This window comes from Aegilops tauschii, chromosome 3 (genome assembly GCF_002575655.3).
Source record: "Aegilops tauschii subsp. strangulata cultivar AL8/78 chromosome 3, Aet v6.0, whole genome shotgun sequence".
Lineage (NCBI taxonomy): Eukaryota > Viridiplantae > Streptophyta > Magnoliopsida > Poales > Poaceae > Aegilops > Aegilops tauschii.
Window position 1 is genome coordinate 398,798,201 of NC_053037.3, and position 144,179 is coordinate 398,942,379.

The following is a 144,179-nucleotide window of genomic DNA, read 5'->3' on the forward strand; positions in this document are numbered from 1 at the left end:
CTAAACTATCACGTAGTCATCAAAACGTGTATGTCAGATGTTCGCAACATCCACAGACGACGCTCGAGCTTCAGCACACCGAGCAGTGCATGAAGGACATAAGCCTTCTGCGCAGCATTGAGGACAATCCTCAGTTTACGGACCCAGTCCGCATAATTGCTACTATCAACTTTCAACTAAATTTTCTCTAGGAACATATCTTAAACAGTAGAACCAAAGTGTAAGCTATGACATAATTTGCAAAGACCTTTTGACTATGTTCATGATAATTAAGTTCATCTGATTATTTAATGAACTCCCACTTAGATAGACATCCCTCTAGTCATCTAAGTGATACATGATCCGAGTCAACTAGGCCGTGTCCGATCATCACGTGAGACGGACTAGTTATCATTGGTGAACATCTTCATGTTGATCGTATCTACTATACGACTCATGTTCGACCTTTCGGTCTCTTGTGTTCCGAGGCCATGTCTGTACATGCTAGGCTCGTCAAGTCAACCTAAGTGTTTCGCATGTGTAAATCTGGCTTACACCCGTTGTATGCGAACGTTAGAATCTATCACACCGGATCATCACGTGGTGCTTCGAAACAACGAACCTTCGCAACGGTGCACAGTTAGGGGGAACACATCTCTTGAAATTTTAGTGAGGGATCATCTTATTTAAGCTACTGCCGTTCTAAGCAAATAAGATGTAAACATGACAAACATCACATGCAAATCATAAAGTGACATGATATGGCCAATATCATCTTGCGCCTTTTGATCTCCATCTTCGAGGCGCGGCATGATAACCTTCTTCACCGGCATGACACCATGATCTCCATCACCGTGTCTTCATGAAGTTGTCTCGCCAACTATTACTTCTACTACTATGGCTAACGGTTAGCAATAAAGTAAAGTAATTACATGGCGTTTTTCATTGACACGCAGGTCATACAATAAATTAAGACAACTCCTATGGCTCCTGCCGGTTTCCATACTCATCGACATGCAAGTCGTGATTCCTATTACAAGAACATGATCAATCTCATACATCACATATATATAATTCATCACATCCTTTTGGCCATATCACATCACATAGCATACCCTGCAAAAACAAGTTAAACGTCCTCTAATTGTTGTTGCATGTTTTACGTGGCTGCTATGGGTTTCTAGCAAGAACGTTTCTTACCTACGCAAAAGCCACAACGGTGATATGCCAATTGCTATTTACCCTTCATAAGGACCCTCTTCATCGAATCCGATCCGACTAAAGTGGGAGAGACAGACACCCGCTAGCCACCTTATGCATCAAGTGCATGTCAGTCGGTGGAACCTGTCTCACGTAAGAGTACGTGTAAGGTCGGTCCGGGCCGCTTCATCCCACAATGCCGCCAAATCAAGACAACACTAGTAACGGCGAGCAAATTGAACAAATCATCGCCCACAACTACTTTGTGTTCTACTCGTGCATAGAATCTACGCATAGACCTAGCTCTGATACCACTGTTGGGTAATGTAGCAATAATTCAAAATTTTCCTACGTGTCACCAAGATCAATCTAGGAGATGCTAGCAACGAGAGAGAGGGAGTGCATCTTCATACCCTTGAAGATCGCTAAGCGGAAGCATTACAAGAACGCGGTTGATGGAGTCATACTCGCGGCGATTCAAATCGCGGAAGATCCGATCTAGCGCCAAACAGACAGCACCTCCACGTTCAACACACGTACAGCCCGGGGACGTCTCCTCCTTCTTGATCCAGCAAGGGGGGAGGAGAAGTTGAGGGAGAACTCCAGCAGCACGATGGCGTGGTGGCGATGGAGCTCGTGGTTCTCCGGCAGGGCTTCGCCAAGCACTACGGAGGAGGATGAGATGTATGAGGAGGAAGGGGCTGCGCCAAGGGAAGGGTATGGCTGCCCTCCCACCCCCTCACTATATATAGGGGGAAGGGGAGAGGGGGCCGGCCCCTCTAGATGGATCTAGAGGAGGAGGCGGCGGCCAGGGGAAACCCTAGATGGGTTTGGGCGCCCCCACCCCCTAGGAAACTTGCCCCCCAAGCCGGGAGGGGCGGCTGCCCTAGGGGTGGCGCCCCCACCTCTCCTGGTTACGTGAGAGGGGTTGGGGGCGCACAGCCCCTTAGTGGGCTGGTTTGCCCCTTCCCCTTGGCCCATAAGGCCCCCCAACGCTTGCCGGGGCCTCCGAAACCCCTTTCGGACATGCTGGCCATAGCCTGGTACCCCCGGAACAATTCCGGACTCCAATACCCTTCGTCCAATATACCGATCTTCACCTCCGGACCATTCCGGAGCTCCTCGTCATGTCCGGGATCTCATCCGGGACTCCGAACAACCTTCGGTAACCACATACTATTTCCCATAACAACTCTAGCGTCACCGAACCTTAAGTGTGTAGACCCTACGGGTTCGGGAACCATGCGGACATGACCGAGACACCTCTCCGGCCAATAACCAATAGCGGGATCTGGATACCCATATCGACTCCCACATGTTCCACGATGATCTCATCGGATGAACCACGATGTCGGGGATTCAATCAATCCCGTATACAATTCCCTTTGTCTATCGGTATGTTACTTGCCCGAGATTCGATCGTCGGTATCCCAATACCTTGTTCAATCTCGTTACCGGCAAGTCTCTTTACTCGTTCCGTAACGCATGATCCCGTGGCTAACTCATTAGTCACATTGAGCTCATTATGATGATGCATTACCGAGTGGGCCCAGAGATACCTCTCCGTCATACGGGGTGACAAATCCCAGTCTCGATTCGTGCCAACCCAACAGACACTTTCGGAGATACCTGTAGTGCACCTTTATAGCCACCCAGTTATGTTGTGACGTTTGGTACACCCAAAGAATTCCTACAGTATCCGGGAGTTGCACAATCTCATGGTCTAAGGAAACGATACTTGACATTAGAAAAGCTCTTAGCAAACGAACTACACGATCTTGTGCTATGCTTAGGATTGGGTCTTGTCCATCACATCATTCTCCTAATGATGTGATCCCGTTATCAATGACATCCAATGTCTATGGTCAGGAAACCATAACCATCTATTGATCAACGAGCTAGTCAACTAGAGGCTTACTAGGGACATGTTGTGGTCTATGTATTCACACATGTATTACGGTTTCCAGTTAATACAATTATAGCATGAACAATAGAAAATTATCATGAACAAGGAAATACAATAATAACCATTTTATTATTGCCTCTAGGGCATATTTCCAACACCACCGCTGGGTCGGGCGCACTCCCGATGCTCTGCACACCCACCATCTGCAACGTGGCAGTGACCAAGACCCTCATCGACGGCGGGGCCGGCCTCAACGTGCTCTCCGTGGAAGCTTTCGGCTTGCTTCACGTACCGTACGGCCGGTGCCATCCCACAAAGTCCTTCTCCGGAGTCGGCAGCGGTTCCACTAGCCCCCTAGGGAAAATCCGCCTCCCGGTCACCTTCGGTACAACGCCATCCTCGGGTACCCTGCCCTGGCTCAGTTCATGGCGGCAACCCATCCGGCCTACAACCTCATGAAGATGCCGGGGAGCAGCGGCGTCCTCACCGTGGCCGAAGACACCAAAGAAGCCCTGACGGCCCTTAAGCTCACCTTCAGGGCCACAGCGACAGCACGCCCGGCCGATGGAGCCACCCCCAGGGCTAAAGGGGTCGCGCCAGCGAAAAGAAACAGTTGTTCACTCAAGATCGGGCCAAGACGAAGCAAGTACCGGTCGAGGATGATGGGGCCTCGGGAGCCACCTTCACCATAGGCGTCAACCTCGACCCAGACCAAGAAGAGGCACTGGTGAAATTCCTGTGCGCGTACGAGGAGATATTTGCCTGGGAGCCCAAGCAGCTGGTGGGGGTCCCTAGGGGAGTAATCGAGCATCACTTGAGGGTGTGCCCCAATGTGCGACCGGTGAATCAGAAGGCGTGACGACAGTCCACGGAGAAGCAGTCCTTCATCGTCCAGGAAACCCACAAGCTACAGGCGGCGGGTGTCATCCGCGAAGTCCGGTACCCGGAGTGGCTGGCGAACCCCGTCGTCGTGCCCAAGAAGGGCGGGAAGGAGCGCATGTGTGTAGACTCCACCAACCTCAACAAGGCCTGCCCTCAGGACCCGTTCCCGCTTTCGCGCATCGATCAGATCGTCGACTCCACCGCCGAGTGCGACCTGTTATGTTTCCTAGATGCTTTCTCGGGTTACCACTAGATAAAGATGGCGGTGGAGGACGTGGAGAAGACGGCCTTCTAGACCCCATGTGGGTGTACTGCTACACCTGCATGCTGTTCGGGCTGCGCAGCGCTGGGGCGACCTTCCAGCGACTGATGCACATCGCTCTTGGCCAGAAGCTCGGGAGGAATGCTGAGGCCTACGTCGACGACATTGTGGTAAAATCTTGGGAGGCAAGGACCCTTATTCAGGACTTGGAGGAGACTTTCGCCTGCCTGCGCAAGGTAGACCTGCGGCTCAACCCAGAGAAGTGTGTGTTCGGCGTCCCCTCCGACAAGCTGCTGGGTTTCCTCGTGTCGCACAGGGGGATCGAGGCGAACCTGGAGAAATTCAAGGCAATAGAAGACACCCGCCACAAACTCTCAAGGAAATGCAGAAGCTCGCGGGCTGCGTGACCTCGTTGGGGTGCTTTATCTCCAAGCTGGGGGAGCGCGCCCTACCATTCTTCAAGCTAATGAAGAAGAAGGGCCCGTTCGAGTGGACCCGAAGGCCGACCTGGCATTTCAGGACCTCAAGAGATACCTGACCAGCCAACCGGTGATGGTAGCGCCTCGTCCCCTCGAGCCCCTGGTGCTTGACCTAGCCGCCACGCCTCATTCCGCCAGCGCAGCGCTGGTGGCCGTCCGGGAGGAGCGCCAGGCCAAGGGCCTGCCGCACCGTGCCGCACCTTCGGCTGGGATGGTGCGGCACCAAGACGGCGCCCCTGAAGCCACAGCGGCACCAGCAGATGACCAGGCTCCACAAGACGGCGCTCCTGAGACTGCGGTGGCCCCCGATGGGCAACCAAGCTCCTGAGGCGCCCCAACCTCCGGAGGCCTCGGACTCCATCGACGCTCCCGTCCTCGTCGAGCACCTGGTGTACTTCATCAGCACGGTGTTACGGGATGCGAGGGCACACTACCCCATGCCACAGAAGCTTCTACTCGCGCTCCTCGTCGCCTCGCGCAAGCTGCATCACTACTTCCAGGGTCACCCCATCAAGGTCGTCTCAGCCTACCCACTGGAGAGGGTACTCCGGAGCCCCAATGCAGCGGGGAGGGTCGCCGAGTGGAACATTGAGCTGCATGCATTCCAGCTGGAGTTCAGCACCACCAGGGTCATCAAGGGAGCTACGCTCACCGATTTCATGGCGGAGTGGACTGACGCCCCAGCGCCCAAAGCAGGCGAGGACCGGTCTCTCTCGCCGGGGAGCGAAGCGCCACACGGTTGGGTCATGTACTTCGACGACGCCTTTGCGCGTCAGGGCGCGGGGGCTGGAGCCGTGCTCATCTCGCCCACTCAGGACAAGCTCAACTACGCCGTGCAGCTCTGCTTCCAGCGGGGCGAGAAGGTCTCCAACAACATCACGGAGTACGAAGGACTGATCACCGGCCTCAAGGCAGCTGCAGCCTTGGGGGTAAGTGAAGGAAATATGCCCTAGAGGCAATAATAAAGTATTATACATTTCCTTATATCATGATAAATGTTTATTATTCATGCTAGAATTGTATTAACCGGAAACATAATACATGTGTGAATACATAGACAAACAGAGTGTCACTAGTATGCCTCTACTTGACTAGCTCGTTAATCAAAGGTGGTTATGTTTCCTAGCCATAGACATGAGTTGTCATTTGATTAACGGGATCACCTCATTAGGAGAATGACGTGATTGACATGACCCATTACGTTAGCTTAGCACCCGATCGTTTAGTATGTTGCTATTGCTTTCTTCATGACTTATACATGTTCCTATGACTATGAGATTATGCAACTCCCGTTTACCGGAGGAACACTTTGTGTGCTACCAAACGTCACAACGTAACTGGGTGATTATAAAGGTGCTCTACAGGTGTCTCCAAAGGTACTTGTTGGGTTGTCGTATTTCGAGATTAGGATTTGTCACTCCGATTGTCGGAGAGGTATCTCTGGGCCCACTCGGTAATGCACATCACTATAAGCCTTGCAAGCATTGTGACTAATGAGTTAGTTGCGGGATGATGTATTACGGAACGAGTAAAGAGACTTGCCGGTAACGAGATTGAACTAGGTATCGAGATACCGACGATCGAATCTCGGGCAAGTAACATACCGATGACAAAGGGAACAACGTATGTTGTTATGCGGTCTGACCGATAAAGATCTTCATAGAATATGTGGGAGCCAATATGGGCATCCAGGTCCCGCTATTGGTTATTGACCGGAGAGGTGTCTCGGTCATGTCTACATAGTTCTCGAACCCGAAGGGTCCGCACGCTTAACGTTACGATGACAGTTTTATTGAGTTTTGATGTACCGAAGGAGTTCAGAGTCCCGGATGAGATCAGGGACATGACGAGGAGTCTCGAAATGGTCGAGACGTAAAGATCGATATATTGGACGACTATATTCGGACTTCGGAAAGGTTCCGAGTGATTCGGGTATTTTTCGGAGTACCGGAGAGTTACGGGAATTCGTATTGGGCCTTAATGGGCCATACGGGAAAGGAGAGAAAGGCCTCAAAAGGTGGCCGCGCCCCTCCCCATGATCTGGTCCGAATTGGACTAGGGAAGGGGGGCGCCCCCTTCCTTCTTTCTCCTTCTCCCTTCCCTTCTCCTATTCCAACAAGGAAAGGAGGAGTCCTACTCCCGGTGGGAGTAGGACTCCCCCTTCTGGCGCGCCTCTCCTCCCTAGGCCGGCGGCCTCCCCCTTGCTCCTTTATATATGGGGGCAGGGGGGCACCCCAAGGACACAACTTGATATACGATATTTTAGCCGTGTGCGGTGCCCCCCTCCACCATATTACACCTCGATAATACCGTTGCGGAGCTTAGGTGAAGCCCTGCGTCGGTGGAACATCATTATCGTCACCATGCCGTCGTGCTGACGAAACTCTCCCTCAACACTCGGCTGGATCGGAGTTCGAGGGACGTCATCGAGCTGAACGTGTGTAGAACTCGGAGGTGCCGTGCGTTCGGTACTTGATCGGTCGGATCGTGAAGACGTACGACTACATCAACCGCGTTGTGATAATGCTTCCGCTGTCGGTCTACGAGGGTACGTGGACCACACTCTCCCCTCTCGTTGCTATGCATCACCATGATCTTGCGTGTGTGTAGGAAATTTTTTGAAATTACTACGTTCCCCAACAGTAAGGCGCCTCACCATCAAGGGCGACTCTTAGCTCCTCGTCAACTTTTCCAACAAGGTGTACGAGCCGAAGGACGAGCACATGGAGGCATACCTTACGAAGGTACGAAGAATGGAGAAGCAATTCTTGGGCCTGGAACTGCAGCATGTGCCCCGCGGCACAAACAAGGAGGCTGACGACATCGCCAAGAGGGCGTCAAGGCATCAGCCCCAGGAGCCCAGTGTCTTCGAGGAGCGACTCTTCAAGCCTTCAGTAGCTCCTCCGGCTGCGGAACCTACGCTGCCTCAGGAGGAGCTTCCCCCGCCACCAACCTCAGGAGCTCCCGCCTATGGCCCGACCTAAGGAGGGCGCCTACTTCTCATGATCAAACCCCAGGAGGGGTGCTGGACCAAAGAGTTCAAGGCGTACCTGCTGCAAGGGACCCTGCCGGAGAAGGAGGAGGACGCAGAACGCGTGGCTCGTCAAGCTACAGCCTACTGCATCCGGGACGGTGAGCTATACCGAAGGCGACCGAATGATGTTTCCTTGCAATGCATCTCCAGGGAGCAAGGGTGCGAGCTGCTAGCTGACATACACGGCGGAGACTGCGGGCATCATTTGTCGTCGCGCACCTTGGTGGGCAAGGCGTTCCGCAGCGGGTTCTACTGGCCCACGGCACTCAACGACGCAACCGAGCTGGTGAGATCCTGCGAGGCCTGCTAGTACCATGCCAAGCAAATCCACCAGCCTGCTCAGGGCCTCCAGACTATCCCACTCTCGTGGCCGTTTGCGGTCCGGGGGTTGTACATCCTGGGCCCATTCCCTCGGGCGCCCGGGGGCTACCGCTACCTCTACGTCGTCGTCGATAAGTTCACCAAGTGGGCAGAGGTGGAAGCTGTCCGCACCATCCCAGCCGACTCCGCAGTCAAGTTCGCCAAGGGTCATGTGAGCCGGTTCGGAGTCCCTAATCGCATCATCACCGACAATGGCTCGCAGTTCACTAGAAATCTCTTCAAAACATATTGTGCTAACCTTGGAACGCAGATATGCTATGCCTCAGTGGCACACCCCAGAAGCAACGGCCAAGCTGAGTGCGCTAACGCGGAGGTCCTGAGAGGCCTCAAGACAAGGACCTTCAAGAAGAAGCTCGAGGCCTGCGGCAGGGGCTGGCACGACGAGCTCCAGTCCGTGTTGTGGTCCATACGCAGCACCGCCACCAAGCCAACGGGTGAGACTCCATTCTTCCTCGTCTACGGAGCCGAAGCGGTTCTCCCTCACGAGGTCAAGCATCGCTCCGCGTAGGTCTTGGCATTTGACGAGGAACGTCAGGACGCCATGCGGGGGATGGATCTCGTGCTGGGGGAGGAACGCCGCCGCCAAGCCTCACTCCGAGCGGGAAAGTACCAGCAGGCGCTGCAGCGGTACCACTGTCGCAGCGTCCGCTCCAGGACGCTCGAGGTGGGTGATCTCGTCCTGAGGCGGGTGCTCTCCAGGGAAGGGCTGCATAAGCTCTCACCCATGTGGGAGGGCCCGTTTAGGATTGCCCGCGTCTCCAGGCCTGGCGGCATGCGCCTGGAGACGCAGGACGGGATCCCCATCCAGAACGCCTGGAACATCCAACACCTCCAGAAGTTCTACCCATGAAGCAAGGCCCAGTGCCTGTGAAGGTCTCCGCTCGTGACACTCTCACGTAATAATGAGTGGGGCTGTACACGCCCTGGAGTCTTCGGAGTGCCGCCCTCGGGCCTCGGGGGCTCCCTCCCACGTCCTAGTGGCAACACTTAGCTCCGCGCTGGTGAGAAGACTAGACTAGGTGCCGGACATGGCTGTTCATTTGCTTTCTGTAGCTGATTTGTAACCTTTTTAATGGAATTTGGAGTTCTGGCGTTTCTTGATTGCTTGGTTGAGTCCCTTTGTTTTTCTCTACTTCTTTTCTCGCTCTTTGTTTTGCGCCAGGGAGGATGGCAGTTGTCCGACGCTCTCCCTCGTGCACCTCGCGCGGGGGCTGGGCAGGTGTGTGTGTGCGCTGGGCTAGCCTAAACCACGGACACACCTCGCCAAAGCCCTGTCGCTCCAGGGCTTCGGCTCCCCTGATCTTCACAAGGCGCCCTCGATTGAGCTCGTGATTGGTGCATCCATCTAAGTCCATGCCCCACGGGTACCGCACGTGATGCACTAGGCCATGATTAGCCCATGCTTGAGGGCTCGCGCAAGAAGGAACAAGGCACCCGTCGGATGTCCTAACAAATTCTGCAGCTTCGCGACGACTCCCGAGGTCAACGGCTCCCAAGCCGGCAACAAGGAGGCCTCACCAGACGCCAGAAGGCGCGCCCTCATGAGACAGGAAACTGCCCCGAGCATATCAAGCTAAGTTACCCCCCCCCTCCTCTTTTACATCTACGAGGAGCATGAACAACATCGGAGCAATAAGTATAACATAGCAACATAAGGACCATAGTTCATTACATGCCCCAGCAGGGCCATCTACTTTTTTCAAAATGCAGGAAGGAAGGAAAGGCCAAACAAAAGCGGCCCGCACGACCGCAGCAGCTCATGAGGCCCAGCTCCAAGGGTCCCTCGGACTCAGCTCAGTCTGAGCCCCTCTCACGCTTCACCGCTGCGTGGCGACGGGACGACCCGCCGCCATCCTCGAAGCGAGCCCGGCAGCGAGGCGGCTGATCATAGCCGCCGCTGCTGGAGCTCTCGCTGGTGGAGAAGCTGCCGCCGCTGGGCGAACCGCGGCCGTCGCCAAGGGCAAGTTCGCCCCCAGCCTCGTCACGGTCGTCGCCCGGGCCGAGCTCATCGTCGCCACCGCTATCTTCGGGGCAGCACCCTGTGCAGCGACCATCTTCCCCAAACACCCTCACGAAGAGGGTCACGGCGCCATCGTACTTGAAGTGGAAGGTACACAACCTACTCAGGCCGCGCGCACGGGCGAACGTCTGCCAGCCGCGGGCCAGGGCCACGTTGCCCGCGATGGAGGCCTCCACCGCGACCCACGAGGCCTTGCTGCTGCAGCCGTCGGCCTGCAGCCAGAGGCCGTCAAGACCCCCGGCCGGCAGTTCGCCGGCGAAGGAGCGAGGAAGCTGGAGCCAGGTGCCAGCCGGACTCTCCGACCACACGACGAATTCCGAAAGCACCTCCGCCCAATGGAAGCGCGGCCGGGGAGGCCGGGCAACCACGCCACGCCTCCCCTCGACGCAAGGGCTGCTCCGCCTAGAGCGGCCCCCGCCGTGGGAGGAGGCACCGCTGCGGCCGCCAAGGACGGCGCCGGTCCCCAAAGGAGTACGACCACGCCCCCGAGGAGCCACAGCAGGGGTCGCGGCGTGCTTGCGGGGGCGGCCGCGCCCCCTCTTAGGTGCCGGCGAGCCGGGACCCTCCTGGCGAGCCTTCCCTTTCTCCGCAGCCGAGAACCCTTTCGTCGGTGCCATGGGTGTCGCGGCAAGACGACGAAGCAATAAAGAAGAAGAAGGGGCGGGCAACGAGAAGAAGGAGATGAGCAACGAGGCCTCCGCTCCCCTCTTCATTTATAGCCAGAAGGAGGCCAACCGTCGACCCCCACGATCGCGCGCAATGATGGTTTTCTTTGACATGCAGTAGGGTCTCGTCGAGTCGAGGACGGTTGCCGAGGCAGCATGGGGAAGCAGAGGCGCCCACGTCCCGTCAATCGCCATGCGTCGACCAAGGCCGCAGGCGGTTGGGGCCCGCGGTGCTCCGCACTTGCCCTTCGGCTTCGCCTCGAAGCCAAGTCCGAGCGCGCCTTGGGCCCGGGGACTACTGTCGGTATCCTGGGAACGGGGGTACCCAGACTTGCCTGCCTGCGGCCCGCGAGCGTGGCTCCACTAACGGCCCGGTACGGCCCAGCTACGGCGACAACGACTCAAGACCCTCGCGAGGGGCCAAGCCTCACGAGGCGGATGACGCCAAGACCTCCCCGGAGGCGCCCTCGCTAGGCTGGCTCCCGAGGAGCGGAGATATCTATGTAGGGGGCGCCTCGCGAGGCTCACATGACGTGAGTCGTGATGACCAAGGCCAGGCGGGCGCCAGCGGGCGCAGTGTACCAGTTTCCTCTTTGGTGCTAAGGAGGCAAGCGCAGGCAAGGAGTCCCGAGGCAGCAGGCAAAGGTTTCCCTATCGGTGCAACAAGACCAAGACCAGCAGGACGACAGGACGGAGGTCATCGCGGAGCCCACAACAGCGTCACACCCAGAGCCTTTGGTAGGCGAAGACTACTTTTGTCAGGATAGCTTTTACTAGTTGTCTCCCTTCAAAATTGGCCGTTGTGGGATCCCTTCCCGCCTACATTTGGGAAGAGGACCAGGGCCACTATAAATAGGACTAGTCACCACTATAGGAGGCAACTGAGCTTGGATTGGATCCATTCCACCAAGGCCTTCTCACCATCTCATCGAGCTCAAGAACACCTCTCCTCCTGAGGCTGTTCACCCACTGTACTAGTTCATCCTTAGCCCTCGGGGCAATCCACCACCATCACACTGGAGTAGGGTATTACACCATAACGGTGGCCCGAACAAGTATAAACCTCTGTGTCTTGTGTTCTTTGGGGTTCATCGAGCTAGGCCGTGGAACCGTTGGGTAGGCAGGCTGGGGAGAGAGAGTCCTTCGTGCGTACCCCAGAGTTCGAACCTCTCAAGGGTCTGCGGAACCCATAATCCGACAGTAATTAATTTCTCTTTTGATGGGGCAAGATCGGTTGTACTTAATTTTATTTATTTTTACACTAATTAGGCAGTTTCATGTTTCGGAGAAGATTATCTATGAAGATATTATTGAAGAATTCATTTAGAAGAATGCTAGACGGTTGCTGCATTTTCATAGAACATGAGGTTAGTTTATTGCTTTAGTACCCCTTCACTATATTTTAGCATTAGTGTCTAATATATGTGTAAACATCATACGGAATAAAGCATATGTGAAATTGTATGATAAAGTTAGAGTATTCTTTCGTTATATTAGTTCTTATGTTATATGAATTTTTCAAAATTGTGGGCCCTATTTTGATTTTGGCCCTGAATTTCTGGAGACAACCATGTACATTACCTTGTTATATTCTTTTTTGAAACGCGGTCCCTTAGGGCCCGATTCATTAAAAAGATAGAATAGAGTTGCCCGGTTAATTAAAGGAAACCCGGGCAAAAACCGTTACAACGAGCCCACATGAAAGGGCACAACGGCCGATCTGGCACCCACAAGACCACACACACCATCGAGGAGGACACCATCAAGGATGCCTACGGTGTTATCGTCATCACCTCTCCCTGAGCAGGCGACTCTGACTTCGCCGTGGACGACCCGTAAAGACCCCTCAGAACGAACGACACCTGAGGACCTCATCGGCCATAGCCAAACAATCGGCCGCAGACGTCGAGGACAGGCAGCTTTGATTGTGTTCATGCGCCTCGCAGGAGAAAGTTGCAAGCCTCGCATCGACCTTGTCCAACGCAACCTTCGGAGAGCACCGCCCGCTGGAAACCATCCTCATGGAGTCATCGTTGCTGCAAGGGCCCCGCCACACGCAGCTTCGACTTCTCTGTCACGGTGAGAAACAATCATAAACGCACCCATTGACGAACTGAACCGTCGACATCAGAAGGACAAGCCACGACCCACCATCGTCATCGCCGCACGAGTCGCAATGCCAACACTCGCATCACCTGTTGGGCACTCACATTACCTTGTTATATTTGCAATAAGTGATTATACCTGACTAGTCTACTGTAAAAACGTGGGATTGCACAGAAAAAGAATGAACCGGTTCATTACTTTTTTGGGACAATTGCATTTTTACCCCTAGTTCGTTCCTACCCACGGGTTTTGCCCTTACTTTTCGAGCTTGCTCAGTTTTGCCCTTACTTTTTCCGTCATGGTCCCTCGAATGCCCTTTGGCCGTTTGACCAAAACTTTGAAAATTCATAACTAATTCATATGAACTCAGAAAAATGCAAATAAGATATCAAAGTGTTCAGATAAACATTACCTTTATGTGCATATCATTTGCACTCAGGACAAAAGCAGCCTTTAAACTACCTGAGGTAATTAATGATATTAACATTATTAAAAATAAAAAGGTATAAACAATATTTTTTTCATGAATAAAAATTACATGCAAATGTAGGTGATGTTTTCTGAACATCCAGATATCTTATTTGCATTTTTCTCAGTTCGTATCATCTTGTTAAGAATGTTCTAACGACTTTGACCATTATTTGGAAACTTCATAACAAGTTGATACGAACTCAGAAAAATGCAAATAAGATATCAGGATGTTCCAAAAACATCACCTACATTTGCATATAATTTTTATTCCTGAAAAAATATTGTTTATACCTTTTTATTTTTAATAATGTTAATAACGTTAATTACCTCAGGTAGTTTAAAGGGTGTTTTTGTCCTGAATGCAAATGATGTGCACATAAAGGTAATGTTTATCTGAACATTTTGATATCTTATTTGCATTTTTATGAGTTCATATGAATTAGTTATGAATTTTCAAAATTTTGGTCAAACGGTCAAAGGGCATTCGAGGGACCTCGACGGAAAAAGTAAGGACAAAACTGAGCAAGCTGGAAAAGTAAGGGCAAAACCCGTGGGTAGGAACCAACTAGGGGTAAAAATGCAATTGTCCCTACTTTTTTATGTGCGAAAACTGAATCAATAGTCACCAGCACAATAATTAAGACGCTGTTAATTGAGACTTTTTTGCGAGGAGCTATTAATTGAGACTTGACCGCAACTTGTCGCGCCTAAGATGTGATTCTATCCCAATCACGTGATGAACTCATGATTGGGACACAACCGCATTTCGAGCGCATAGCAAGGTGGATATCATAATTCCTCGCAAAAAAAGGTGGATATCATTACAACATACCATGTACTGAATAGATGAGAATACAAGATAAAGACTTACACTCGTCACAAGCTACAACATGAATACAACGGTACATCAATACATAGCAATCATGATACAGAAGAGCAGGATCCGACTACGGATGATATCAAACGAAAAAAGAAAAACGACATCCACCCTACTAATCCCAGGCTCCCGACCGGGAACCTATCCCTTGACCGAAGAAGAAGAAGAAGAAGCAGAAGAAGAACTCCAAATAGATCAAGCATCGCTCTCACGTCAGATCATCGCATTACCTGTACCTGCATCTGTTGTTGTAGTAATCTGTGAGCCACGAGGACTCAGCAATCCCATTACCATGGGTATCAAGACTAGCAAAGCTTAATGGGTATGGGATAGATAAGTGGTGAGGTTGTAGCAAGCACTAAGCATTGTATGGTGGCTAACTTACGAGTACAAGAATGAGAAGAGTAACTACGCATAACGGTCGCAAACTAGTAATGACCAATAAGTGATCCTGAACTACTTATTGCCTCCCGTCGGCGCCGCCGCCGATCCGCCTCGTCTCTAGTGGCCTTAGGGCCATGGCGGCACGGTGGATCCTGGCCCTTGCCGGTGAGAGGGCTCCGTTTTTAGATGTTTCTTCAAGTTTTGTTAGGGTTTGTGTCCTGCTCAGGAAGACAAGACGGCGGCGGCTCCCTGAAGATGAAATAAGGTCTTCCCCGCCTAGCCCCCGTTCTGGTGATGTGTCTAGCATCGTCGGTGGGCGTGTGGAGGTGTGTCTCGGGCGGTTCTATCCTTGGTGGATTTGTTCGGATTTGGTCGTAGTTCGTCTACATTTGTGTTTCTTCAGGTTGGATCCTTTCAATCTACGCTACTCTTCATCGGCGGCGGTTGATGTTCTGCTGCGCTGGTCCTATGGGGCCTTAGCACGATGATTTCCCGATTGTCTACTACAACAAGTTTTGTCCGACTCTAGCGAGGGAGGAGCGATGACAGCGGCGCGCCTTCGGCTCGCTTCAGTGCTTGTAGTTGTCGCTAGGTGGTCTACGGACCTGGATGTAATTTCATAGCATTATACGTTTACATGTAACATAAAAAAAGATAAATACACATTTTAAACGGGCCTTTGTTTTTTGTTATTGGGCTAGATTTTTTTTTGTATAGCCTACAAATCACAACATTTTTCGACGAAATTTAACATGTTCTTGTGGAATACATATATGTTTCCATGGATTTTTTTAGATATTTTTGAAACTCTTAAATATGCTTTTAGATATTTTCAAAATATCAAGCTCACGGGAGCTCGGCCTCCAAAATCCGCACTCGTCACGGGCACCCGAACTATGGGCGACCTGATTACTATGACATGTGGGTGACAGCCATGCATAGGTGGTTGCCTAATTCATACAGTGTATCTAATCATTTCATATGCACATACAAGGCGCATAGTAACATAGCACACTTGGATTAAAAAAATAGCACGTCACACAGAATGGAAGAAAGAAAGAAGATTGCCGATCGATGTATATCCAGACGTGTATTCGCCCAAAAAATGTATATCCATACGTGGGCCACATACACGTGCAAGTAGAAGTCCATGATTAATGCATATTTTTATCAATTTATTAGTTTTTACAAAATAGCTTATTGCATTAGTCATGATTAGGACATCACTATATATCCAGGTGCATCTTCATTGGTCGGTCTCATGCATTGACCGTTGTTTGGAATTGCTAACACATCTTCACCCAACCGGTTTTCGATCTCACAGGTGTGGACTCTTTGTAGGCTTTGCAGCTACAATGTTTGTGTTAGAAGGGAGAGAGATTGGTGGAATATTCATTGTATTGCTTGAGCCTCGTGGGCATATATATATATAGGAGTACATGATCTATTTGGAGTACAAGACAAGCCAGAATACTTTTTAGTTTATCCTATGTTTCCTAATACAAGCACGTTACTCAACATCCCCCCGCAGTCACAACGGCAGCGACGCAGACGATGAGACTGGAGAAGAATCCGAAGGCAAGCCGACAGACCCCCCACGGTCGTAACGGTCGACGCATCGCGGAGTCGTGGCTGGAGTGGCAACCGACGAGGTTGCTCAAGTAAGGCGGTAGCCCTTTGTGCCGTTTGTCGTGGTAGTCGAGAGCGTAGGTGGTGGAGCCCTGGTCGAGTAGCCGTGCGGAAAAAAAATGCCGTGGTCGATGTCGAGTCGGGGTAGCCGGTGTCGATGAAGTCGCCGTGGAGCCGAGGGCGCAAGGAGGCGCCGAGTTAGTCATGGGCGCTGTGGTGTCGAAGTAGTGGTGCGCCGGGAAGAAGACGTTGTTGACGACGCGTCGCGCCGGGGTTGCCAACCCCCGGGACACATCGTAGACGAAGGCACGCGTCGGTGTTGCCAGCACCGGGCATGCGTAGACGGACGAAGACGAAGTTGACGAAGCGCCGCACCAGGCTTGCCAGGCCCGGGGACACGTCGTGGACGAAGGCACACGGCGGTGTTGCCAGCACCGGGCATGCGTAGACTGGGACCTGCACGAGCTGTACGCCATGTTGAAGAAGTCAGAGAGGCCAGAAGAGAAGGACTCGACGACGTTGCGGGCCAATCGGCGCGGGGCCAATGTCGCCCGCGGTTGTCGGAGTAGATGAAGCGGTCGGGGTAGATGACGGCGACGCTGGCGACAGGCTGGTGCTGGACGAAGATGAAGGGGGTGGACGGGCGGCTGCGGCGGCTACGGGGGTAGCGGCGGCGACGGCCGAAGAAGAGCGGCGGTGGCGGCCTGATGGCGGCGGCGGCTAGGTTAGGAGCACGGCGGCGATGCTTGAAGTAGGCGAAGAACCCTGACAGCGTGACGAAGACCGGTGCGGACGGTGGCGTTTCCGCGCCAAGGGAGACGGCGCGACACATACCACGGGAAGTCGACGCGCGGGGACGGCAAAGTAAGCCGCGGGCCGCGGCGCTAGGGCCCGAAGGGGAGACGCAGCGGCGGCAGGCGGGTCGGGGCGACGACGGGAAGACCTCGGGGCGGCGGCGGGGACCGCGGGCCGCGACGTTGCGGCCCGAAGGGGCGACGCAACGGCGGTTCGTGAGTCGGTGAAACCGCGGGGACGGCCTTAGGACAGCGGCGTGGACCGCGTGCCATGCTCGCTACGGGCCGGATGGGGCGACGCAGCGGCGGCGCGAGGGTCGATGCAGCCACGGGACAGCCTCAGGGCGGCGGGGGACCGCGGGCCGCGACACTACAGCCCGAAGGAGCGACGCAGCGGTGACGGGACGGCGGCGCTGCGGCCCGACGGGGCGACGCAGCGGCAGCCCGTTGCTCGATCAGTGGAGGGGCGCGCTGAACTCGGGACGATCTTCACGGGGCCTGCGAAGGCGCGCGAAACCAACGGGCTAGGTCGGTCGCACGACGTAGATGATGCGGTTCGGGGCGGCGGGCGGGTGATCAATCCGATCGCGCGCGAGGTCGGGGACGCCGCCCGGTGAAGGCGGAGTGGCGGCGGAGTCCGAGATAAAACCGGCGTGATGGACGGCGTGAGACAACGTGCGGACGAGCGCGTCAGCACCGGCACCCGGGCCACCAAAGCAGCGCCGGCGCTTGGGCAACGAGGCCCGAGCGACCAACGGAGCAGCGGCGCCCGAGCTCGAGGCAGCCGACGGGCCTGACGCAGCCGTCCCGACGCAACAGGGATGAGGCCGGCGAGGCAACCCGCAGGGCCGCCGTGTAGACGCGGCGGAGGCGGGTGGCGTGGATCGATTGGCGGGCCGGCGCGCGAGCGGCGGCTATGATTGGCCGCCGCATGGCGCGAGGCCGCCGGGTGGAGGCGATGCAGGTGTCCTGGTCGGAGAGGGCGAAGACGACGGCGTAGATCGACGGGCGGGACGGCGCGCGGACGACGGCCGTGAGAGGCTGCCGGGTCGGTGAAGGAGCGGTCGGTCGCGACGGTGTCGGAGTAGAGGCGCATGGGGGTCGACGGCGGCGGCGGGCGACGCGAACCGATCAAGCATAGATCAGAAAATCAAAAAGAAAAACGCTGATCAAAACGACCGGCAAGAGAGGTAAAAAAACCCAGAGCAAGGGCTCGGGAAAAGACTATCTAGGGCAGCCGGTCAACACGACCAGTGGACGTACCCTAGGTAGGTACGGACGGCGCAGCCCCCGGCGGCGGTCATGGAGGCCGATCGCCCCGGGGAGACGCGCGGGTGCGAAAGCAGCGGCGGCTAGGGTTTAGGATCGATTAGACTGATACCATGTTAGAAGGGAGAGAGATTAGTGAAATATTCATTGTCTTGCTTGAGCTTCGTGAGTATATATATAGGAGTATATTATCTATTTGAGTACAAGATAAGCCAAGATACTTTCTAGTTTATTCTATGTTTATACGATCATGTTGCTCAACAGTTTGGATGAATTATTCGAGCGACAGGACACATTTTAGAACTCTCCTTCTGAAAACGTAACTGTACACATCTAGTGGTAAGCTCATGATCTATAACTACAACATGTTCCTGAGCTCAGGACTATGAATGCCCCTTTCCAACAGGTTAAGAAGAGGAATTGCAGCATGGCTTCGTCTAGATTGTGAATAGATCAAAGTGACGACGTCAAAAAATCCTTCAATGATTAGCTTAGCGTCAAGTTGTTGGATGGTTAGAAGGACAGTGGTATTCCCAATTCACTAGAGTTTAAGTTCTAGACTTAATACTAGTGCTCGTATTTTTCTGGATTTATTTTAGGTCTTTCAGCGATTTGCGTTCAGCCGAAGGAAGCGTTCGTGTCGACTACGGAAGCATATGTGATGACTTCGTTAATCTCAAGATGATGTGCCGACTCAGTCTCTTGAAGATACTCATAGGAATAGAGTGTGCCTGCGTACGTTTCTAGGCATGAGTGTATGTGCGTATATACGAGCATCCGTGTCTGTATTGTGTTAAAAAAACTAGAGTCGTGGAGCCCCTATGGACTTCACGACCCCGGGATATGATACATGTAGTAGGACACATAGGTAGCCTGCATGGTCTCACATGGGGACCTCCTATATGCCGCTCGCGAAAAACGAGCGAATTTGTCCGGCACATGTGTAGTATATGTACAACCTTTAGACTTTAGTTTTGGGACCTATAAAAGGGTTCCCAATAGTTTTTTTCTTTGGTTTTGGAAACATTCTAGAAGGTTCAAGAACAGGTTTTGTAATTTTCCCATTTCTCTTTATTTTTCTGTTTCTTTTTATCCTTTTCTGTTTTTTTATATTTTCCCATTTTATTTTTCCTTTTTATTTTTTTTAAAAATCATTTTATAAAAAAGGTGTTTTTAAAACATGTTCACGTTTAAAAAAATCCAAAAAGTGTTGCTTTTTTATTCGAATTTTTTTCGTGTTTTCAAAAACATTGTTCGGGTCTCCAAATTTCGTACGGGAGTTTTAGAAAATGTTCTAGTGTTAATTTTTTTTTTTGGTATTTTCAAATTTGTTTGGTTGTTTCAAAATTTGTTCCTGTTTTCAATTAAAGTTCACATATTCCAAAAAATTTAGCCTTTTTTGAAAACTGTTTGTGTTTTCCAAACATGTTCGCCTTTTTTTGAAAATTCTTTGTGCTTTTAAAAAATGTTGGTGTTTCTAAATTTTGTTTGCATTTTCAAATTTCAGAAAACATACTCGTATTCCATTTTTTTGCATGGATCCAAAAAATATTCGTGCTTTTGAATTTTGTTCACAGTTTGAAAAATGTTCTTATTTTAAAAAATTATTTAAATTTAGAAAATATGTTCTAAGCTTAAAATCTGTTTGATTTTTTAAATGATTCAAAATTTTAAAATGTTCATGTTCAAAATATCACTTTTATCAGAAAAATGTGTTTTGATGTTTTAGAAAATGTCTCAACTCCACACTGCTTGTACTTCTTAGAGCTCCACGCTGCTTAGTAACCAACAACCCTTATCAGCTCGTGGCTAGCCACGTTCTCTCGCAAGCTACAGGTTCCACTTGCATGCTGTTTGGTTTTTTTGGAAAAAAAAAATTGCTGCGTGAACTGCTAATGGGCCGGCCCAGTCGAAGGGGTGCCAAGTGCGAAGAACCCTATTTGACGCATTTTCTGTCAAACTGTCGAACAAACGCATGTATGAGCGACCCGCACGAGCAATTTGGGCCGGCCCATCTTTAGTATATGTACAAGTTTCATGCTCCAGTTTTGGGAACCTACTAGACGATTCCTATCCAGGTGTTTTTTCCCTTGTTTTGGGAACCTTATAGAAGGTTCTTGAAGTGGGGTTTTTTATTTTTTTCTTAGTTGGACGTCTTCCCTCACGTGAATTGAACCCAGCCCAAGGGATGACCAACCACAAACAATATGAACTCACTAGTTAAGGGTTACCCCCTTACAAAGGTCACTTCCCACATTCTCAGGTGCTGACAAGTGGCACGTTGCATGTGCGCCACTTATCGTAACTTAGGAGCCTTTTACTCATGCATCCAAATAACGAACCATTTACACTGTTGGATTTCTCGCATTGAGATCTTCAAAACTAAAATCTCAAGTAAATAGGTTTGGACGAACTTTTTTCATGAAAAACTGAAGAAGAAAATTGAAACCGGAAACAAAATGCACAAACAAAAAACAAAATGCAAAAAACCTACAACCAAAAAATTGTATACTGGAAAAACGGAAGAAAAAGAATCGAAGCCCAGAAGCACGGTTGCGATTTTCCCTTTTTGAGGGAAGCCCAGGTTGTGATTTTCTCTTTTTTCGGGGACACAAATTGTGCTTGCTTCTTGTAGAAGCACATACTATGTTTTTCTCTTTTCAAGTAGAAACACAGCTCGCGGAAGGAGATCTGTGCTTCTCGTGGAAGCACAGATTATGCTTCTAGCGGAAGCACATGTTGTGCTTCTCGTGAAGAAAAATATGTGCTTCCACGAGAAACACAACCGTGCTTCTCGCGGAAGCACATTTTTTTAGAAGAACATATGTGATTTGCAAAAAGAACTCCAAAACCTAAGAAAAATCAGGCTAAAATAAACAAAGCCAAAAAAACATATAAAACCCGAAAACACGTACAAAAAAAATTGAAGGGGGACTCCTAGCATGCGACACGTGGCTGCGTCCGGACACACCACTTGACACGCTCCCAGACCACAAAGTGACCCCTGCGGGAGCCCCCAAGGGGTAACGGTTGGTTAGTTGGTCCCTAACAAACAGACCCTTGAAAATATCTTTAGGCCTCATTCGGTCTGGAGGATTTTCGTAGGAAAAATATAGGAACAAGGATTCCGGAGGAAAATTTCCTATATATGCATTCGGTTTGTAGGGAATGCGTACAGAAATTTCGTAGGAATACTACTCATTTCATGTATTTTTGAAGGAAATTACACATCCACTCGAAGCTCATTTTACGCATAAGAACAAGGTAAGTCAATTCCTTAGGATGGCAAGTGTCATCCTATCAAATTCCTATACTACTCCTAATTACTACGTTTTGATTTCCTCCAAACCGAATGAGCCCTTAGAGATAGAAGTTGACCTCTACGCTCCAGCGTGACAGGTGCGGCTATGTGCCGCCTTAAGGCAGTAGCTCACGTCACCTGAAGAGAGCATGTAGTGGGCCAGCCCAGTAGCAACATGGGTCAGCATGCTAACCGCACTCGGTTTCTTTTCTTCTCTTTTCATTTTTATTTTTATTTTAAATGCATATATTTAGAAAACTTAAAATTATTTAAGAAATTAAAAACCACAAATTTTAAAAAGCTAACATAGTATTAAAAGTTGCTAACGCAACTTTAAAAAATGTGATGACTTTCAAAAATAATGTTCGTGACATTGAAATATATATGCAAAATATATATATATATATATATATATATATATATATATATATATATATATATATATATATATATAATGTTTTGTACCATTAAAAAGTGTACATTATATTTTATGGAAATATTCTGGTGTTTCAAAAACTTGTTCGGGATATTTTCAAAAAATGTTATATAAAATGTAAAAAATAAAGTTTGCATAGGTTCAAAACAATGGTTATTTCCTTTACAAAAAGTACGTGGCATTTTTAGAGAAATATTCATTTTTCCCTGAAAATGTCCGTGAAATTTCTAAAAATATTTATACAATGTAAAAAATGTTTACATAGTTTATAAAAAATGTTATTTCCATTAAAACATTTTACAACGATTTTTTGGAAAATGTTACCATGTATTCAAAAAAATCAAGCATGTATAATAAAAAAATTACATCATTTTTTAAAAAAGTGTACAAAGTGTATTTAAAAAATATTTCACATGTGCTAAAAAAATGTACATTGTGTACTGAGAAAAGGTAGACATGTGTTGAAAAGAATAAAACTGATAAAACCAACAAAGAGTTGAAAAGAAAAGCCAATAAAACCGAAGAAATAATAAAACGACAAAGTATAGCATAGAAATAAAGAAAAAATAATACAAAAAATTGAAACAAACGTAAAATGAAGGGAAAAAAATTACAAATCAAAGGAAACCGGTGGAAAAAATAAAAAAAAAAGAAAACGAAGAAAACCGGTCGAGCAAACCTACAACAACCGCTAGGAGCGGCAGCGACCAACCACCCAAAATGGGCCAGCCCGCTAGTGGTCACCTGTAGTTTTTTTTTTTGAAAGTAAGTGGTCACCTGTAGTTGATTCCTCCTAATAGGAATCAGTACCGGCGACACATAGCTGTCGGGCAGCGCGACTCGCTATACCTACGCTAGAAGAGCACTCAAGCAAGGACGCAAGCACAGTGCATGGGCATGACGCCGCCTAGTGCGCCACACTGTAAACCTGCTGCTTATAGCTCGCATCATGCCCATGAATCTTTGGATTGATGCTTGCCTCAGTTGAGAATAAAGGGAGGAGGGATTCGATTCGAGTCGTCGACCACTATGGCTACCTGGTGGAGGCAGTACTTGTGAAGCAACCAACCACTAGATACATACCGGATGCAAAGCATGCAAAGCCTTATTTTGAGACATAGATTCCACAACGCATTACCAATCTAGATACCGTGTCCAACACTGGCACGACCGCTGAGTGTGGCCCATGAAGGCGGACGTACGTGGGAGGTTAACCTTCCATGCCACCCGAGGGCCGGGCATCCGGGCATGCACTAGCCTAGCTAGCTAGTGGTGTGGTGATAGCACTTTACTTGCTAGTGGTACTTAGGCGCGGCTCCAGAGAGGTGATTGGGCAAAAGGCTAGATCGATTATACTACGTGGCTCAGAAGACAACCTGCTGCTTAACTAGTTAACGATGTCTTGTCAGTCGTCACCGCTTTGATCATTTATGGTAACGCTCGTCTTCCATGCGGGAAAAGACGCGGGCGACGGGTGGCCGGAACCGCCGGCCGCTAGTGCGCGTGCGGCGTGCGGCGTGCGCTGCGTCCGACATGACTGGATGCGAGAGCGAGGAGGAATCTCCTCTGCATATACCCTAAGCAGACGGCAAATAGTGCAGCTAGTGTTCCAGTGCACTGGGAGGGAATCACGACACTCAGGGGCGGGGGCGGGGGCGGGGCGCTGCCTTTCAGGAAATTCCCTGGAGCGCGCACTCGAGCCCTCCAAGTGGCCAGGCATGCATGCAAGCGGCCGGTGCACTGCAATCATGCCGCCGAATGTTTCACCGAGGCAGCAGCTGCATGCGGTGCGCGCGCGCATGCTTGCCCGGGGAGGCCAGGACCGGCGGTTCCGGCGCGGGAAAGCGAGGTCCCGAAGAGGCGCGCCTTTGCCTTCCAAGGACCTGGGAACGAGCTAGCCGTCAGGGAGATGAGCTTGGGGAGGGAAGAAGACAGGCAGCGCATGCACGATAAGATCCATCGGTGAGGGGAGGGCCATGGCCGCACTCGCACTCGCGTTGCGCCCATGTCGATCGATCATTTCCCAATCCCAGCTGCGTGCGTGCGTGCGTGCATGCATGCGCGCATGTGGCCGCGCCTGCGCCTGCGCCTGCCTTGGGTTCCGCTCGCCTCAGTTGGGCGTGTACTCCCTGCGCTTTTCTCGCCCGCATGTGCTGCCCCGTCCCTCCCTCCCTCCCGTGTCCACTCCTTTTGGGTGGCGCGACCCTTTTTCTTCCCTCCGCCTTGTTTAATCCAACTCCAACCCAGATCGATCCATCCAGTCCAGTAGAGCGCCACCACCGCGGAGAAGGCGAGGACGGATCTGCGGCGGTGGCGTCGAGTTCGGCACTTGGGCCACTGTAGAGCAACAGGCCGGCCGGGCCGGCGCGCGTCGCCGTCAGCCTAATCATCCGCTGGCTCGACCGATCGATCAAGACCCGGCTGCTGACAAGGGCTGTGCATGTTCGATCTTCCAGGGGAAATTTAATCACGCACAGCGACGCGCACACGTACGCACATTCATTCATTTCCGATCTCATTCGCTAGGCTAGCTTAGAGCTTAGCTTTCCTATGACGGCGGGGCCGGGCCACGGAGCCCTCGCTCATGATTGCAAACAACGTCCATCATGCATTCAGATCGACGCTACAATGGCCCCACTCTCTCGCTCGTTGGTTTCTCCTTGGCTGGCCGGAGTCACAGAGTTTCGTACGTACGTAAGCGCCCTAAACCCATGCATAGCGCCGGTCAATATGCATGCATGGTCTTAGCTTCAGTCGGTCAGAGATAGGCCAGGAAGGAAAGACATCGGCCCAATCAAGCCGCTGCTGCAACCTGATTGCAACGTGCACCAACAATTAATGGCTGCACTGTCACTGCCCGGCTCTCCTCGTTCATTCATCCATCGCTTGCTTTGCTACGTACTTGAGATGATCGACCCTACATTCAATGGCTGGGCTATCCTCCTCGTTCTCTTCCGTTTGGCCGGGAGCAGGGACGAACATATGCTTCCTCTCCTTGTTGCAGAGAGCTAGTCTACTCATTAATCGTCCCTCCCATCCCATGACGTACGTACTGATATGGTTCGATCCAGCTACAGCTTTGGTTAGTCTCGCGCAAACAGTGGAATAGAGAGCGGCCATGTCTTTCCAACACGACTGATCGACATGTACGCATCACAAGCTGCTGTATCCACTCATATCATGTGCCATGGCACGAAAAGTGTAGTCAACGTGCTTTGGAGCGAAGTAATCTAATCCATGTACTGTCATCAGATGCATGTGATTGCCCTGTCCTTGTCATCAAATCGTTTTCTTTGGTCCATCCATCCATCGATCTCTACTGCTTATCTTCTCATTCCTGTTTAGATGCCATCTACTTTTTTTTTAGAAAAGGAGGAATACCCCCGGCCTCTGCATCTGATCGATGCATACGGCCAATTTTATTAATTATTAGCATAAAACCTTACAAAGTCGTACAACAGTAAGACCAAAGCCACCATCTTCGCAACCTCTGTCGCTACTCCTATCTAACTGATGAAGGGGCGCTGATGGTCTGGGCCTAATACCAAACAGACCTCGCAGCCAAACCTAACATCTAAGACCTGAGGTCCCAACCTGGACGCCTGCCGGGTATGGGCACCCACCAGTCCGGTGTGCTCCTCAACCAGGCCGCCTACCGCGTATGAGGCCGCCACAACCACCTACCACTAATCCATCTTCAGAGCTGTACTGTTGCAACGGCCTTGCCCGGTCTCACTGCCGCCGACGCCACCACGACGCCAGACAGCATCGACCTCCTGCGCGTGTCCGTCACCACACATCTGACGCCAAGCCTCTGCTGCTCCATGCCGCCAAGAGCCGCCGCCAAGAATATGCATAAAGAAACACCGCTCCACCGAAAGGGAGGCAGCACACCCCACCCCTCACCTACAGACCCTTCCATCCGATCCCAATGTCCTTGGCGTCGCCTCCAGGAAGGTAACGGTGCACAGGGCGCCGCCGATGCCCGATCCGCAACGGATCTTGGGCTTTCACCCGGACATGGTTCGGAGAGGAGAGATGGTGCCCTCAGCAACGCCCCCAAGGAGGAAAACGGCGCCAAAAATCGGCGTCGCCGCTGCCGGCCAGCCAAGGCGGCCAAGGTTTCCCCTGGACACCGATCTGCTCCACCAGAACACACCGGAGGTGGATCCGGAAGATCCAAACCGAACCGGGGACTGGGAATGGATGCATGGAAGGGAGGGGGGCAATACCTCCAGAGCTGGCATGCCTGCGGCTCGCCGTCCTCACGGCCGAACACTCAGACACGCCGCACGCCCCGCCGTCGCTAGGCCCCGCCCCAACCTGCCCTGCGGCGAGAGGAGCTGCCCCGCGAGCAGGCCGAGGCTCCCCACGAGGGGCGCGCCCGACCAGCGCGAGCGCCAGATCCCGCCGCCGCCGGCCGCCAGCGGGGTTTGCCCGCCGACGATTGCCCACGACGAGCGCCAGATCCCGCCGACGAGCGCCGCCAGCACGCAGCCCTCCACGCCAGCCACCGTGGCAGCCCAGCGTCGCCGCGTCCCGCACAACGCCACGTTCCGGCCAGGGTAGATCGCCCCACGGCGAGCCCGCCTCGCGAGAAGGAGAGAACGCCCCGCCGCCGCCCATGCCGGGCGGGCTTCGCCCGCCGGCACGCCCTGGCGGCGGCGAGGGAAGGGATGGGAGAGGGACGCGGTTCGGCGGCGGCTAGGGTTTCCTCCCCTGCCGCCCGTGGGAGCGCCAGAGGAGGTGCCTGGTATGTTTCCTCCTAGACAATAAACAATAATTTATTTACTCATAAACCACACACCAGAACCACGTACGTCTTGCTCTCAAATGCTCCTCGGTTGACGCGTGGCTAGGGAGGGTTAGAAGCTCATCAACTCGGCAAAGCATCCAGTTAATCAAGGTATGCATGCACACATGATCTGTTTCATTTTTCAGGCATAGTGAATGATACTATGTGTAGTAGAGCAGTGAGTGAATTGAATTGATCCAGTCCCTTCCATGCAGATCTAACGCACCTGAAGATCCATGGACGAGAGCACCCGAATTTTTCCCCTTGTTGAAGACGAACAGGAACAACAGGTGAAAAAAATCACAGAGAACAGCAGATATACTAGCGTCGCAGGCTGTCTTGTCCACAGTGAAAGGAAATCCCTGGAATATTCCACTTGTCTTGGCAGTAGTAAGATTTACCTCGTCGGCCTCAACTCCAACTCCGAGTTACTTTTGTAGGACGTCCTCATGTTGTGTGCCGTCACCGCTGCTGTCATCTCGCCAATGATACGCACAACGGCTGCCCGGCCAGCAACCAGAACTTTTGCTGCACGGCTTGCCTACCAAAAGGAAAACGGATTCCCAGTAGGTAGCCGGATTTCCTTTCCTTTATTCAGTCCTACCTAGCTAGGGCCGTAGCCCTAGGACATGGCTAGCTAGGAAGAGGGGCCTCTTCTTGAGCCTCAAAAGCTCGTAGCCGAAAGTGAACTCGATGATGGAGCAAAGCAAGAGTAATTCTACAAATATAGTGCAAGTGACATAACATAACATAAGCAAGCACCAAAGCAGAATCTTGTTCTGAATACCTACTTGTGAAGCTTCCGGCTGCTTTGCTGGTCGGTTTGATGCACGAGGAAATATATATACTCCTGTTGGTTTCTTTTGTCTAAAGTCAAACTTTGCGAGTTTGTAGGAACAAATATTAACATTCAAAATACCAAATTAATATCATTAGATGCATCATGAAATTAATTTTCACAATGTGTGTCTTTAGTACTCCCTCTGTTCACTTTTATAAGACCTTGAAGACATTTCAAACAAGGTGTAAAGTAGCTCATTTTCACTTGTCTGAAACGACTTATAAAAGTGAACGGAGGGAGTATTGTAGATGTTGGCATTTTTAAATATAAATTGCTCAAACTTTATGAAGTTTGACTTAACCAAATCTAATATGCAGGGTGAAAAGAAACGGATAGAGACCTGATATAGGGAAAACCAATCTAGATTCATTGATCAGTCGAGGCCAAACAGAGCCCGATTGTCAAAACATGGTATTACCCCGCCGAGGATGATACACAGCAGCCTATATATAGGATGGTTAGTCATCAAAACCAAAATAACACAAAAAAATCGACAAATACAATAGCCTATACAAGCACTACCAAGGCAAGCAACACAGCATAGCCGCTTAAACCACATGGCTGGAGTCGGCAAACATGGTATTATTCTCGCCAAACCTACACATATATTCACAAACTCAAGATCAGTCCATGGCACGCCTTCCACTGTCACCATGGCAAACAAACCGCGACCGGAGCTACAGCTTCCCTTCAGCACTCAACTGCGTCACCATGGCAAACAAACCGCGACCGGAGCTAGAGCTTCCCTTCAGCACTCAACTGCTGCTCGATGTCATGAGCGATCCTCCTCGCGTCGATCGAGGTTCCCATCAGGCCACGCCGGGTGAGTCCGACCGAGTAGAGCCCCCTCTCACCCTTCCATCCGTTTGGAAATGCTTTTCTTGGCAATCCATCTTTGTCCGAAAACAACTCCCGGTCCTGCCCATTTCAGAACAAAAAACACGATTCAGAGAAGAGCACGCAAATGCCCATTTCGGAATAAAACTGACATATGACAGACAGCTATGGTCAACACACACAGGTTGCATTGTTTTTCATCCAACTGTCATTTTAATTCGTTTTGCCACTGTGAAAATGTAATGCACCTTCAACCATAAGGGGACGTTGCTCTTGTAGCCAGTGGCAAGCACAATTGCATCAAAGTCCTCCGACCGTGTATCCAAAAACTCTACCTGTCGTCCTGATATTTTCTTGATGCCCGGATACACCTGCATAGTTCAACCAATGGAGAAATTGCAGCTCAGTACTTAAATTAAGGCAGAGACTGGTGGATAGGCTCTATCAACAATCACTTTAGTGTTGCTTTGTACTTCAGTGATATGGAACAGACCTTGATATCACCAGACCTAATCTTTGCAAATGTGCCAACATCAAGAACTGGGGTCTTCCCTGAGAGTGACTTGAGCTCGAGGGGGCCGACGGTAGGCCGCTTTAGCCCAAGCCGAGCAGTATCCCCAAGCATGGTCCGTGCTACGAGCAGTAGAATCCGGTCCACCACGTGGACTGGGAACCACTTGAGCAGCCACATTGACAGCCCAAAGGTAGACTGACCCAGCATCTCCCTGGGCAAGATGTGTACCTGCCAATGATGAACAAAATCTTAGCTAGCCCTCACAAAAAGGCAATGCAACATTTGGACTTAATGATTGGATCAGAAAATTAATCGGCACAAATTTCTCTTTTCTGGAGTCTGCTTTCTGCATGCTACAAGAAGCAACACGACCAATTTGGTCCCTGGACCAAACTTATTCCCTTATCTCCAACATAGTATAGTAAGAAAACCCTGGCTTGCATTGTTTTGGAAGGGATGCTTGCTTTTCTTAATCTCACTAAGCTCTTTCAAAGCTGAAAGAGCTGTGAGAAAGGAATGCACCTAGTCATAAAAGGTAGGTTCTCAAGTCATTTTGTTAATGTTTCTTTCTAAGTGACAGACTTATGCTATGCTCTCGTGGTGGTGATGGGGACCCATGGCTAACATGTGCAAATCATAGTTTTCCTGTGAAGCATAAACGAGAAAGCTCTTTGCACTATAATTGGGGCAAGAAAACTATTAGCAGGCAACTAATCAAGGAAAAGAACATGGAGATGAAAGACGCAGCTGTGGCCAAACAATATGCAAGTACACATGCGTGGAAATGAATCACGAGAAATAAATAATTCAAAGACTAATAGGCAGCAATGGAGAAGCCTTTTCCAAGAATCTCCACCTTTCCTCAAGTGGCAGCTTGTTCTTAACCCTGAACTTTGCACAACAAAGCCAACTTTGCTGCAGGTGTGAGAACCAATTTGGCCTTGAAAAAAAAACTGTTTTTGATGTGCACTGCACTAGTGATTTCAGATATTATGCCTCCCTTAAGTTGATAAGCACGCTTGAGTCGTTGGTACAGACGACTCAGCAAGTATAACCCAAATATATTAACCAGGGGACACCTCCTGCCACTAGTCTAGGTTTGCCATCTCATAGGATTAGTATTGGGAAACATATGCTCCCTCCATTCACAAATATAAGATGTTTTGGATATTTCAATATGGACTCCATACAGACAGAACTGAGTGAAGAAACACACTAAAACGTGTCTATATACCTCCGATTCAGAAAAAAGTCTTATATTTATGAATGGAGGGAGTATTATATAAGTAATAAAAAGAGTTCACGGTACAATGACTGAATAACATTGTCAAAACAATAATGATAGAGGGGAAGAAGAAAGTCACTTACAGTGTCTCTTACTACAATATGGGGCTGTGCATTGTGATCGCAGAGATCTAGGCAGACCTCCATGCCAGAGTTGCCACACCCAACAACAAGAACACGCTTCCCTGCAAATGCACAGCCAGTTTTGTATGCACTGGTGTGCACAACTGTTCCCTTGAACTCTTTTAGTCCGTCGATCTCTGGCTGCACAACCTCAGCGTTCTCACCAGTCGCCACAACCAACCACCGAGATATATATTCCACCTCCTCTTCTATTCTGCCTGTAAGTTGCGATCTCACCCGCCATAACAGAAGCTTCTCGTCATACTCTGCACGAACCACCACATGGTTGTACTTGGGGCAGATGCCGAACTGTGCAGCATACTTCTCCAAGTACGCTACAAACTTCTCCTTTGAGGGATAAATAGGGTAATCAGCAGGGAAAGGCATGAGAGGAAGCTCACAGAACTGCCGTGGAAGATGAAGGCTCAGACGATCATATGTTTTGAGCTGCCACAGAGAAGCTATGCAGTTGGAGCGTTCAAGGATGAGGCTGTCGACACCCTTCTCCTTGAGACATGCAGCAACGGCAAGCCCTGATGGTCCTGCACCCACGATAATAGGACCGGGAACCCAGGTACATCGCTCCGAGCGAGTAACAGCAGCATCTGTGCTCCTCTCCCTGCAGAATTCTTCAACAGGCCGGCGACAGTTTTGGCTGATGCGGGGTTGGAAGATAGGATCATGGACTCTCTTCCCCTCACTTTCACTCCAGTGATCCATGCACGTAGTAGGCTTCTAATGGTGTTTCCTTGATCTAGCTAGTAGTATGCGGCTGTGTTTGCTTCGATCTCAACTCTGTCAAACATGAATGCATGCACCACAGAGAAAAGATGAAGAGTAGGTATGTTGTATCTCACGAAGAGTTGGTGCAGATGGGAATGGAAGGCAAGAATCCTTGTTATTTGAGAGAATTGGACTCCTCTTTGCTAGACAAGTTGAAGAGGAGGAAAAAGGATGAAACGAAGTAGAGGGGAAGTTCTGAGGGTGGCTGTCTACTATATATATAGTTCTGTGCCAGCTTTAGATGCATGCCCTAGCTTAGTTCTCTTGCCCCGTATACCCCCCCACCCCCCTCCCTCCCCATGTAAGCACTCATGATTTTGAATGAGATCAACTACGGCCACTGAAAGGTAATATAGAAAGTAACCTGAACACTCAGCGGACGTGTGGCAAGATCAGAATAAAAGAGAGCATGCATGAGACATCGGAACCTATTAGTAGTGGCATAGTTTAATCACTGAACTGTGCATGACGCGTAATCCGCATGGAGCACGTCGATCATGATGAGCTGACACTTTTTTTCATGACATGAGGAATTAAGTACATTGTTGCTACTTAAATTGCAAAAGCTAAGTTGGCTAAAGTAAGATTTCTAAAAAGAAGTGAAGTCTATATATTAGCTAAAGCAACTGCAACAGGTAATCTCGCGTGCCATGATTTATTCTCCCCTATCGAGTGCCCCAGCAATGAGCGAATGCAGTTCAAAAGAAACAATTCAGGTGCCTACAAGCTCAAATGTAACTTTGGGTTACTACTGTGCTATGAACTGTGTGTGCCATTTTTAAAGATCGCCTATGATAATAAGACTATTCACCTGCAAAAGATCGACTTCATCAACGTCCAGCAGACTAGCACCATGGAAACATCTACCAAAGAATGATTTACGGCGATTCTTTGAATTGTGGTGTTAACTGGTAGGGCCACGGCAAATCGGAAATTTTGGAGTTGAACTTTTCCAATGATTGTCCATTTGGGAGGATTATTAGACCTCAACAGTTGCCAGCCATCAGCACTTCTGTTGAAAACATCAACACGGCACTGCATCTGACAAATGAGTTCCATAGAAGCTGATCAACTGGTGTACCCGATTTCCTTTTCGCATTCAGAAGATCCCCACACAAGAATAGTGCCGTCCACAACATCTCTCCATGGTAGGGCCTAACAATTAGAAAGGTCAAACAAATAAAGATGCACAGAATTGGCATTGAGCTTAAATTGATCCCAAGTTCTTCTGATATGAACTGAATTTGCAAGAAGGAAAGAAACTAATTCAATGATCCGAGCATGAATATTTCAAGCAAGTCCAGAAGTCCATTAAGAAACAGGGTGTCTCAACTTCTTGCCGCCTTAGCCTTTTGCTAACTCACTTCACATCTTACTCTTGCATACCTTTATGTAGCGCACCCAACTCAGTAATTGGAGCTGAGGGCGGAAGGTAACACCACATCCAAAGTTAGCAGGGGCAGCCAAGGCATTTTCTTTAGTTGGCCATAAAAGTTGATCACAGCTAAAAAGGTAAGAGAACCTACAAACAGGGCCATATGTGCAGCTGTTCTTATGGGGGCAGCAAAGGTGTGATGAGATCTGTGCAGCAATGTAGCAAGTAGCAATAAGAACAGGTTCACTATTCACCTCTTGCTGATAAGCAGACCATGCACACTTTTTATGTATGCTAGGCATAAACCATGTAGTTCTCACAAGGCGACCATTAATTGGATTAGTTCTTCATGAGTTGTTGCTGATCCTTGTCGAGGCCATTTTTTACTTTTCATTGATGCTTGCTGAACTTTCATTGTAAGACATTGAAACTCTTTCTAACAATATGGCTGTGTGCATCACCATGATGAAGAGGACAGGGGTTTTATCCTCCTTTTTGAAGAAAATAATGCAAGCAGTTCTCACAAAACTTGGATTTCCACCTGGCAAACCAAACACCTGATGTTATCATAAAATTGCAAGTCCAACAACTAGCCTCCTCAGTGGGTACAGGCTGGTCTTCTGTGTCCTAGACAAGAGCAGCAACCTACTTGGTGGTGCCAATCAGACCCGAAGTACTGCTGCTGCACACTGAGGAAATATTACAAGGATCCATCTTCCAATGATTGAGGATCCTGAGACGTAGCTCATGCATGATATTCTTCCAGTATACTTCCTACTGGATTCCTCTTTAGCCACCCCACTGCTTTACATGATTCTTGCAGCCATAGCACTGCCAGAATGATATATTGCCTTTATTTTGGTGAATGAATAGTTCCAACGTACCTTTACGGTAAGAGTATACAGTCCTTTCGCATGACACAGATCCAAGCCGCAGAACCAGTATTCTTACTGTTATTTCCCCTACAGGACGTGACTTTGAGAAGTACTTATATCCCACCAACGAAAGGTCAAAGGAGAGCTGTGGTGTAAGTACTGGCAACGACCAGTCTACATTACATTTCTTTTCTAAGAGCCCCAGAGAGTTTTGGAATCCACTAGTGCGATGGCCTTGTCGATCTGACACAACCATACTTCTCTCCAAAGCAACGAGGCACAAAACAGTGATTGGTGTGCACCAATGCATTTGGTTGTCTGAAGATTCAATGCCGACCCATGGATGGACCAAACTGCAACGCATCAATTCAGGCTGGAGTGGAGTGTGGTGTACGATCGTTAATGTCATGCTACTTTGCCATCTACTCCCTCCGTCCCATAATGTAAGACGTTTTTTGACACTACACTGGTGTCAAAAAACGTCCTATATTATGAGACGGAGGGAGTAATAAAGAAGAATTATACGTCGCTGCTTTCGGTGGACTGATTGTGGTATCCTCAACAGTCTAGGGTTAAGTCCTTGAAATCCTTTATATATGCCTTTTGGGCTATTGCAATTCACATTCACCATTTGTACAAACTCATCTAAACTACTAACAGTTAACACATTTTATACACATTACATGCAGACATGATTATCTTGGCGCATCGCTTTCTTTTTGTGCGCAAGAAAATCATTAATATCGGACAAGTTGGAACATGTGCACTTGCGTATTTTCTTTTTTACAAAATGATCATATGTGCATTGTACCAAAAAAAAACAGTTAAGGACTGTGATATTTGGCACACGTATGGCATATAAGAAAAACTGTCACACCTCTACTTCTTTTATTTTAAAGTACCATACGATCCCTCGTCCTTTGACCTCGCCTCCTCCCAAACGACCCCGCAGGCTCGCCCGAGAAACCTGCTTCTCCCGCACATCTCGGGCGCCCACCCCCGAGAAAACTGCCACTTCTTCACGTCTACCACATGATTCCTCCTCAGGACAAAGTTACCATGGTATTCATATGCAAGTTATCAGGCCTGTGTTGCATAACTTACCGTGCTATTTACATAGAACATATCAGGTATCTATGCTTCAACAACTACATCCCTTCAAAGTTATCACTGTGTTTTGTACACAAATTATAAGGTCTTCGATGTGTAAAATACCGTGGTACTTACACATAATTTATCAGGGTATATGTACATCAACCTCCCGCCGCTCAAAGTTACCATGAGGGATTGTACATGAGTTACCGGGTCTACAGTTCGTATATTATCATGGTACTTGCACCTAAAAATCTGGGTGTGTTCCGGTAGCTTTTTCCATAGGTCAAAATTACCACGATGTTTTTGCGTAACTTATCACGCCTATAGCACGTGTGCCCCTTATGACACTAAACATTATGTGACTTTCCGGTGGCACGCCATGTGTTATGTTCATCCAAGAGGCCCACGCGCGAGGCGAGTGTATGTTTTTAACAACTTAGTTTCCTTTGGTAAAAACGTTACCATCATGTTTATATTGCAAGTTATCGGTTATGCAGTGCTTATATTATCATGTTATTTACACAAAAAATATTGAGGATGTTTTGAACAACTTTTTCCTGGGACAAAAAGTTATCATGGTGATTCTAGGTAACCTATCAAGCCCGTAGTGCTTAAAATATCATGCTATGTACACAAAATTTATCAGGGGTATGTTTCAGCAACCCCCCCCCCCCCCCCCCCCCCCCCCCTCCCACGGGTCAAGAACTTATCATGGTGTTTAGTTATCGCAGTACATATGTTTTCATGCTATTTACACATGAAAATGCCAGGGGAGGGAAGTAAACTACCGTGCTATTTAAACAGAAGATACCGGAGTATCTTTTCAAAAAAAAAATCCCTACGGTCAAAGTTACCATGGTGTTTCTACCTCAGTTATCAGATGTGCGCTGCGTATATTACCATCTATTTACACATAAATTATCGGGTATCTTTTCACATTTGTCTTCCCCAATGGTTAAAGTTACCATGATGTTTGTATCTAAATTATCAGGTCTATGGCGTGAATGTTATCGTGCTATTTACAGAAATTACCGGGGGGCGGGTTCAACAAATTTATTCCCAATGATCAAAGTTACCACAAACATGTCAAAAACAGTATTTCCCTTAGCTTGCTCAACAATGAGTGTCATAGGTGAGGTGGTTAGCTCCCTTTGTTGATTACCTGCAGACCAGGGTGTGCCCGGGGGAGGGCGTGCGAGAAAGGAAAGAAATCGGAGGAGGTAGGTGGGAGAGGACGTGCGGGAAAGGAAGGAGATCGGGAGGTGTGCGGGAAAGGAAAGAAATCGGGCGGACGTGCGGGGAAGGAAGGAGATCGGGAGGGAACTGACGGCGCTGGATGCGTGTGGCAGTTTCGCAATCTGCCACACGGTTGCCATATACATATTTCGGCTAAATATATATGCATAATGTTATTTTTTATTTTGTATAGTGCATATATGTCCCACAACCATGAGTTTCTTTAGATTATTTGAAGTGCACAAATGCATGTTGGATAAAATAGATGCATATTTACACTTCCCTTAGCCGGTACATGCGCAGAGATTTCATGAATTACTTGTTCAAATTTTAGTGATTAAAATGGGATGAATAAATTATATTTGTATTACCACTGATGCGAGCAATTAATTGTACCAAATGTATGTTTTGAGTGGTACTTCTGCATACTTCCATAAAAAAAGAGAAACAGATGCTAAATAAACTATGGTTGATAATGGCAAGATTATCTCTTCTGTCATTGGAGACTTCAATATTTGGAGTGCAGATGGATCCAAGGGCCTCCACCGTCTCCAATATTAGATCATCGGTCCATTTGGAGTGGCTGGAACCAAGGGTCTTCAATAGTTGTTTATTTTTCCAAACGGAAGAACCCCTTTTTTCATTAATTTCCATCAATTGCTTTGTTAGTTTTCTTGTACTTTGTGTTCTAGCCGGCTCTCTATGAACCCAACCCCACTTTTTTATGTAATACATTTACATGCAGATGAGCACATCTCGAAAGAACTGTTGTATTTCCGCTGGCTACAAATGCACATCTCAAAAAAAAAAACTATGGTTACTAACGGATGAAATGAACTTGTAAAATGTGTTTTCTATTTTGAAGTATAGATTTTTTTTTCATGTCTAATACAGTGCATTTGTAGCCATACGGCTAGGTGCACATCCTGATCAGCCTTGTGTCTGAAAATTCGTACTGCAAGAGGTTCGGTTTTGGTACTGACCATACTGCACAAGACCCAAACAGTGCTCGGAACATTGGTACAAAATGTGAAGCAATCATTACCAACAGGCAATAGTACCACCTAGCATTGTTAAGAATCATACCTCACAGGTTCAGAGCTATCTGGTTCTTTGGGAATGAATTGAGCATTTTGTTGTTTGGTACTCTTTCCTCTCAATTCTTGAAGAGTGTCCAGTCTGATATACAGGAAAGAAACACTAACACGGGCAGAGACTGCAAATCATCACAATATCACAATGAATAATGCAAGACCCAAGAACCTGACAAGGATTTTTTTTTCCAATGGCAGTGTTTTGACAAGTACATATGCATTAAATGAAATCACAGTATTCCATAGTTGAACAGAAAATGTATGGATATCTTGAACTGCTGCAAAAAAAGATGCGCATTATTTGATTAATCAAATGAGAACTGATATGCTTACTAAGGTTTACAAATAAAAATACATTCAGTGATATTACTAAGTTGACACATCATTATTTTTAGCCTGAATGCTACTACTGAGAAGTTTAATGGAATAGCAGTAGATATAATGAACATTTTGAATTTTTTGTTCATTAGACCAGTAAGTTTACAAACTGCAACTATAAATGAGTTCATACAAGAAAGATCATCTCATAATAAATAGCAATAATATAATACGATGGTGATAACAAGATTTGTAGCCTATAGACTGGCTCGCTTTACGCATTTCCATTATAGTGTACTGTACCCTATATATGTACTAAAAGACAGAGAACTTGTTGGTTGTTTAGAGGGTAAAGAGATGGTCGACTAGAGAAGTCTTCACGGATCAGAAGTCCAGATCAGAAAAGCTCGTGGCAAACTATAAGACCTCCTGTAGTGGGTAGTATCATAAGTTAGTACTCCTTCCGCAAAGAAAATATAAGAGCGTTTAGATCACTAAAGTAGCGATCTAAATGCTCTTATATTTCTTTACGGAGGGAGTATCATGCATATAACACTAGTGTATGATACTACCTTCATAGTGCATGGTATCATAGGTTAGTATCTTAGATGTCATCATTTGTTATTTTACAAGACCCATATTAGCACCTCATTTAATATGATGCGGTATCAATGCTATGATACTAATATCCTCTCTTTCCTCATTAAATACTATGACAGCAATATGCCTAGTTGGCATTGCATGAAGTTGCATGATACTTGCTATGGTACCTCCACTACGGGAGGTCTAAGGCATATGTCTCTGAGAAAAACGGGTAGATGCAGCAGCAAAGTACTCGTTGTTGTAACTTGTGTTAATCAAACAAAGAGTACACAATCATATTATATGATCCATCATAATGATGTGGAGCAAAACCACTAGAAAAAGTGAAAGCTTTGGGTATCCGAACTGTAATTTAAGGTGTCAGAGCCACCAAGAATGCAGAAAGAATTTTCTTTTCACTCTGCTTTTACCTGTGATAGACGGTTATAATAAGGGCAAAGTTGCACGCCTGTGTTGCTTGCAATATACAAGTACAACTTTTTAAAGCTCGAGAATCTATCCTGTGACTGTGAAGCAGTCTAGCTAAACTAATAATCTGGAATAAAAACAATGAGACACTTTCCAGTGTTTTCTCATCACTATTGACGTTTTCGGCCGAAAGTTAGTTGTTAATGTAGAGTGTCACAGATTGAAGAGGTAAAGTCTACCAGATAAGATCACACTAACCTTGCGATTCACTACAAATACATGCTAAAAGCTACAGGATAGCTCATAATGGCAAGATTAAGTAAGCAAGCACACTGAACTATTGCAGTGCATAAACAGTCATATAATGCATGAAACAGCCTGTAAGGCTCCAGAGCTCAAACTTCCATCTAGTATGTATTATCCCTCTAGCCCTTTGCTCTCATAAAAATAAATACACTTGCACATGCTCAAACTCAAATTTATGCAGCTTAAATTTTCTTGTTACAAATAGATCTATTCAGAACATGTCATATTCTTCCAAATTTCCAATAGCAAACATTATTATATGCAATCCAAACATTTCATATTCTTCCAAATTGCCAATTTCATATGCTTAGACCATTAAGCTATGGCCTCATGAGCCAACCCTAGACTACAGGAGCCACATGGGCCATGTCATCCAATAAATATATACTAAACATAGCTTTCCAAAAGGAGTTAAATAGTTCCCATTAGAAACATAACCCCATGCATTAAACAAGAAATATGTCCATGTGGAATGCCGTCTTCACGTCCATGTGGTGAACTTGCCACCAGAACTGAGCGGCGACAGTGAGCAGGAGTTGAACGGAGTCCAAACGGGCCGTCAAAGTCGATACCCGGCCGCTTGACGTACCCCTTTGCGACTAGACATACCTTGTGCTTCACCAAATTGCTGCCGGCGTCACGTTTGAGCTTGAACACCCATTTGAGACCGATCGGTTTTTGACATGCAGGCAAATCAGTGAGAGACCATGTGTCGTTCCCCTCGATCGATGCGAGCTTGTCGCTCATCGCCTCTTGCCAGAGCTCATCAAGTGTACATCGTCGAGAGTCGTGGATGTTGGAGACCACACTGCCATGGCAGCGTGGCAGGGTTTTTTCTGCTGTAGAGGCTGTGCGTGGTGAATCCGCTGCCATGGCAGCGTTTTCTGCTGTCATAGCAGGGCTTTTGGGTGCGGGCGAATTTGCTGCCATGGCAGCGCTTTTCACTGCCGTGACAAGCATTTCGAGCCCGAATGTCTAGCCTTCCCCAATGAGGGGGATGTCACCGCCGTCGTGGTCCCCCCAATTCCAGCATGTGCCCTCGTCGAATACGACATCGTGGGACATGTGTACTTGTCGGCCGGCCAATCGTAGGGCCAGTAAGCCTTGCTGTCAGGCTCGTACCACAGCATCACCATGAGCTTGCTCCGGCCATCCAGTTTGTTCAACCCCGGCAATGTTTCTTTCGCAAATGCTCTGCAGCCAAACACACAAGAAATTCACGCTTGGGTTCCTGTCGTGCCATGCCTCGTATGGTGTGCGCCCTTCCAGACTTCTGGTTTAGGATCCGTGGAGGACGAAAACGGCCGTGGTCACCACCTTCCCCAAAATTTCGTCGGGACGCCCATTGCCTTGACCATGCACCTTGCCGTGCCGACAACCGTCCAGTTGCGCCTTTCAACCACCCCATTTGATGTGGTGAGTAGGGGGCGGTGAGATGGCGCCCGATGCCATGGTCAGCGCACCAGTCCGCGAATTCCGACACGCTGAACTCGCCGCGCCGCGGTCAGTACGGAACACCTGTAGAGGATGGCGAGACTACAACTCCACCGTGACCTGTAAACGGCGAATGGCCGTCAACGCCTCGCCCTTCATCTTCATCAGGGCGATCCAGATGTACCTGTTCTAATCGTCGGGCGTAGCCCGCGTGATGGGACCACATAGATCAGTTCGAACGGCTCGACCACTCTATACTTTGCCGCCGCTGAAAATGACACACAACGGTGCTTCTCGACAAGGCACGCCACGCACATCTGCTCAACATGCACGAGTGCAGGCAGCCCGCGGACCATGCCTTTCCTAGCCAGCTTCGCGAGCCCCTTAGAGCTCTGGTGGCTGAACCGAGCATGCCAATGGCAAGCATCCTCACCAGCGTGCGCAGCGAGGCACATCGGTCTGACAATCTGCAAGTTAACGATGTATAGCGATTCTTTGTACGAGGTACCTTGGTGATCAACTTATTTTCACGATCCCGGATTGACATCATGCCATGCTCAATGTGCGTTGGGCACCCCATCTCGTTGAGTGGTCTGATGTTGATGATGTTGGACTTTAGGAGCGGAATCCAATACACGTTTGTCAAGGCACGGTGGCGCTCGTCGTCGATCGCAAAGAGAATCATTCCTCGGCCACGTATGTTGACGATTGAGCCATCGCCGAAGTGCACCTTGCCAGAGACGTTCTTGTCTAGCTCGGCGAAGATAGCCTCCTCGCCGATGATGTGGTTCGACGCACCGGAGTCGAGGTGCCAGGCGGCATCGGCGTCGAGGACGGAGAGCCGAAGCTCCACACATGTGCGCTCCTTGTTGAGGAAGAAATGCTCCCCCATGAGAACGGCTGCCATGGCAGCGGTTCTGACAGCTACAACCAAGGCCCCTGGAACAGCTGCCATGACTGGCTTTTTCGCTAACCCGAGCTCAATAAAAGTGGCCACCAGGAGGCCTAGATCCATATCGTCCACCTGCGTCAGGTGAACAGCGATGCCCTTGTCGCGCTGCTTCTTCCGGCAGTCCCAGACCCAGTGGCCCTTTTTCTAGTAGTAGCAGCACGTTTCACGATCGTCGTCCTTGCCCGCAGTGTTGTGTGCCGCCCTAGTTTGCTCTAGGGTGGGGTCGACTTTCGGCAGCGGCCTTCGCCGCTGCCTGAGGCGCTTTTGCCCTGACTCTTGCTCGCCTCGCACTCCTCTTCTGTGAGAAGAAGGCGGCCACCGCCAGTGTTTCCCCAGCCGTCCTCGTGGTGATCCTTGACCACCCGCAAACACCTAGTGACTCCTCGATCGAGAGCGTGCTCAGATCGATCAAGGTCTCGATGGAGATTGCAACCTGTGTGAAACGAGGGATGACGCTCAAGAGTTTTCGGATTACCTTGCCGTCACCGACGATGTCCCCGAGAGAGCGAAGCGAGGTCGCAAGTCCGGTGGTGCGTACCGTGAAGTCGTCGATCCACTCGCCGTCCTTGAAGGTGATCGTTTCGAACACAGCGCAGAGGCGTTGGGCGTTCGCCTCCCGCACATGATCGCTGTCGAGGCGCTGCGTCCTGGTCACGGCCACGCCTCCTTGGAAGACACCTTCCCCGTGAGCATGTTGTGCATCTCCAGCAGGGTGGATCGGATCAACGTCTCCACGGCCTGTCGATCGTCTTTTGGGACACAGTGTTGTACTCGATGGCGTCCCACGGGCTCGTGGCCTGCATGCTGACCTCCATTAGAAGCGCCCAGTCAAAGTAGTTCAAGCAGGTGAGCATCGGGAATGAGAGGTTGGTGCCGCCACCGGGCTTGCGCATCACCTGTTGCACCACGATCTCGCCTCCACCGCCACGCGGCATCCTGCTGCGTCCGTGCCTCGGTGAGCGCTACTGCTCCTGCGGCGATGGGGTTTTGGAGCATGACGAGGCAGTCCTCTATTGTCCTACGCCCCCCCCCCCCCCCCCCCCGCCCCCTCCCCCACCCTCACCCCCACAAACAAGGCTCTGATGCCAATTGTTAGCCGAAAATCAGCTCTGAAGTTCCTCCCGAGCACACACACGAGACAAGTGTTTTTTGTGCCCTGCACCACTTGTGACTTTTCTGTTTTCTTTCCTCCTTTTATTCTTGATTACAAGCAAACATGCAGAGGCACGATTCACGTTGCTCATGCCATCTAACGAACGAATTGTGCCACGCACAAGGCTCAGGCTAAAGCAGTGCCACGAGCTGAAAAAACGCTAACTAAAAAGCTGAAGACTAGGCGTTGTCGTGGCAGTCTAAAAGCGCTGCCATGGCAAGCAAAACAAGCTGCGGCTGGTTTTAAAAAGCATCACTGTGTCACTTTGTCGAGTGTACAGCAACCTTCGCTATAAGGCCATCGTACACACCCCAACCTACTCATTACTGACCACGTTGCTAAGGCTAGCCCTGGTCCAAAGTTGTTCCATAACAACAACACTTCTTTAATTAGATGATACGCATGCTATGCGTATTCTAGAGAAGAAAACTAAAGATGTAAATATTAAATACATAAACCTTTCAAAGTTGAGAAAAGATAGGTAGAAAAACAAATCCACAACGCTAGAATGGAATAATTGGTACACATGGTCTCACAAGGATAATTAGCAAACTATCAATGATGAAAATCAAAAGGAAAAATTGCACCATCTAAACAGATTATTACGAGGTTGAACTTAAACTTTGTTAATACCTTTCACCTGGATGCTGGAAAATTCGTACTAATGACTGCTCATGTAGGTGAAACATGTCAGGTAATGAAACATGAATGCCAACAAACAACAGAATCCACTCTAAAGATCCCGCAATGGAAGAAAAATCACTTGAGGAATAAACTGCCAAAAAGCAGAGGTGAGATTGCAAAACTAATACTCCCTGCGTACACATGGTCTTATATTTTGATACAGAGGTAGTATATAACAAGATCAGGCAATGGAATGAAATAGTAATATCCCACTGGAAGCAACATTTCATGGCATAAAGATTGCAAATACTGTAGCTGTCTATGGAAACAATCTTCATGGTGTTTCTGTCTGGACTAAATTTATCAAGCATGACAATATAACCCATCATACCCTCCACTTCTGAAACTTTTGCAGCAGAATCCAAGGTGACACCACATAGCAACTTGCACATCAAAATAGCAATTTGGTAGACCGTCAAAGCAACTATTCTTGGTAGAAATAACCATATATACTACCCAACGAACAATATTAATGGCTTTGATAAAACATGGAGATTACTAAAATGGAGAAAGGTCGTTATTGTTTTATGTATTAAGGAACCTGATTGGTGTTTTAATGACATGTGAGTGCGCATGGGCTGTGTGGCTTTGTGGCTAAGCATGGCAGTTATATGCTTAGACAAGAAATAGTTTGGTGGGCTACTACCGCGCTTGGTGAGTGCGTGCATGTGATTGTGTGAGATGGGGTAATGGGCAATAATATGGTTACCTCAAGATTGCAGAAAATTGTCGTGTACTGCATCATGGTTCTAATTCACAAAACCTTAACTTATTTATCCAGATACAAGTTGGCTACTTTACACTCTCAATCGGCCTTTTTCCTGTGCAAAAAATAGCAGTCTAAATTTAGAGCTCTTTTTTGCGAATGAGTCAAAATTTAGAGTAGTTGAACAAAGGAGCCACAAAAGAAACTAGGAACAGGATTCCTACCAGTCTAAATTTAGAGTAGTTGAACAAAGAAGCCACAAAAGAAACTAGGAACAGGATTCCTGCCATTTAGAATGAAAACCTCAAGTTATCGACAAGCATGAGGTCAGACCATTTTGACAAAAGGGATAAAGACAAGTCCTCATTTACAAGGAGAAAATTTTCATGTCCAAAAGAAGTAGAGATGTTCATACAGACTGGGCAAGCTTTTCCGTGATTTTGTGATCTTAAATCTTTTACTAATACTCACCCAGAATATCTAAGTCGTCATACATTAAATAACAGGGCAAGTACATATTGAGGCACCATGCCGCCTGCAGACCATGATTTGAAATAAAATGAATTCAGACCATATTTGCACATATTTTTGCACATTACTCCACAGAATACATACCCAGAATATAATTCAGTTAACTACATACCTCTCAAAAACCTTCAATAACATAAAGATATTAGTGTATATTCAAGTTACATACCCAGAATTCAGGGTGAGTATGATCAGATAACAAGAATTCAGGGTATGTGATCCAAATATACCCTAAAGTAATTGAATTTGAATGTTTTTCAAAGTTATGTATTCCATTAGAGTATACACATTGGTTTATATATACCCAAAAATGAAAGTGATATTCAAGCTGAAACTGGATCTCTGATAGCGTAATATTGGGCAATCATAGTTAGAATACAAACATAAATCATATACATAACAAACATATATAGGGTGCAAAATTTACTTAAATACATAATATAACATAAAGCACAGAAAATCTCCAAACTAGTATGCTCAGTTAGTAAAGGTATAAACATGCTACTGACGCTGCACACAATCACCAAAGCTCTAAAGATTAATTGGTTTTTGAAAAGTTAAGTCGTGTTGAGGAGACAACATAAACTAACTGAATCTGCAAAAGACAGATATTTTAGGAAAAACTGGTTAGCTTATCTCTTAAACAAATATGGAAGCTACTAAAGTTCCTTGTTTCTTAATCAAATTGTATCTTTTGCGGGGATAACAAAAATTAATTGGCAGTGGTTTACATAAACCATAAAAGCATAAGCTCATGTGTCGGCATCATAATTCTAGCATCTCTGGTTTTGGCCGTTGTTGAAATAATATGGTAAGGGAAGTGAAGAACCATATTCCATATCATGTACTGTTCTTTCCTCACACAAAAGGGTATATGGGATAAGGTTTGCATTTTCCTATTTTAACAGGGTATACTCGTTCATTTAAATCCGAAATAAGACCCTGAAACCTATAATGTCAACGAAAATTACTCAAAATCTAATGTTTTTATTCCAAGCCATGTTTAAATTTGAAGATTTTTGCACCCTTTATCATTAACTCTGCACCTAGATAAGATCTGGAAGTAGTTCATATAGAACATGTGGATAGATAGACTACTGCTTATATGATACAAATGCTACTCCCTCCGATCCAAAAAAAGTGTCGTGGCTTTAGTTCAGCTTTATTTCAAACTTGAGCTAAAGCCACAACACTTAGTTTGGATCGGAGGGAGTACATTTTTTGGAAAGAAATTTTGTCTTAACTTCAGTTTCTTCAGACATCTTTGTTGGTCATATTCGTTTCAGTTTTTTTCACTCTGCTTTACTATCATTGTTTATCAATAAAAGTCAGCTTGTTGCTCTGAAGAAAGAAATACATAAGTTACCCCCATATGCTTACAGTCAGCTACTGCATAACAAATGGATGTGAGACATTGTTTCGTTCTCAATTGAAGTGACATGTAAATCAAGCACGTAAAAAAATGCATGTAGCCCCAGACTACCATTCGAGTTTTGAGTACTACAAAAAGGAGTGAAAATGGTAGTGCTTGTGCAGTCATATATCTCAACCTAACAGAAGTAATAACTGGTCTTCCAGGTTTTCTCCCACAAGCCGCAAATTAGTAGGTTCAGCATGATAAAAGCATAGCATCAGCATGTACAGCTGTTTGCCAACCAGTAAAGGAACAGGCAATGGCTAGGAATGTCAACAGGCCTGCATGTTGCATGGATTCCCTTAGTTCTGCAGACAAAAAAATTGGTAGTTCCACACAACATGTTGTATTAGACTAGCCACAATGGATAGTAACATAGACTAGTAACATGGGCATGTTACTAGTCTATGTTACTACCTCTATAGTGGAGAGTAACATATATGTGGTAACATGCAACACTTCATTTATTAGGCTATAGACACATCTTGCCTTGATATGTGTGATGTTACAGTAACTAGCTATGTTACCACATGTCTCTCTTTCTTCATTAATTACATGCCACATCATCTATTTTGCCTAAATAGGTGTGATGTTACCACCTATGTTACTCCCATTGTGGGTAGTCTTAAGTATGACACGAATTTCAGGAATCACAGCACCATAACTTCCTCAAAACGATATGAGGGGTGGGCATATACCAAAATCCACCTTCTGGAAGCATTCGCGGCGCGACTGGATTACTGGGACAGGAAAGTTTCCGCGCCAATCCTGCACGATACAGCCGCTACGAACTACTCCTACTTCGCGAGCCGATTTTTCTCCCGATCGTGACGAAGCGCGTCGGTGTACTCAAACTGGCAACCTAATTTGACACCGAATCGCCGATTACGGTGCCTAGCAAGAGAAAAATCCGTGCCCCGGGGACTCGCCTTCCTCGCTAGGATCGGAGCATTTTGGGAACCCTAGCCCCGCGAACCGGATCGCGATCCCGGCGACTCCACGCCGCAAAGCTTCCAATTCCATTAAGCCTCGATTGGATTCGGGCGCCATTACGACTGGATTCTGCGCTTCGGCTGACATCAGCTCTGCTCATTTTTGGGGGCGATGTCTTTGGGTGGGATGGGGAGGCTTCGGCTCCCGCCGAAAGTAGTGGGCAGGGCGGGGCGGGGCGGAGCGGGGAAAATTGGGCCGGAAGCTATTTTCATAGGCCTTTGCTACCAAGAAGGAAGGAATCCGAGAAACCGCTAAGTAAATGGATGATGAAAATTGAGCCGTAATTGGGCTAAAAGCTCACAACTCTCTCATGTTCGCCTGAGGTGAATTTATTTTTCCTTTTATTTTAATTTTATTTATATTTTAAACTAAATGCATATATTTCAAAAACATTTACTTCAGAAAGTTATGAACACGATTTTTTTAAATGTTCACGTTGTATAAAACAATTGTTAGCAGTTTTAGAAAATGTTGATAACTTTCAAAAAATGTCCATGACAATGAAAAAAGTTCCCACGTTTCAAAAAAAAATTGATTTTAAAATGTGTATAAATTTTAAAAAATGTTTGTGTACTCTAAAACAAGGTTTCCTGCCATTCAAAAATATGTACACGTCACATTTTATGGCAATATTCCTGTGTTTCAAAAAAATGGTCATGAAATTTTAAAAAGGTTATATACAAATGTAAATAAATGTTTGTGTAGGTTAATAAAATGTATATTTCCATTAAAAAATATTGTGACATTTTAAGAAATATTCACGTGTTTCTAAAAATATATACATGAAATTTCTAAAAGGTTTTTACAATGTAAAAAATGTTCACATAGTTTAAAAAATGTTTGTGGTCATCTAGAAAATGTACAGCATGTATTTGGAAAAGTGTTACCATGTATTCAAAAAAAAGTGTTCAAACACATATATCTTTAAAAAATCTACATCTTGTATATTTGAAAAATGTCCGACGTGTATCGAAAAATGTTTCATGTGTGCTCTAGAAATGAAAATTTTGTACTGAGAAAATGTGTTCAAGAGAAAGAAACTGGTAAAAGCCGTCAAAGAAACAAAAAGAAACCAAAAAAATAAACTAAGAAACCCAAAAGTAAAAAGGTGAAGAAAGAATACAAAAAATTAAGTAGAAAAACCGATGAAAAACCAAAGACAAAAGAAAGAAAACGGGAAAAAAGACAGAGAACCCGGTCGAGCGAACCTAGCGACCGAGCCAGCGACAGCGTGCGAGCGAACAAACACGCAAAAGTGTGAAAATGGGCCGGCCAGATGAAAACTGTAGCGCCTGTAGGCGAGTCTTATTATATATCAGTACGGGCAACACATAGACGAAGCGGGCAAAGACCCTCTAACCGAAAGAAAACGAAAAAAAACAAGCACCCCATGGATACGTGACAATCCATCCGAGACAAGAGAAGAGCACGGAATGGGCTACAGGCTGCAGTCCTTGCTGACATTCTTCGGTACTCACCTGGTGAAAGTTACTCCCTCCGTTCACAAATGTAAGAACTGTTAAAATGGCTTATCTTTATGAATAGAGGTAGTACGAGGTCCTAAATCGTGCGGAAAACAAATTTCTTATATTTATGAATAGAGGTAGTACGACTGTACGAGGTCCTAAATCGGTGCGGAAAACAGAGTGATCAGTGATGGATTTCGGCTGAAGCTGTGGTAACACGGTCAGAACCTCCAGCGATCGCGCGACCAATCAGGTCTTGTCGATCCCGCCGTGCCCGAGAAGGAAACTGCTTCGAGGAGTCCTGCAGCCTCACGCCGGGAGGGATTAGGGTTTCCTAAACCCTGCCGCAAGGAAAATCTGACCCCTTTCCCCTTAAAGCTTACGGCGGGGACGCTACAACGTCAGAAACCTCGAGAGCCGCCAGATCGATCTAACCGCCAAGCCACCCCGTCGTCATGGCGAAGCAGTCCGCGCGCGGAGAGGGCATAGAGATGCCGGTGACCGAGGGGAACCCAGGGGTCGGTGGGGGCGATTACGGGGCTCCCCTTGCGGATGCTTCCCGCCCGAAGCCTTCCACTGGGGACTCTGGTGTTGCTCTGGCGACGCACCCACGCGTGAAGGACCTCGCCATATGGGATCAGATGAGGAGGATGGCGCCAGAGGCAGGACATTCTGAGAAGCAGGGCAGTGGGGACCAGCACGTTGAGGGCCCAGAAGAGTTCAGGGAAGGCGAGGACACGGAGGAAGAGACTGAACTTGTGGAGGTTGATCTTGAGGAAGAGGGGGTGCTCGAGCAATCGGCTCATCCATGGACGGTGATCATGTTGGTCTACTCTTTGGATCGACCAACACCCAGAGCTCTTTTTGACAATATTGTTGATGGCTGGAGGTTGAAGGAGAACTTTGACTACTCATATCAGGGAGATAACAGGTACCTTGTTCACTTTGGATGTGAAGCTGATATGGCAAGGATTCTGCATGGAGGACCGTGGCAATTAAACATGATCCACTCATCATTGAAGCCTATGATGGGATGAGGAAAGTCTCTGATTACGTCCTTGACCATATTAGAATCTAGGTGCGGATCCTGGACGTGCCAACCAACTGGAGAACCGAGAAAATTGTGAAAGCTCTGTGTGCGAATTTAGGCACGTTTTTACAAGCTGAACTTGATGAGAACAGGGGCAATTATGTGCGCGTTAGGGTGGCAATGCCAGTGTATCGGCCGCTAGAGACGTCGGTGGCGATGAACGGTCGACTTAAAGAGCAGCGTACCAAGGTCGAATTTGAAATTCAGTATGAGAAACTACCCGACTTCTGCTATACCTGTGGTTACCTTGGCCATGTGGAGAAGTCATGCGGCAGGAAGGTAAAAGGTGGTGTACCAACGGGGAAGTTCAGCGGCAAACTGAGATGCCCTCCGCCCCGTCCCTTCACAAGGCAGTCTGGCACAGTACGGGCGAAGTCCAATCCAACAGCTTTCCGCGGTCTTGATTTCTCGGCGGGAAGCAGCACCTCTTCTGGCCGGGGACGAGGGGGCCGTGGGGCTCGCCGTGAGGCAGACCAGGCGCGCACATACAAGACACATGAAGAGCACAAGAGCGGCAACCCGACCATCGATCAGATGCTGGCAGAACAATTGCAGAATATGTCGGGAAGTGACAAGTTTGAACCGGGTGTGCAGAAGTCTACATATGAGATTAGTGGGGGCGTCCACACCCACAATCAGAACACGCTTTCTCAGCCCAATAGCTCTGACATCATACCAGCACTACGTGACCTGTCAAACGAGGCACTTATGGCCAATGCAGAGCTCTCCGATGCTACGACACTAGGGAAAAGGAATGCGGGAGAGGAGGTGTCATCCGCGGCTGGAGTGGAACAAGGAGACAAAGCTATGGTGCTCTACACTAATTCGACTGCTGTGGCAGATCATGTTTTTTCAGGAACGCCGAAGAAGCGGAGAACTTCAGAGACGCTGGAGGGGCAGCAGTCTCAAGTGCATGGTGGAGTACATGACCAGGACATGATGGAGGTGTCCAACCCATTGGAGGCAGTCGGCCCAGGGGCCGCCGACGAACTGACGGGACCGGAGGAGCCTCGTCAGGAGCAATGAATATCCTAAGTTGGAACTGCCGGGGGGGTGGGAACCCTCGAACAGTTCGTGATCTTGTGAGTCTTGTACAGGCTCATTCCCCTAGCATTGTTTTTCTTTGTGAAACTAGACAGTCGAAAAATAAAATGAAGAGGTACCGCTCTCGGTTAGGCTTAAGTGGTTTTGATGCGTCAGATAGTGATGGTCTTAGTGGTGGTTTGGCTTTGTATTGGCATGAGTCTATGAGTCTTGATGTAAAAACAATAAATAAAAGATATATTGATGCGTACGTGATGATTGTGCCGGGGGAGCCACCTTGGCAGCTTACCTGCGTCTACGGCGAACCGCGAACGGAGGACCGGCATCGCATGTGGTCCATCCTCCGTGATCTTCACCGCCAATCCGACTTGTCGTGGGTGGTGGTTGGAGATTTCAATGAGGCTATGTGGAGCTTCGAACACTTTTTTAAATCACCGCGGTCGGCAGGTCAGATGATTGATTTTCGTGATGCTCTGGAAGTTTGTGGATTGGGTGATCTTGGTTTTGCAGGGCTGCCCTACACATATGATAATAAACGTGCTGGACGTGCAAACGTCAAGGTCCGCCTTGATCGGGCGGTTGCAACCAATGCTTGGCGGGATTTGTTTGAATATGCTAAGGTGGACCACCTGGTGGCACCTAGCTCGGATCATCTTCCTATCCTGATCCGGTGCTCGCGAGAGGAACCAATGCAAGCTGCTGGCAGGAGGTTTCGGCAATATGAAGTCATGTGGGAAAGGGAGCCTTCGCTCCCGGAGGTAATTATGAAAACTTGGACAGACCTGGGTTCTATGCTTAATCTTGGTGACATTTCCTCTGGTTTGGGTAATTTGATGAAGAAGCTGCAGGATTGGAGCCGGAGAAAATTCGGTAATGTCATTAAGGAGATTAACAAGTCTCGATCACGGCTCGAGGAGCTTCTGTCCATGAATGCAGATAGGAAGGAAATACGGGAGGCGACAGATAGCCTCAACGAGCTCCTGTACCGCGAAGAGATGATGTGGATGCAACGATCGCGGGTGGCGTGGTTGAAGGAAGGGGACCGTAATACCAAATTCTTCCACAGGAAGGCCAAATGGCGTGCTAGAAAGAACCGCATAAAGAAGCTACTTGATGCTACAGGAATCGCCCATAGTGATCATGGAACTATGGCGGCGATGGTCTCAGATTATTTCTCTGCGCTGTTTATTGCGGACGAGACCATTTGTCCGGACCCGGTTATTGATTTAATCAACACTCGTGTTACTGACCGCATGAATGTTGGGTTGTGCGCAGATTTTTCCGACAAGGAGATCGCTGATGCCTTGTTCCAGATTGGCCCCTTGAAGGCACCGGGACCGGATGGATTTCCCGCTCGTTTCTTTCAAAGGAACTGGGAGGTGATGAGGGATCAAGTCATTGCTGGCGTGAAGGAGTTCTTTCGAACGGGCATTATGCCGGAGGGGGTGAATGACACGGCCATAGTACTCATTCCCAAGGTGGACAGCCCGGAAAGAGTGTCTGAGTTCAGGCCCATCAGCTTGTGTAATGTCATCTACAAGGTGGTGGCTAAATGTCTGGTAAATCGCCTCCGCCCTATTCTTGATGAGATTATTTCGCCAGAGCAGAGTGCCTTTGTACCTGGACGCCTCATAACAGACAACGCTTTAATTGCCTTTGAGTGCTTTCACTACATACAGCAAGAGAAGGACTCTGAAAAAAGTTTTTGCGCTTATAAACTGGATTTGTCTAAAGCATATGACAGGGTGGACTGGATCTTCTTGGAGCGAATGATGCAAAAGATGGGTTTCGCTCACCGATGGGTGAACTGGATTATGTCATGCGTCACCTCGATGAGATACACTGTAAAATTCAATGGTACCCTCTTGGATTCGTTTGCACCGTCCCGTGGGCTACGGCAAGGTGATCCTCTATCCCCGTTCCTATTTTTATTGGTGGCTGATGGTCTATCTGCTTTGTTGAAAAAGGGGAAGAAAATGGAGACTTTACCCCACTAAAGGTGTGCCGCAGAGCTCCTGGCGTGTCCCATCTACTTTTTGCAGATGACACTCTACTCTTTTTCAAAGCTGAAGAGGAGCAAGCAAGGAATGTGAAGCAGGTCCTGCATGCTTATGAGAGGGCCACGGGCCAGAGTATTAATCCGGCAAAATGCAGCGCCTTATTTGGTGATGCGTGTCCAAGTGAAGAGCAACAGAAAGTACGTGCAGTTCTTAATATTGTGACAGATCTGTTTGAGGACAAATACTTGGGGTTACCTACACCGGAGGGCCGCATGTCTCGTGGGAAGTTTCAAAACTTGCAGTCCAGATTGTTGAAGAGAATCATAGCATGGGGAGATACGCTATCCTTGGCTGGAAAGGAGACGATGATCAAAGCCATTGCGCAGGCTATACCAACGTATGTAATGGGGGTGTTTAAGCTACTAATGTCTGTATGTGATGACCTCAACCGTATGGTCCGGAACTTCTGGTGGGGTGCATCGGAAGGGAAGAGGAAGACACATTGGCTGGCATGGCCAAAGATCTTGGCGCACAAAACTCAGGGCGGGCTGGGTTTCCGCGATTTTCGCGCCTTCAACCAGGCCCTCCTCGCCCGGCAGGCGTGGCGCTTACTAATTAATCCTCATAGCTTATGTGCGCAGGTGCTCAAGGCGAGGTACTACCCCGAGGGCCGCCTCGAGGATACAGTCTTCTCCGGCAACGCCTCCCCTACGTGGCAGGCCATTCAATATGGCCTCGAGCTTCTCAAGAAGGGCCTCGTCTGGCGTGTAGGGGATGGCCGAAACATTCGGATTTGGCGAGATCGTTGGATCCCCCGCGAGCCTTCACGCCAACTTATTACCCAACAGGGTACCTGCCGCCTACGACGAGTGGCCGAGCTCCTGCACGAGGACGGGGCATGGCGTGTTGACCTGCTCCATCGCTACTTCCACCCGACAGACATGGAGGTGATCTCCAGCATACGTACTTCGACCCGCGTTACCGACGACATCATTGCATGGGCTCCGGAGAAGAACGGTATCTTCACCGTTCGATCCGCTTACCGGTTCGCCATGGACGAGCGCGAGCGTCCACTGGCCACCGCCACGAGCAGGGCACCGGATGGTCATCGCGCCATCTGGAAGATCATATGGGGGTGCCCTGCTCCCCCTAAGGTACGCGTGTTTGCTTGGAGGATCGTTACGAACTCGCTTGCTACTTGGGCAAATAAGCTCTCTCGCCATCTTGAGGTTTCTGATCTATGCCCCTTGTGTGGACTGAAACGGGAGGATATGTTCCACGCTTTTTGCAGGTGTCCCTTGGCGAAGGAGCTGTGGCACGCCATGGCCATGGATTGGTGTATCCCCAAGGTGGAGGACATCATGAACACTGGTCCGGAATGGCTCTTCACCCTGCTGGACCCCCTTGACGAGGCAACGAGGATGATCGTGCTTATGATCATGTGGAGAACCTGGCATGTCCGGAATGAGATCACGCATGACAAGAAGCCGCCCCCCGCTGAAGCCTCATGACGGTTCTTGCATGGGTATATTACTTCGCTGCTCTGTATCCAACAATTCCCAAATGCTGATATGGTCAAGGGGAAGATGACGGTCTCTTTGCCACCGTTTGTCACTCGTCCTCCTAAGGTGGCTAAGGAGGAGAGATCATGGACCGCGCCAGCGTCGGGCTGCGCTAAGCTGAATACCGACGGAAGTTTTGTTGCAGCGACGGGAGCGGCAGGAGGAGGGATGATTTTGCGCGATGATCGAGGAGAAATCATCTATACTGCATGTAGAGAGTTGCGCACATGCGATAATGCCCTGGGAGCGGAGCTTGCGGCATGCAAGGAGGGCCTTGAGTTGGCTCTGCATAGGACCGGTTTGCCTATCACGATCGAGCTTGATTGCGCGGAGGCTGTGGCGATGATCACAACAAATGTGGAGGATCATTCGGTGTACCGCACCCTCATTCAGGAGATTAGAGATATAGCGGCTGCCGCTGGAAAGGAGATCTCATTTACTCTTTGTTGTCGTTCAGAAAATAAATGTAGTCATGAACTTGCCTCTTACGGGCGAAGGACCCCCCGGACCGCTGTGTGGTTCCACTCGGGGATTGAGTCCGTTGTACGTCTGGCCTCTGCTGAGAAGCCACCTTGAGTAATGAGAAATCCCTTTTCACCCGAAAAAGAAAAACTCCATATAAACCACTATGAACCTTACGTTTTCTTTTGCGAGGGAAACATTGAACTTATTGTCTGATGGGCAGATGTAATGTACTAGTACTGTACAAAGCACGGAGAAAGTAATGCAGCATGCTCCAACCGATACGGATTCCGAAATCATTTCGATGGATTGGATCAAATGCGCCGTGCAGAGTACAAACAGATCCACTGTGCTATTGTATTGTATTTGTATACGATGGGAAGAGACGGGGCGGTACGCGTACAGGCTCCGGGACGAATTATTTCCGATGGAGTGATGGCGTATGGTACAGCAGTACAGGCGTATGTATGTAGGCGTATACGGTCGACCGAATGTGAAGCGGCAACCGTGCAATCATGCGTCGAAATTTCCTGATGGTACACAGCACAACTGCAGCCCGCAGGGCCCGTTCATTCATCGTTCTTCCTTTACGCCCGGGGGCTACGTGTGAGAGGGAGCCGGATCCTCTACCGTGCATTTGAGCACGCACGGCTGCCGTGCGCACGCTCGCGGGTGCATTGGAATGAGCCAGAAACTAGCCAAAACTAATCAGCCCAGCCCAGCCGTTAGTTGTACACACGCCTGAATTATTAACTGTTTAGTTTTGAAAGTCGAAACAATAATTTCGAAGCTCACAATGCCCCGCTAGGCATTCACTCTCTTAGCTACTACAGTTAAACACCACATGATGTAGGAATCCCTTGCTCGATGAGGGTGTTGGTGAAGACGATGGAGGCCGAAAAGGGATTTAGAACGTCGGTCCTTGACGACGGAGGGATCCAGGGTGGCGATCCTCGCTGAGGGCCCAGTGCATGCCTAGATCATTTTCATTTTATAGTGTTGGTCATGTATTAATTATACTCCCTCCGTTCCTAAATACTATAAGGCTTTTAAAATATTTCAATATAGACTATATATGAAGCAAAATGAGTGAATCTACACTCTAAAATGTGTTTATATACATTTGTGTGTAGTCTGTATTGAAATCTCTGTCTTATATTTACAACAGATTATAGTTAACTGTTTTTAAGTTAATTATTTAATTAGTTCCGCTAAAATGGCACATTTTCTTTAGCATATTTTTTTAGTAAATTTTGAGCATAGTTTTTTTGGCAAAACGAAAATTTTGAGCATAGTTTTTTTTCAAGACAAGAGCATAGTTAATTAGTTCAGGCGTGTGTACATCTAGCAGTTGGCTGGGCTGATTAGTTTTTAGTAAATTTCTGGCCCATATCAATGCATCCGCGAGCGTCGAAGAAGGCACGGCAGAGGAGCCGCCTCCGTGTGAGAGGCGACGCCCCGCCCTATCCCTATGGCAGTAGCATTAGGCAGATGCCAGTGTCTGTCTGCTAGATAAATCAATGTGGTGTCGCCCGGAATCGGGGCTGCTGCGATGTAGGAGTAGTAGCGCAGGACAGCCTAGCGAAGTACTGTTTGCTGCGCGTCCTTTCAGTTTTTCCACTTCCACCCAATGCTGAGATCACTGCTGCTTCACTTCGAGATTACTAGATCAGAAAACCTATCACGTTCCGTATCGTCATATACTTACATTGGTATCGTCCATTTGGAGTCTTGTTTGATCGGTACGGCCAAGCCAAATTAGTCGCACACATGAGATTGCGCTAGATCCTGCTGCTGCTGTTTTCGTGTCAACGTCCATCATAGGCTTCAAGCGTCAGGGTAGAGTGCCGCCTCTGCCTGCACCACACCACACGCAAAGTGGAAAGGCCTGGCTGTGCTCTTGTCAATCGTCTTAGTCCAATCACAACCCAAGTAGGCCAATCCTTCTATACGGATCTCCTTGGACGCGTGTGAAAACTAGTAAACCGTGCCAAGGCCATGCTTTTGCTGTAGTACGTACTTGGTTTTTTCAAAAAAGCGAGGATAACCCTGGCCTTAACCAAAATAAATACGTGAATCGACCCAAAGTCACCTCTCTCGCGAAAGTTGTTGCCCTATCTACAAGGTTGATGATGTATTCTGACCTCTTGCAAACACACACCATGAAAATCGGTGGCCTCACCAGACCGCCCGCGGGCTAACCGGGAGCACCAACCGGAGTAGCAGACCCTCAGCGTGCACCGCATGCGCACGCTCTAAAATCCATCACCGTCCCATCTTCAGGTGTGATCCATGCATTGATGTTACCAGACCCTTCTACCGTCGACGCCACCACGGCGCCAGACAACATCACCCTCCTACGCGTGCCCATAAAACGGTGTCCAGCGCTGAGACCGCGCCGCACCATGCCACCCATACTAGCCGTCATCGGTATCGTAGATGCCACACCGCTCCACCTTGGTCACCACACAAGAAGCATGCGGAGACCTGCGCCGAGCCACCAAACCCAAACACTTGTCCCTCCAGCCGATGTATGGCTCCAAAGGTGATGCCCCCATGGGGGTGACGACGCAGGAACATCACCATCATCTGATCTGGAAAGCCCGGATCTAGGGTTTCGCCCGGAGCACACAGAGACCGAGAAATTGCCCCCACAACGCCTCCGGTGAGGTAATGACGCCCACGGGCATCGTCGTCGACGGTTTCGGCCAGGCCAAAACAAGCTTTCGCTGGCATACTCCCATCCAACACCGGCTGGACCACCTGATCCATCTCCACTGTCTTCCGCCACACCCCACGGGAACGTCTCCGCCACCGAGAAACAGTCGCACATGGTCATAACCATAGCAGTGCCACCACCGCCAGGAGCCGCCGCACCGCCAGGATGAGTCGCCGACCGCAAAAGAATCCACGTCATTGTGCGGCCGACGCCGGACTGCGCAAACGTCGGACTGGGACACCCGTGCAGAGATCCACCGTACTCACGCCCTAGAACCACGGTAGAGGATGCCTAGGAGCACCGAGCGCATCCACCAGCCGATCCCACCTCAATGCCCAGTCTGCACCAACTGGATCTAGGAAGGAACAACAGATCCACCCCCGTCCCGCAACACCATCGCCAGGAAGCCGAACCGGCCGGGTGATACGTCTCCAACGTATCTATGATTTATGAAGTATTCATGTTATATTTACATCAGTTATATATGATTTTGTTGCACTTTTATATTATTTTTTATGGACTAACATGTTAATCTAGTGCCCAGTGCCAGCTGTTTTCTGCTTGTTTTTGGTTCTACAGAAAATCGATACCTACAAAGGTCCAAACATGACAAAACTCTTTTACGATTTTTTGGAACATAAGAGACCCTCGAAGCTTTGGGGGAGGACTAGAAGACTCACGAGGTGGCCACAAGTGGGCGCGCCCAGGGGGTAAGGAGGGCCACCCTGGCTTGTGGGCCCCTTGGATCTCCGTTTGGCGTGAATCCAACGCTGAAAATTTCTATAAATAGAGAAACCCAGGGAAACAAACCTAGATAATTCCTCCGCCACCGCAAGCTTCTCTTCCGAAGTAATCTCATCTTGAGTCCTTTTCCAACGCCCTGTCGGGGTGGGAAACCATTGGGGAGGTCATCTTCATCAACCTTGTCGCCTCCATGGTGATGTGTGAGTAGTTCATCCTCGTGGCTGAGGGTTTGTACTAGTAGCTATGTGTTTCATCTCTCTCTCTCTCTCTCTCTCTCTCTCTCTCTTTCTCTCTCTCTCTCTCTTTCTCTCTCTCTCTCTCGTGTTATTGATTTGACATGATATTGATGTATCATGAGCTTTATGATTATAGTTGGATCTTATGATGTTCACTTCCCTCTCTTATTTTCGTGGTGAATTGAGTCTTTCTCTTTGAGGATTCTTTATGTTGGATTGAATAATTTGGAGCTGAGATCTATTGCATGTCTTAACTTGTGGATACCTGTGGTGACATTGTGTAGCGAACCAACCTCAAACGGTCAAATCTCTGTGCATAAGTGTCATCCCTGGATCAATAATGCTGACACACACAGTACTTGAAGGATTTATAATAGAGTGCAATCACACACTTATTACATCGAATGTCTCAAAAGAGAACTTATTACAATAATATGGCTTAAGGCCATCTAAATAAAAATAACTGCGGAAGCATCGAAGGTAAATGAGTCTATCAACTCCAACGGCATAGCTGAGTGCACGACAACGACCTAGCGCACCGTACTCTTTGTCTGAAAAGTCTGCAACATAATACGTTGCAGCCCAAAACGGGCCAGCACATGGAATATGCTGGCAAAATAACACTGTAGAGCAATGAACAAGGTAAATGCTAACACTACATGCATATATGGCTGGTGGAGGCTCTATGGTTATCATTTTTGCGTAAAGCCAATTTTTCCCTACTGCAAAGGAATATATTTTATTTAACTACAAAGTTGGTTGATAAACATTGAGAATGGAATCCTCATCTCAATCCCAATTAAATAGTAATTAACAACCCAACAAAATTAAGAGTGTTGAGATCACATCAATAATTCAAGAACCAGATACTCAAGACGTCCATAACCGGGGACACGGCTAACCATGATTAGTTTGTACACTCTGCAGAGGTTTGCGCACTTTTCCCCACAAGACTCGATCTCCTCCGTTGTATTTCTCGCACTGCATGATGTTTGAGAAATGGATGACCGAGACATAGTCTTTCCGAAGAGGTCCCCTTAACCGATAGATAGGCCGGTACACCTACAACCCCCTACATCTGCTAGCCCATCATGGAAAGGATTCCCACAACTTACTCAACTATGCCAGAGCCCATAATGGCTTGTGGCTGCACACGGAAGTTTCTAGCATGAATAATCTTATGATCCATTTGAGCCTGGGTGGCGAACCATAGGATGATCACACGGGTTCCCCGGGGTCTCCTTGGACAACACTGGATTCTCCAGGTTCCCACCAACAATCCACCCAGATGTGTGTTGAAGTAGCCACCTTAAATAAACCCTTAGTTCACAATAATTTTCTCACATCTGTCATGAATCACTCAAACCAATCCATGTCTACGAGCATAGCATAGCAGTATAAGCATAACGTAGAAGCAACTCCCAGGGTTTGAATTAAAAGACAATAGGTACTACCTCAATCTACTTCCTAATACCCACATGTTAATCAAATCCTACTCATGCAAATGTTTGAGGGTTGAAACTAATGCATAAAAACTGGGTAATAAAGGGATATGATCAAAGTGTTACTTGCCTTGCTGACGATCTGGAAACCCTAGAGACTCGTAGTAGCACGCTTCGCACTCCGAAAATTCTATCGCAAACAAACAATAGCATACATAAGCACTCAAGCAAAGATGCAAGGGTAAAACTCAAATGAGAAAGTCCAAATTGACAGTTCAACTGAAGTGCTCCGATTTGCAAAAAGAATCAATCAAATCGGAGCTAAGAAACTCAAACTACGCTCAAAAGAATTTTGAATTCAAATCTGCTCGAAACCAAATTTTAAATTGTCAAAACCATGTTCAAGTTGATTAGCTGGAAAAGGGGTTTGAGACAAAGATTTTGGCATTGGTTTCACTGGATTTGGATGAACGGCTGAAAAGTTGCGAGCGATTGAAGATCAGGGGCTAATCTGCGATAAAAATAATCGCGGATTGGTCCCTGGTGAAAAAAACAAAAAAAGAAAAATCTATCGGACGGACGTCCACTAACAGAGACAAACGAACGAACTCGCTCGTTATAAGAACTAAACGAACGAACATTCGCCGAATAGATCTAACCGAAGAAAAACCGAGAAAACCGATCTTTAAAAAAAACTAATTAGATCTACGGTTTACCGAAATTAAACCGACGAAAACCGGACAAAAACCAGTCGGCGGCGGCGGATCCGAATGGCGGCGGGGTCAACGGCGAGGCGGCGCGGCTCCGACGGCGTGCGGCGGCGCAACAGCAACGGCGGGCGGCGGCGCGGGCTGCAGCGGCGGTGGCGGTGGGCGGCTGCGGCGGCTCGGGACGAGGTGGAGAGGGGCGGCGGTGCGGCTACTTATAGGAGGGGGCGGCCTCGGCTTGCGGGAGGGGGCGCGGGCGGTGGTGTTCGGGCTGGACACGGCGGCGTGCGGCGGCGCGGCTCGAGACTCTGTCCCGAGTCGGAGAGGGAGGCGGCGGCGCGCTGGGCCGGCCTGCTCGGCTGGGCCATTGGCCGAGTCGAGCGAAACTTTTTTTTAAATAGATTCCGCCAAAGAAAAATCCTAAATAAATATAAAAAATTCTAAAAAAATGCCAAAAACAATTTTCACCATCTAAATAAAATATTTAGAACAAAGTGAACATTTTTCTGGCCTAAAAATGCAATTTTGAAAAATGCATATTTTCTAATTCGAATAAAATCCAAATAAAATATTTATTTGATTTTAACATTTTTCCTCCAATGTTCTCCTCTTATTTTGGAGAAGTCATTTTATCTCCTCTCATTCATTTCAATATCGGAAATATTTCGGAGAGAAAAATTATTCAAACCAAAATGATCCTCTTTTCAAATTTGAGAAAAAATCAAATATGAAAATAAATGAAATCCCCAACTCTCCCCATGGGTCCTTGAGTTGGTTAGGATTTCTAGGATCGCAAACGAAATGCAAATAAAATATGGTATGCATATGATGACCTATGTATAACATCCAAATTGAAAATTTAGATGTTACAAACCTACCCCCCTTAAGATGAATCTCGCCCTCGAGATTCGGGTTGGCTAGAAAATAGGTGTGGGTGGTCTTTCCATAGGTCTTCCTCTCGTTCCCAGGTGGCTTCATCCTCGGTATGGTGGCTCCACTGAACTTTGCAAAACTTGATACCTTGCTGCGCGTAACTCGGCTGGCAAACTCGAGAATCTTGACAGGTTTCTCCTCGTAGGTCAGATCACTATCCAACTGAATTGATTCCAGGGGCACTGTATCTCTCAGAAAAATATCGGCCATCTCTGCATGGCACTTCTTCAACTGAGAAACGTGAAACACATCATGAAGTCCTGGCAATCCTTCAGGTAACTCCAACTTGTAGGCTACTTCTCCCATACGTTCCAAAACTCGGTATGGTCCTACAAATCTCGGGGCTAACTTTCCCTTAACTCCAAATCGTTTAAATCCTCGCAATGGTGACACACGCAGATATGTTGTGTCTCCGATTTCATAAACTACCTCCTTGCATTTTGTATCGGCATAACTCTTCTGCCGGGACTGAGCTACCTTTAGTCTGTCGTGAATCAACTTAACCTTCTCTTCAGACTCTTTGATCAAATCCGGTCCAAACAACTGACGGTCTCCAACTTCATCCCACATTAGCGGTGTCCTGCACCTTCTCCCATACAAAGCTTCGAAAGGTGCCATATTCAAACTGGCTTGATAACTGTTGTTGTATGAGAACTCCACGTAAGGAAAATTGTCATCCCAACTAGATCCATAATCTAGCGCACAAGCTCTCAACATGTCCTCCAGAATCTGATTGACTCTCTCGGTCTGTCCATCTGTCTGCGGATGAAAAGCTGTACTGAACTCTAGCCTAGTACCCAAAGTCTGGTGCAGCTGATTCCAAAACTTTGAGGTAAATTGTGTTCCTCTATCTGATACAATGGTCCTCGGAACTCCATGCAGACATACGATCCTGGTCATATATATCTTGGCCAACTTTGCACTCGAATAGGTGGTTTTCACTGTGATAAAGTGGGCCACTTTAGTCAAACGATCCACTACTACCCAGATAGAATCATATCCCGATCGGGTCCTGGGTAATCCGGTGATAAAATCCATGCCAAGCTTGTCCCACTTCCATTTGGGTATCGGCATAGGCTGCAGTAATCCTGCTGGCTTCTGATGTTCCGCCTTCACTTTCTGACATACATCACATACTGCTACATACTCTGCAATATCCTTCTTCATACGAGTCCACCAGAAACGCTCCTTCAAATCCGAATGCATCTTGGTGTTTCCGGGGTGTATCGAGTAAGGCGAGTCATGAGCTTCCTGAAGTATTAACTTCCTGATCTCTGCATTATTGGGTACATATACACAGTCCTCAAACCATAAGGTTTCGTACTCATCCTCATGAAAACCTTTGGATTTTCCTTTGCTCATCTTCTCCTTTATCTCAGCAATCTCCTTATCATCCTTCTGAGCTTCTCGAATCTTTCCCAATAATGGTTACTGAACCTCCATTGCTCCAACAAAACCTCTTGGAACTATCTCCAAATGAAGTTCCTTGAGATCGTCAACTAACTCCTGCAGTAATCCTCCGCTTACGAGGGTATTGACGTAACTCTTCCGGCTCAAAGCGTCTACTACGACATTGGCCTTTCCTGGATGATAGTGTAGCTTCATATCATAATCCTTTATAAGCTCCAACCATCTCCTTTGCCTGAGATTCAGCTCCTTCTGTGTGAAAATGTACTTCAAACTCTTGTGATCCGTGTACACATCACAACGGTTTCCAATAAGAAAATGTCTCCAGGTCTTGAGTGCATGGACTACAGCTGCTAACTCCAAATCATGCGTGGCACAATTTAACTCATGCGGTCGAAGCTGTCGTGAGGCATATGAAACAACTCTTCCATCTTGCATAAGTACACCTCCAAGTCCTAGACGAGAAGCATCGCAATACACTTGGAAGTCCTTGCGTATATCCGGCAGAATTAGCACTGGGGCTGTAACCAAACGCTTCTTCAGCTCCTAAAAACTTGCCTCACATTCATCTGTCCATTTAAACTTAGTGTCCTTCTTCAATAACTCCGTCATGGGCTTCGCAATCTTGGAAAAAAATTCAATGAATCTCTGGTAATATCCCGCGAGTCCAAGAAAACTACGGATCTCTCCAACTGAGGTGGGTGCCAACCACTCAGTGACTGACTGAACCTTGGTGGGATCTACTGCTATACCTTCTCCTGATATAACATGTCCAAGAAATCCAACTTCCTTCAACCAAAACTCACATTTGCTGAACTTGGCATATAACTGATGTCCCCTGAGCTTCTCGAGAACTAAACGCAAATGCTCCTTGTGCTCCTCTTCATTCTTCGAGTACACCAAAATATCATCAATGAACACCACAATAAACTTATCCAAGAACTCCATGAACACCTTATTCATCATACTCATGAAATAGGCAGGGGCATTTGTCAATCCGAATGACATAACCATGTACTCATATAGCCCGTACCTTGTGGTGAAAGCTGTCTTGGGTATATCCTGTTCTCGGATCTCCAACTAGTGGTATCCTGATCGCAGATCGATTTTGGAAAATACTTTAGCTCCTTGCAGCTGGTCAAACAGATCATTGATCATCGGTAGTGGGTACTTGTTCTTGATCGACACTTCATTCAATGCACGATAATCAACAACCATTCTCAAAGATCCATCCTTCTTCTCAACCAAGAGCACTGGGGCTCCCCACGGGGATGAACTTCGCCGAATGTAACCTTTCTCCAATAACTCCTTAATCTGCTTCTTAATTTCCTCCAGATCGTTTGCGGGCATCCGGTATGGTCTCTTTGATATTGGTCCGGTGCCTGGCAACAGCTCTATCAAAAACTCAATGTCTCGATCCGGCGGCATGCCTGGTAGTTCCTCTAGAAATACATCTGGGTAATCCTTCACTACATGCACTTCCTCCTGAACAACTCCTGAGAGAGAATTTACTTGGGTCCTCCTTGGCGCATGCCTGGATACATACTTAATCCTTTTTCCCTCTGGGGTGGTGAGCAGAATCGACTTACTGGCGCAATCGATGTTTCCCCCATACATCGATAGTCAATCCACGCCTAGTATCACATCCATTCCTTGTGACTCCAGAATTATTAGGTCTGAGGGGAAAACGTGCCTACCTATGGTTAATGGCATCTGAAAACATCCTTGGCTTGCCATATACTCTGCTCCTGGCAAGCTTACTAACATAGGTGTCTTAAGAACTTTGGTGGGCAACTTATACTTATCCACAAACCCCTTCAAAATGTATGAATGCAATGCACCAGTATCAAAAAGAACGATTGCAGTAAATGACTTAACCAAAAACTTACCTATAACTGCATCTGGCTGCTCTTCAACCTCCTCCACGCTAACGTGGTTCACCTGTCCCCTGTTGAAAGGGTTGGGCTTCTTCCCAGAGCTTCCATTTCCGTTGCCATTCTTCGACTCAGAACAATCACTGGCGTAGTGCCCAGTCTTCCCGCACTTATAACAGGTGACATGACTCAGATCCTTTTTAGCGGGTGTTGCTGGGTTGGAACAATTCTGGTTGCTTCTTGCTCCATTCCCATTTCCATTCTTGGGTCCATTGTGGTTATGCGAACTTCCTCCATTGTGGGTGTGGCCTCCATGGTTATGGGTATATCCTCCCGAGTTCGGGGTAAAACGACGCTTCTGCGATGCTCCAGAATTATACTTCCCTTGTCCATATTTCCTTTTGCGGCTCTCTATCTGCTGCTGCTTCCCTTCAATCATAAGAGCCCTATCTACCAGCTCCTGGTAGTTAGCAAATGTTGCCACCATCAACTGCATACTCAGCTCATCATTCAGCCCTTCCATAAACTTCTCCTGCTTCGCGGCATCTATGGCCACGTCATCCGGGGCATAGCAAGCTAACTTACTAAACTCATCCACGTACTGCCCCACAGTACGATTTCCCTGGCGTAAGTTGCAAAACTCACGCTTCTTCATGCTCATAGCTCCAGCTGAGACATGTGCGGTGCGAAAAGCTTGCTGAAACTGATCCCAAGTGACATTGGCTATGGGAAAGGTGGTTGTGTAATTTTCCCACCATGAGGTTGCGGGTCCATCCAATTGATGTGCGGCAAAACGCACCTTCTCAGCATCTGTGCAACCTGCGGTGGTCAACTCCCTTCCAATCCTGCGTAGCCAGTCACCAGCAACAATCGGCTCGGTGCTACTGGAAAACATCGGCGGATTCAACCTCAGAAAACGGGCTAAGTTGTCAACTGGAGGTGGTGGCGGTGGGTTGTTGTTGTTGTTGCCTTGGTTCTGGACTAGTAGCTGCATCAAGGCATTCTGCTGTTGGATCAACTGAGTGAGCTCCGGTGGGAAGACAAATCCGGGGTCACGTCTCGGAGGCATCTGATGGGTTTAGAGGGAAGAGATTAGAATAGAATGAGGTCCAAAGAGAAAAACACTACCCATATGCACATGAGAAAAACACATTCATATCACACCACTCAATTCAAACAAGGGCATACAATCGGTCTAGCTACCGTTACAAAATACTCGGACTACTACTATATACATGGGGGAATACTAGTGATAAAATGGTGGTCATCTAGAAGTTTTGATCGGTGGAAGACTCCATGATATCTGCTCCAGCTTCGTCTTCGTAATCATCATCACTACTGTCGGGGTCGGAGTCGGTGTCGTCGATGATGATGTAGTCCTCGGGATGGTCGTCATCTCCTCCTGGCGCGGGGTCTCCCATGAATACTCCTAGCTTCCTTGTCAGATCGTCATTCTTTTCCACTAGCACTGTGATTTCCTCCTCGTATTCGTCGTGTGTAGACTTGAGTTCCTCTTCAAGCTCCATGTTCCTAGTCATTACCTTCTTCAAATCCATCATACTTGCGCACATTTGGTTCTCCTGGCGACGAATGTGCTGGTTTAACTCCTGTATGAAAGCTGCAATGAACCTGTCCCTCCTGGTGCTGATCATCTCCCATTGCTCATCTCGGCGCCCACATATCTGGTATATGGTGTCCTTAAGATCCTTGTGATAAACTTCGCCGATGCATCCCATGGCGATGTGGGCTGCCATGCTCTTTCCTAGACTCCAAGTTGGAGCATCAAAGCAAAACTCTATGGGCTCAGTAACTGGCATGAATGCCCTTCCTGGAACTTGAACTCGAATCATCCAATGCTCCTCTTCTGGTAAAGTGGCGGTGTAGGTCCCGGTGAAGCTTGGTATTCTGATGTTCAGGTATCTAGTGACTTCCTTCAAGTGTCGTCCAAATGGTGTGTCTTCATCCGGTTGAGCAAACTTGTTCCTGGGTCCGCCATCTAGAGTGTGGAAAATGGAGAGGAGTCAAAAATGAGTAGAGAAGAGTGACCTATGGCTTATCTTAGTGGTCACGTCCTACAATCAGCGTGTGCTCTGATACCATCTTGTAGCGATCCGACCTCAAACGGTCAAATCTCTGTGCATAAGTGTCATCCCTGGATCGGTAATATAATACTGACACACACAGTACTTGAAGGATTTATAACAGAGTGCAATCACACACTTATTACATCGAATGTCTCAAAAGAGAACTTATTACAATAAAATGGCTTAAGGCCATCTAAATAAAAATAACTACGGAAGCATCGAAGGTAAATGAGTCCATCAACTCCAACGGCATAGCTGAGTGCACGACAACGACCTAGCGCACCTTACTCTTCGTCTGAAAAGTCTGCAACATAATACGTTGCAGCCCGAAACGGGTCAGCACATGGAATATGCTGGCAAAATAACACTGTAGAGCAATGAACAAGGTAAATGCTAACACTACATGCATATATGGCTGGTGGAGACTCTATGGTTATCATTTTTGCGTAAAGCCAATTTTTCCCTACTGCAAAGGAATATATTTTATTTAACTACAAAGTTGGTTGATAAACATTGAGAATGGAATCCCCATCTCAATCCCAATTAAATAGTAATTAACAACCCAACAAAATTAAGTTAGAGTGTTGAGATTTCAAGAACCAGATACTCAAGATGTCCATAACCGGGGACACGGCTAACCATGATTAGTTTGTACACTCTGTAGAGGTGTGCGCACTTTTCCCCACAAGACTCGATCTCCTCCATTGTATATCTCGCACTGCATGATGTTTGAAAAACGAATGACCGAGACATATTCTTTCCGAAGAGGTCCCCTTAACCGATATATAGGCCGGTACACCTACAATCCCCTACATCTGCTAGCCCATCATGGAAAGGATTCCCACAACTTACTCAACTATGCCAGAGCCCATAATGGCTTGTGGCTGCACACGGAAGTTTCTACCATGAATAATGGTATGATCCCTTTGAGCCTGGGTGGTGAACCATAGGATGATCACACGGATTCCCCGGGGTCTCCTTGGACAACACTGGATTCTCCAGGTTCCCACCAACAATCCACCCAGATGTGTGTTGAAGTAGCCACCTTAAATAAACCCTTAGTTCACAATAATTTTCTCACATCTGTCATGAACACTCAAACCAATCCATGTCTACGAGCATAGCATAGCAGTATAAGCATAAAGTAGAAGCAACTCCCAGGGTTTGAATTAAAAGACAATAGGTACTACCTCAATCTACTTCCTAATACCCACATGTTAATCAAATCCTACTCATGCAATGTTTGAGGGTTGAAACTAATGCATAAAAACTTGATAATAAAGGGATATGATCAAAGTGTTACTTGCCTTGCTGATGATCTGGAAACCCTAGAGACTCGTAGTAGCACGCTTCGCACTCCGAAAATTCTATCGCAAACAAACAATAGCATACATAAGCACTCAAGCAAAGATGCAAGGGTAAAACTCAAATGAGAAAGTCCAAATTGACAGTTCAACTGAAGTGCTCCGATTTGCAAAAAGAATCAATCAAATCGGAGCTACGAAACTCAAACTACGCTCAAAAGAATTTTGAATTCAAATCTGCTCGAAACCAAATTTTAAATTGTCAAAACCATGTTCAAGTTGATTAGCTGGAAAAGGGGTTTGAGACAAAGATTTTGGCATTGGTTTCACTGGATTTGGATGAACGGCTGAAAAGTTGCGAGCGATTGAAGATCAGGGGCTAATCTGCGATAAAAATAATCGTGGATAGGTCCCTGGCGAAAAAACAAAAAAAGAAAAATCTATCGGACAGACGTCCACTAATAGAGACAAACAAACGAATTCATTCGTTATAAGAACTAAACAAACGAACGTTCACAAAATAGATCTAACCGAAGAAAAACTGAGAAAACCCGATCTAAAAAAACTAATTAGATGTAGGGTTTACCGAAATTAAACCGACGAAAACCGAGCAAAAACCGGTCGGCGGCGGCGGATCCGAACGGCGGCACGGCGACGGGCAACGGCGAGGCGGCGGGGCTAGGCGGGGTTCCGGCGGCGGTGGTGCGGTATCGGGTGGCGGTGGCGCAGCAGCAGCAGCAGCGGGCGGCGGCGGTGGTGGGCGGCTGCGGCGGCTCGAGACGGGGTGGAGAGGGGCGGCGGCGCGGATACTTATAGGAGGGGGGTGGCCTCGGCTTGCGGGAGGGGGCGCGGGCGGCGGTGTCCGGGCGGGACACGGCGGCGTGCGGCGGCGCGGCTCGGGACTCTGTCCCGAGTCGGAGAGGGAGGCGGCGGCGCGCTGGGCCATTGGCCCAGTCGAGCGAAACTTTTTTTAAATTGATTCTGCCGAAGAAAAATCCGAAATAAATATAAAAAAATCTAAAAAAATGCCAAAACAATTTTCACCGTCTAAATAAAATATTTAGAACAAAGTGAAAATTTTCTGGCTTAAAAATGCAATTTTGAAAAATGCATATTTTTCTAATTCGAATAAAATCTCGAATAAAATCCAAATAAAAATATTTATTTGATTTTAACATTTTTCCTCCAATATTCCCCTCTTATTTTGGAGAAGTTATTTTATCTCCACTCATTCATTTTTATATCGGAAATATTTCGGAGAGAAAAATTATTAAAACCAAAATGATCCTCTTTTCAAATTTGGGAAAAAAAATCAAATATGAAAATAAATGAAATCCCCAACTCTCTCTGTGGGTCCTTGAGTTGCTTAGGATTTCTAGGATCGCAAACGAAATGCAAATAAAATATGATATGCATATGATGACCTATGTATAACATCCAAATTGAAAATTGGGATGTTACACATTGGGGTGTTTTAGCTGACATAAAGGTTAATAAATGATACGTATATATGGTGTTGTCATAGTACAATCTCTAGAACTATTAGTGACACTTTGGGGGTGGTTCAATAGATTGATTGGAAACACAACTTTGAGGTGTTTACTACCTATGCAATTTCATCCTCCTTTCTCCGATAGGAACAGGGACTGGAGTGATTCTTTGCCGCACTTTGAGGTATTATCATGTGATTCAATTCTGTTAATGACGTTGACAGATTGCACTAGCGAAAGTATGAACCCCGGGGCTTATATCTAAACATTGAGATACCGTTTTGCTCGCTTTTTGTTAGTTGGTACCTTGTTGTTTTTATTTTTTTAGATTATATAAACTATTTCTATCATCCATATTACACATCTAGCATCACCTCTTCGCTGAACTAGTGCACCTATACAACTCACAATTGTATTGGGTGTGTTGGGGACACAAGAGACTCTTTGTATTTGATTGCATGATTGTTTCAGAAAGAACCATATTCGTCCAACACCTCCCACGGATTGATAAACCTTAGGTCATCCACCTGTGGGAAATTTATTGATGTCCTACAAAACTTTGCACTTGGAGGCCCAACCAAGTCTACAAGAACAAAGTTGCATACTAGACATCAAGCTATTTCTGACGTCGTTGCCGGGGAGGTCAGTGCTTGAAGGTATCTCTCGCTCTCTCTCTCTCTCTCTCTCTCTCTCTCTCTCTCGTGTTCTTGATTTGACACAATATTGATGTATCATGAGCTTTATCAATATAGTTGGATCTTAAGATGTTCACCTCCCTCTCTTTTTTTCGTGGTGAATTGAGTCTTTCTCTTTGAGGTTTCTTTATGTTGGATTGAACAATTTGGAGTTCAGATCTGTTGCATGTCTTAACTTGTGGATACCTGTGGTGACATTGGGGTGTTTTAGCTGACATAAAGGTTAATAAATGATACGTATATATGGTGTTGTCATAGTACAATCTCTAGAACTATTAGTGACACTTTGGGGGTGGTTCAATAGATTGATTGGAAACACAACTTTGAGGTGGTTTACTACCTATGAAATTTCATCCTCCTTTCTCCGATAGGAACAGGGACTTTGGAGTGATTCTTCACCACACTTTGAGGTATTATCATGTGATTCAATTATGTTAATAATGTTGAGAGATTGCACTAGCGAAAGTATGAACCCCGGGGCTTATTTCTAAGCATTGAGATACCGTTTTGCTCGCTTTTTGTTAGTTGGTACCTTGCTGTTTTTATTTTTTTAGATTATATAAACTATTTCTATCATCCATATTACACATCTATCATCACCTCTTCGCTGAACTAGTGCACCTATACAACTGACAATTGTATTGGGTGTGTTGGGGACACAAGAGACTCTTTGTATTTGATTGCATGATTGTTTTAGAAAGAACCATATTCGTCCAACACCTCCCACAGATTGATAAACCTTAGGTCATCAACCTATGAGAAATTTGTTGATGTCCTACAAAACTCTGCGCTTGGAGGCCCAACCAAGTCTACAAGAATAAAGTTGCGTACTATACATCAAGCTATTTCTAACATCGTTGCCGGGGAGGTCAGTGCTTGAAGGTACCTTCTTTAGATCTTGAAATTGAATCTTTTAGTTTCTTGTTTATACACTAGTTTGGTTTATAAAAAGAAAACTACAAAAAATGGAAGTGAGGTTGCATCAAATTATTTATCTTTATGAAGTCTTTCTTGAAAATATGGATTCCAATAATTGCTATGAAGTGGTAAAAGAAGAATTTAACACAATGTTTGGTGTGAGTTCCTTGAATTTTAAGCATGATCGCAATGATATTAGTATGAATTCTTTGAATATCCATGATGCTAATGATATGCAAAGCCATAAGCTTGAGGATGCTATGTTTGATGAACTTGATCTTTTTAGTGCCCCTACTTTTGATGAGCAAATTTATTATGATGGTAGCATGCCTCCTATTTATGATGATTACAATGATAAAAGTGGATTTGGAGAGGTCATGACTTTATTTAGTGTTGAATCCACTACTTTGGAAGAAGTGTCAATTAATTATTATGAGAACAAAGTTGCTATCTATGATGATTATTGTGATGACACTTATGATATAAAGAATAATGATAACCATGAAACTTCCCATCATGATTTTAATGCTCAAATTGATTATGTCAATCAAGTTTCATATGATAGTTATTTCGTTAAATTTTCCCCCACTACTATTGATGAGGAAAAAATTCTTATGTGGAGAGTAATAAAATTTCTATGCATGTGGATCGTGAAAAGAATGCTTTATGTGATAGTTATATTGTTGAATTTGTTCATGATGCTACTAAAAATTATTATGAGATAGGAATATATATGCTTATATATTTCAACAAGTTTCCCCTCTTTATGTTAAAAGTTTCGAAGTGGCACTTGTTTTGCCTTCCTATGCTAATTAGTTCTTGCTCCAATAAATTGTTTGCTTATAAAATTCCTATGCATAGGAAGTGTGTTAGGCTTAAATTTGTTTTCTGTCTGATTCGTGATGCTCCCTTTATGTTTCGACTCTTACTCTCATGTGAGCATCATTAAAATCATAATGCCTAGCTAAAAGGCTTTAAAGAAAAGCGTTTGGGAGGCAACCCAATATTTATCCCTACTCTTCTTATGTGTTTACATGGTTACTACTAATGTAGTAATCATGCTTGGTATCTTTTCTTTCAATAAAGTGCCAAGTTAAACGTTTAGGGTGATATGGATGCTTGTTTATTTGGTTTTGTGCAAAAAACAGAAACTTTTGCGTCTAGTATATGAATTACGCGAAAAAATGATTCATCCCACTGACAAGCGTGACCCACCAGCTACATCTTCGTGCGCAAGCAAGTGCCTCCTTATTACATGGAAAAAAAGTTTCCTCCCCCTGAGAGCTGAGACCCACCAGCTACTTCTTCGCATGCAAGAAGGTGCCCCCTTATTACGCGCAAGAAAAATGTTTCCTCCCGCTTCTAGCTGGGATCCACCTGATTTGGAGGTTGACTTATGGTCCTACTAAGTTGATGTGTATGCATCACTTTTTCAACTTAGTTAACAAACGATTCTAGTAGCAGTGACCGTTGAATGTTAATCCAACCGTCGTGATGCTTCTTCAACCTCTGATATGCTTGCTCCAACCGCCCAAATCAGCTCCGGCCGTAACGCCTGCTCCCGCCTCCCATGTCCAGTTGTGCTTCCGCACAGGAATCACCGCCCCACCCTACTCCCACCACCTGCCAGGCCTTCCCTTTACTGACCCACACACCTTGTTATTTTTCGGCGATGGCAGCCTCACACCGCAGCCGAACCAGTCAACCCTCGTACCCTCTTCTGATGATCCACAAGTATAGGGGATCTATCATAGTCCTTTCGATAAGTAAGAGTGTCTAACCCAACGAGGAGCAGAAGGAAATGACAAGCGGGTTTCAGTAAGGTATTCTCTGCAAGCACTGAAATTATCGGTAACAGATAGTTGTGTGATAAGATAATTCGTAACGGGTAACAAGTAACAAAAGTAAACACAGTGCAGCAAGGTGGTCCAATCCTTTTTGTAGCAAAGGACAAGCCTGGACGAACTCTTATATAATGCAAAGTGCTCCCGAGGACACATGGGAATTGTCATCAAGTTAGTTTTCATCATGCTCATATGATTCGCGTTCGTTACTTTGATAATTCGATATGTGGGTGGACCACTGCTTGGGTGCTGCCCTTCCTTGTACAAGCCTCCCACTTATGAGTAACCCCTCTCGCAAGCATCCGCAACTACGAAAGAAGAATTAAGGTAAACCTAACCATAGCATGAAACATATGGATCCAAATCAGCCCCTTACGAAGGAACGCATAAACTAGGGTTTAAGCTTCTGTTACTCTAGCAACCCATCATCTACTTATTACTTCCCAATGCCTTCCCCTACGCCCAAATAATGGTGAAGTGTCATGTAGTCGATGTTCACATAATACCACTAGAGGAAAGGCAACATACATCTCATCAAAATATCGAACGAATACCAAATTCACATGACTACTTATAACAAGACTTCTCCCATGTCCTCGGGAACAAACTTAACTACTCACAAAGCATATTAATAATCAAGATCAGAGGAGTATTAATTATCATTAAGGATCTGAAAATATGATCTTCCACCGGATAAACCAACTAGCATCAACTACAAGGAGTAATCAACACTACTAGCAACCCATAGGTACCAATCTGAGGTTTTGGGACCAAGATCGAATACAAGACATGAACTAGGGTTTTGAGAGGAGATGGTGCTGGTGAAGATGTTGATGGAGATTGACCCCCTCTCAATGAGAGGATCGTTGGTGATGACGATGGCTTCGATTTCCCCCTCCCGGAGGGATGTTTCCCTAGCAGAACAGCTCCACCGGAGCCCTAGATTGGTTCTGCCCAGGTTCCAGCTCGAGACGGCAGCGCTTCGTCCTGAAAGCTTCCTTCTTTTTTTTCAGGTCAAAACACACCATATAGCAGAAGATGGGCGTCAGAGGTCTGCCATGGGGCCCACAAGGACGGGGGGCGCGCCCAGGGGGTAGGGTGCGCCCTCCACCCTTGTGGCTGGCTGGTGGCCCCACTTTGGTATTTTCTTCGCCCAATATATTTTTATATATTCCAAAAACATGCTCCATGAAGTTTCAGGACTTTTGGAGTTGTGCAGAATAGGTCTCTAATATTTGCTCCTTTTCCAGTCCAGAATTCCAGCTGCCGGCATTCTCCTTCTTCATGTAAACCTTATAAAATAAGAGAGAAAATGCATAAGTATTGTGATATAATGTGTAATAACAGCCCATAAATGCAATGAATATCAATATAAAAGCATGATGCAAAATGGATGTATCAACTCCCCCAAGCTTAGACCTCGCTTGTCCTCAAGCGAAAGCCGATATCAAAAAATATGTCCACATGTTTAGAGATAGAGGTGTCGATAAAATAAAATACGGACATGAGGGCATCATGATCATCTTTAGAACAGCAACATATAATGCCATATGATTTCTTATGCTCAAGTAACAATTCGTTCACAAGGTGAAGTATGAATCAGAAACTTCATTGAAAACTAACAAACTATGATCTCAGTCATTGAAGCAATTGCAATTTATCATAACATCGGAAAGAGTCAATTCAAGAGCTTTTCAGCAAGTTCACATACTCAACTATCATTTAATCTTTCACAATTGCTAACACTCACGCGATACTTATGGGTACAAAGTTTCAATCGGACACAGAGAAAGATAGGGGCTTATAGTTTTGCCTCCCAATGTACAAGGGTAGGAGATAAAAATAAAAGATAGGCCCTTCGCAGAGGGGAGCAGAGGTTGTCATGCGCATTTATGATTGGATGCATAAAATCTTAATGCAAAAGAACATCACTTTATATTGCCGCTTGTGATAAAGACCTTTATTATGCAGTCCATCGCTTTTATTTCTTCCATATCACAAGTCCGTATAAAACTTATTTTCTTCACACTAATAGATCATACATATTTAGAGACCAATTTTTATTGCTTGCACCGATGGCAACTTACTTGAAGGATCTTACTCAATCCATAGGTAGGTATGGTGGACTCTCATGGCAAAACTGGGTTAAGGGATGTTTGGAAGCACAAGTAGTATATCTTCTTGGTGCAAAGAATTTGGCGAGCATGAGAGGGAAAGGCAAGCTCAACATGTTGTATGATCCATGACAATATAACTTCTGTTTGGATATAAGAAAACATAGCCCATTATGTTGTCTTCCTTGTCCAACATCAACCTTTTAACATGTCATATTTTAATGAGTGCTCACAATTACAAAAGGTTTCCAAGATAGTGTATTTATATGTGAAGCCTCCCTTTCTTTATTACTTCCTATTAGTTGCAACAATGACCAAAACTATGTTTGTCAACCCTCAATAACTTTTATTCATCATACTCTTTATATGTGAAGTCGTTACTTTCCATAAGATCAATATATGATCTTTTTATTATTTTATTCCCTCAATATCATAGCAAAATAGAAAATCCCTCAACTCAAAACTACTCTTTATTATATAACTCACGAACTCGATTACATAGAGGGAGATCGAAAAAAACTCAAAGCATAGATCATACTAAAACTTTATTCTACTAGATCTAGATATAACCAAAAGGATCGAACTAAGAAAAAGATAAAGATAAAGATGTGGTAATGATACGATACCGGGGCACCTCCCCCAAGCTTGGCAGTTGCCAAGGGGAGTGCCCATACCCATGTATTTATGTCTCTTTCTTCGGAGGTGGTGATGATGGAGTTGTTGATGAAGCAGGCTTGCCGTCCATCTTCAAAGGCATAGGCTCACCATCATAGAAAGATGAACAAGTCTCCGGGATCCTCAAATCTGCAGCCAAACTCATCCTCTTAAACATGTATTCATACTCACAGTTTTGGTTTTGCAAGTCATAGATCTGGGCTTGGAGATGCTTGATTTTCTCATGAAGCTTGAAGATGGCCTCCTCAATATTTTTGGCATCTAGCTTGTGATTGTTGGTGAACTCCACGATCATCATGTGATTGGCGTTGAGTCCACGTTCCACCATCCCTTGGCACTTGAAAACTTGCTGCTCCATTGCTTCGAGTCTTGTCTCCATGCTTCTGGTCTTCTTCGGCCCCTCAACATCGCGGATGTGCAGCACCCCCTCACGCATCGCAGTGGCTTGAGGGTGTCGCAACACCTCCGCAAGGTAGGGGTTGATGACCTTCTCAAAAAACTTGTCCTTGGGGCGCTTGGAGACGTCATGGTGATCTAGATCTGTCAGAAAAACAGCTCGAAACAAGAACATGAAATATTGTCGTGGTACGAGGGTCAAAACCTTCGGGAGATTACATAATGATTTTTTACCGACCAAAAGAAGTATCGTGAAAGAAAACAGAGTTCGGAGGGCACACGAGGTGCCCACAAGGACGGGGGGCTCGCCCAGGGGGGCAGGGCGCGCCCTCCACCCTTGTGGTGGCCTCGTGTCTCTTTCGGACTACTTTTAATTTTCCTAATTTTTTAAATATTCCAAAATGGAGAAAAAATGCTACTGGAAACGTTTTGGAGTCGGTTTACTTATCGTACCACATACATGTTCCTTTTCGGAGTCTGAAACGTTCTGGAAAGTTTCTCTTATGTACTCCTCCGGTGTTACGGTATTAATTATATTGGTCTCAACATTTATGGGAGTACCTGAGATATAATGTTTGATTCTTTGACCGTTTACCACCTTCGGATTTGTGCCTTCGGCGTTGTTGATTTTTATGGCACCGGAACGATAGACCTCCTCGATAATGTAAGGACCTTCCCATTTAGAGAGAAGCTTTCCTGCAAAAAAATCTTAAACGAGAGTTGTATAGCAAAACATGATCACCTACATTAAACTCACGCTTTTGTAACCTTTTATCATGCCATCTTTTAACTTTTTCTTTAAACAACTTGGCATTCTCATAGGCTTGGGTTCTCCATTCATGAAGTGAGCTAATGTCAAATAACCTCTTCTCACCATCAAGTTTGAAATCATAGTTGAGCTCCTTAATAGCCCAATATGCCTTATGTTCTAGTTCGAGAGGTAAGTGACATGCATTTCCATAAAACATTTTATATGGGGACATACCCATAGGGTTTTTATAAGCAATTCTATAAGCCCATAGTGCATCATCAAGTTTCTTAGACCAATTCTTTCTAGATCCATTAACAGTCCTTTGCAAAATTAATTTAATCTCTCTATTGCTCAATTCTACTTGACCACTAGACTAAGGATGATATGGAGATGCAATTCTATGGTTGACATCATATTTAGCAAGCATTTTACGGAAATCACCATGAATAAAATGTGAACCACCATCAGTCATTAAATATCTAGGGACTCCAAACCTCGAAAAAGTAACTTCTTTAAGCATCTTAATAGAAGTGTTATGATCAGCACTACTAGTTGGAATAGCTTCTACCCACTTAGTAACATAATCAACAACAAGTAAAATATGTGTATACCCATTAGAGGAAGGAAAAGGTCCCATATAATCAAAGCCCCAAACATCAAATGGTTCAATAACAAGTGAATAATTGATAGGCATTTCCCGACGTCTACTAATATTACCAATCCTTTGGCATTCATCACAAGACAAGACAAACTTGCGAGCATCCTTGAAGAGAGTGGGCCAATAGAAACCGGATTGCAATACCTTGTATGCAGTTCTCTATCTCCAGCATGGTGTCCTCGGTAAGCTTTGGAGTGGCACTTGTGTAGGATTTGTTCCTGTTCGTGATCAGGTACACAACGTCTAATAACACCATCTACTCCTTATTTATAAAGGTGTGGATCATCCCGAAAGTAATGTCTTAAATCATAGAAAAACGTTTTCTTTTGCTGGTATGTGAAACTAGGTGGTATAAATTTAGCAACAATATAATTAGCATAATCAGCATACCATGGAGTATTACGAGAAGCACTTATGACAGCTAATTGTTCACCTGGAAAGCTATCATCAATAGGTAGTGGGTCATCAAGAACATTTTCTAACCTAGACAAGTTATCTGCAACAGGGTTCTCAGCTCCCTTTCTATCAATAATATGCAAATCAAATTCTTGTAGCAAGAGAACCCATCTAATAAGTCTAGGTTTAGCATCTTTCTTTTCCATAAGATATTTAATAGCAGCATGATCAGTGTGAACAGTTACTTTGGAATCAACAATATAAGATCTGAACTTATCACAAGCAAATAGAACTGCTAAAAATTCTTTTTCAGTAGTAGCATAGATTCTCTGGGCACTCGCTAGAGTTTTACTAGCATAATGAATAACATTTAATTTCTTATCAACTCTTTGCCCTAGAACAACACCAACAACATAATCACTAGCATCACACATAAGTTCAAAGGGTAAGTTCCAATCAGGTGGTTGAACAATAGGTGCAGTAATCAAGGCTTTCTTAAGTATTTCAAATGATTCTACACAATCATCATTAAAAACAAAAGGAACATCTTTTTGTAAGAGATTAGTGAGAGGCCTTGATACGTCTCCAACATATCTGTAATTTATGAAGTATTCATGCCATGTTTACAACAATTTTATATGGTTTTGGTATGATTTGCATGGAACTAACCCGGACAAACGTTGTTTTCAGCAGAACTACTACGGTGTTGTTTTTTTTCTGCAGAAATGGAAGTTCTCCAAATGAGCTGAAACTTTTTGACGACTTTTTTTGGAACAAAAGATACCCCCGAAGCTTCATGGGAGGGCGAGAAGAGCGACGAGGAGTGCACAACCCACCAAGGTGCGGCTGGTGGGCCAGGCCCGCCCCGGTGGGTTATGCTCACCTCGAGGCCCATCTTCGCATGAAACCGACACCAAAAAAATCCTATAAATAGAGAAACCATCAGGGGTTACCCTAGATCAGAAGTTCTGCCGCCGCAAGGCTCTGTAGCCACGAGAAACCAATCTAGACTCTGTTCTGGCACCCTGCCGGAGGGGGGTATCATCACTGGTGGCCATCTTCATCATCCCGGCGGTCACCATGATGAGGAGGGAGTAGTCCACGCTCGGGGCTGAGGGTTTGTACCAGTAGCTATGTGTTTAATCTCTCTCTCTCTCTCTCTCTCGTGTTCTTAAGATGTCACGATCTTGATGTATCGCGGGCTTTCTTAATATAGTCGGATCATATGGCGTTTTCCCCTCTCTATCTTGTTGTGATGAATTGAGTTTTCCTTTTGAGATTTTGTTTTATCGGATTGAATACTTTTATGGATTTGAGAGTACTTGATATATGTCTTGCATATGAATACTCGTGGTGACAATGGGTTATCGTATTGATTCACTTGATATATGTTTTGGCACTCAATTCGCGGATTCTCAAGGTGACATTGGGGTCATCTATGGATAGGGGTTGATGCACGTTCTCGTCTTTTGTTTCTCTGGTAGAAATCTTGGGGCACTCTTTGAGGATCATTGTGTTGGATTGAGTATTATGAGTCTGAGATTATTTGGTGTTATTTTAGTATGAACTATTGGATAGATCGATCGGAAAGAATAACTTCGAGGTGGTTTCGTACCCTAAAATAATTTCTTCTTATGTGTCGGCGTTCTGGGAATGGGGGTCCCCAGACTTGCCTGCCTGCGGCCCACGGCGTGGCTCTGCTAGCAGGCCCGTACGGCCCATCTTCATCAACAAAGCATTCAAGACCTTCGAGAGGGGCTAAGCCTCGCAAGGCGGACGACGCAAGACCTCCTCAGGAGCGGCCTCACCAGACAGGCTCGCGAGGGGCGGAGAGATCAAGGCAAGGCAAACCTCGCGAGGTTCTCGTGACGTGAGCCATGACGATCGAGACCAGACGGGCACCAGGCGGGCGCCAGCGCACGCAGCATCCTTGTTTCCTCTTTGGTGCAAAGGAGGCAAGTGCAGGCGCGGAGTACCGAGGCATCAAGAAAAGGTTTCCATATCAGTGCAACGAGACCAAGACCAGCAGGACGGCAAGACGGAGGTCACCATGGAGCCCAAGGCGGCGTCACCACCAGAGCCTTTTGCAGGCGAAGACTACTTTTGTCAGGATAAGTTGTACTAGCTGTCCCCTTTCAAATTGGCCGTTGTTGGCTCCCTTCCCGCTCAATATTTGGGGAGAGGACCAGGGCCTCTATAAATAGGACTAGCCACTACGGTAGGAGGGGGATCAGCTGTTCCTTAGCCACCACAGTAGGAGGCATCGAATCCTCACCCACACAAGTTCGCCAAACACAAGAACACCTCAACCTCAGGAGGCTGTTCTTCCCCTTTGTACTGTTCATCCTCAACCCAAGAGGCAATCCACCACCACCACACTGGAGTAGGGTATTACACCACAACGGTGGCCCGAACCAGTATAAATCTTGTGTCCCTTGTGTTGTGAGTTCGTCGAGTTAGTCCGTGAGATCTTAGCAAAACTAGGATGTGGATCGGTAGGGGGAAATATTCGTGTGCACCCCAGTGTTCGAACCTTGAGGGTTTTGCCGGAACGCATGATCCGACATTTGGCGCGCCAGGTAGGGGTGCGCCGTAGCCCTCCTTCCGTCGATCTATGCTCCGCCACCACCGCGCTCTGCCCTCACGGCAGGCGCCTCGCTCCCGGCTTCGATGGCTAGCGCCGACGACGGGGCAGGTGGCTCCGAGCCCTGGCCCCCGCCTTGCGGTAGGTGCAGTGGCCGCCCAAGTTCTAGCCGGAGATGCCGCCGCGCTACGACGGCGCGGCGGACTCGTCAGCTTTCCTGCTGGCGTACGAGGAGGCCGTCCACGAGGCCGGGGGCGACGACAAGGTCATGGCCAATTGGTTTCCCATGGCCCTCGCTGGCGTGCCGTGCGCCTGGCTGCTCAACCTCCCCAGATCCAAAGTGGCATCTTGGGAGGAGCTGCACAACCTCTTCACTGCGCGCTACGCGGCACCGGCACACCATGCGGTCGCGGCCCTACTAGGCGGCTCTCAAGCGCGCCGCGCGCCTGGCTGCTCAACCTCCCCGGATCCACAGTGGCATCTTGGGAGGAGTTGCGCGACCTCTTCACTACGCGCTACGCGGCACCGACGCACCACGCGGTCGCGGCCCTACTAGGCGGCTCTCAAGCAGCGCCTTCAGATCGCCATGTCAAGCCATTCCTTCGCCAGATGGCGCCGCTTCCAAGCGCTCGGGGGCTCCGCCGGGCTGGGCCGCACCCGACGCCGACCTCACCTTCGACTCAGAAGACCACCCCGTCACCACCGCTGGCTCGGGTATGCTCCCGATGCTTTGCACGCCCACCATTTGCAACGTGGCCGTCACCAAGACCCTCATCGACGGCGGCGCCGGCCTCAACGTGCTCTTCGTGGAGGCCTTCAGCCTTCTTCACGTACCGCTCGAGCGGCTCAGCCTCAACAAGCCTTTCTCAGGAGTTGGCGGCGGCACCGCCCACTCCCTGGGGCAGATCCGCCTCCTCGTCACCTTTGGCACACGCGACAACTACCGCACCAAGCTGGTCGACTTTGACATCGCCCGCATCGGCCTCCCGTACAACGCCATCCTCGGGTACCCGGCTCTGGCCCAGTTCATGGCAGCAACCCACCCGACATACAACCTCATGAAGATGCCTAGAAGCAAGGGTGTCCTAACTATCAAGGGGGACGCCAAGGAGGCCGTGGCGGCGCTCAAGCTTGCCTTCAAGACCGCCGCGGCGGCACAGCCCGTCGGCGCGGGCGCCTCCGAGGCCAAGGGGCCCGCACCAACCAAGAAGAAGCAGTTGTTCACCTAAGACAAGGCAGAAACCAAGCAGGTGCCGGTCGATGAAGACGGATCCTCGAGAGCCACCTTTACCATAGGTGCCGACCTCGACCCGAGCCAAGAGGAAGCGTTGGTGAAGTTCTTGCGTGCAAACAAGGAGATATTCGCATGGGAGCCCAAGCAGCTGTTGGGCGTCCCGAGAGAAGTGATTCAACATCACTTAAGGGTGTGCCCCAATGTACGCCCAGTGAAGCAGCGGGCGAGACGGCAGTCCACAGAGAAGCAGGCCTTCATCATCCAAGAGACCCGCAAGTTAGAGGCGGCGGGTGCCATTCGCGAGGTTCGGTACCCCGAAGGGCTGGCGGACCACGTCGTTGAGCCGAAGAAAGGCGGGAAGGAGCGAATGTGCGTCGACTTCACCAACCTCAACAAGGCCTGCCCCCAAGATCCGTTCCCGCTCCCACGCATCGACCAGATCGTTGACTCCACCGCCGAGTGCGACCTGCTGTGCTTCCTTGATGCGTTCTCAGGGTATCACCAGATCAAGATGGCAGTAGAAGATGTAGAGAAGACAGCCTTCCTGACCCCGTGCGGGGTGTACTGCTACACTTGCATGCCTTTCGGACTGCATAATGCGGGCGCAACCTTTCAGCGGCTGATGCACATCGCCTTAGGGCGACAGCTCGGGAGAAACGCGGAGGCCTACGTCGACGACATTGTGGTGAAGTCTCGGGAGGCCAGAACCTTGATCCATGATCCGGAGGAGACTTTCGCGAGCCCGCGCCAGGTGAACTTGCGACTTAACCCAGAGAAGTGCATGTTTGGTGTCCCTTCTGGCAAGCTGCTGGGTTTCCTCGTATCCCACAGAGGGATCGAGGCGAACCCAGAAAAGATCAAGGCCATTGAAGACATGAGCCCACCGCAGACCCTCAAGGAAATGCAGAAGCTGGCTGGTTGGGTGACTGCGTTGGGGTGCTTCATCTCCAAGCTGGGAGAGCGCGCCCTACCCTTCTTCAAGCTGATGAAGAAGAAGGGCCTGTTCGAGTGGACCCCGGAGGCCGACCGAGCTTTTCAAGACCTCAAGAAATACCTGACCAGCCCTCCAGTGATGGTGGTGCCGCGACCTCTCGAGCCCCTAGTGCTTTATCTTGCCGCCACTCCATACTCCGCCAGCGCAGCACTGGTGGCGGTTCGGGAAGAGCACCAAGCCAAAGGCGTGTTACGACGAGCCACGCCACCAGCCGGACTGACGCAAGATCAGGAAGACACCGCAAGAGCCGTAGCAGCCATCGGCAGAGGACCAAGCTCGGCAGGACGCCGCCGCCAAGGTCCCGACAGGCGATCAAGCTTTGGAGGTTCCACCACCTCAGGAGACACCCCAACTTTCGCAAGACACGAGCCTCACCAACAAGCCAGTTCTCGTCGAGCACCCGGTGTATTTCGTCAGCACGGTGTTGCGGGAGCAAGGGCACGATACCCCATGCCCCAGAAGCTCTTGCTCGCGCTCTTGGTGGCCTCACGGAAGTTGCGGCACTACTTCCAGGGCCACCCCATCAAGGTCGTCTCGGCCTACCCATTGGAGAGAGTGCTCAGGAGCCCCAACTCTGCTGGAAGGGTCACTGAGTGGAACATCGAGCTACAGGCATTCCAGTTGGAGTTCAGCACTACTAAGGTCATCAAGGGAGCCGCACTCGCTGATTTTGTGGCAGAATGGACGGATGCCCCGACGCTGGAAGTAGGCGAGGACCAGTCCACCTCACCGGGAAGTGAGGTGCCTGATGGCTGGGTCATGTATTTTGATGGTGCCTTCGCGCACCAGGGCGCGGGGGCTGGAGCAGTACTCGTCTCGCCCACTCAGGACAAGCTCTACTATGCTGTACAGCTCTGCTTTCAGCAGGGCGAGAAGGTCTCCAACAACATTGCAGAATATGAAGGCCTCATAGCTGGCCTGAAAGCTGCGGCAGCCCTGGGGGTGAAGCGCCTCACCGTCAGGGGCGACTCACAGCTTCTCGTCAATTTCTCCAACAAGGTATACGAGCCGAAGGACGAGCACATGGAGGCATACCTCGCGGAAGTGCGCAAGATGGAGAAGCAGTTCCTGGGCCTGGAGTTGCAGGACGTGCCCCGTGGCACCAACAAGGAAGCTGAGGACATCGCCAAGAGGGCATCCAAGCGGCAGCCCCAAGAGCCTGGTGTCTTCGAGGAGCGGCTCTTCAAACCGTCAGCAACGCCACCACTTTCAAGGATAGCTTAGCCTCGGGAGGAGCTCCCGCAGCCGCTTGCCACAGGAGCCCCAGCCTGTGGCCCGACTTCGGGAGCGCGTCTACTCTTGGCGCTCGAGCCCCAGGAGGGATGCTGGACCAAGGAATTCAAGGAATAACTGATGCAAGGGACGCTGCTGGAGAAGGAGGAGGACGCGGAGCGCGTGGCCCGGCAAGCTCATTGTGTTGCATCTCTAGAGACCAGGGGAAGGAGTTGCTATCCTACATACACGGTGGGGACTGCGGGCACCACTCATCGTCGCGAACCCTCATCGGTAAGGCATTCCGCAGCGGATTATATTGGCCCACGGCGCTCAACGATGCAGCCGAGCTAGTGAAGTCCTGTGAAGCCTGCCAGTACCACGCCAAGCAGATCCATTAGCCGGCTCAGGGCCTCCAGACCATCCGACTCACATGGCTGTTCGCGGTCTGGGGGCTGGATATCTTGGGCCCATTCCCTCGAGCGCCAGGGGGCTACCGCTACCTCTACGTCACCATCGACAAGTTCACCAAGTGGGTGGAGGTGGAAGACGTCCGCACCATCCCAGCTGGCTCCGCGGTCAAGTTCATCAGGGGTCTCGTGAGCCGTTTCGGGGTCCCCAACCGTATCATCACTGATAACGGCTTGCATTTCACTAGTAATCTCTTCAAAACATACCGTGCTAACCTTGGAACGCAGATCTGCTACGCTTTGGTGGCGCACCCCAGGAGCAATGGTCAGGCCGAATGCGCCAACGCAGAGGTCCTGAGGGGCCTCAAGACCAGGACTTCCAAGAAGAAGCTCGAGGCCTGTGGCAGCGGCTGGTACGACGAGCTCCAGTCTGTGCTGTGGTCCATCCGCACCACCGCCACTAAGCCAACGGGCAAGACCCCATTCTTCCTCATCTACGGAGCAGAAGCGGTCCTCCCTCACGAGGTCAAGCATCGCTCCGCATGGGTCCTGGCGTTTGATGAAGCACAACAGGACGCCACGCGGGGGATGGACCTTGTGCTGGGGGAGGAACGCCGCCGCGAAGCCGCACTACGGGCGTCAAGGTACCAGCAGGCGCTGCGGCGATACCACTGCTGCAACATCCGCTCCAGGACGCTCAAGGCGGGTGACCTTGTCCTGAGGCGGGTCCACTCCAGGGAAGGGCTGCATAATTTCTCACTCATGTGGGAGGTGTTGGGGAACGTAGTAATTTAAAAAAAAAATCCTACGCACACGCAAGATCATGGTGATGCATAGCAATGAGACGGGAGAGTGTTGTGCACGTACCCTCATCGACCGAAAGCGGAAGCGTTAGCACAACGCAGTTGATGTAGTCGTACATCTTCATGATCCGACTGATCCAATACCGAACGTACGGCACCTCCGAGTTCAGCACACGTTCAACTCGATGACGTCCCGCGAACTCCGATCCAGCAGAGCTTCATGGGAGAGTTTCGTCAGCACGACGGCGTGATGACGGTGATGATGTTGCTACCGACGCAGGGCTTCGCCTAAGCACCGCTACGATATGACCGAGGTGGAATATGGTGGAGGGGGGCACCGCACACGGCTGGAATAGATCAACAGATCAACTTGTGTGTTCTAGGGTGCCCCCTGCCCCCGTATATAAAGGAGCAAGGGGGGATGCGGCTGGCCAGGAGGAGGGCGCGCCAAGGGGGGAGTCCTACTCCCACCGGGAGTAGGACTCCTCCTTTTCCTTGTTGGAGTAGGAGAGAAGGAAAAAAGGGGGGCGCCGCCCCCTCCTTGTCCAATTCGGACTAGAGGGGGAGGGGGCGCGCGGCTGCCCTGGCCGTTCCTCCTCTTCTCCGACTAAGGCCCATAAGGCCCAATTAACTCCCCGGGGGGTTCCGGTAACCCCCTGGTACTCCGGTTTTCTCTGAAACCACTCGGAACACTTCCGGTGTCCTAATATAGTCATCCAATATATCGATCTTTACGTCTCGACCATTTCGAGACTCCTCATCATGTCCGTGATCATATCCGGGACTCCGAACTACCTTCGGTACATCAAAACACAAAAACTCATAATACCGATCATCACCAAACTTTAAGCGTGCGGACCCTACAGGTTCGAGAACTATGTAGACATGACCGAGACACGTCTCCGGTCAATAACCAATAGCGGAACCTGGATGCTCATATTGGCTCCTACATATTCTATGACGATCTTTATCGGTCAAACCGCATAACAACATACGTTGTTCCCTTTGTCATCGGTATGTTACTTGCCCGAGATTCAATCGTTGGTATCTCAATACCTAGTTCAATCTCGTTACTGGCAAGTCTCTTTACTCGTTCCGTAATGCATCATCCCGCAACTAACTCATTAGTCACATTGCTTGCAAGGCTTATAGTGATGTGCATTACCGAGAGGGCCCAGAGATACCTCTCCGACAATCGGAGTGACAAATCCTAATCTCGAAATACACCAACTCAACAAGTACCTTCGGAGACACCTGTAGAGCACCTTTATAATCACCCAGTTACGTTGTGACGTTTGGTAGCACACAAAGTGTTCCTCCAGTAAACGGGAGTTGCATAATCTCATAGTCATAGGAACATGTATAAGTCATGAAGAAAGCAATAGCAACATACTAAACGATCAAGTGCTAAGCTAACGGAATGGGTCAAGTCAATCACATCATTCTCCTAATGATGTGATCTCGTTAATCAAATGACAACTCATGTCCATGGCTAGGAAACTTAACAATCTTTGCTTAACGAGCTAGTCAAGTAGAGGCATACTAGTGACACTATGTTTGTCTATGTATTCACACATGTATTATCTTTCCGGTTAATACAATTCTAGCATGAATAATAAACATTTATCATGATATGAGGAAATAAATAATAACTTTATTATTGCCTCTAGGGCATATTTCCTTCAGTCTCCCACTTGCACTAGAGTCAATAATCTAGATTACACAGTAATGATTCTAACACCCATGGAGTTTTGGTGCTGATCATGTTTTGCTCGTGGAAGAGGCTTAGTCAACGGTTCTGCAACATTCAGATCCGTATGTATCTTGCGAATCTCTATGTCTCCCACCTGGACTTGGTCCCGGATGGAATTGAAGCGTCTCTTGATGTGCTTGGTCCTCTTATGAAATCTGGATTCCTTTGCCAAGGCAATTGCACTAGTATTGTCACAAACTATTTTCTTGGACCCGATGCACTAGGTATGACACCTAGATCGGATATGAACTCCTTCATCCAGACTCCTTCATTTGCTGCTTCCGAAGCAGCTATGTACTCTGCTTCACACGTAGATCCCGCCACGACGCTTTGTTTAGAACTACACCAAGTGACAGCTCCACCGTTCAATGTAAACACGTATCCGGTTTGCGATTTAGAATCGTCCGGATTAGTGTCAAAGCTTGCATCAACGTAACCATTTACGAATAGCTCTTTGTCACCTCCATAAACAAGAAACATATCCTTAGTCCTTTTCAGGTATTTCAGGATGTTCTTGACCGCTGTCCAGTGATCCACTCCTGGATTACTTTGGTACCTCCCTGCTAGGCTAATAGCAAGACACACATCAGGTCTGGTACACAACATTGCATACATGATAGAGCCTATGGCTGAAGCATGGGGAACATATTTCATTTTCTCTCTATCTTCTGCAGTGGTCGGGCATTGAGTCTGACTCAACTTCACACCTTGTAACAAAGGCAAGAACCCTTTCTTTGCTTGATCCATTTTGAACTTCTTCAAAACTTTGTCAAGGTATGTGCTTTATGAAAGTTCTATCAAGCGTCTTGATCTATCTCTATAGATCTTGATCCCTAATATGTAAGCAGCTTCATCGAGGTCTTTCATTGAAAAACTCTTATTCAAGTATCCTTTTATGCTATCTAGAAATTCTATATCATTTCCAATCAACAATATGTCATCCACATATAATATCAGAAATGTTACAGAGCTCCCACTCACTTTCTTGTAAATACAGGCTTCTCCAAAAGTCTGTATAAAACCATATGCTTTGATCACACTATCAAAATGTTTATTCCAACTCCGAGAGGCCTGCACCAGTCCATAAATGGATCGATGGAGCTTACACACTTTGTTAGCTCCCTTTGGATCGACAAAACCTTCTGGTTGCATCATATACAACTCTTCTTCCAGAAATCCATTCAGGAATGCAGTTTTGACATCCATTCGCCAAATTTCATAATCATAACATGCGGCAATTGCTAACATGATTCGGACAAACTTAAGCATCGCTACAGGTGAGAAAGTCTCATCGTAGTCAATCCCTTGAACATGTCGAAAACCTTTTGCAACAAGTCGAGCTTTATAGACAGTAACATTACCATCAGCGTCAGTCTTCTTCTTGAAGATCCATTTATTCTCAATGGCTTGCCGATCATCGGGCAAGTCAACCAAAGTTCACACTTTGTTCTCATACATGGATCCCATCTTAGATTTCATGGCCTCAAGCCATTTTGCGGAATCTGGGCTCACCATCGCTTCTTCATAGTTCGTAGGTTCGCCTTGGTCAAGTAACATGACCTCCAGAATAGGATTACCGTACCACTCTGGTGCGGATCTTACTTTGGTTGACCTACGAGGTTCAGTAGTAACTTGATTTGAAGTTTCATGATCAATATCATTAGCTTCCTCACTAATTGGTGTAGGTGTCACAGGAACCGGTTTCTGTGATGAACTACTTTCCAATAAGGGAGCAGGTACAGTTACCTCATCAAGTTCTACTTTCCTCCCACTCACTTCTTTCGAGAGAAACTCCTTCTCTAGAAAGGATCCATTCTTAGCAACGAATGTCTTGCCTTCGGATCTGTGATAGAAGGTGTACCCAACAGTTTCCTTTGGGTATCCTATGAAGACACATTTCTCCGATTTGGGTTCGAGTTTATCAGGTTGAAGCTTTTTCACATAAGCATCGTGGCCCCAAACTTTAAGAAACGACAACTTTGGTTTCTTGCCAAACCATAGTTCATAAGGCGTCGTCTCAATGGATCTTGATGCTGCCCTATTTAACGTGAATGCAGCCGTCTCTAAAGCATAACCCCAAAACGATAGCGGTAAATCAGTAAGAGACATCATAGATCGCACCATTTCTAGTAAAGTACGATTACAACGTTCGGACACACCATTACGCTGTGGTGTTCCGGGTGGCGTGAGTTGCGAAACTATTCTGCATTGTTTCAAATGTAGACCAAACTCGTAACTCAAATATTCTCCTCCACAATCAGATCGTAGAAACTTTATTTTCTTGTTACAATGATTTTCCACTTCACTCTGAAATTCTTTGAACTTTTCAAATGTTTCAGACTTATGTTTCATTAAGTAGATATACCCATATTTGCTCAAATCATCTGTGAAGGTGAGAAAATAACGATACCCGCCGCGAGCTTCAACATTCATCGGACCACATACATCAGTATGTATGATCTCCAACAAACCTGTTGCTCGCTCCATTGTTCCGGAGAACGACGTTTTAGTCATCTTGCCCATAAGGCATGGTTCGCAAGTACCAAGTGATTCATAATCAAGTGTTTCCAAAAGTCCATCAGTATGGAGTTTCTTCATGCGCTTTACACCAATATGACCCAAACGGTAGTGCCACAAATAAGTTGCACTATCATTATCAACTCTGCATCTTTTGGCTTCAACATTATGAATATGTGTATCACTACTATCGAGATTCAACAAAAATAGACCACTCTTCAAGGGTGCATGACCATAAAAGATATTACTCATATAAATAGAACAACCATTATTCTCATATTTAAATGAATAACCGTCTCGCATCAAACAAGATCCAAATATAATGTTCATGCTCAACGCTGGCACCAAATAACAATTATTTAGGTCTAAAACTAATCCCGAAGGTAGATGTAGAGGTAGCGTGCCGACGGTGATCACATCGACTTTGGAACCATTTCCCATGCGCATCGTCACCTCGTCCTTAGCCAGACTTCGCTTAATCCATAGTCCTTGTTTCGAGTTGCAAATATTAGCAACAGAACCAGTATCAAATACCAAGGTGCTACTGCGAGCTCTAGTAAGGTACACATCAATAACATGTATATCACATATACCTTTGTTCACCTTGCCATCCTTCTTATCCGCCAAATACTTGGGGCAGTTCCGCTTCCAGTGTCCAGTCTGCTTGCAGTAGAAGCACTCAGTCTCAGGATTAGGTCCAGACTTGGGTTTCTTCTCTTGAGATGCAACTTGTTTGCTGTTCTTCTTGAAGTTCCCCTTCTTCTTCCCTTTGCCCTTTTTCTTGAAACTGGTGGTCTTGTTGACCATCAACACTTGATGCTCCTTCTTGATTTCTACCTCCGCAGCCTTTAGCATTGCGAAGAGCTCGGGAATTGTCTTATCCATCCCTTGCATATTGTAGTTCATCACGAAGCTCTTGTAGCTTGGTGGCAGTGATTGAAGAATTCTGTCAATGACACTATCATCCGGAAGATTAACTCCCAGTTGAATCAAGTGATTGTTATACCCAGAAATTTTGAGCATATGTTCGCTGACAGAACTATTTTCCTCCATCTTGCAGCTATAGAACTTATTGGAGACTTCATATCTCTCAATCCGGGCATTTGCCTGAAATATGAACTTCAACTCCTGGAACATCTCATATGCTCCATGACGTTCAAAACGTCTTTTAAGCCCCGGTTCTAAGCCGTAAAGCATGGCGCGCTGAACTATCGAGTAGTCATCAGCTTTGCTCTGCGAGACGTTCTTAACATCATTAGTTGCATCTGCAGCAGGCCTGGCACCCAGCGGTGCTTCCAGGACGTAATTCTTCTGTGCAGCAATGAGGATAATCCTCAAGTTACGGACCCAATCCGTGTAATTTCTACCATCATCTTTCAACTTTGCTTTCTCAAGGAGCGCATTAAAATTCAACGGAACAACAACATGGGCGATCTATCTACAATCAACATAGACAAGCAAAATACTATCAGGTACTAAGTTCATGATAAATTTTAGTTCAATTAATCATATTACTTAAGAACTCCCACTTAGATAGACATCCCTCTAATCATCTAAGTGATCACGTGATCCAAATCAACTACACCATGTCCGATCATCATGTGAGATGGAGTAGTTTTCAATGGTGAACATCACTATGTTGATCATATCTACTATATGATTCACGCTCGACCTTTCGGTCTCAGTGTTCCGAGGCCATATCTGCATATGCTAGGCTCGTCAAGTTTAACCCGAGTATTGTGCATGTGCAACTGGCTTGCACCCGTTGTAGATGAACGTAGAGCTTATCACACCCGATCATCACGTGGTGTCTCGGCACGACGAACTTTGGCAACAGTGCATACTCAGGGAGAACACTTTTATCTTGAAATTTAGTGAGAGATCATCTTATAATGCTACCGTAAATCAAAGCAAAATAAGATGCATAAAGGATAAACATCACATGCAATCAATATAAGTGATATGATATGGCCATCATCATCTTGTGCTTGTGATCTCCATCTCCGAAGCACCGTCATGATCACCATCGTCACCGGCGCGACACCTTGATCTCCATCGTAGCATCGTTGTCGTCTCGCCAACTATTGCTTCTACGACTATCGCTACCACTTAATGATAAAGTAAAGCAATTACAGGGCGATTGCATTGCATACAATAAAGCGACAACCATATGGCTCCTGCCAGTTGCCGATAACTCGGTTACAAAACATGATCATCTTATACAATAAAATATAGCATCATGCCTTGACCATATCACATCACAACATGCCCTGCAAAAACAAGTTAGACGTCCTCTACTTTGTTGTTGCAAGTTTTACGTGGCTGCTACGGGCTGAGCAAGAACCGTTCTTACCTACGCATCAAAACCACAACGATAGTTCGTCAAGTTAGTGCTGTTTTAACCTTCTCAAGGACCGGGCGTAGCCACACTCGGTTCAACTAAAGTTGGAGAAACTGACACCCGCCAGCCATCTGTGTGCAAAGCACGTCGGTAGAACCAGTCTCGCGTAAGCGTACGCGTAATGTCAGTCTGGGCCGCTTCATCCAACAATACCGCCGAACCAAAGTATGACATGCTGGTAAGCAGTATGACTTGTATCACCCACAACTCACTTGTTTTCTACTCGTGCATATAACATCTACGCATAAAACCTGGCTCGGATGCCACTGTTGGGGAACGTAGTAATTTCAAAAAAATTCCTACGCACACGCAAGATCATGGTGATGCATAGCAACGAGAGGGGAGAGTGTTGTCCACGTACCCTCGTAGACCGAAAGCGGAAGCGTTAGCACAACGCGGTTGATGTAGTCGTACGTCTTCACGATCCGACCGACCCAAGTACCGAACGCACGGCACCTCCGAGTTTAGCACACGTTCAGCTCGATGACGTCCCGCGAACTCCGATCCAGCAGAGCTTCACGGGAGAGTTTCGTCAGGACGATGGCATGATGACGGTGATGATGTTGCTACCGACGCAGGGCTTCGCCTAAGCACCGCTACGATATGACCGAGGTGGAATATGGTGGAGGGGGCACCGCACACGGCTGGAATAGATCAACAGATTAATTTGTGTGTTCTAGGGTGCCCCCTGCCCCCGTATATAAAGGAGCAAGGGGGGAGGCGGCCGGCCAGGAGGAGGGTGCGCCAAGGGGGGAGTCCTACTCCCACCGGGAGTAGGACTCCTCCTTTTCCTTGTTGGAGTAGGAGAGGGAAGGAAGGGAGAGAGGAGGAGAAGGAAAAATGGGGGGCGCCGCCCCCCCTCCTTGTCCAATTCGGACTAGAGGGGGAGGGGGCGCGCGGCTGCCCTGGCCGCCCCTCCTATTCTCCCACTAAGGCCCATAAGGCCCAATTAACTCCCCGGGGGGTTCCGGTAACCCCCCGGTACTCCGGTTTTCTCCGAAACCACTCGGAACACTTCCGGTGTCCGAATATTGTCGTCCAATATATCGATCTTTACGTCTCGACCATTTCGAGACTCCTCGTCATGTCCGTGATCATATCCGGGACTCCGAACTACATTCGGTACATCAAAACACAAAAACTCATAATACCGATCATCACCAAACTTTAAGCGTGCGGACCCTACGGGTTTGAGAACTATGTAGACATGACCGAGACACGTCTCCGGTCAATAACCAATAGCGGAACCTGGATGCTCATATTGGCTCCTACATATTCTACGACGATCTTTATCGGTCAAACCGCATAACAACATACGTTGTTCCCTTTGTCATCGGTATGTTACTTGCCCGAGATTCGATCGTCGATATCTCAATACCTAGTTCAATCTCGTTACCGGCAAGTCTCTTTACTCGTTCCGTAATGCATCATCCCGCAACTAACTCATTAGTCACATTGCTTGCAAGGCTTATAGTGATGTGCATTACCGAGAGGGCCCAGAGATACCTCTCCGACAATCGGAGTGACGAATCCTAATCTCGAAATACGCCAACTCAACAAGTACCTTCGGAGACACCTGTAGAGCACCTTTATAATCACCCAGTTACGTTGTGACGTTTGGTAGCACACAAAGTGTTCCTCCGGTAAACGGGAGTTGCATAATCTCATAGTCATAGGAACATGTATAAGTCATGAAGAAAGCAATAGCAACATACTAAACGATGAAGTGCTAAGCTAACGGAATGGGTCAAGTCAATCACATCATTCTCCTAATGACGTGATCTCGTTAATCAAATGACAACTCATGTCCATGGCTAGGAAACTTAACCATCTTCGATTAACGAGCTAGTCAAGTAGAGGCATACTAGTGACACTATGTTTGTCTATGTATTCACACATGTATTCTGTTTCCGGTTAATACAATTCTAGCATGAATAATAAACATTTATCATGATATGAGGAAATAAATAATAACTTTATTATTGTCTCTAGGGCATATTTCCTTCAGGAGGGCCCGTTCAAGGTCGTCCATGTCTCCAGGCCTGGCGCCGCGCGGCTGGAGACACAGGATGGGGTACCCATCCAGAACGCCTGGAACATCCAGCACCTCCGGAAGTTCTACCCATGAAGAAAGGCCCAGTGCCTGTGAAGATCGCCGCCCGTGACACTCTCACGTAATAACGAGTGGGGCTGTACACGCCCCGGAGTCTTAGGAGTGCAGCCCTCGGACCTCGGGGGCTCCCTCCCACGTCCATGTGGCTACACTTATCTCCGCGCTGGTGAGAAGACTTGAAGACTAGACTAGGTGCCGGACGCGGCTTTTCATTTGCTTTCCGTAGTTGGCTCGCCTCCTTTTAATTGAAAGTTTGCTTCTGGAGTTCCTTGCTGGTTTGGTTCCGTCGCATTTTGCTGCTGTTTCCAGTTCTAGTTTAACCTGTTTTCTCTCTCTCGCATGCCTCGCGAGGGGGCTAGGCAGGCGCCCTCGCGAGCTTTTTTCCTTTCCTATGCCCTTCGTCTGTTTTTTCGTGAGGCATCCTTGTTCGAGCCAACAAGCTGGCGCACCTCTCCTGATCCGTGCCCCTCGGGTATCGCGATACGAAGCGCTGGGTCTAGGCTCGGGTGAACAATAAGCCTCCTGGCGACGCTCCTAACAAGTTTTTGCAGTTCCCTAGCACCCGCCAAGTCAAGGAAGGCCTCCGCAGGCACCAGGAAGCGAGTCCCTTGCGAGGAGGAGGCTACCCCAAGCGTGCCAGGCTAAGTTACCTCTACACAAAATAACGACAAAACACGGAAACAACAAACATAGCATAATGATTGGGAAATCATAGTTCGATACACGCCCCTCCGGGGCCCATACTGGTTTCTTCTTGATGCAGAAAGGAAAGGAAGAACAAAATAAAGCAGCGCTTGCCCCTATAGCGGTCCACGGAGGCAGGCTCCTGGCGCCGTCCTGAGCTCAGCCAGACCCCTCCTCGCGCTTCACGGAGGCGCGGCAACGAGACGATCCGCTATCGCCTTCGAAGCGGGCGCGGCGGTGTGGCGGCTGGTCGTAGCCACCGCTGCTGGAGCTGTTGCCGGGGGAAGAGCTGCCATAGCTGGACGAGACGCGGTCGGCACCAAGGGCGGGTTCGCCCTCGTCCTCATCTCGACCATCGCCAAGGCTGAGCACCTCCTCGCCGTCCTTCACCTCGGGGCAGCACCCGGCGCGGCGACCAGCTTCCCCAAACACCCTCACGTATAGGGTCGCATCACCGTCGTACCTGAAATGGAGGGTGCACCGCCTGCCCAGGCCGCGCGCGCGGGCAAACGTCTGCCAACCGCGGGCCAGAGCTATGTTGCCCGCGGCAGAGACCTCGACCACAACCCAAGAAGCTCTGCTGTAGCAACCGTCCGCCTGCAGCCAGAGCCCGCCTGAACCGGAGGCCGGCAGCTCATCGGCGAAGAAGCGCGAGAGCTTAAGCTTGTTGCCGGCCGGGTTCTCCGACCAAACGACAAACTCCGGCAACACCTCCGCTGAATGGAAGCGCGACCGGGGAGGCCATGCAACCATGGAGCGTCTCCCTTCGTCAACAGGGCTGCCACGACAGGAACGACCCCTGCCACGCGCAGCGGCGCCACCGCAGGAATGGGGGGCCGCGGCGGGGGTCGCGGTGTGCTTGCGGGGCCGGCCGCGTCCACGCTTGGGCGCCGGGGAGCCGGGCCCCTCGCGAGGGGCCTTTCCCTTCTCCGCGGCAGAGAACCTCTTCGACGGCGCCATCGGTGTCGGCGGTGGAGCATAGGAGGAAGAAGCAAGCGGAATGGGAAGAAATGGCGACGGGGGCTGTGAGGGAGTCCTGGATTAGGGGGTCCTCAGACAGCCGGACTATATACTTTGGCCGGTCTGTTGGACTATGAAGATACAAGATTGAAGACTTCGTCCCGTGTCCGGGTGGGACTCTCCTTTGCGTGGAAGGCAAGCTTGGCAATTCGGATATGTAGATCTCCTCCCTTGTAACCGACTCTGTGTAACCCTAGCCCCCTCTGGTGTCTATATAAACCGGAGGGTTTAGTCCGTAGGACAACAACAGTCATAATCATAGGCTAGCTTCTAGGGTTTAGCCTCTACTATCTCGTGGTAGATCAACTCTTGTAATACTCATATCATCAAGATCAATCAAGCAGGAAGTAGGGTATTACCTCCATCGAGAGGGCCCGAACCTGGGTAAATATTGTGTCCCCCGCCTCCTGTTACCATCCGCCTTAGACGCACAGTTCGGGACCCCCTACGCGAGATCCACCGGTTTTGACACCGACATTGGTGCTTTCATTGAGAGTTCCACTCTGCCTTCATGATAAAGGCTTGATGGCTCCTTCGATCATCGGCAACGATGCGGTCCAGGGTGAGGTTTTTCTCCCCGGACAGATCTTCGTATTCGGCGGCTTTGTACTGCGGGCCAACTCGCTTGGCCATCTGGAGCAGATCGAGAGCTACGCCCCTGGCCATCAGGTCAGGTTTGGAAGCTTGAACTATACTGCCGACATCCGCGGAGACTTGATCTTCGACGGATTCGAGCTCATGTCAGGTGCGCCGCACAGTCACGACGAGCACGACTTAACTCCGCTGTCGGACGGTGTTCGGGAGATCACACCTGTGGCTACTCCGGCCCTCAATCCGGAACAGACCGTGCCGTCCGAGGACAGGTGGATAGGCCCCGCCACGGAGGCCGCACACTCAGCGACGATAGGGCCGAATACTGACTTCACCTCCTATGAGACCTGTCTTACCGGACCCCTGCATTCGTCCCTGGCCACAGGTTCCGAACCGCTTGCGTCCGTGCCTGTCCAATCTGATTGGGCACCGATCATGGAGTTTACCTCCGCGGATATTTTTCAGCACTCGCCCTTGGGCGACGTGCTAGATTCATTGAGGTCTCTCTCCTTGTCAGGAGACCCTCGGCCAAACTATGTCCGGCTCGGGTGGGAAGCGGACGACGAAGAAATTCGTTCCCCACCCACCCACCACCCACTTAATAGCCACTGTCGACGACTTAACCGACATGCTTGATTTCGACTCCGAAGACATCGACGGTATGGACGACGATGCAGGAGAGGAACAGGAAGCACCGCCCACAGGGCGCTGGACAGCCACTTCATCATATGATATATACATGGTGGATACACCCAAAGAAAACAATGACGAGGAACAGAAGGATGCAGCAAAGGATAATCCCCTCGAGAAACAATCAAAGCGATGACGCAGGCGCCGCTCCAAATCCCGCCTTAGCAAAAACAGCGATAACAACGCAAAAAAGAATAATACCCCGGTCGACTCCAAAGGAAACGACGACCACACGGACCCAGTGATGGAGCAGGGTGAGCTAGCGGATGGCGAACATAGTACGGAGCCGCTGTCCGATCACGGCGATGCCGAGGGTAAAGCTCATCAACCTGTCTCCGGAGAGGAGAACAGTCCGGACGATGATGCACACATCATCCTGGAAAGGCACTTGGAACAAGAGAACCTCCATAGAAGGCTTATTGCCACCGCAAGGAGCCTGAAGAAGCAGAAGCAAAGGCTTAAGGCCGCACAGAATACGCTCAACAGCAGATGGAATAAAGAGCTTGACACTAAAGAAAAGTATGGCGGCAGTCGCCACACAAAGAGCTATACAAAGTGCAAGCTGCTGCCTGAATTCGACGACGAGGCTTTAGAGCCCATTCAGCCAAAAAATAAAATGGCCGATCAGCCGGATCGACCACCCAGTGGCCGCGACAGGGCGGCTAACGACGTCGCACCCAAGTCAGTGCACGATTTACGTGAGGACCTGCACAAAAAAGTCGGTATGGCCAGGTCCATCTACGGATCTAGGAAGCGCGCTCCGGCACAAAATCATGGCCGCCCAAACGAGTATACTGATCAAATAACAGCTCGGAATCAAAACCGAACACTACAACCGTCAGAATGCCATGACACATCCAAATACAGGGGTGCCGCGCACCCCCTATGCTTCACCGATGAGGTGCTGGATCACGAATTTCCAGAGGGATTCAAACCTGTGAACATAGAGGCATACGACGGAACGACAGACCCTGGGGTCTGGATTGAGGACTTTATCCTTCACATCCACATGGCTCACGGAGATGATCTCCACACCATCAAATACCTGCCCCTCAAGTTGAAAGGACCAGCTCAGCACTGGCTGAAAAGCCTCCCCGAAAACTCAATTGGAAGTTGGGAAGAGCTTGAGGATGCTTTTAGGGCTAATTTTCAAGGGACCTATGTCCGACCTCCGGATGCAGACGATTTAAGTCACATAATTCAACAGCCCGGAGAGTCAGCCCGAAAGCTTTGGAATAGATTTCTCATGAAGAAGAATCAAATCGTCAACTGCCCTAATGCTGAAGCCTTAGTGGCTTTCAAACACAGTGTCCGGGACTAATGGCTCGCCAGACACCTCGGCCAGGAAAAACCGAGGACAATGGCAGCCCTAACAAGCCTTATGACCCGCTTTTGCACGGGCGAAGACAGTTGGCTGGCCCGTAGCGGCACCAGCAACCCAGGCACATTCGAAGTCAGGGATGGCAATGGGAAACCGCGACGCAATAAAAGCAAGCGTCGAAACAATGAGGACAGCCCAGACAACACGGCGGTAAACGCCGGATTCAGGGGCTCTCGACCCGGTCAACGGAAAAAGCCATTTAAAGGCAGCAGAGATGGACCGTCCAGCCTAAACAAGATTCTAGACATATTATGTCAGATTCATGGCACCTCCGACAAACCTGCAAAGCACACCAACAGAGAATGCTGGGTCTTCAAGAACGCCGGCAAGCTAAACGCCGAACACAAGGGGAGGGAGACACCAAGTGAAGACGAGGATGAGCCTCGCCAGCCGAACACTAGGGGACAGAAAAAATTCCCACCAGAGGTCAAAACAGTGAACATGATTTACGCAACTCACATACCGAAGAGGAGGCACAAACGCGCACTCCGAGACATATACGCCGTGGAGCCCGTCACCCCCAAGTTCAACCCATGGTCGGCCTGCCCAATCACTTTTGATCGCAGGGATCACCCGACTAGTATCCGGCGCGGAGGATCGACTGCCTTGGTGCTAGACCCAATAATTAACGGATACCATCTCACCCGAGTCCTTATGGACGGCGGCAGTAGTCTTAATCTGATATATCAGGACACCGTCCGCAAAATGGGGATAGACCCGACAAGAATCAGCCAAAGCAATACTACCTTTAAAGGAGTAATACCAGGCCCAGAGGCCCGCTGCATGGGCTCTCTAGTACTAGAGGTTGTATTCAGTTCTCTCGACAACTTCCGAAGCGAAGAATTAACCTTTGACATAGCTCCATTCCAAAGCGGCTATCACGCACTACTCGGAAGAACAGCCTTCGCTCGTTTTAATGCAGTACTGCATTACGCTTATCTTAAGCTTAAGATGCCCGGTCCACGTGGCATCATCATAGTTAGCGGAAACACAGAGCGCTCCTTACGTGCGGAGGAATGTGTGGAGGCTCTAGCAGCCAAACACTGAACGACCTCTCCAACTAGAATAAATGATCGGTCGTCAAGACCGCGGACACGGTTAGACGAGTCCGGCGCACCACTAGCTATAACAGCTCAGATAAACCTGAGATTGGGTCGATGGATATACCCCCATAGGTGGTGCTAGGGGCTTCCCGCATGTAAAAGTGCTACAGTTTGGCTTGACCCTATTTAGATTGCATTTTAATGGTTCATTAAGAATAACCAATTTTTCGCATGAAGACTTTCACCTGGGTTTCTCTCTTTTACAGATGATCAACATGCTACACCCTTCTAGGATACGGCACAACGAAGACACAGGCGCAGACGTGCAGCAGGGCCCGCTCAAAGGTTTCTTTTTAGATTAAGACCCTGTGTAAACCTTTTTTACTGTCTCTTGTTGCTTCACACCCTCCGGATACTCAACACAACCGAGAGGGATGCTGGCGTTATTGGCATTTCGTCACGTCAGACTAATGCACGTACCTGCAAATTCAGGGCTCATTATCGAGGGCGTTACTCAACCCAGTATATGTTGTAAAGTCCGAATACCTTAGGGAGTGTTCGGTGTCGCGAGTTTGGCCTTATATGCATCAGCTCCGAATCATGTCTTTGGTTAATAGTTGGGTTTGCCCGGCTCCCATGTTTTGCTACCTTACGTTCCGTTCTATCGACTAAGGTGGCATCAGGAGAACTACTGCGATTGTGTCCTGGTTCATCTGGATGAGCACCTCAGTAGAGAAAGCCGAAAACTGACTATCATGATAAAGCGCGAGACTGGTCAACCACTCGATGATTCAGCGGAATCTTCGCGATTCCTCCGCATTAACGAAGGGCCCCTTTCCCGGTCATGTATGTACGCGCACCGTATTCGGATGAGCAAGGAAGTACCAGAGGCTATATAGTAGCCCCGCCGTCAAACTCCTATGGCTAAGTGAAAGTGTTAAAGCTATATAGTCCGATTGCCTTGTTCGCCGCGCTATCACCTCCTTAACGGACCAAGACGTTGGATCAAGTGTGAATACGCGCTTTTCCGAACACCCCCGCATTATGTCCGTGGGGGCTGAAGCCGATGACTGCAAACTTTCAGGTTATCTACATACATAAACGGCCGCACAGGAGGCATCATAATACTTTCAGGCAAAAGTATAAACACAGCCTTTATAATCCAAACAGCATTGTTTTTACAACTGGGACACATATCACTCAAACATGATACTCTTCGAGCACTGAGCCTCTATTAAACGAGCGCCTTCTAGGACTTCTTCAAAATAGTGCTCAGCCGGGACCTGGCCAACGGCCAGACCCCGGGTTGCAATAGCGGTGGCCTCCATCTCTGCCCAGTATGTCTTAACACGGGCAAGAGCCATCCGTGCACCCTCTATGCACACCGACCTCTTTACAGCGTCGATATGCGGCACAACACCAAGGAATCGTTGCACTAAACCAAAATAACTATTCGGCCTTGGTCCCTCCGGCCAAAGATGATCCACGACAGACCTCATGGCAAGTCTGGACAACCTATGGAGCTCGGCCCACTCAGCCATTTGTTCATTTAACAGCAGCGGACGCGTTGGAGCACTGAACTGCGGCCAGAACAACCTTTCCACCTCATGATCTTTCTGATCTTTGAAAAACTTAGTCGCATCAGTAGCACTCATTGCCAAGTCCAAGTACGCGTCTGCAGCACTCCATAATTGATCCAGAGGGGCATACTTCGGATCTCCGAACTTCGTCCGCAACAAAAAGGGCTTCCCAGCCATGATATCTCCGGCTTGACGGAGCTCCTCCTTCGCCGCTCTGATCTTAGAGCGGGTTTCCTTGGCTGATTCCATGGCTTTCTTCAGGTCAGCCGCTTTCGCTTGGCTTTCCTTTTCAAGAAGCTCATATCGGCCGGCGGCATCTTTCAGCTCAACAGCCATCTTGGCTATTTCATCTTCGCTCTGGCGATGAGCAGCCTGTTCGGCTCTTAACTCTTCGGCCGCCTTTAGGGTGGCCGCATCACTTCTCCTGGCTTGTTCCTTGGCTCGGGCAAGTTCCGCCCGAAGGGTCTCCACGGCGGCAGCTCCATCTGCAGTCACAACATATTATAGATACTAGCATCATGCTCCTCTTAATATTTGTTGACCACCCGAAAATACATACCCCGTGCCTCGTCAAGCCGCTTGTTCACAAGCGCGATGTCGGCATCTGCCGCGTCAAGCTGCCGCCTCAGTTCGGCAAACTCAGCAGTCCGGCCAGCCACCGGACCCTCAGCCGCCTGCACATGTAAGTAGCGCAATCATTACCTGGGACTATGATCCTCTGTTTGCCGCCTTTGGACAACAACCAGAGTCTCAGGGGCTACTATCTGTATAGAGCACACCTAGCGTGTGCGGTACCGTCAAAAAAATATATATATGTTACTTTGCGTACCTCAAAGCCTCTTAGCAGGCTTGTAAAAGCTTCATGCAACCCACTTTTGGCGGATGAAATCCTCTCAACCACCGTACCCATTAAAGTACGATGCGCCTCTGAGATAGCCGCTTGCTCCAGAAGGCCCATCAGTGCGTCCGGTTGTGCACCGGACTGTCCCGGACTCTTTTTGTTGCTCTCCTTAGGAGCCGAACACTCCGGACTTCGGGTGGCCAAAGGGTTACCTTCTGGCCTTGGCGGATCAGGAGAAATCCTCCGTGACGACACCTCAGGGTCGTTCGCCCCATGAGGCGGGGAGACAGGGGGAGGCGCTTCGCTCTCCATCATCTTCGGAAGAAGATCCCCCGAAGACGAACTCTGTCAAGAAGGGCTACGATCCAGACTACTAGACATACATCTCGGTTATTGTCCTCGGAGATAAAGCAGGATATATTTACCAAAAGTACTCTTGTTCACTTACAGCTCGGTGGAGGGCTGACCCCCTTGCGGGCACTGTGCAGTAAGGATGCCCTCCGGGGCAGGGCCCCCTGGCGAAGGTTTCTTCCCTCGTTTGGAAACCCTCATTTCCAAGTCTTCAGAGGCGGTCCTTTTCCTTCTTTGGGGAGAGGGGATTCTAGATTCTTCTCCTTGATTATCCTCCTTCGCGGAGACACTAATTCCCCCGGTTTGGATGAGTAATGCGTGAGGCCCGCTTTCGGCTTCTTTATTCCTCCCTTTATCTTCCCCTGATGGCACTTGATAAGGTGCGTGCTCAAGCATCCTGGCTAGTACAGGATCCGGTGTGCCTTCGGGAAGGGGGGCCGAACACCTGATCATCTTCGCCTTTCTTATCCAGTCCTGGCCAAGAGCGATTTTTTCAGAATGATGTTGTGACAAATAAAAAGACAGCATGTTCAGCCGCAGAATTACTTACGTGGGTATCTGGACGGTTGCAGTTGAGACCCGCATCCTCGGTGGTGTCCGGACACTTTATTCGTGATCCGAAGAACAATCCATACATCTCTTCGAGCATCACGCCGAAGAATTGCTGAATAGTTCGCGGTCCTTCCGGGTTGAACTCTCACATACGGAAAGATCGACGTTGGCATGGTAGGACCCGACGAACTAGCATAACTTGCATTACCTTGACAAGACTGACATCTCTCTTGAGGAGATCTCGGATGCGACTTTGCAATGTCGGCACGTCATTAACTGGCCCCCAGTCCAGCCCCTTGTTGACCCATGATGCCAGTTGTGGCGGGGGGCCCGAACGGAAGGCGGGGGCAGCTACCCACTTAGTACTTTGGGGAGCTGTGATGTAAAACCACTCCCGCTGCCATAAGTTGGACATCTCCGGGAAGGAACCCTTTGGCCATGGAACATCGGCGCCTTTGCTTATTATGGCACCTCTGCATTCGGCGTGTCTCCCATCGATCATCTTCGGCTTCACATTGAAGGTCTTGAGCCATAAACCGAAGTGTGGGGTGATGCGGAGGAAGGCCTCACACACGACGATAAACGATGAGATGTGAAGGATGGAATCCGGAGCTAGATCGTGGAAATCGAGCCCGTAATAGAACATAAGCCCTCTAACAAAGGGATCAAGACTAAAGCCTAGCCCTTGGAGGAACTGGGAAACGAATACGACACTCTCGTTGGGTTCAGGAGTGGGGATGACCTGCCCTTGAGCAGGCAGCCTGTGCGAGATTTCGGCGGTCAGATACCTTGTTTCTCTTAGCTTCTTGATGTCCTCCTCTGTGACAGAGGAGGCCATCCACCGGCCTTGAAGGTTGGATCCGGACATGATTAAAGGTCCGAAGCACTTAGCCTGAGCCTTGGGTGTTGGAACTCGAGGTGGGGGAAGGGAAGGATCAAGCGCGAGAAGAAAAGAACAGGCCTTGGCCCCTTTATAAAGAGGTCGAATATCAAGCGTCCTCCGCGTGGCCGTTTGGAACTTGACTAAAATCGAGGAGTCATACTAACAAGCATGCTTGTGTTACCCTCACCCGTATTGATGAGAATCCCGTGATAAGAGGAACACGATCTCTGCTTCAACAAGACGTGCCAATAGAACCGCCTCGCAACACGTGCAGTGGCAGGCTGGGAAAAACGGTTCGTAATGACCGAACCACGGCAGGATGTCATGTTATGAAAAGTTGTCAGCAGATTAGATTTGTGGAATATTATACTCTCTATGGTGGTATGTGGAGTTTGTTTTGCAGAGCCGGAGGCGATCCTTGTGTTCAAAATCTTCTATGGAGTATTCGGAGGAAGAACCCGCCTTGCAATGCCGAAGACAATCTGCGCGCCGGACTCATCGTCATTGAAGCCTAGTTCAGGGGCTACCGAGGGAGTCCTGGATTAGGGGGTCCTCGGACAGCCGGACTATATACTTTGGCCGGACTGTTGGACTATGAAGATACAAGATTGAAGACTTCGTCCCGTGTCCGGGTGGGACTCTCCTTTGCGTGGAAGGCAAGCTTGGCAATTCGGATATGTAGATCTCCTCCCTTGTAACCGACTCTGTGCAACCCTAGCCCCCTCCGGTGTCTATATAAACCGGAGGGTTTAGTTCGTAGGACAACAACAATCATAATCACGGGCTACCTTCTAGGGTTTAGCCTCTACGATCTCGTGGTAGATCAACTCTTGTAATACTCATATCATCAAGATCTATCAAGAAGGAAGTAGGGTATTACCTCCATCAAGAGGGTCCGAACCTGGGTAAACATTGTATCCCCCGCCTCCTGTTACCATCCGCCTTAGACGCACAGTTCGGGACCCCCTACCCGAGATCCGCCGGTTTTGACACCAACAGGCTCTGCCCCCCCTCATTTATAGCAGGAGAAGGCGAACCAACAGCCCCCACGATCACAGGTAATGATGGTTTTCCTTGCATGTCGCAGGGACTTGTCAAGTCGGGCAGTTGCCGAGGCAGCGTGGGGAAGCGGAGACGCCCACGTCCAATCAATCGCCACACGTCGACCAAGGCCGCAGGCTATTGGGGCCCGCGGCGCAACACACTTGACCTTTGGCTTCGCCTCGAAGCCAAGCCCGAGCGTGCCTTGGGCCCGGGGGTACTGTCGGCGTTCTGGGAACGGGGGTCCCCAGACTTGCCTGCCTACGGCCCACGGCGTGGCTCTGCTAGCAGGCCCATACGGCCCATCTTCATCAACAAGGCATTCAAGACCTTCGAGAGGGGCTAAGCCTCACGAGGCGGACGACGCAAGGCCTCCTCAGGAGCGGCCTCACCAGGCAGGCTCGCGAGGGGCGGAGAGATCAAGGCAAGGCAAACCTCGCGAAGTTCTCATGACGTGAGCCATGACGATCGAGACCAAGCGGGCGCCAGCGCGCGCAGCGTCCTTGTTTCCTCTTTGGTGCAAAGGAGGCAAGCGCAGGTGCGGAGTACCGAGGATCAAGAAAAGGTTTCCATATCAGTGCAACGAGACCAAGACCAGCAGGACGGCAAGACGGAGGTCACCATGGGGCCCAAGGCGGCGTCACCACCAGAGCCTTTTGCAGGCGAAGATTACTTTTGTCAGGATAAGCTGTACTAGCTGTCCCCTTTCAAATTGGCCGTTGTTGGCTCCCTTCCCGCTCAATATTTGGGGAAAGGACCAGGACCTCTATAAATAGGACTAGCCACTATAGTAGGAGGGAGATCAGCTGTTCCTTAGCCACCACAGTAGGAGGCATCGAATCCTCACCCACACAAGTTCGCCAAACACAAGAACACCTCAACCTCAGGAGGCTATTCTTCCCCTTTGTACTGTTCATCCTGAGCCCAAGAGGCAATCCACCACCACCACACTGGAGTAGGGTATTGCACCACAATGGTGGCCCGAACCAGTATAAATCTTGTGTCCCTTGTGTTGTGAGTTCGTCAAGTTAGTCCGTGAGATCTTAGCAAAACTTGGACGTGGATCGGTAGGGGGGGAATCTTCGTGCGCACCCCAGTGTTCGAACCTTGAGGGTTTTGCCGGAACCCATGATCCAACATTATGTTCTCCGCTAGATAGGAATTTTGGAGTGATTCTTCATCGCACTTTGAGGGATGGTTATATGATCCGATTATATTAGCATTGTTGAGAGGTTGCACTAGTGAAAGTACGGACCCTAGGCCTCATTTTCAAGCATTGCAGTACCATCTGTGCTCCCTTTTATCAATTGCTACCCTGCTGTTTTTTATTGTTACTATTACAAAAACCAATATCTACTATCAATACTACACTTTTATTACCATCTCTTCGCCGAACTAGTGCACATATACAAATTACCATTGTATTTGGTGTGTTGCGGACAAAAGAGACTCGTTGTTATTTGGTTGCAGGGTTGTTTGAGAGAGACTATCTTCATCCTATGCCTCCCACGGATTGATAAACCTTAGGTCATCCACTTGAGGGAAAATTTCTACTGTCCTACAAAACTCTGCGCTTGGCGGCCCAACACGTGTCTACAAGAATAAAGTTGCGTAGTAGACATCAAGCTCTTTTCTGGCGCTGTTGCCGGGGAGGTTAGGTAAGCGTCACTCTCACCCCTTCAATGAAGCTCTTTTCTGGCGCCGTTGCCGGGGAGGTGAGTGCTTGAAGGTATATCTTTAGATCTTGCAATTGAATCTTTTAGTTTCATGTTTTATCACTAGTTTGGTTTATAAAAATAAAACTACAAAAAAATGGAATTGAGGTTGCATCATATTATTCATCTTTATAATGTATTTTGTGAAAATGATGGATCTTAAAATTGTGCTCAATTGATAGAAGAAGATTTCAATAGAATATTTGGTATAAATGATGAGCATGATTGCAATGTTGTTAGTACGAATTCTTTGAATATCCATGATGCTAATGATATGCAAAGCCATAAGCTTGGGGATGCTATGTTTGATGAAGATGATATTTTTAGTCCCCCGAGATTTGAGGTGCAAATTTGTTATAATCATTGCATGCCTCCTATTTATGATGATTATAATGATGAAAGTGGATTTGGAGAGGTCATGACTTTATTTAGTGATAAATCCACCATTTTGGATGAGGCTTCAATTGTCTATGATAACAAAGTTGCTATCTATGATGATTATGGAGATGACATGTATGCTATAAAGAATAATGATAACCATGAAACTTTTCATCATGATTTTAATTTTCACTCTCATGATAGTTCTTTTGTTGAGTTTGCTCCCACTACTATTGATGAGAAGAAATTTCCTTATGTGGAGAGTAATAAGTTTTTTATGCTTTTATGTCATGAAAAGAATGCTTTATGTGATGGTTATATTGTTGAATTTCTTCATGATGCTACTGAAAATTATTATGAGGGAGGAACTTATGCTTGTAAGAATTGCAATAATATCAAGTTTCCACTCTATGTGTTGAAAGTTTTGGAGTTATGCTTGTTTTGCCTTCCTATGCTAGTTGATTCTTGTTCCCATAAGTTGTTTGCTAACAAAATTCCTATGCATAGGAAGTGGGTTAGACTTAAATGTGCTAGTCATATGCTTCATAATGCTCTCCTTGTGTTTCAATCCTTATCTTTTATGCGAGCATCATTGAACTCATCATGCCTAGTTAAAAGGCATTAAAGAAAAGCGCTTGTTGGGAGACAACCCAACACTTTTACCTACTGTTTTTGTGTGTTCACATGATTATGCTACTGTAGTAATCATGTTTTATTGCTTTTGTTTCAATAAAGTGCCAAGTAAAGCCTTTGGGATAGTGTGGATGATAGTTGACTTGAATCTGTGCAAAAACAGAAACTTTTGCTTCCAGAAACAAAATTGTTTAAATTCACAGGAACGTGATAAAATTCTGAAATTTTTAAATATGATTGATATGCAAATTCTCTATGTTTTCCTCATTTGTCAGATTATTTGGAGTAGCAGAAGCATGGTTATTCTGCAGATCATTACACACTGTTCTGTTTTTGATAGGTTCTGTTTCCGATGCATAGTTTGCTTGTTTTCTAGTTTCTATGGCTTATATTGCTCAATATAAATTGTAGAAATGATATGCTACAGTAGGCATTGTGTGGAAACAATTATGAATCTTGTCTTTGACAGTACCAAAGTGAAATGGTTTGCTCTTTATCATACTGACCTATCTCATGAAGTTCTATTAAGTTTTGTGTGATTGAAGTTTTCAAGTTTTGGGTGAGACACCGATATGAGGAGAATAAGCAGTGACAAGACCCTAAGCTTGGGGATTCCCAAGGCACCCCAAGGCAATATTTAAGGAATATCCAAGCAACTAAGCTTGGGGATGCCCCGGAAGGCATCCCCTCTTTAGTCTCCAACATTATCAGTAACCTCACTTGGAGCTATGTTTTCATCGTCACATGATATGTGTTTTGCTTGGAGCGTCATTTTCTTTTTTTAGGATTTGCTTGCTATTATTTAGAATAATGTTTTGCACCTTTATTTTCAATAAAAATGTCAAGGATAGCCTTTACCATGCTTATTTTGCAAGTCTATGTGTTGCTGTTTCAAAACAAAAAGTTTACCGCTGTTGCAAAAATTCCCTAGAAAAGTAAGAATGTGATAAAATGTTGAAACTTTTTTGCATAATAAGCTCTGATAAATGTTCAAAAGTTTGGTAATTTTTCATAATTTTTGGAGTTAAATAAGTATTGATACTCTTGCATTCTTTACAGATTGCACTGCTTTAGCAGATTGCTATTATGTTTGCATTGTTTGCATATGTTTGCTTGTTTAATGATTCTATTTGAGGATAGGAGTATTAAATATGCAGAGGCATTTAGTATGCAATGTTTAATAATAATTTTAGTGATTTGCTACAGTAGAGAATGATAAGTTTTTTGCATTGGTTTATACTAACTTGTCTCACGAGTTCTTGTTGAGTTTTGTGTGGATGAAGTTTTTAAGTTTTAGGGGAACCGTGATATAAAAGGAATTAAGGAGACACAAAAGCTCAAGATTGGGGATGCCCAAGGCATCCCAAGATAATATTTCAAGAAGTCTCAAGCATCTAAGCTTGGGGATGCCCTGGTAGGCATCCCACCTTTCTTCATCAACAATTATGGGTTAGTATCGGTTGAGCCTAAGTTTTTGCTTCTTCACATGAGTTGTCTATTCTTGGAATGTCATTTTATTTTCATTTTGCTTGATGTTTTAATAAAAATACTTAGATCTGAAATTTTTAAATAAGTTAGAGTCCTCACATAGCTATCTATTTACTTAACTACTCGATTGATCTTCACTTATATCTTTTTGGAGTATCTTGTCATTTACTCTTGTGCTTCACTTATATCCTATGAGTAAATTATTAAATAAATCAAATGTAATGAAGTTGAAATTATATGTTCATATCATGCCTAGTTGTAGCTTCACATTGGGTTTAGAAAGTGAAATCTTTTGAGGCTTGACAATCACAATATTGGTCATACAAGCAATTCATGAATGATTAGTAGAAGGAAGAGAACTTTCACATGCAAATACACTATCTTGGAAATCTTTTGTGATTGTGAGCCCCCATCAAAATATTATATGCCAAAATTGTTGACATTGGACAAGGAAGACAACGTAATGATTTATGTTTGTGCATATTCACATAGAAGTTATATTGTCATAGATCCTTCAACATGTGGTGCTTGCCCCCCATCTTTGGTAGCCAAAAATTCGGCACCAAGTAGAGATACTACTTGTGCATCCAAAAACCCTTAAACCCAAATCTTATTTTCAAGAGTCCACCATACCTACCTAAGGATTGAGTAAGATCCTTCAAGTAAGTTGTTATCGGTGCAATAAGGCAATAAAAATTGCTTCTAAAAGTGTTAGATCATTTAGTGTAAGAGAAAATTGAGCATTGTACGAACTTGTGATGGCAAAGAATAAAAGCGACAGACTGCATAATAAAGGTTGCTATCATAAGGGGCAATATAATGTGACGTTCTTTTGCACTAAGGGGTTGAGCATACAAACAAATAAGCGCATGGCAACCTATGCTTCCCTCTGCGAAGGGCCTATCTTTTACTTTATGTATTTACTTTATGCAAGAGTCAAAGTTTTTCTCTCTATTCCTTTTTATTTTTCTCCTTTGGCAAGCATCATGTGGTGAGGAAAGATCTAGGCACATATGTCCAGTTGGATATGGGTGGCATGAGTTATTATTGTTGACATCACCCTTGAGGTGAATATGTTGGGAGGCGAAATTATAAGCCCCCATCTTTCTATGTGTCCGGTTGAAACGTTTTGCTCATGTGTATGCGGTGAGTGTTAGCAATCATAGAAGACTATATGATGGTTGAGTATGTGGAGCTCTTACTTAGTCTCTGTTGAATAAGTTGAATTGCAATTGTTTGGTGACTGAGAACATAGGTTGTTGAGTTTCAAGAGAATTCATTGTTTGAACCTTAACATGTGAATTGTTTCTACTTTAACATGAGAAGTTTTATAAGAAAGAGTTGCTGTTATGATGCTAGGAAAAGTGATTGAAATTATCATTGATCAAACTTATGCACTTTGCTAGCATTCACACTTCATAAATTATTTCTTTTATCATTTACCTACTCGAGGACGAGTAGGAATTAAGCTTGGGGATGCTGATACGTCTCCAATGTATCTATAATTTATGAAGTATTCATGCCATGTTTACCACAATTTTATATGGTTTTGGTATGATTTCCATGGAACTAACCTGGACTGACGCTGTTTTCAGCAGAACTACCGTGGTGTTGTTTTTTGTGCAGAAATGGAAGTTCTCCAAATGAGTTGAAACTTTTTGATGATTTTTTTGGAACAAAAGAGACCCCCTAAGCTTTGTGGGAGGGCCAGAAGAGCCACGAGGAGGGAACAACCCACCAGGCGCGCCTGGTGGGCCAGGCTCGCCCCGGTGGGTTGTGCTCACCTCGAGGCCCATCTTCGCGTGAAACCGACGCCAAAAAATCCTATAAATAGAGAAACCATTAGGGGTTACCCTAGATCAGATGTTCCGCCACCGCAAGGCTCTGTAGCCATGAGAAACCAATCTAGACTCCGTTCTGGCACCCTGCCGGAGGGGAAATCATCACCGGTGACCATCTTCATCATCTCGGCGGCCACCATGATGAGGAGGGAGTAGTCCACCCTCAGGGATGAGGGTCTGTACCAGTTGTCGGTGTCAAAACCGGCAGATCTCGGGTAGGGGGTCCCGAACTGTGCGTCTAAGGATCAAGGATAACAGGAGACAGGGACACGATGTTTTACCCAGGTTCGGGCCCTCTTAATGGAGGTAATACCCTACTTCCTGCTTGATTGACCTTGATGAATATAGGGGTTACAAGAGTTGATCTACCTCGAGATCGTAATGGCTAAACCCTAGATGTCTAGCTTGTATGATTATGATCGCCTCTACGGACTAAACCCTCCGGTTTATATAGACACCGGAGGGGCCTAGGGTTGTACAGACTCGGTTTACAGAGAAAGGAATCTTCATATCCGAACGCCAAGCTTGCCATCCACGCAAAGGAGAGTCCCCTCCGGACACGGGGGAAAATCTTCTATCTTGTACCTTCATGGCCCATTAGTCCGGCCCATGGCACATAGACCGGACGCCCGAGGACCCCCTATTCCAGGACTCCCTCAGTAGCCCCCGAACCAGACTTTCAATGATGATGTGTCCAGAGAGCAGAGTCTTCGGTGTTGCAAGGCGGGTTCCTCCTCTTAATACTTCAAAGCAACTAAACCAAAGGACTGTATTCAGCCTTTACATCTTCGGTCTTGGTAAGGTGAGTTCTTTGAACAGCTCGGCTTTACATTAAATGTTATACCCTTAGGCTTATGCGCCATCGTTGCCTCGGCTTCCATGTGCCAGACGAATATGAAGGGTCCAAGTATTTTTACACATAACACCCGGGCCATGTAGGGAAGGCGTCTATTTAAGGAGATTGAATCTCAGATGCCATTCCACACCAGGCGGAAAATCCTTAGAGCTTGCCACAAGAAATCACATAATCATGACTGGCGCTCCCAGTTCTTCCTCCCGCCCTCACGGCCCTGAAAAAGGCGATTGGGAGAGCTACTCAGTATCCCACGCCCAGCTGACCAAGCTTCAGACGCAGGGATATCTCCCTCGCGCGGATCTAGTCCCCGTTTGGGTGGGATTAACCTCCATCAACGGCGAAGCCCTGGCGGAAAACTTCCCCAACCCTACCGAGGGGGAGCGAGTGTGCTTAGTCTCCTTCCTGTTAAGAGGCGTTGGATTTTCTATCCACCCTTTCCTCCGAGGCCTCTTGGAGTACTATGGCCTCCAACTGCACAATCTTACGCCGGGCTCCATTCTGCATATCGCGGGTTTCGTCGCTCTTTCCGAGCTGTTCCTAGGCTGCGAGGCCCATTTTGAGTTATGGAGGAAACTTTTCTGCCTCGTCCCTCACTCCCAAAAGGGATCCATATTTGAGGTGGGCGGCGCCGAAGTATGGCGCATAGCCGGGACAGGATACCTGTCCGGCACTCCGAAGAAGGCATCCGAAGAGTGGCCCTCAGAGTGGTTTTACAATGAAGATGTTGTTCTCCCAGATCCAATCAGAAGGGGCCTACCCGAGTTTTCCAATGCTCCGTTAAAGAAACACCACAGCTGGCGCCCCGGGAGCCTCGAGGAGGAAGACAGTGCAGAGGTCAAAAAGCTAATGAGCAAGATAAAGACACTTTCCCAATCCGGACTATCCTTGATTGAGGTAATGGCGATTTCAATAACGCGAGGCATTCAACCACTCCAATCCAGAGGACTCCCCATGTGTCACTACAACGGGGAAGATGACGCATCGCACTACGGGCGTAAGGGTCCGGACAACTCGCCGCCTTGGCTGCCATGTTGGCTGATCTTTATAAAGGGGAGAAAGAATATTTCACTCGCCTTAAGTGCCAAGAGGGCTTTTGCATGTACAACCCTCCCAGCTGGGTGAGCCTCCGTTTCGTAACCTTACTCAATCCTCTTCCTGAGTCGCATCTGGTTGAACTTAATCCGACCATTTTTAATAGGAATGAAGGAAGGTTGCCGCGGGGATCTATAGCCCTGCTCCGTAGCCGGAGGACCATATTCGGGACCTAGATCCCGGGTTTGAAGAGGATCTGGATATATTCGTAGAGCTCAAAGAGGGGTCTTCTATTAGGCAAGCTATGACGACATATAAGTGGCCATTATAGCCGATTACCCCGGCCTCCTTCCCTCGTCCCACGTAAGTACTCAGGAGACGTCTCCTCCAAAAGGGTTTTCCCATTGCGCCTCACCCACCGCACTGTCTCGTGCTTCAAAGGGGTGGCGCTCGTCTCGCCACACCGTATCAGAGGCGTCCCTTAAGAGGGCGGAGCCTGAGCAGGGCGGGTCTTCGAAGAGAAAGGCGGATGGCAATACCACCGCGCCTTCATCACAAGGTATGCTTTTTAATATGCCCTACTACAGTCATACCGAATTGTGACGTTTCCTGCTATGCTTTATTTCAGGAAGAGCGTTCTCCGGATTGTGTCCAGAGACCTTGCCGGACATGCCTCAGCCAATCTGACCCCGGACCCTGCCTCCAAGGCTAGAGTTGATACGGGTGCAATGCCGGATTGTCCTTTCTCTGAAGATTCGGATAATGTATCCGTCACCAACTCCGAAGTGGAGAGTGCAATGAACCATCGATGCCGGAGGGCAGCTATGCGTGACCCTAACTTCACTGACGAGGCATTCAATGCCTTTAGCTCAGCGGATGCATACATCCAAGCTTCTCGGGATGGACTTGCTAGAGCCACTCACCAGCTTTCAAAGTATATGCGGGTAAGGACTATCGTGTAGATTTAATGATCGTATGCCAGTAGCCCCCGAGACATGAAACAGTTGACGCAACTGATTTAAGGATCATTGTATAAACAGGTACTCACGGAATAAGAACAACATGCTGTCGTAGGAGCTGGAAAAATGTCTGACCCAGCTAACTGCTGTCACCGCCAAACTGGAGAAGTCCAAGGAGACACAGACTGGTAATGTTCACTACTATCCGGAAAATATAATCATATACCAACAATGTTTTTGAAATAAACACTGTTGTATTTACGATGCAGGATCACCTGATCAACTGGAAGAGAGACTAAAGGCCGTGCAAGCGGATAAACAGCATGCCGAAAGGCAAGAGGCCGCTGGTCAACGGGTATTGACATGGACCAGGGATGAGAAGAACAAGCTACAAGATGCCAACATCAAGCTAGCCGAAGAGCTTAAGGATATACGAGCCCAACTGGCGGATCCCTTGAAAGAGAACAGAAAGCTGAAAGGCGGCATATTCAGTATGCTCCGAAACCTTACTTCCGTATAGTCCCCTGGTGGAAAGTGTTAACAAGTTTGTCTCTGTAGGTGTGCTGACCAGTCGGCCCGAAGGAGAAGTGTCTGGATTTCAAGGCGATCTGCTGCAAGAGCTGTCCAAAGTGCATGACCGAGCTCGGAAAGCAATGAGGAGCATTGCTAAGGCCTTATGGTCGCCCGATTCTCCTCCAGGAAGTATGGAGGAGCTCGTGAATTTATTCAAGGGAGCTCGTCGCCGTTTTGGGCTATGGAAGATATCGGCATGCCGAGAAGGCGCCCGAGAGGCCTGGGCCATGGTGAAAACACGGTATGACGGACTTGATCCAAATCATATGGCCCGGGTCGGGCCTCGGGGACCATATGGATAGGAAATTTCGGTTAGCTTGGTATATGACCAAGTGATGATAGCCGCCAAGTTTTCACAACAGGATTATAAACTAGACAACGTGTTAGATGGTCTAGAGGAAGAAGAGGCTGTTGAGTCCAAGTAGCAATGTACTTTTATCAACAAATGTATCTCCAGCCGAATTATAAAACAATTGTCATGGCAGACCTTTTGCTTCGACCTCCGAAACCCAAGGTTCGGAGTGTTTCCGAATAATATACCGGCGGTAAACACCGGAGTATGCGTGGAAACCAGGCAGAGGGGTCATAGTTGCTTGAACAGACAAGTTGTATTCGGCGAGTTATGTTATATTACATTTAATCATAAGAAACACCTTCCAGAGAGAATAGTTCCGTTAAGGGTTCCTTTCCCTGGGCTTAGCATGCGCTTTTGTGCATGCCTGGGCTGTGATGCTAAAAATCATAGTTCACTTTACATTTTGGGGGCTTATATTACAACGAGGGTATTTCGTCTTCCGTCCGCCGACCACTTATTCCCTTAAGAATGCTAGCTTTCGGCTTCACCCGTCTGAGGTACACGTCCGGATGACCCGGCTGTAACAATCACAGAGGTGCTCCCTTTATGCCCTAGCCGAACAATCGGGAATGTAGGGAATAAGCACAGGAGCCAAGCAACCCATCTTGGCAAAACTTAAGTCATAAAGGTGCATATAATGGTGAAGAACAGGCATATATGAGAAGGCGACACATATATATGGTGAGCTTGATGCTCAAAAAATAATAACAATAAGCTTCTGAAAAAGAAGCCCCCAAGTATTGTGGGGGTGTACATTTAAGGATGTGTAACCCTGATGTGTGGGTTTATCTGAACAAGAGCTAAAGGCTGTATAAAATTGAAAGAGAAGAAAGAGGAAAAAAGAGAAAAAGAAAACGAACAATGAGTCCGGATTTAGGCGTAGAATCTTCTGAGTCTGGCGGCATTCCATGGGTTCGGCTCTAAGCGATTATCCGATGCATCACGAAGGCGGTAGGCTCCTCCAGTGAGAACTTCATCTATAATGAAGGGACCCTCCCATTTGGGCTTGAGCTTGTTCTTTTTCTTCTCTGGGAAGCGTAGAACGAGTTCACCAACATTATAAGTCTTGGCACTCACTTCTCTGCTTTGGTATCTTCGAGCTTGTTGTTGATAGAATGCTGAACGAGCTTTTGCGACATCGCGCTCCTCCTCCAGGCCATCTAAATCATCTTGCCGATTGAGCTCGGCCTCTCTCTCTTCGTACATGCGCACTCGAGGTGAGTCATGAATGATATCGCAGGGCAAAATGGCCTCTGCGCCATACACCATGAAGAATGGTGTGTATCCGGTCGTGCGATTGGGTGTGGTCCGCAGTCCCTAGAGTATGCAGTCGAGCTCCTCCACCCAGTGCTTATCTGACTCCTTTAAGGATCGCACTAGTCTGGGTTTAATGCTGCTCATTATCAGTCCGTTAGCCCGTTCAACTTGCCCGTTTGTTTGCGGGTGATACACGGAGGCGTAATCGAGTTTAATGCCCAGATTAGCACACCAAGTTTTTACCTCGTCGGCTATAAAATTAGAGCCGTTATCGGCGATGATGCTGTGTAGGACACCATAATAGTGTACGACACTGGATATGAAATCTATCACTGGTCCGGCTTCAGCTGTTTTAACTGGTTTGGCTTCTATCCACTTAGTGAATTTGTCTACCATGACCAGCAGGTATTTTTTCTTATGGCTTCCCCCTTTAAGGGGTCCGACCATGTCCAGCCCCCAGACTGCAAAAGGCCAAGTAATGGGGATGGTTCGTAGGGCAGTAGGCGGCATATGGCTTTGATTGGCGAAAAGCTGGCATCCAACACAACGCTGTACGAGGTCTTGTGCGTCTGCTCGGGCCGTGGGCCAAAATAAACTTGTACGGAAGCCTTGCTTACAAGGGCCTGAGCCACGGCGTGATGGCCACCAAGACTGGCGTGTATTTCGGCCAAGAGCTGCCGTCCTTCATCCTCGGAGATGCATCTTTGAAGGACTCCGGTAGTACTTTTCTTGTATAGTTCTCCCTCATGAACTTTGTAGGCTTTAGAACGCCGAACAATATGACATGCCTCAATCTGATTATCCGGGGCTCCTTCCTGGTGAGGTAGGCGAGGAGAGGTTTGGTCCACGAGGCAATTACAGCCAAAATTTCGTGGGCCGATGGTGGTGTTTCGGTATCTGGGCCTCCGATGATATCAAAACTATGTTCGGAATCTGGGGGTATGATCGGATCTGGACTGGTGTTGCCGTTCTCATCCTGCCACACGAAGGATGGCTTGAAGAGCCTTTCCAAAAAGGTGTTAGGTGGGACGGGGTCACGTTTGGCGCCCATGCGAGCAAGGATGTCCGCCGCTTGATTACTCTCTCGAGCCACATGATGAAACTCGAGCCCCTCGAAAATAGCTGATATTTTGAGTACGGCATTGCGGTGAGCCGCCATCTTCGGATCTTTGGCATCGAATTCCCCATTAATTTGGGATATTGCGAGGTTTGAATCCCCACGCACCTCGAGGCGTTGGATGCCCATAGAGACGGCCATCCGGAGACCGTGCAATAAGGCCTCATATTCGGCTGCATTGTTAGAGTTTGTGTATAATATTTGGAGCACATAACGGACTGTGTCCCCCGTGGGGGATGTTAGGACGACACCAGCCCCTAGTCCGGCTAGCATTTTAGAGCCGTCGAAGTGCATCACCCAGTTGGAGTATGTGCCGTACTCTTTAGGGAGTTCGACCTCTGTCCATTCTGCGACGAAGTCAGCCAACACCTGAGATTTAATAGCTCGACGTGGGTTATATGTTATTTCAAATGGCAAGAGCTCAATGGCCCATTTGGCAATCCGCCCGGTGGCGTCGCGATTGTTTATGATGTCATTGAGTGGTACTTCGGAAGCCACCGTAACCGAGCACTCTTGAAAGTAGTGACGCAACTTTCGAGATGCCATAAAGACCGGGTACGCTATCTTTTGATAGTGTGGGTATCGGGATTTGCATGGTTTAAGGACTGTCGATATGTAGTATACTGGTTTTTGAAGTGGGAGTTTATGTCCCTCTTCTTCTCGTTCGACGACGAGCACCGCACTCACCACCTGGTGAGTTGCGGATATGTAGAGCAACATAGGTTCGCCGACGTTTGGCGCGGCCAAGATTTGGTTACTTGCTAATGAAGTTTTTATTTCTTCCAATCCGGCCGTTGCAGCATCCGTCCATGCAAAGTGGTTGGTGCGTCGGAGCAGGCGATATAGTGGCAATGCCTTTTCTCCTAATCTGGACATAAAACGGCTTAAAGCTGCCACGCACCCGACTAGTTTTTGGACCTGCTTGAGGTCTGTTGGTATAGCAAATTGTGACAGGGCTTGGATTTTGGCTGGGTTTGCTTCAATTCCTCTATTGGAAACGATGAACCCGAGCATTTTTCCGGTGGGAACGCCGAAAACACACTTTTCCGGATTGAGCCGTATGTCATATGTGCGGAGGTTGTCGAATGTAAGGCGCATGTCGTCCACCAATGACTCGACATGCTTGGTTTTGATGACTATGTCATCTACATATGCTTCAACAGTCTTGCCGATTTGCTTTTCCAGGCATGTTTGAATCATGCGTTGGTAAGTGGCACCGATGTTTTTGAGCCCGAAAGGCATAGTGTTGAAGCAGAACGACCCGTATGGGGTGATGAATGCCATTGCGGCTTGGTCGGATTCCTTCATCTTGATTTGATGGTATCTGGAGTATGCGTCGAGGAAACACAGGCGCCATGATCTGGTCAATGCGAGGGAGGGGGAAGGGGTCCTTAGGGCAGGTCTTATTGAGGTCCTTGAAATCGACACACAGGCGCCAGGATTTGTCCTTCTTCGGTACCATCACGAGGTTTGCTAGCCAGTCCGGATGTTTAATTTCTCTAGTAAACCCGGCTTCGAGTAACTTGGCTAGCTCCTCCCCCATAGCTTGTCGTTTGGGTTCGGAAAAGCGCCACAGCCTTTGCTTGACCGGTTTGTACCCCTTCAGTATGTTGAGACTGTGTTCAGCCAACCTGCGTGGGATTCCTGGCATATCCGAAGGATGCCAGGCGAAGATGTCCCAATTCTCGCACAGGAATGCGCGTAATGCAGCGTCGATCGTTGGATCCAGCTGTGCCCCGATGGAAGCGGTCTTCTTGGGGTCCGTCTGGTGGACTTGAAATTTGACTATTTTGTCTGCTGGTTTGAAGGAGGTGGACTTGGGTCTCTTACCAAGGATTACGTCGTCCCTATCCACTTTGGAACGTAGTGCAGTCAATTCCTTGGCCATGAGGGCCTCGGATAGTGCCTCAAGGGCTAGGGATGCGGTTTTATTTTCGGCGCGGAGTGCTATGTCCGGATCACTGGCGATAGTGATAACACCGTTGGGCCCGGGAATTTTGAGCTTCATGTACCCGTAATGAGGTATGGCTTGAAAGCGTGTGAATGCGTCTCGCCCTAACATGGCATAATATCCGATGTTGAAAGGGGCCACCTGGAAGATTATCTCTTCAGACCTATAGTTCTCTGGCGTGCCGAATACCACGTCGAGTTTAATTTTACCCGAGCATCTTGCTTCCCGACTGGGGATAATTCCTCGAAAAGTTGCATTACTTTGCTCGATGTGGCTCCTATCTATTTGCATTTTATTGAGCGTGTCCTCGTAGATGAGGTACAGTCCGTTGCCGCCGTCCATGAGCACTTGAGTGAGCCGAAAACCATCCACGATCGGATTGAGGACCATGGCGGCTGGTGCCTGGACTGATCGGGATATTGGTTCGTCATCGGCATTAAAAGTTATCGCCGCATCGTCCCAAGGGTTTACTGCTGCTACTTGGCAGACTTCGGCGAGGTCGCGAAGCGCCCGTTTGTGCCGGTTGTTTGAGGAAAAGGTCTCGAAGACTGTGAATACTTCAAGATCGTCGTCCTCCGAAGAGTACTTCTCTGGGGTAGTGTTGGTTAGGATACTCTCGCCGCTCTTGGACACTTGCCGGAGTATCCAACATGCTCGGAGACTGTGGGTTGGTTCGGTATTCGGCGTCATGTGTATCTGACATGGCCTATCGAGCCATCCTTCGACGACAGTTCTATGCCCCGTAATAGGCTCGATTTTCTTGTCCACAGGATGATGATCGGGTGCCTCGTGAGGGTGTGTCCTTTTTGCCCGACCGGGATATGGCATAAAGGCTTGCGGTTCCCAGCTGGCAGTCTGGGTTTTCCAGGTGATTTCCATTGCGCAGTACTTCTGTACTATGTTTTCCAAGTCTACGAAGTGTAGTACGTGACGGCAGTTGAGGGCGTTAAGGATTCCCTCATCCGTAGAGTTGTTGCAAAATACTGAAATTGTGTCGTCGTCGCAGCAGTCTTTGATCTTGTTTTTGACAAGGAGGAATCTGGCCCAAAAGTCATGGACTGTTTCCTGAGGCTACTGTCGTACATACATTAGGTCGCATATATCCGGGGGACCGGAATTGCTTGGGGAATACTGCTTGTGGTGGGTGGGCGGCGTTAAATCCGGACCCTGACCCGATGTGGAGTCTGGACTTTGAAGAATTTCCGAGCTTACTAGCCTGGGCTCCGGAATGTCTAGTGAATTTTCAGGCTCAACGCCCGGTTCTATGTTAGGAGGATAGGGAGTTTTCCCCCAAAGATGTGTATCCGGCTCTCCGAGCTCGGAAATCCAAACATAGTTTGTTATCAACGTAGGAGAAGAGCTACTGTCGGCCTGCTCCCCCACAACTGCTACCTGATGGGTGATCGGTGGAGATTTGATTTCTCTCTGATCGGGTTTAAGCCCAATCCGATCATAGTCTGAAGCGACCCCCAGGGCGGCAATGCAATCCAGGAGTTCGTTCAAAGACGATAAATCCACCGGATCCATCTGTTCGGAGTATTCGGGGCCAACACGGAGATGATTTTTGATGACTTCAGAAGTCGTCTTCAGCTTAATGGTCGAACGGGCGGCCATGGTGAAGCTGCCAAGCCGGAGGGTTTGGCCTAAGACCAGGGCTCCTCCGGAAGTGATACTGTCCTTGATAACAAGACGAGCCATCAATCCTTCAATCGACGCCATAGAGGAACTCTCAATGAAATCACCATATAGTGCACTGGGATATCAAACAGTACCATCGGCTTAATTAGTGTGTTTAATCACATTCTGAGATATGATACTCATTGCTGTCAGGCCAGCTATCAAACAGTTGTGCCAACATAGCAATGTCCGTACCGTCATGATGACTTGGGACTCGTGCATAGTGGGACATGGACTACAATAATGTAAGAAAACATTAGTAGAATTGAGGCAAAATGTAAAATGTGATTAAAATAACTTACACAAAATCGTAGATCCATATAGTGCACTGGGACATCTCTAGCAAGCTGGACATCGTGGCACGCTAGTATCCTCACAGACATGTTAAAACAATCGGCATCCATGTACTCGTCATTTTTTAATATGTTCTTTAATTGTCTCAGGTTTAAACTAATAGGATAAGGTTGAGAGCTTTTCACCCATTCGCTCCTGTGTAATGGGAATTCATGTCAATTATAATTATACAAGAGTAATAATTTATTAGAAATAAAAATAAACTGAAAAAATGTGTCTTACTCTAGCAACGGGATATCATCAACCATGCTGATGAACAAGCAAAGTTCATCTATTAAGTCATCATTTGTTGGAGTGACAAATGGCGAAAGGATAAATGATTGCGACATGAGCTCAACTTGTGATGATGAGTTGGATGCTCTCAGTTTGTTAGGATGTCTTTCGACAATCATACAATCGTTGGGATCCGTGTTAGTTTCATCATCATCCATGTCTCGATTTCTTATATCGTCATCATTGAATTCCAAGTCGACTAAAATGACAGCTAATTTTGTTCTAAAATCTGTCATATAAACCTAAAGTGAAGTAGTAATAATAAGACTTAGTTTTCAAATAATGACAGAACACAAAATAATTAGACACCGGAGGGGCCTAGGGTTGTACAGAGTTGGTTTACAGAGAAAGGAATCTTCATATCCGAACGCCAAGCTTGCCATCCATGCAAAGGAGAGTCCCCTTCGGACACGGTGGAAAATCTTCTATCTTGTACCTTCACAGCCAATTAGTCCAGCCCATGGCACATAGCCCGGACGCCCGAGGACCCCCTATTCCAGGACTCCCTCACCAGTAGCTATGTGTTTAATCTCTCTCTCTCTTGTTCTTGAGATGTCACGATCTTGATGTATCGCGGGCTTTGTTAATATAGTCGGATCAAATGGTGTTTTCCCCTCTCCATCTTGTTGTGATGAATTGAGTTTTCCCTTTGAGATTTCGTTTTATCGGATTATATACTTTTATGGATTTGAGAGCACTTGATATATGTCTTGCATATGAATACTCGTGGTGACAATGGGGTATCGTATTGATTCACTTGATATATGTTTTGGCACTCAACTCGCGGATTCCCGAGGTGACATTGGGGTCATCTACGCATAGGGGTTGATGCACGTTTTTGTCTTTGTTTCTCCGATAGAAATCTTGGGGCACTCTTTTAGGATCCTTGTGTTGGATTGAGTATTATGAATTTGAAATTGTTTGGTGTTATTTTAGTACGAACTCTTGGATAGATCGATCGGAAAGAATAGCTTTGAGGTGGTTTCGTGCCCTACAAATAATTTCTTCTTATGTTCTCTGCTAGATAGGAACTTTGGAGTGATTCTTCATCGCACTTTGAGGGACGGTTATATGATCCGATTATATTAGCATTGTTGAGAGGTTGCACTAGTGAAAGTACATACCCTAGGCCTCATTTTCAAGCATTGCAGTACCGTTTGTGTTCCGTTTTATCAATTGCTACCTTGCTGTTTTTTATTGTTACTATTACAAAAACCAATATCTACAATCAATACTACACATTTATTACCATCTCTTCGCCGAACTAGTGCACCTATACAAATTACCATTGTATTTGGTGTGTTGGGGACAAAAGAGACTCTTTGTTATTTGGTTGCAGGGTTGTTTGAGAGAGACTATCTTCATCCTACGCCTACCACGGATTGATAAACCTTAGGTCATCCACTTGAGGGAAAATTGCTACTGTCCTACAAAACTCTGCGCTTGGAGGACCAACACGTGTCTACAAGAATAAAGTTGCGTAGTAGACATCAGGCCTAGAAATTTTAGAGAAGCCTTTAATCAACCTCCTGTAGAAACCATCATGACCAAGGAAACTTCTTATACCTTTGATATCTTTATTACACGGCATCTTTTCAATAGCATCTACTTTAGCTTTATCAACTTCAATACCTCTTTCAGAAATTTTATGCCCCAAGACAATACCTTCATTAACCATAAAGCGACAATTCTCCCAATTCAAGACAAGATTAGTTTCTTCACATCCCTGCAAAACTCGATCAAGGTTGCTTAAGAAATCATCAAAAGAAGTTCCGTAAATGGAGAAATCATCGATGAAAACCTCAACAATCTTTTCACAAAAATCAGAGAATATAGCAGTCATACATCTTTGAAAGGTAGCAGGTGCATTACATAAACCAAAAGGTTAAAGGATCGATATAGTTAACTAGGGGGGGGGGTGAATAGGCAACTAACAATTTTTAGCTTTTCTTTACCAATTTAAACTTTGCATGAAAGTAGGTTGTCTAGATATGCAACTAGGTGTGCAACCTATATGATGCAACAACAACAAGCACACAAGCAAGCAAAGGATACAACACAATATAAGCTTGCACAAGCAAAGGTACGAGATAACCAAGAGTGGAGCCGGTGAAGACGAGGATGTGTTACCGAAGTTCCTTCCTTTTGAGGGGAAGTACGTCTCCGTTGGAGCGGTGTGGAGGCACAATGCTCCCCAAGAAGCCACTAGGGCCACCATATTCTCCTCACACCCTCACACAATGCGAGATGTCGTGATTCCACTATTGGTGCCCTTGGAGGCGGCGACCAGACCTTTACAAACAAGGTTGGGGCAATCTCCACAACTTAATTGGAGGCTCCCAACGACACCACGAAGCTTCACCACAATGGAATATGGCTCCGCGGTGACCTCAACCGTCTAGGGTGCTCAAACACCCAAGAGTAACAAGATCCGCAAGGGATTAGTGGGGGGAATCAAATTTCTCTTGGTGGAAGTGTAGATCGGAGCCTTCTCAACCAATCCCTAGAGAATCAACAAGTTTGATTGGCTAGGGAGAGAGATCGGGCGAAAATGGAGCTTAGAGCAACAATGGAGCTTGGGTATGGAAGAGGTGGTCAACTCGGAGAAGGAGACTCCCCTTATATAGTGATAGAACAAATCCAACCGTTATCCACTAAGTCAGCACGCCACAGCGGTACTACTGCACCCGGACAGTGGTACTACCACACGGGACCACGGTACTACCGCAGGGCACTGCGGTACTACCGCTGGCGCGGCCGGAGCTAGACCAGCCTATGGCAATGAAGCCGATGGTGGTAGAACCGCTGGTGCGGTATTACCGCTCCCCCTTGCGGTACTACCACAAGGCAGGGTTGGTCTAGACTGGGAAGGCACGGACATATAAAAATACATCGGTGGCAACTTCCGCTGAGTTTCGATCTATGCAAAAATCCAACACGGTACTACCGCAAGCCTGGAGGGGTACTACCGCGTAGGGCGCGGATGTAAAAAATTACATCCGCCCTACTTCCGTTCATGCTGCTGCGCCTGGCCAGAGCTCACGGTACTACCACGCCCATGGAGCGGTACTACCGCGTAGGGTGCGGATGTAAAAAATTACATCCGCCCCCACAACCGCTCGACCAGCTGAGCCTGGCCAGAGCCCACGGTACTACCGCTCCCGAGGAGCGGTACTATCGTGAGAACCTGCGGTACTACCGCACCTGCGGGCGGTACTACACAAGGGTCTGCGGTACTACCGCTTCGAGGAGTAGTACTACCGCATGCCCCAGTTCAGCAACACTAGGAGTCCTTCATTTTGCAGAGACACAGAGAAACGGAGGATGCCCCAAAGAGCAAAAGGAAAGGTGGTGCGAAAAAGAAAGAGACGTGTACGTGTTGATTCCACCCAAACCTTTCCAACGCGGACCCCCTCTTAATAGTACGGCTTTCCTACGTCTCAAATCCACCGAAAAGAAACGTAGAGAAACACCGTCTTCAATAGTCTTTGAGGGGCACCAAATCGTCTTGTGCCTAGTCATGATATGTCTGAGATGCTCAATGCACATGATTAGTCCGCAAAAGCATTGTCATCAATCACCAAAACAACTAAGGGATAAATGTGCCCTTACAAAAGGCATGCGTTTATAAGCAAAGGTACCGAAAGAGCAAGTAAAAGTGGTTTTCTCTTGATCATCTTTTGACACGGGTATTTGAGAGAAACCAGAATAACCATCTAGAAAGCAAAAATGAGTATGTTTGGATAGTCTTTCTAGCATTTGATCGATAAAAGGCAGAGGGTAATGATCTTTTCTAGTAGCTTTATTCAATTTGCGAAAATCAATTACCATTCTATAACCTGTAACAATTCTTTGTGGAATCAATTCATTCTTATCATTAGGAACAACAGTAATACCTCCCTTCTTAGGGACACAATGAACAGGGCTTACCCAATGACTATCGGCAATAGGATAAATTATACCTGCCTCCATAAGCTTTAGTATTTTATTTCTTACCACTTCTTTCATCTTAGGATTTAACCGTCGTTAATGATCAACAACTGGTTTAGCATCTTTCTCCAATTTTATTTTTGCTGACATAGAGTGGGACTAATGCCCTTAAAATCATCAAGATTATCCAATAGCGGCACGGTGCTTCTTTAGAGTTTTCAATAATTTCTTTTCTTCATGCTCTGAAAGGTTAGCACTAATAATGATAGGATATATCTTCTTTTCATCAACATAAGCATATTTCGGAGTATCAGGTAATTGTTTAAGCTCAAACACAGGATCACCCTTGGGTGGAGAGGATCCCCGAGGATTTCAACATGCAAATTGTGTTTCAAAATAGGCCCTTGATTAAAGAATACTTCGTCTATTTCCCTTCTTTCATTCATAAACATATCATTTTCATGGTCTAGCAAATATTGTTCTAAGGGATCTGTATTCATCCTTACTAGGAAATTCTTTATCTTGGGGTTGTCTACGAAATTTAGAGAAATTAAAATCATGAGACATATCTCCTAAACCATTAGTAACAATATCTTTCTCGCAGTCTATCTTAGCATTAACTGTATTCAAGAAGGGTCTACCAAATATAATGGGACAAAAGTTATCTTGTGTGGAAGCAAGAACAAGAAAATCAGTAGGGATGCAACTGCGTAGGTTCCGGGGCTGTCGTCGAAACGCTCCTCTCCACGCAAGAAATCTGGCCAAGACAATAGCCAGGGACAAGCCAGTGAGTACGTTTGAATGTACTCGCAACCATCAAGAACACGGGTATAATATATCAAAACATGCTCCGAAATATTCTATGATCACAACGTCTGTCACGAAATATACGAAATCCATGATGCACGCATGTGGGTAAAATATGAATATGCAATATAGAAATAGAATGTAGTGATCGAGTGTCTGAAATGACTCCTCAAAAAGGTGCAAATAAATTAACAATGCCGCAGTCGGGCATCTGGGCGACACCACATAAAGGGCTTATAAATAAAAGAAATAACAAACGTGCCACAGTCGGGCGTCTATGCGACACCACATAAAGGGCTTATAAATAAAAGAAATAACAAGCATGCCACAGTCGGGCGTCTGAGCGACACCGCATAAAGGGCTTATAAATAAAAGAAATAACAAGCATGCCACAGTCGGGCGTCTGAGCGACACCGCATAAAGGGCTTATAAATAAAAGAAATAACAAGCATGCCACAGTCGGGCGTCTGAGCGACACCGCATAAAGGGCTTTTAAGGAGTAATTAAATATCAAACATGCCGCAGTCGGGCGTCTAAGCGACACCACATAAAGGGCTTATAAAGAATTATCACGAGTGAATATCCAGGAGGTAGAACCATCCCAGGGATACCCAAGAATGCAAATAAAGTAAATGGTTAGTCCACAATAATAGTGATCATAATCGTCCCAAGTCACAAGTCATGATCCAAGTTCTGGTTTAACAGTTTTTCCTCCGAAGACCGACACTTGACCTATCCCAGACTGTAGTCCTTAACCATGGACACGGCTATTCGAATAGATGTATAATCTCTGCAGAGGGTGTACTCTTTACCCACGGGTAACGGATTTCTTTAGTCCATCGGGACTAATTCCGACTACGGTCTTTTAATTGAAAACACGCCTGACCTGCACACACCAGCTTAACTTACCGGTGTCTGGAATCACCCACGACACCTGTCAAGCGAAACTCTAAGTGGGGAGGCTAGAACCTCGACGTAGCATGGGATCACAAAATCTATACCGCGCGCAAACTAGGGGAGCTACCCCTTTGGCTACAACCGAAACACCCATGCCCCCGGACCGGATGACTGGCTTTAACCCATGGCCATGGGACCCTCATCACGGCCTCTCTGTACGGTGTGTGCTAGAAAGGGGTTGACAACTTACTGAACCGTACCCTACCTAAGGCAGGGACAAGTGGTAGTACCAGGCAAGTATGGGGGTTACTGGACAAGACTCGATCTAAGGCCGACTCAGGAGGTTCAAGTGTTCCCTGCATGATTAGCATAACAAAAATATTTCCAATAACAGATAAGCTTAACACTCATCAAGCCCCACCATGCCATACCGGACATGCTCGTCTCATCGAGGAACTAGGGACAAGCTCGCGTCTACCCAAGACCGCGACTTTCCCGACTTCCTTACGGCATGCATGAGAGGCTTACGAGGACGATCACTATTACCAGCGTATCCGTTTATACAGTAAAGAAATCTCCATTATGCACTCATGCGCATGATCTTACCGTCGCATAAAATAGCGTATGCTCCAAGTCAAGGTGCTGTTGTAACCGTATCAACAACATCCAAAAATATTATGGGGTTCAGAATGCTTGCCTTCAAGTGTATGCATGTGGGGGTGCACTTTTTGAAGGTTGCCTTTTCTCCAAAAATCCTATTTTGAGAAATATACAAATAACACATATTTCAAAAACAGTTCAAAAAGTTGTCCCACATATTTTTGAAATAAATCTTAAAATAAACTAGATGAAATTTGAGAGAGGTAGGAAAAAGAATCAACTCATTTGGAGTTTTATTTTAAAAGTTATAGTCCGTCAAAGATCAGTCAAAGTTCTGTTTTAATAAAATCAGAAAAAGGAAAACGCTTCGGGGAAAAATACGCTTTCGAAGCAGGGGACACGTACTCCGGACTTTGCGATTTCAGTTAAACAGAGAGGACGGGCGCGCGGGTCGCTGACAGTGGGTCCAGGGGGCCCACTGGTCAGGTTTGACTGGTCTTCCGTCCCTCCTCTCTCTCTGCCCGAACGGTGGCGGGCCTCCGGCGATCGCCGTCGACGAACGGCAGCTCCCCACGGGGTCCCGAGGGCAGGGATGGATCCGCCTGACCGGGGCGGTCCTCCCGGTGGGCGCTAGGCAGGTGGGGACGGAGGAGGTCACCGGCGGCGAGCTCCGCGGCGGGCGGTGGTTCAGGAGCAAAGTGAGCTTCGGGCTATGGTGGTCATTGGTCGTGGCTGAGGCGCTAGGCAGCTCCGCAAGGCTATGGGGGAACGTCTGGTGGCGTTGGATTGGCGGGGGAGGGCCTGGCTGCGATGTATTGCGCCAGAGCTCGGCGGCGGCCGAACTGGCCGGAGACGAGGAAGAAGAACCCTCCCCGTCGATTGCTGGCTAAGGGGAAACTATGGGGGTGGCCTGGGGTTGCCTGAGTGCTCGGAGGAGCACGGGGCCTCCTTTTTATAGCGCGACGGGGCTGGCTCCGCGGCGGTGGATAAGAACGACGACGAGTCGCCGTTGCTGTAGCTGCAGGGCGTCATGGCGGCGACGAGCGCGTGCCGACGAGCATGTGGATGAGCTCGGGCTGTACACAGGGGGCGGCTGGCGTGCGCGGGTGGCTTGGGCGGCGCCGTCCACGGCAGAGCCCGCTGCCGACGCCGGCGTGCCGCCAAGGGAGCCCTGACGGCGGCGCTGTAGGGCGCCAGGGAGGCTTGGAGGTTTCCGGTGAGTGGGCGAGTGCATGGCGCGGCTCTGCAGGCGAGTTGGGGCCAGTGACGGGACGTGTCGACCTGAGCGCACGCACGTGCAAAACGCGCGCTCTGGCCGCGCCCATAGCACGCACACCAGGTGTTCGATGAAAAGCCAGTGCGCTCTAGAGAGCTTGGGTGATGCGGGTAGTTAGCAGGCCAGGGTTAGGGATAGCTAGGAGGTTAGTGGACATGCTGGATGGGTCAGGGGCTCAAGTCCACAATGCAAACTAGAAGACATGCCAAAACTGTTCCTGCACATAGGGTGTTCGACAGAATGCCATGGGCATCTAGGCAACTCTTGGGGTGGCCACAATCTCCAGATCCTAGTCTCTTTAGGAGCTCAAGGAGGTGGTAAGGTGAGCTTGGCAAGAACAGAAACTTGATAGAGCAAGATTTTGAGAAAACCAGTTTTGGGCAGAAACTAAAGGCTAACATTGCATGCACTAAAAATACTCCAATGGGTCGAATCTCCTGGACTTAAGAGTTTGGTAGGGAGGACTATAAGTAGGAAAAAGCTCATGGGTACTAGAGCAAAATAAAATGGGGTTGCAATACAAATCACCAAACTGGCCCAGAATGGAAATGAAGATGATTCACTCAAATTTTTCAAAGAACAACACTGGGTTTTTGTATGAAGTTGCATTATAAGCATCTGCTGACACCTCCAAACACTTGGAAGAATTTTTAGAAAAATATTTAAATAGGTTGTAGTGCAAAAATACCTACTGGACCAGATTTGAAAAATTGATGTAGAGTTCAAAATCACCAATAACCAAAAGATATTTTTGCATAAAAGTGATGTGGAAACCTCACATGACATCCCCAAATTTTGGTGGAAATTTTAAAAGCATTTATCAAATGGTTGTAGTGCAACAAGGGGCTCCAAATTTATGAAAGATCATTTTAAAGGAATAAAACTCATGAAAAAATAATTATGCAAATAAATCCACTGATAAAGAATTGATTTTATAAAGAGGGCACACAAGTCCAATAATACTTTTGGAAGGTTTCCATTTGAGGCGAAAACCCACAATATTAAAGAGAAGAGGGGTTCTGAAATCAAAGGAGAAATCCAGAAAGATAAAAAATTAATTTCCTGGCAAAATTTTAATTAATAAAACATGGTCAAATTTTTGGGGTGTTACAACACTACCCCCCTTAAGAAAAATCTCGTCCTCGAGATTTGTTAAAAGCTGTTTTGAACAAACATTGCATTTACCAAAAGAAATCACTCAACTGTGCAAAAACAAAGCGGCTACAGTGAGAGGGCAATTAGTGGTGTAAAACCACAGGGTGGTAGACTCGCTTAGCGTGGAAAAATCCAGGGTCGGGGAAAACGAGATATTTCTACGCTGGCTACAGTAAATTTAGGATAAATCCTAATTTACTGAAATACGCTGGTCGCACCCGAGAGCACAGTGCTCTCTCTGGCTGACAGGTGGACCCGGGGCCCACTGTCGGCCTCTTCCTCTACCTCTGGCTCTCTCTCTTCTTTCTCGCGTGCTCTCCCGTGCTTCTTCCACCGGCGATGCCTAGCTCGTAGGGCATCTAGGCCGTACTGCGGTAGTGCGCGGCGTGCTAGCTGCCCGTGCAGCGTGCACTCACCTCGCGGGCCAGTGCGCTGTCGGCACTGCTCGCGGACTCGCCTCCGAACACCGGCGACCGAGCGACGAGTGGCGTTGGTGGATCTCGTCCACCGTACACCGATCTCGAGTTATAAAACGATCGCGGTGCTCCTCTCTTCTTCCTCACACCTGGCCTCGCTTCTACTTCTCCTTCCTTCTCCTCCATTGCTGCTAGCAGGAGCTCGAGACGAGGTGCTAATGGCGGAGGCGATGCCGGACTGGTATGTGGTCCTAGTGTGTGGAGGCTTGGCGGTGCTGCTGGGGTTATCCGTGCTCCTGTGCGCGATGACCCTTGATGATCGTTGTGATGCTGCCGCTCGAGTGTTAGCTCTTCGCGGCAGCGGCGATCATGAGGATTAGGTGCGGCGTTGAGTGCCACTGCTGTCGGTGTGCTGTGGCAACTCGTGTCCGAATGATTACTCACAAATCTCTCTGACTGAAACTGTGGTGTCCTCGGGTGTGGCCAGTTAGGCGCAAAAATGAGCACGAGGATTTGTAATCAGCGCACGAGGTCGAGCGGTTGTAGTTGTCAGTCTGCTGTTACGGTGCTGCGCGAATAAAAAGAGAGTCTATGCCGTGAAGATATATACGCTGTAGCAACTCGGGGGAAGGAATCTCGTTACAAAAAAAATTCGCGTGAGAAAATTTGTTTGGACAAAATCAGCAGCTGAAAAACTGCTCTCATAAATGAAACCAAAAATTGGATTCATCGCACAAGTTACAACACATAAATAAATACTGGGATAATAAACACAGTGGTGACGTTTACAAACAAAACGGCAAAAGGACAGGGTCTTGAGAAAACGCCTCTGGTACTGGGGCACACTCTTCTTCTATCGGGGGAACCGGGTTGACCAGTCGATGAATGCGCCTCTCCTGGTCAGGCCTCAGTGGTCTGCCAATAGCAATCCGAGGATTTTAAACAGCGAGGCTCTGGAGATAACCCATCACCCGCTAAGTCAAACGCTCCTGAGCGATAACGTACTGGGCAAGGTTGGCCAGTACTGGATCTCTCTCAACTCGTCCACCGGGAAAAGCTGCAACTTCTCCGGGTGCTGCATGACTCGGAAAATAATAAAATCCTCGCTCGCAGGCATAGGGCACCGCGAATCGAAGACGAGCGAGCGCCTCGTACGCAGCAGCTTCTATGGCCATATGCGGAGTCGGCATGGATTTCCCCACGAAGGAGACTTCCGTTGGGTCTTGGTTTGGGTATGCGGGAGGGATGTGCACCACTGCCCAATATTTTGAGGTGGATGGGGTGATCCTCGCTTTGAGCAACTCGTACTGGGGTGGATGGGTGGCACTCATGGTACTGCAGGTAAAGTCCCACAATAATTTAACAAAACTACCCGGTGTTGCGTCTGGGGTTCTCAGATAGATACTGGGGGTCGGCATGGCAAAGAAAAGGCTGTGAGTGCTGCGCACAATGGTGAGGGGTAAACGGCAAGGTCACGAGGTGGACTTTATATAGCATTGGGGCTGGGTTATCCACCGGGGAGAAGGGTAACTGGTTGTCGATCCTGTTCTCGGGTCAAAGCCACAGATATACATATCACATAAATGTGACGCATTACTGTGGGTGCCGCCGGGGTTGGTCTTGGTAGCTGCGCCCAAAATTTAAAAATGCAATTGTACGCCAACGTACATATGCATAACTACTACTCCAAAAATAGGGACGCACCAGCCGACAACATTTATTAAAAGCGATACAGGGTCACACCATTACAAAGTGTAGGAAAACTAAGGCTCGATACAACTCGAGCGACTTAGGCTACCTCGTTAATGTCTAAGTGAGCTGGCCTGGCGGGTGCTGAGGTTTCTCCACGGGTCTCTCCGTCAGGATTTGCTGGTTGGGGTTGAGGGGCTGCAGGGTCGGGGTAGTGGTGATGACCATCGCGGGGGTTGTTGGCCACAATCCCGTTGGAATGGGTTCCCAAAAGGCGACGAAGCGCTTCTGGTGACACCAAAGTACTCTAGTTGATGGTTGGGGCAGACCTCAAGGGATCAATTGGGTGTCCGAACAGCACGACTGGGTTGTCGGTGTCGGGCTCCACTTCTCTTCTCGCCGGGGCTCGGCGAACCAGTTCTCCACGAGCTGCGATCAGATCAAGGGTGACCTGATCGAACAGTTGCTCTAGTGTGCTTACATAGCGCACCAGATGCAATAGTGCAGGATCTGTCTCGTGGTCTCCGTTGGCGACCTGGGGCGGCCTACCATACCCGCCATGACTGGGGTAGTAGTAGAATGAGCGACAGTTAACTCTGGGCAACAAGTGCCAGAGTTGAACTATAGCTTCTCGGGCTGCCAGTTGGATGGCTTGTGGCTCAAAGGAAGTTGTCCTTCCGGTGAACCTGTAGGGGCGTTCTGGCGACAGACCCCTACCATAGATGTGCACAGTGGCCCAGTACTGACGGCTCTCACCGTACATGGGTCCTTGGTACACAACATACTCAGGAGGCTCTTCTAACGCATAGGCACGGCGGGTGAGGTTTGCGAGCACGGTCACAAAACCTCCAAGGTTGGTTGCTGTGGTCTCATTGTGAACAATGGGGCCATGCATTGTGGCTTGGTTTTGGGGAAAGAGGCTGTGCTGTGCTGTGTTGAGGCTAGCGTGCCCTTTTTATAGGAAAAGGGGACGGAATCTTCCTCCGCACGCCTGCGAATGAGACGGGTTGGGTGTCGGTCACTGGCGCGTGATCGACGGGCTAGGCTGATAGGTTGGGCACCGTCCGCCGAAAGGCGTCGGGTCACTGTGGGGCTATCTTACGCGGGAAGCTTGACCGGGGTTAGGCTAAGGTCTGGTGGTTTGGTTAACCTAGGTTTATTGACCTGGCTAAGATAGGATTAGCCAATGGTCAGCCTAGCTCTGATACCAAGTCTGTCAGGACCGGGTTTTCGGGATATTAATTCTCCAGAAAATGGCCCTTGTGCTCACCAGCCCCAGGATTACTGTTAGCTGATGAGGCACCAACTTGATACAAGAATTCCAAGCACAGTACAAAAATATGTAGTACAAGACCATTGTGGCCTAGGAGTACAACATTTGGTTTCTAATGGTTTAATGGCGGAAGCGGTTTGTGGTTCATCTGCGTCTGTGGGACTCCATTTCCCACAAGAACAGCTGACCAGGATAACTCCTATCTTTGCGAGGCTGCTGTCAACACTGCGTAGGTTCCGGGGCTGTCGTCGAAACGCTCCTCTCCACGCAAGAAATCTGGCCAAGACAATAGCCAGGGACAAACCAGTGAGTACGTTTGAATGTACTCGCAACCATCAAGAACACGGGTATAATATATCAAAACATGCTCCGAAATATTCTATGATCACAACGTCTGTCACGAAATATACGAAATCCGTGATGCACGCATGTGGGTAAAATATGAATATGCAATATAGAAATAGAATGTAGTGATCGAGTGTCTGAAATGACTCCTCAAAAAGGTGCAAATAAATTAACAATGCCGCAGTCGGGCATCTGGGCGACACCACATAAAGGGCTTATAAATAAAAGAAATAACAAACGTGCCACAGTCGGGCGTCTATGCGACACCACATAAAGGGCTTATAAATAAAAGAAATAACAAGCATGCCACAGTCGGGCGTCTGAGCGACACCGCATAAAGGGCTTATAAATAAAAGAAATAACAAGCATGCCACAGTCGGGCGTCTGAGCGACACCGCATAAAGGGCTTATAAATAAAAGAAATAACAAGCATGCCACAGTCGGGCGTCTGAGCGACACCGCATAAAGGGCTTTTAAGGAGTAATTAAATATCAAACATGCCGCAGTCGGGCGTCTAAGCGACACCACATAAAGGGCTTATAAAGAATTATCACAGTGAATATCCAGGAGGTAGAACCATCCCAGGGATACCCAAGAATGCAAATAAAGTAAATGGTTAGTCCACAATAATAGTGATCATAATCGTCCCAAGTCACAAGTCATGATCCAAGTTCTGGTTTAACAGTTTTTCCTCCGAAGACCGACACTAAGACCGACACTTGACCTATCCCAGACTGTAGTCCTTAACCATGGACACGGCTATTCGAATAGATGTATAATCTCTGCAGAGGGTGTACTCTTTACCCACGGGTAACGGATTTCTTTAGTCCATCGGGACTAATTCCGTCTACGGTCTTTTAATTGAAAACACGCCTGACCTGCACACACCAGCTTAACTTACCGGTGTCTGGAATCACCCACGACACCTGTCAAGCGAAACTCTAAGTGGGGAGGCTAGAACCTCGACGTAGCATGGGATCACAAAATCTATACCGCGCGCAAACTAGGGGAGCTACCCCTTTGGCTACAACCGAAACACCCATGCCCCCGGACCGGATGACTGGCTTTAACCCATGGCCATGGGACCCTCATCACGGCCTCTCTGTACGGTGTGTGCTAGAAAGGGGTTGACAACTTACTGAACCGTACCCTACCTAAGGCAGGGACAAGTGGTAGTACCAGGCAAGTATGGGGGTTACTGGACAAGACTCGATCTAAGGCCGACTCAGGAGGTTCAAGTGTTCCCTGCATGATTAGCATAACAAAAATATTTCCAATAACAGATAAGCTTAACACTCATCAAGCCCCACCATGCCATACCAGACATGCTCGTCTCATCGAGGAACTAGGGACAAGCTCGCGTCTACCCAAGACCGCGACTTTCCCGACTTCCTTACGGCATGCATGAGAGGCTTACGAGGACGATCACTATTACCAGCGTATCCGTTTATACAGTAAAGAAATCTCCATTATGCACTCATGCGCATGATCTTACCGTCGCATAAAATAGCGTATGCTCCAAGTCAAGGTGATGTTGTAACCGTATCAACAACATCCAAAAATATTATGCCAGGGTTCAGAATGCTTGCCTTCAAGTGTATGCATGTGGGGGTGCACTTTTTGAAGGTTGCCTTTTCTCCAAAAATCCTATTTTGGGAAATATACAAATAACACATATTTCAATAACAGTACAAAAGTTGTCCCAAATATTTTTGAAATAAATCTTAAAATAAACTAGATGAAATTTGAGAGAGGTAGGAAAAAGAATCAACTCATTTGGAGTTTTATTTTAAAAGTTATAGTCAGTCAAAGATCAGTCAAAGTTCTGTTTTAATAAAATCAGAAAAAGGAAAACGCTTCGGGGAAAAATACGCTTTCGAAGCAGGGGACACGTACTCCGGACTTTGCGATTTCACTTAAACAGAGAGGACGGGCGCGCGGGTCGCTGACAGTGGGTCCAGGGGGCCCACTGGTCAGGTTTGACTGGTCTTCCCTCCCTCCTCTCTCTCTCTGCCCGAACGGTGGCGGGCCTCCGGCGATCGCCGTCGACGAACGGCAGCTCCCCATGGGGTCCCGAGGACAGGGATGGATCCGCCTGACCGGGGCGGTCCTCCCGGTGGGCGCTAGGCAGGTGGGGACGGAGGAGGTCACCGGCGGCGAGCTCCGCGGCGGGCGGTGGTTCGGGAGCAAAGTGAGCTTCGGGCTATGGTGGTCATTGGTCATGGCTGAGGCGCTAGGCAGCTCCGCAAGGCTATGGGGGAACGTCTGGTGGCGTTGGATTGGCGGGGGAGGGCCTGGCTGCGACGTATTGCGCCGGAGCTCGGCGGCGGCTGAACTGGCCGGAGACGAGGAAGAAGGACCCTCCCCGTCGATTGCTGGCTAAGGGGAAACTATGGGGGTGGCCTGGGGTTGCCTGAGTGCTCGGAGGAGCACGGGGCCTCCTTTTTATAGCGCGACGGGGCTGGCTCCGCGGCGGTGGATAAGAACGACGACGAGTCGCCGTTGCTGTAGCTGCAGGGCGTCGTGGCGGCGACGAGCGCGTGCCGACGAGCATGTGGATGAGCTCGGGTTGTACACAGGGGGCAGCTGGCGCACGCGGGTGGCTTGGGCGGCGCCGTCCACGGCAGAGCCCGCTGCCGACGCCGGCATGCCGCCAAGGGAGCCCTGACGGCGGCGCTGTAGGGCGCCAGGGAGGCTTGGAGGTTTCCGGTGAGTGGGCGAGTGCATGGCGCGGCTCTGCAGGCGAGTTGGGGCCAGTGACGGGACGTGTCGACCCGAGCGCACGCACGTGCAAAACGCGCGCTCTGGCCGCGCCCAGAGCACGCACACTAGGTGTTCGACGAAAAGCCAGCGCGCTCTAGAGAGCTTGGGTGATGCGGGTAGTTAGCAGGCCAGGGCTAGGGATAGCTAGGAGGTTAGTGGACATGCTGGATGGGTCAGGGGCTCAAGTCCACAATGCAAACTAGAAGACATGCCAAAACTGTTCCTACACATAGGGTGTTCGACAGAATGCCATGGGCATCTAGGCAACTCTTGGGGTGGCCACAATCTCCAGATCCTAGTCTCTTTAGGAGCTCAAGGAGGTGGTAAGGTGAGCTTGGCAAGAACAGAAACTTGATAGAGCAAGATTTTGAGAAAACCAGTTTTGGGCAGAAACTAAAGGCTAACATTGCATGCACTAAAAATACTCCAATGGGTCCAATCTCCTGGACTTAAGAGTTTGGTAGGGAGGACTATAAGTAGGAAAAAGCTCATGGGTACTAGAGCAAAATAAAATGGAGTTGCAGTACAAGTCACCAAACTGGACCAGAATGGAAATGAAGATGATTCACTCAAATTTTTCAAAGAACAACACTGGGTTTTTGTATGAAGTTGCATTATAAGCATCTGCTGACACCTCCAAACACTTGGAAGAATTTTTAGAAAAATATTTAAATAGGTTGTAGTGCAAAAATACCTACTGGACCAGATTTGAAAAATTGATGTAGAGTTCAAAATCACCAATAACCAAAAGATATTTTTGCATAAAAGTGATGTGGAAACCTCACCTGACATCCCCAAATTTTGGTGGAAATTTTAAAAGCATTTATCAAATGGTTGTAGTGCAACAAGGGGCTCCAAATTTATGAAAGATCATTTTAAAGGAATAAAACTCATGAAAAAAATAATTATGCAAATAAAATCCACTGATAAAGAATTGATTTTATAAAGAGGGCACACAAGTCCAATAATACTTTTGGAAGGTTTCCATTTGAGGCGAAAACCCACAATATTAAAGAGAAGAGGGGTTCTGAAATCAAAGGAGAAATCCAGAAAGATAAAAAATTAATTTCCTGGCAAAATTTTAATTAATAAAACAAGGTCAAAATTTTGGGCTGTTACAGAGTTCCATAAAAAAATTAATCCTATGCATCTAGTTCATCGTGATCGGAATTATATATATAATTTTTGGCCTCGTGAAGGAGAAAGTATCACTTTAGCTTCGAGGAGGCTGAAGTCAATGTTATATTCATGCCCCAATCATGAGCTCTCAAGAGAAATTGTTATCCAGAACTTTTATGCTCGGCTTTCTCGTAATGATCAAACCATGCTTGATACTTCTTGTACTGGTTCTGTTACGAAGAAGACTACTGAATTCCGGTGGGATCTTTTGGAAAGAATTAACCGCAACTCTGAAGATTGGGAACTCCACGAAGGTAAAGAGTCAGGTATTAAGCTTAAGTATGATTGTGTTAAATCTTTTATGAATACTGATGCTTTTCAAAAGTTTAGCACTAAATATGGACTTAACTCTGAGATACTAGCCTCCTTTTGTGAATCATTTGCTACTCATGTTGAACTCCCTAAAGAGAAGTGGTTTAAATATCACCCACCTATTAAAGAAAAAAGTTAAAGAACCGGTGTCGGGGGAAACGACACCTACGGGATCACGAGGAATCCCTTTTGCTACGGTTGGCGGGCGCGGGGCTGTGGAAAGAGCGGGATTGAGAGATCAACGCAGGGGGATTATCCAGGCTCGGGCCGCAAGCGATGCGTAATACCCTACTCCTGCTGTTTTATGTTTATCTGGTGTTCTTGGACTAGCTACAAAGCATGCAGGGTCCAAAAAAATCCGAATCCTTCCTCAGTACGCCGCGGGCCTCCTTTTATAGTCAAAAGGGGCTGCCACAGTGGCACACAGGAGGTGGAAAGTTGTACTGTAGTCGAGTCTATCTCCTGGCACTGTAGGACAGACGCATTTAATGCTCTGCCGACGTGTCCTCCATGCTTTATCGGGGATGGCAAGGAAGCTCGTCCCAGCTGTCGCCGCCTCGCCTGGCTTCGACGCGCGTCCGAGCTGACGAGGCGTGTAGTGCCACGCTGGCTGGCTGGCTGCTGAGTTGGTGCGGTGGCAGAGTCTTCACGAAGATCTGCATGCCACCATGTAGGTGCTTGCTGAGTTGGCCTGCAGGCTGCACGTCGTCACGCAGGTGCTCTCCTAGTTGGTGGGCTGGCAACCGTGTGGGAACGGCGGTGGAGTCTTGGCTGGTGTGGGCCTGGCTGCGGCCCCGTGGATGTCTTCGGCAAGGATCTTGCCAGGGCCCCGACAAGGGTCTTGCCGCGGCGTCGTGGGCGTCCCCGGCAAGGGTCTTGCAGGGGGGACTCGTGGGTATCCTCAGCAAGGATCTTTCCGAGGATCTTCGTCTTCTGATTCTCATCTAGTCTTGTATGTTCTTGGTCTTCACAAAGATCTGCATGCCGCCACGGAGGCGCCTCCCGAGCTTTGGTTCCAATGTGGTTGAGGGCGCCGGAACTCTCAGGCTCAAGGGTGGCAGCCCTGCTGGCGTTGGGCAAGTTGCCCCGGCAAGGTTCTTGCCGGGGCTGTGGAGGCCGCCCCGGCAAGGGCCTTGCCGGGGGATTCCACCTCGCCCTTCTGCTCTTTGTGTTTCTGGCTTGGCGTTGCTCTGGTCATCTTGTGCCTTTGCTTCTTCTGCCCCGCCAAGCGTGGCCAGGGGCGTGGGGTTGCGACTCCCCGCGCACAAGTAAAGGGGTACAAAAATGGACGCCTACTTTTGTACACCGATAGGAGCCCCCGGGCCTGGGCCACATATAAGCGCGGGGCGTTATTGGGCCAAGCCCAGAACATTGCACGGGGGCACGCGCGGTGGAGTTTTTACCACAGTAACTCCCTCCCTCATTGCGCTTCTCCATGACCCGCGTTGAATGCGTGACGTCGGGGTCGTGCGTGGGGCGGTTGCTGCATGCATGCGTCGCATCGTGGTAAAGAGGCGGCTCGCGCCTTCCCCATAAAAAGAGGAAAACGCAGGGGCACGGCTCATTTACTAAGTGGACTCGAGTCGTGGCCTTCAAGGCACCTGTGCCCCATGATCACGGGGTGGAAAACAGTCGCCTCACTTGTCTCCTCGATTTTGGCTTGCTCGCCACGTGTCCCCATTGCCTCGAAGATGGTAGGCGGTGGACGCGGGGGGGGGGGGGGGGGGGGAGGGGCACGGGCCTTAAATGGCGAGGCGGGAAACCAGGTCGTCGCTGATTGGAGCAGCGGGTCAGTCTCGATTCCCTGCGCCCCTGGCGACCAGATTGGTTAAGTGGGGCGACCGAGCCCCGGCCCCGCCCCTTTATAAGAAGGGGAGGGGGATGGCACCCCTCAATCCTTCATCATTCATCTCCTTCCACCTTGGCTCCTTCTTTCCTTCTGCTATGGCGAGAGGGCGCGCTGGTACTTCGATGGCGGCGACGAGGGTCTCTGCTCGACAGCGTGCCCCTCCTTCCCAAGAGCTCATGGCGGCGGAGCCGGCCGTGAGACGAAGGGGGGGGGGCGAGGCCGAGGCCGCCGTGGCGCTCGGGGGAGAGGAGGACGGCACGGCGCACTGGCCTCGCCTCCGCCAGCGGTCCCTCCCCCAATGGAGGGCCATGTCGGAGACCAGCCCCGCGAATTCTTCATTAGGCTGCACAGGCTAGTGCGCCGTCGTCTTCGTCTCCCTACTCCGTTCGCTCAGCAGATGGAGCTCGACCCGCCACAGGCTCTAAGGCTGCATATGAGGGGCTGCAGGAATGGCAGCAGGCGGGTCGACGTCGACTTCCTCGCCCCTCACGTCATGTATCTTCGTCGCGGATGGAAGACCTTCGCTCGTGCCCACAGCTTGTCAGAGGGGCTCATTCACCACTTCAAATTAATGGAGAATGGCCTGCTCTCCATCAAGGTCTTTGGGCACTTGGGAACTCGCCTAAGGTGTTGCGTGGAGAGCTCCTTCGATGATGAAGACTCCTCCTCAAGCGGGAGTGACGAGGAGGACAGCGACAGCAACAACGAGGGCGTCAAGCGGGAGGACGCCGACTCCGACTGACCGCGCCGCCCTCCTCCCTCGGCCATGCGCCCTGCCGAGGGTCTTCCTCATCAAGCTCTCCATCAGCGCGTTCCCCGTCGCCTCCTTTTTGCCTTCACCTGACGCACCTGGGAGGAAAGGGGCAAGAACGGGGATCACGGGGCACTTATCTTTTTTAGTTTTTAAGCCTGCGGGCACTTGTTAGATTTAAACCTTGGAATCCCCTTCCTCATGTTTACATTCTGTATGAACTGTACCTATTTGGGACGTATTAATGAAAAAGGGTGATTGTCGGGTTCTTTGTGCGTGAGCGAGGCCCATGCTAAGGAATGAATCCTTGTTATTTTTAAGATAAACATTGTCGCCCGGCAACAGGCCTTGCCATCCCCTCACTTCATGGCACGACCATACTCACGCTCTCGGCGGAGGCAGGGGCGAAGTAGGATTAGGCCCTTCTTTTGCTTCCTTGTCACCACAACTACAACCAAGTTCCGGCCCAGAGAATAGTTCTTGCGCATAGGAAAGGGGGAGCATGGTGGCCCAGGAATAAACGAGGCTCCATACGTCCCAGTTCCATATGAAAATGCATAATAGGGGATAAAAGACTTATCTGAATCTGCAGCCTCTCGGCAACTTTGGCTTGCCATGGTTGGATACTTGAATCTACAGCCCTCAGCAATGGCTTGCCGGGGTCGAGGATGTCGATCTGTCTCCCTGCCCTTAATTGGCTTGGCAGAAATGCCTGTGCAGCCTGCGAACCAAAGAAAGGGCTGGAAGGGACGGAAAGACACGCACCCGACCTCTGTGCTAGGGGTTAGTTGCCGCTGAGCACTATCAACTCTATCAAAGAGAGAGACTTAAGCTAGCATGCATGCTAAAACGTAGGGCGCCAGCGCTTCATTTATTTATGCTCAGGGTCTGCGCCTGGCTCTGTACAAAGGGTTACATGCCTTGTCGGCAAGGCTCGTACAAAAGGTGGTTTGGCGGGAGGCCCGGCAAGCGCGCCTCATGGGTAAAACTTACGAAGATGTTCAATGTCCCAGGAGTTGCTCACTGGGATACCATCTTCGGTCTCTAGGCGGACTGCGACAGGCCTGGTGACTCGTATTACCTGGTAAGGGCCTTCCCACTTCGGTGTCAACTTGTTGGAATTCTTGGCCAACTGAGCGCGCCGAAGAACAAGGTCGCCTTCCTCAAGACTTCGGGTATGAACCTTGCGGCTATGGCAGCGACGCAAGGCTTGCTGGTAGCGTGCAGCTCGCACAGCCGCCCGAAGACGATCTTCCTCAAGGAGCGTCACGTCATCTTGCCGCAACTGCTCTTACTCAAGCTCCTCATAAGCGAGCAGTCGAGGTGACCCGTATGTGAGTTTCGTGGGGAGAACTGCTTCTGCCCCGTATACCAGGGCAAAGGGTGTCTGGCCGGTGGCTCGATTTGGCGTCGTTCTAATCGACCAAAGAACCGCCGGCAACTCATCAATCCAGTGCCTTCCACACTTGTGCAGCATGTCAAAAGTTTTTGTCCTCAGGCCTCGCAGTACTTCAGCATTTTCCCTCTCCGCCTGGCCGTTGCTCCGTGGGTGTGCCACCGAAGCGAAACGGACCTTGCTACCGAGGTCCTGGATGTATTGCATGAAGGTGCGACTTGTGAACTGCGTGCCGTTGTCGGTGATGACCCTGTTCGGCACACCAAAACGGCAAACTAGCCCCTTGAAGAACTTGACGGCTGACTGTGCTGCCACCTTCCTCACTGCTTCAACTTTGGGCCACTTTGTGAACTTGTCGATCGTGACGTACAAGTACTCAAAGCCCCCGACAGCATGGGGGAAGGAGCCCATTATGTCGATCCCCCAGACCGAAAATGGCCAGGAGAGAGGGATTGTTTGAAGGGCTTGAGCTGGTTGATGAAGCTTATTTGAATGGAACTGACACACTTCAAACTTGGTTACTAGCGCAGCTGCATCATGGAGGGCTGTGGGCCAGAAGAAACCTTGCCGAAATGCCTTGCTGGCATGGGCCCTTGACCCTATGTGGGAGCCACATACACCTCCATGTATCTCTGCCAACAGCTCTAGTCCGTCCTCTTGAGGAATGCACTTCAGGCTCACACCATTTGGCCTCCTTCCGTACAGGGTATCATCCACAAACTGGTACATGTTGGACCGACGGGCTACTTTCTCTGCTTCTTCCTGCTCCTCGGGGAGCTCTCCTGTTTGGAGGAAACGGACGGTGGGCTGCGACCATGCCGGAGCCTGGGGCTCGACGGCAAGGACCAAAGGCACATCTTCGGCCGCAGGGCCAGCTGCCTCTACGGTCAGGGCCTGGGGCCCTGTCGGAGGTAGTTGCCCCTCGGCAAGCTTGGGGTACCCGGCAACCTCCTTGTCGGCGGCTCCAGGGAGCTCGGCAGGGAGGTACTTGTCGGGGCTTGTCTTCCTTCGCTTGTTCTGCCCTGCTGATGGCTCAATGGATGGCTGAGTTATCTGAAGTACAAAGGTACCTGGTTCCACAGGCAACTTGAGGGCAGCGCGTTTCGACAAGTCATCGGTAACGTCGTTCTCCGCTCGGGGAACATGCTCTGCTTGTAGGCCGTCGAAATGTTCTTCCAACTTCCTCACTTCATTCACGTAGGCCTCCATCAGCAGGCTCTGGTAAACCTTGTTAACTTGCTTGACGACAAGCTATGAATCACCTCTGACGATGAGCTTCTTGATTCCGAGGTCTGCCGCGATCCTGAGACCGGCAAGCAACCCCTCGTACTCCACCGTATTGTTCGTTGATTTTGCCCGGGGAAAGTGCATCTGGATTACGTACTTGAGGTGCTCTCCGGTGGGTGCGATGAGTAGCACGCCAGCACCAGCACCTTGGAGTGAGAAAGCTCCGTCAAAGTACATAATCCACTCACTGCTCGTCTCCTTGCCGGGAAGGGTGGTCTATTGAATCTCCTCGTCGGGCGTTGCGGTCCACTCTGCTATGAACTCTACCAAAGCTCGGTCTTGATCGTTGAAGTACTTTCAAACATGAGGCCAAAGCTCGACAGCTCCAATGCCCACTCCACAATCCTCCCCATCGCATCTGGGTTGTGCAAAATCCGTTGCAAAGGGAGGCGGGTGACGACGGTGATCTCGTGCGCTTGGAAATAGTGGCGCAGCTTTCTCGAGGCCATGAGGAGGCCAAAAAGCAGCTTCTGCATTCCAGAATATCTTGACCTAGCCCCCTGCAAGAGGGAACTGACAAAATACACTGGGTGCTGCACCATCTTCTTCTTCTGTCCCACTTCCCCCATCCGCTCAGATTCTGCCTCGCCGGGACCGGGCCTTACCGGGGGTTCTGGTTTGCCGGCGTCAGGCTCTGCCGGGGAGGACCCCGGCTCGCCATCCGACGACTCTGTTGCAACTGTTGCTTCTCCCTCAAGTTCCCTTTGCGCCACCAGCGCAGCACTGACCACTTGATTCGTTGCTGCTAAGTACAGCAGCAACGGCTCCCGTGGTTTAGGCGCGACTAGTATTGGCGTGGAGGAAAGGTACCTCTTCAAATCTTGCAGTGCTGCCTCTGCCTCCGGAGTCCATTTTACTGGACCCGCCTTTTTCAAGACTTTAAAAAAGTGGAGGGCGCGCTCAGCAGATTTGGAGATGAACCTACTCAGGGCAGCAACGCAGCCTGCAATCCTACGGACATCTTTGACCCGTTTTGGTGCCTCAATCTGCTCGATCGCCTTGATCTTGTCGGGATTTGCTTCGATTCCGCGTTGAGACACGAAGAACCCGAGAAGTTTGCCGGAGGGGACACCGAACACGCACTTCTCTGGGTTGAGCTTGAGGCAATTTTTCTTTAAGCAAAGCATTGCAATTCTTTTGCAAATTCATAAATTCTTTAACACTAGTCTCAAAATCAGAGGGCATCTTATTAAAATTTCCATAAGAGTTGTTGTAGGAATTACCATAATTATTAGAGGAATTACTAGGGAACGACATAGAATTAAAGTTTCCTCTATACGCGTTGTTACCAAAATTGTTCCTACCAACAAAATTCACATCCATAGATTCATTGTTATTCTCAATCAAAGTGGACAAAGGCATATCATTAGGATCAGAAGAAACACTCCTATTAGCAAACAATTTCATAAGTTCATCCATCTTTCCACTCAAAACATTAATCTCTTCTATCGCATGAACCTTTTTACTAGTAGATCTTTTGGAGTGCCAATGAGAATAATTAACCATAATATTATCTAGGAGTTTAGTAGCTTCACCTAAAGTGATTCCATAAAAGTGCCTCCCGCGGCCGAATCTAAAAGATTTCTAGAAGCAAAATTCAATCCAGCATAAAAAATTTGTATAATCATCCATAAATTCAAACCATGTGTAGGGCAATTACGTATCATTAATTTCATCCTC

At 48.0% G+C, this 144,179-nt stretch overlaps 2 protein-coding genes across 2 annotated transcripts; one reads left to right on the top strand and one right to left on the bottom strand.

The window, feature by feature from the left end:
- Positions 1 to 28,080: 28,080 nt before the first annotated feature.
- Positions 28,081 to 31,502, bottom strand: LOC109764689 (indole-3-pyruvate monooxygenase YUCCA2). The gene is made up of 4 exons (XM_020323480.3): positions 30,431 to 31,502; positions 29,042 to 29,290; positions 28,797 to 28,919; positions 28,081 to 28,629 (listed from the first exon to the last, which is right to left on the bottom strand). Exons 1-4 carry the CDS (start codon positions 31,187 to 31,189, stop codon positions 28,447 to 28,449), a joined length of 1,314 nt encoding a protein of 437 aa, XP_020179069.1. The 5' UTR covers positions 31,190 to 31,502; the 3' UTR covers positions 28,081 to 28,446.
- An 18,976-nt stretch (positions 31,503 to 50,478) lies between these two features.
- On the top strand, positions 50,479 to 113,537 carry LOC109764695 (uncharacterized). Its single transcript, XM_073511891.1, has 5 exons — positions 50,479 to 51,585; positions 51,771 to 51,870; positions 51,994 to 53,180; positions 113,133 to 113,205; positions 113,287 to 113,537. Exons 1-5 carry the CDS (start codon positions 50,479 to 50,481, stop codon positions 113,535 to 113,537), a joined length of 2,718 nt encoding a protein of 905 aa, XP_073367992.1.
- Positions 113,538 to 144,179: the final 30,642 nt, after the last annotated feature.

What these genes read in the sequence shown, in the direction of transcription:
- LOC109764689 (XM_020323480.3), bottom strand. Translation starts at nt 31,189, where the DNA reads ATGGATCACTGGAGTGAAAGTGAGGGGAAGAGAGTCCATGATCCTATC. An exon ending in ATATTGTAGTAAGAGACACT is followed by an intron (nt 29,291 to 30,430) that starts GTAAGTGACTTT and finishes CATCATTGGCAG; the next exon opens with GTACACATCTTGCCCAGGGA. An exon ending in ACGTCCCCTTATGGTTGAAG is followed by an intron (nt 28,630 to 28,796) that starts GTGCATTACATT and finishes TGAAATGGGCAG; the next exon opens with GACCGGGAGTTGTTTTCGGA.
- LOC109764695 (XM_073511891.1), top strand. Translation starts at nt 50,479, where the DNA reads ATGATTGATTTTCGTGATGCTCTGGAAGTTTGTGGATTGGGTGATCTT. An exon ending in GGTGCCCTGCTCCCCCTAAG is followed by an intron (nt 53,181 to 113,132) that starts GTACGCGTGTTT and finishes ATGCTGTCGTAG; the next exon opens with GAGCTGGAAAAATGTCTGAC. An exon ending in GTCCAAGGAGACACAGACTG is followed by an intron (nt 113,206 to 113,286) that starts GTAATGTTCACT and finishes TTTACGATGCAG; the next exon opens with GATCACCTGATCAACTGGAA.